The following is a 121,896-nucleotide window of genomic DNA, read 5'->3' as shown; positions in this document are numbered from 1 at the left end:
CCTTGTTAATGGACTATAAATGACTCTCAGGCAGTCACCACAGCGAAATGGCAGAAGGGAATACAATCATTCTCATGAGCATGTTGAAGATAATTTCCTTTATGAAGATGCTCAGTGAACCTCTCTATTTCATTGTTTTACCAGCATGATTGCTAAATCTGACAGGATGTGATGTAACTTTATTAGCTGTAGAAGAAAAATATTAAAAGAGCTATTTATAAGCAGCAGTACCTCTAAAAGGTCTACATACAGGGTTTTTTGCACAGTTTTTTTCAGGTTATTAGAGGCAAATCCACCAGTATAAGAAAAGTATATGCCAAAGATGATTGTGCTTAGGAGAGCACATGGATACAAACAAGGATGTGTTGGATCCTTAGGCCTCCTACCATGGCAGGATTCTGACAGGCTACAAACCATCATGTCTGAAACAGACTTGAGTACAACTGAACATGTGCTGCTCTGCAGAATTTTTGAGAAACAGAAATGTGCAAAAGAGACTGATACACAAAGTAGGTGGTTATATTTGAAGATTTTCTTCTTAGGGTTAATCTTATTAATAAATTTGCTACAATAAGATTGCTCCTACAGTTTTTGGTTCTCTTCACTTAAAAAATTATAAGCAATTTAAAATCCAGTATTTATCTTTTATTTTTTCTCCCTTTTTCTAAAATGGCAGTATACTTGGATGCATTTTAGTATGAATTGTAATACTTCCATTGTAGCTCCATAAGGAAGAATTTCCATAGCTAACTGCAGGCTGTATGTAGACCACATAATTGTATCTGAAAGTAAGAGTTCAGTATTTCTTATTTTTCACCATCTAAATAAAATTTCATGCATTTTTGTTAACTGTAGTATGTGTGCTCTTAACCATACAGCTCCATGACTAAGATTCAGTCCTTCATCTTGCTTTTATGTGCTCTTTGTAAAATTGCAGCCGTTTCCTACTGTGAGACCTGTGCTATTCTCTTTAGTTCTAAAATTACAGATTTGTATGAGAAGAAGTAAATTGTTACACTTTCTAGCTTACATTTAGACAAGAAGCACTCTGAAATTTTGAGCACTTACAAACCAACAAGTTATTGACTTGACATAAGCTTTTACTTAGTATATACAATGTACACGATTTTTTCCCTGTAATAGGCCAGTTTGCTCTAACAGTGAGGTTACACATTTAGCAGGTGGATTACTTGCCTTTTTCATCCCATTTTCACAGACATTTTTACCTTTGCTAGTTATCTTAAGCCAACCTGGGCATTGTAGCCAGTTCTATATTTCCTATAAGAATGTGTTTTATCTATCTATCTATCTATCTATCTGCATTTCAAGATTGATGCTTACTAGGGAAATTAGAGTGAGTTTTGAAAACTACATGAAGTTACTTGGAGAATAAGGGAATAATTTATGATAAAAGATTGAGTTAAATATGTGCAACTTAAAGAAACATCTCAGTTTTTCATAAAGGTCTACATATCTCTAACAGCAAAGAAGTTGTGAGTAGAATTATTAACAGACTTGACTAGACTAAGGAAAAGAAGCAGGCTTGGGGTTGTGCAACTATCTGCAAATCAGAAAGAAAATAATGGTACAAATATTAAAGTCTTTGGCCAGCGCGTGACCTTTAGCATGCTCCAAGATCAGAGTTACAAAATTCAAAGTCTCTGAAGAACCATGTGATTTTGAGACTGTTTATCATTTCATTGTCTGTCATGGTTGTTAAGACAGAGTCTGGATTTTAAAATGGTTGGAATTATGAGTATAATGAGTTTAGGTGCTTGGAACATTTGAACTGGATGTGAATCAAGTACCAGATAACAGGGAAAAGCATGCTCTGAGAAAGCATTAGCAAAACTGAGATCGGTGTTTTGGCTTGGGTTTCTTTTTAGGTTTTATTTGGTTTAATTTTTGTTAGGAACAAAACTGTAACAGATTGAAAAAAGCCCCCAGTGGTTTAGGAAAACTAAATTCAGAGGAATGGAACTGTGAAAAGAAATCTGTAGTGCCTGAATCTCCAGATCTCTTACAGAGAACTTTTGTTCCACTGGGATGGAGCAAAATACTACACTCTTGAGATTATTTCTGATGTTTTGTTCTCTTTGTCTTTTATTAGGAGAGAGACCTAAGAAGAGGGGTATATAAAGATCCTTCTTTATAAAATGTTTCAGAAACTACATTAATTCATCTTGTTTCTGTGAACTGATGTTGGAAAAAACCCCACAATTACAATTGTGTTCACTATTGGAATCACAGTTTTCTATGCCTTAGGTGGTTGTTTCAAAAGCTGTTTCCCAATAGTACATTGTAATCAATTTAATGCATGTTAAAATCTCATTCTTTATTTGGGTACACTTATCAGTTAATGAAATTGCTGCTCATTGAAATTCAGTTGTGAATTTAGCCATCTTCATCTGTAATCAAGCTGTAAAATTCTTGTTAAAATATTTCCTTTATACTAAAATATCTGAGAAAAAAATTAACATAAACAAAGATAATTGGACATGAGTGTTACAAAGTAGAAATATTACAAATCATGTGCCACACTTTTAAAAGTAATATTTGTGATCTCCTTTTATGCTTATTTTTCCAAGCATATATGCTCCCAGTTTAACCACTGAATATTCATTTGTTCCTGTGACTTCTATCACATTTTATTTTTTCTTTCAGTACACTGTTGCTCACTAAGTAATAGTCAAGCTTCCCTTTTTATAATCAATGCTGTATGCCAGTGAAGGAACATGGAGAAAAAAGCTTTAAAAATAAAAAAGGCTTGTTTAATGAAAGAGCTTCATGCTAATCACTGCTTGATTAGGAATATAAATATATTTTTATATATTTATAAAATATATTATACATTCCTAAGAGATATCGATATGGATATATATAAACCTACAGAATTATTGAAAGACGAAGGGATTGTTTGCACACAAAGTTCTGCTGTATATTCTAGAATTTTCTTGGGATTTTATCCTACATCTTATGAGTTGTTAGAGCCAGCAGTAATACGGGCACTGGACTAAAAGATGCGCCCAAGACTCTCAGGGTGGATGGCTCTTTTCATGTGGATGGTGGATTTCATGTGGATGGCTCTTTTCATGTGGATGGCAGATATCATGTGAATGGCTCATTTCATGTGGATGGCTCATTTCATGTGGATGGCGGATTTCATGTCGATGGTTGATTTCATGTGGATGGCTCATTTCATGTGGATGGCAGATTTCATGTGGATGGCTCATTTCATGTGGATGGCTCTTTTCATGTGGATGGTTGATTTCATGTGGATGGCTCATTTCATGTGGATGGCGGATTTCATGTGGATGGCAGATTTCATGTGGATGGCTCATTTCATGTGGATGGCTCATTTCATGTGGATGGCGGATTTCACGTGCTGTGTGCGTTGCCTGGCACAGAGCTGGTGACAACGGCCATGGCCGGGCGGTGCCGTTGGGCTCCATGGCCCTGGCGTGACAGAGCCAAGCCATGGAAAGTTGTCACCGGGTGCTCCAGGAACAGCGGGCCAGTAGCGTTGGCTCTCACTGCGTCTCGAGGCAGTGGTGGGTGCAGCAGGCGGGGTAAGGCTCTGCTAGAAAAGGCCTGGGGCAGCAGGAATGGCGGCCATGGGGGGTTTTGGGGCTGGGGTGAGGGTGCAGGAGCTGCAGGCCCTCCATGGGCAGAGCAGGTACCACCCTGGGGCTGCAGGGATGTGGCCCCATTCCCTCAGTGCTCACTGAGCTTCCCCTCCAGCTCCCTCTCCACCCATTTCCAGGGCCCTGCATGTCCTGCCCCACTACCCCAGGAGCCATTCTCCCTCCCAGCCACACTGAGCCCTTTCTCCTCCTGCAGACCATGGGCGGAGCCTTCACCCAAGGCCTGGTGGTGCTGGGCATCCTCCAGTTCATGCTGCAAGTGGATGACCAGACTGTGAAGGTCACTGAGGAGCTCCTGCGGCAGCACGAGGAGCAGCGCAGCCAGGAGATGGCCTGGCTGCTGGAGATGGAGCACAGGAGCCAGAAGTCACCCAGGGGAGCCTGTTGCTCTTGTCCTGCCAGTGCTGGTGGTTCTGGGCCTCTGCAGAGATGCTCCTCATGCTCTGGCTTCTACTGGCTGCCCAGGCAGGACAGCTCTGGTACAACAGCTCAGTCTGTGGAGAAGCTCCAGCCATGCCCAGAAGGAAGAGGAGGAGGATGTGTGGCATAGCCGACTACGGTGACAAGCTGGATCAAATCAGGTCTCCAGATCTGTGTCTTGAGTGGAAGGACATGCAGAATTCAGAGGAGGACTGGATGAAGGGGATGATCAATGCATCTGCCAAGCCCTTCCCACAAGAAACTTTTGGACAGAGCTGCATCCAGGGACTACACCAGTATTCATTCTCAAGCTGTATATTTTTACCTTCCCAAAACCAGAGTGTATTTTAGATGCTTAAGGATTTTTCATTTAAAGTATAGAGTATAAGAATATTAATGAAATTGATCATAAATAGGAAGTAGTGCTATTAAAGCAGCAAATGTAATGCTAACTAAATATGCACAGGGTTGAATATAGGGAATAGAGTAGTATTCATTCTTAGACTGTGTATTTTTACCTTTCCAAAACCAGATTGTATTTGAAATGTTTAGGAAATTTTCATTTTAAGTATAGAGTACACGAATATTAGTAAAATTGTTCATAAATAGGATGTAGATCTATTAAAGTAGCAAATGTAATGCTAACTAAATGTGCACAGGGCTGCAGACAGGGAATAGAGTAGTATTCATTGTTAGGCTGCATATTTTACCTTTCTAAATCCAGATTGTATTTTAGATGTTTCCGAAGTTTACATTTTAAATATACAATATGTTAATAAAATTGTTCATAAATAGGATGTAGAACTTAGAGCTAATAAAGTAGCAAAAGTAATGCTAACTAAATGTGCTATGATATCCACTAAAAGTCTTGTTCTTTGTAATGTCCATACTACTTTACTCAATTAAACCTTTGTTTTGGTTCATTATTTGCAAGCTGTACTTTTAAAAGATGTTAGAATCTATAAATAAATAAATTTCCCTTGTTTCAAAAGTGAAATTCTTGATGGAATTTTTTCCAATACCCAAATGGTGCAAGGGAGTTTTTTAGGAAACAAATTAAGAAATAAAATTTGTTTATTTGCACTGCCAACCAGTTTATTTGAAGATGTCTTCAGAAGTAACACAGAGAGCACATTTTCACAGAGCCACACCTTGTGATATGGATTTAGATGCTCTTTAAGGCCCTGAGCTGCGCTCTCCCACCTTGCCCTTGTGCCGGCAGAGCTGTGGCAGCACAAGGTGCTCAGGTCTCTTGCTTCTCTCTGTCAGGGCCTGGCTTTGGACTTGGTTTGAGCGGCAACAGCAGCAACCCGAGAAGCTGCATTTCCCAAGCCAGGGCGTTTCAGGGTGAATTTCACACGGCCTGTGGGCACTACGGGGCCATAGCCAGCTGGGGCCATTTCTGGGGCTTGGGCAGGCTGCCAGCACCACACCCCCAGCACCACAACGGCTCAGGAACGGCCGCAGCACCAGCGATGGAGTCAGCACGTGGCAGGAGAGGGCAGAAAGGGCGGCACCGACCCCACACACGGACACCCTGTGGGCACCAGAGGGACGTGGGGAGACTCACACCGAGGGGCCGCAGCTCCCAGGCAGTGCCAGAGATTCCCATCTGCCACCAGAGCTGCTCCCCAAGCTCCTGCCTCCCCGGTTTTGTGTTCTGGAGAAAGGCTGAGCCCAGTGGCGTTTGTCCGCCATTTTCCCTCTGTCTCCCCACACGCGGGCGCCATCTTGGTGAGGGGTTTGCTGCTGTTTTTGCTTCTCCTTCATCCTGGGGAGTCCGGCAAATTTCAGCAACTTTGTAACTACTGATATCAGCGATTTTTCGCCTGCTGCTGTTTTGTATATTTTTTTGGTTAACTGTTATTTTTCACTTTTATCTACTTGCATTCATCTGTCCTCATTGGTGAGAGTGGATAAAACTAAAAGGGGAGCTAAGCTAAGAGTGTCTTAAATTAAACCAAGACAGTAGTTGAAATGATTTTTTTTTTTTTTTTCCCAAGTCCTGGAGTGAAGTCACAGAGTGCTAATATTGAATGTCTGCTTCTAGCACTAGAAACCGCTTTGGACTTGATTATATAAAGTTCTGAGCATCTGACCCTGTGGTGCAATGAACATGAATTTAAAGGTTATAAATAAATATTACAGTATTCCTAAGTATTCATGCCAATCATGAGCAGGACTTTTGGATCAGATTCAGGCTGCACAAAATCATTTGCAGCTTCTGCTGCATTTTGGTTAGGACCATATGCTGATTTGGCTGGCGAGACATGCAGATTGATGAATCTGGAGAAGAATATTTCATAGCCTTTTTCATTATGAGTAGAGACTAGATCTTGTATAATGTTTGAGGAGGATTGAAGCAAACCTTTTTTACTTTTATGTTTGTTTCTCTGTTTTTCTGTACAATATAATGCACAGCTTCTATTTATCCTTTATATGTTAAATACATTTTGTGTTCCCAATTCTTTTTTCTTTTTGGAGAATAAGTTAAACAATGGGGACAGCACAAAACTCTTGCAGCTATCAGCTATGAATGTATCCTTTCATCATTAAGGGTGAAAGCCAATAATATGTGGCAGATGAGATTAATCCATTGAATTAACAGCCAGCTCAAGGGAAAACAGAAGATATTATTAAGTATTCACTAAGTTCCTTTTATGGTTGTCAGACTGGCCTTAAACATGTTAACTGTAGAAATGAATGTGTTCTGAAGCATATAAAGATATTTTGACACTTCCAGACAGGGATTAACATGAATTTTTTAGGAGCATGAAAAACAACTTGAACACACCACTGATGGTAAATTAAGGTCACATTCAGGGGCTATGAACAAAGCCCTTCCTTCCAGTGCCTGCTGTTTCTGAGCCAGTAGAAAGCCCCCTTTCTGATGAAAACTAGCATTTGCTACCTGTGTCCTCCTCATCCTGCTGTAGGGTATGCATGGAGCATTAGGACATCTACCCCTGTTACCATTCAACAAGGCAGAAATGTCGTATTCTGTGAGTTTGACTCAGCTCAGGTTGTTGCAAAACATTATCTTGGCCACACGCTGACCCACTTAACAAAAAAGCAAACTAAAGTATTTCGTTATCTTGTAGCTAATGACGTTTCATCTGTTTGTTTCTGCATTTAATTTTTCAGTTACAGATGCAACTTATTTTGCTATGGTGGGAGTAGGAGTCATCATTTTTAAATTAGGCTCATATTTCTGAAGAACAGAGCTCTTACTTGTCCATCTGTCTTACATGGTGCTGAATTAGTCAGTCTGTTAATATTCCCTTTCCAGAGTTTCTTGTCCTTGTTCAGATTGTTCTTTGGAGCAAAAACTGAAAAAACTTTACAAGTAGCTTTAAAAACTTCTAAGTACCTATTTAAACGTGGTGACAAGCTCCGTGAGATTTTTCCAATCATGACAAAATGTTATTTTTGGAGATAAATACAGAAAATGTTCCAACAGCATATCTGCATGAGTGTGTATATACCTTGCATCATAGCATGTATTTAGGGGATTAGAGCTCATGATAAAGGGAGTATTTATAGAGCCAATAAATAAGGCAAATTTCAAAGCAACAATTCATTACATTGGTATATAGTAACAATACAATGCACATGGCCAGTGGTTAGTTCTTAATTGCTGTCAGTTGCTATTTACATGTATCCAGTGTATAACTCCTTAACTTTCCCATAAAATACCAGTAGAAGAAAGCCCATGGCCTGATCTCATATAGTCAGCGCTGATAGTCCTTGATGGTCTCACTTCCAGAAATCAGGGTTCTCAGAGGTGAAAGCTCTTCAGCAAGAAAAGATGGAACTGAAGGAGGCTTTTTTTGCCCCCTACAATTGTTTTTCTATCCATAAGTGTCCATATGTTTTCCACAGCATCTTGTCATAGTTGATTTTACTTATTTTTCTTGGAATTCTGGCTTTTTCCAGGCGTATCTCTTCCTTACTCTGCAAGATCACTTTGGCTTGATGAGACACTTTCTGCTTTTTCTACAGGATAAATTTGGTTTCCCTGGACATTTTTCCTGCCTGCTGTGTCTTTTGTGCAGATTTTACTGCTTGCAGACATTTTCCTCTACACTATTTGTGCAGTGGAACCATAAATCTCTATATGCCCATTTTGCAGTACAAGTGTACATACATACATAGATATAGATATATTTTAGCTATGTTACATAAGTGGTTGCTTGCTTGGTATTGTTATTCCTATTGTTACTGTGTTACAAGATCTTTATTCACCCTCTGTGGTTAGGTTGTTTTAGTCTTCCGAGGTCTAGGTTGAAGACAAACTAGTATTATTTATATTTTAGTCTGGCTTTGTTCTAGGGATTCATCAGGCCTCTGCCTGAAGTCTGAAACTTCTGAAAAGTCTGCTTTTTGTTTCTTCCAGTTAATATTTTATTACTTGATACTTACTGGACAAAAAAAGTTACATCCTTTTTTTCTTTGTCTTGCTGCTCAGTTAGGATGTCCTTATTTCCTGTCTCTCTTACCTTTCTGTGTTTTGCTCTCCCCTCACTATGCCTTAAAACATCCCTTCAGTGTCTGGATTGTGTAGATTCTAACTGGAATCAGATTTTTTTCCCAGTAATGCTTTGGAATTAAGCCCCCAGTCTTTTTATTTCCCTTACATTACCTCATTTGTTTAGGCAGAATTCTCTGCTCAAGAGTCTTTAAACTGTCATTAGGGTCAGCTTGTGCCACAGCCGTATTTTAACAGTTAAATTGTGCATGCATACAGTATGTCGATGTGTGTACATGCATACAGGCAGGGAGTTCATGATCTAGACATACACACACCTATATTTAGAAACACTGCAGAAATCCCACTGGCTCCTAGTGCTTCCTTGTCACCATAATTCAGTTGCATCAAGTGCCATATCCTTTTCCTCCACAGAGTTTTAGATCACCTGCATATTTGATCAAGGCACAATACAGCTCTTTCCAGTCTTCATAAATATTAATTATATTAATGAAATATTAAATCAAATAGTAAATCATAATTAAAATTAAAAAATTAAATATTTATTGAAGATCTAGTGCTGGTGACTCTGAGAGCATATATCCAGACATTTCCTCCTAGTTAATGTTGTGCCATATATGATTGTTATGGTAATGGCCCAGCAGCCAATTATGTGTTTCAGACTGCTATATTCACGTTCAAGTCACATCATTCTTTCTCCTTGAAAGAGATTTGTTGAGCTATATTGAAACCACTGATAATAACATTTCTGCAGCAAATTTCTGGTTTGGAGAATGATAATTATAGCACCAGACCTGAGAATTATTCTGTTCAAAGCTGAGTTTACTCCCCAGTTCAAAGGCTGCTGGCCTTACTTGATCTTTGAGCAGTTTAGAACATAGTGAAGAAATGTTATACTTTAAACCTTATCATCACTGGGAAGGGGAAAAAACCCTACCTGATTATACTTACTACTCTTGGAATTTTATTACAAAATTGACATTTATTTACACTAGAACATGTAAATTATGGTAGGATAGGGAAAAGTCAGGTTATTAATGCCTGTACTGTTTACTTTTTCTCTATTTATTTTGAAGTGTTAGAATTTTCACATATTTAACTGATTTTCAAATATTCAACAAATCTGTCAGATTATTTTGACTAAATCACTGTTCTGAAGAAAAGTATAAAGAACTCATATAGTTCTAGCATTAGAACCATAGTGTTTGACAAGAAATTCTGCTTCTTGTCTTTTTCTTCCAAGTTTTAAGTGATAAAGTGCTCCTGAAGCCTAGAAATCCAGCATGTCTGAAAGCATTTCTTTTTCATGGAATAGATCAGACACATTTGAACAAAGCCCTTGGTGCAGCAGGTAGAATACTGAGTAAGCAGTAAATAAATGTGAGGGCTTCTTTGGTGAAGCAGGTCTGATACTTTCTGATACCAAAAGATATTTTAATATTCTATCCTGAGCCTTCAATTCCCCAAATAAAATATTTCCTAGAAGAAATAGGAAAAGTCTGCTATCTTTCTTTCTTTCATTTTTGTTTTTCCTCCTAGTGTTCATAACACTGGATTTTATTAGTTTTTATTTCTGACCTCATTTTTGTTCCCATGTGAAGATGCTATTCCATTTGAAATTGTGGAGGCTGAGATTATAATCATCAGCCTAGTACAGCTACCTATTTGAAACAGCTGATCAAACCAAAAATGAGGCAAGAATCAAAACATGTAAGTTCTGGTCATTTTTAAATTACACATTGGTAATGTATCTGCTTTCAACATATTTTTCCAGATAATTTTGTATAGCCTAATATTTCCTGAAAAGCTTGCTTGCTGTTTCTTCTGTTCTTCCTAAATGTAGCAATTTAGAATTAAAAATAATTATCCCCTTAAATTATGTCAAGTATTTGCTTTTCACTGATTATGCTGTAAGTGTTTTTAAACCCATTGTGGGGTTAAATGAGAAAGAAAGATGGTGAAATACTCACACTGCACATAATACATGTGCCACCTACTGTTGGACATTTTGATTCATATTACAACTATATTTATTAATCTAGTATAGGTATTATTTATAAATATTTATGCTGAAACAGATGAGGCTAAAGAGAATACTCCCTGCATTTGCAGTAAAACAGTCAAGCTTTCGATCAGTTTCTATGTGGAAACTACTTTTAAAAAATCAAATATAAATTCTAAACATTTTGTAAAAAAAAAAAACCCAACCAACAAACAAGAGGTTGGTAGCAAAAAGAGATAGTAATCTGTGTCTTAATTTAAAAAAGCTAACCAGAAGTCCCTTATTAGACATTTTTATTTAGTGACAGAGTCTTGGTTATCAGTGGCAGCTGCAGAGCAGGCAGTGCCGGGTGAGAGTTCTCAGTGCTCTGCTCCTCGCAGCAGTGGCACAGATTCCTCTGGAATGTGCATGGCACAGCAATTTCATCTGCCCTGGACTGAAAGAACGGGTAAGAACAAAGCCATTCATATTTGCATACCAGAATCGAACCTACTGGGCTTTCTCCAGTGCAATTGACAGAAAATGTCTATTTTTCCCCTCCCTTCCTAACCAGCTTATAAAGAAACACGAGAAGGCCAGCATTTCTATTTATCCTCTTCTGCATTTCCATAATTCAGGGGAAAATTCCTTATGTGGAAAGGAACCTGCTTGACTTGTTTTCACTCTATCAATATTAATGTTTTCAGAGGTGACTAGATAAATCAATAGAGATTGTTTGTCTCTCTAGCAAAAGAGACCATAAAAGGAAAGGACTGGGAGGAGAACAAAGTGGAGTAAAATGTCAAGATTTATGCAGAGGTGTGAGGAAAACAAGGTTGGTTTTTTTATCTCTTAATTTGTAGTCCATTTTGACATGCATTCAGGATTGTGTTTTCTTCTTCTTATCCTGGAGAAATAATCCCAAAATGAGTGATTGGATTAGAGACAGAAGTAATTTTGGTAACATGTCTTGCTGTCTCGGATAGTACTAGACAAACTGCTAATTAAATGGAAGACTCATTACTGAGTCCAGTTCTGAAGTGTGCTGGACCCTTCATGTTCATCATAAAGCTACAATATCTGTCCAGGTTAAGAAAATTATGCACATCATAGTGATTTAGTAAATCTCATATTTGTAAATTACAAAACATTCCCAGTTATTTATTATATATTTTATAATGTCTAAGAATCCTATCTTTCTTTTCCCTGTATTTTTATTTACAGCAGTTTTTGGCAAGACTCCCAGGATTTTTTTGAACTGGTGAGGCTTTTTAGTTTTTATAATATGTACTGAAAATAAGTTTGTACACATGAAAGTTTTATGAAGAACATGAGAGAGGCAATAGGTAAAAACAAACCTATATCTGCCATGGTTTGTATTTTCTCTATCATAATCTAAAAGAGGGCCAACAGGGGAAAAATGTGGATGCTGTTGTGCTTAGCTAATACAGTAATTTCTATGAAAAATAAGGTGGGTTTAACTTAATTTACACACATTAGAGGAATCAGCATGAGATAGCAGTGTTGTTGCCAGGTACACAATATGTTTGTGCTGTGAAGATTTCAGAATTTCAGACAATGAGGTCAGTGGCTACCTGACCTGAATTTCCACAACTGTATTAGAGAGGAAATTGGTTCTAGTATATAATTTCCTAGAACATCCTCAGGGAGTACACAGTTATGATTACTCAGTGGTTTTAAATCAATGTGGTGGCTGGAACAATATTTATAATATTTGGCAGCTTAAAAATATTTTCGAAGATGAAATGATGGGTTGCATTTTGGCTAATGACTCAATTCAGTTTGTATCATAGTCAAAGCTGGCACTGAAGCGTTGGGTGTCTGTGTAGCACAGCTCCTGCCAAATGTCAGAGTGCAAGTACAACAGCAATGAATGAGAAGGATTATTTTGCTAATTCAGAGATAGGTAATTGCTTCTAATAACTTTCATTTTTAAGTGTTTCACCTCTGAACAACTGAATAACGTTGATAAAATTTGGTTGAATAACTGAAAGCAGAGTAGGTCATGGTTCATGTAGAGAATCATTTGAAAGGGATCAGGTAGGAAAACATTCTTGAATTGATTGACCTGCAGTGTGCAGTTAATATCCTCTCAAACTGTTGGAAACACAGAAGAGTAACTAAATTCAGACCAGGCAGTCTATCCAGTTGCTAAGGAGAAAAAGCAAAACTGTTAATTCCCAAACTTTACTGTGCTTATGTCTACGGAATAATTCTAGGCCCTGTCCCACACTCTGTGTGGACTTTGTGAGGTTGAACCCTAAAATTACTTCAGAACATTTGCATGCATTTTTTATGTGGCAGTCAGCAAATTTCATTTGAACAATGGGTAAGAAAATGTTCCCTTGGGTAAGTGGGACAAAAAAAAAATGTGATTCTGCAGCTCCTTCAAACTGTTGCTTCACTAAAATATTGACTACAAATATGATTGAGATTGGCTTGGAAGAGTATTTCAGTAACGCAAAAACCTCCACTATTTTCCACATTTCTCTTCTTTGGTGGCAAAATTTTTTCCTCCTTTAAAAAAAAGGAGGGTTAGGCTTACAAAAGCTTACCAAATATATCTGATCCTCAAATGTAGCCTTTTCAGCTCTTTCATTCAGTTGCATTATACTAAGGAAACATACTTTTATCTCTTACTTGCAGCTCTCTAAAAAGGCTGATTTGGCAGTATGCAGATTAAAGAAAAAAAAAATATATATTTTCCAGGTAGTGTGGTATTGTGTGCAGCAAAACTAAGTGTGAGTGAAATTCTCTTTCAATTTCTTCAGCTGTATCCTCATCAGCACAGCTCTACTGATGGCATTTCTTTAATTTCCCATGGATATTTTTTGTCCTTTAAAAGTTCCTCTGAATCCTTATTTTTTTTGTGGTATGGGTATATCTGGTGTGAAAATCATGTCTGGTTAGGCAAGGCAGGCAAGAACTCTCTCTGCCCTGTGCTATTCTAGCTCAAATTTCGAATTTTAGCAGTAATTTTGAATTCCTTTTCCTGTGTACCTCCCCCTGTCCCTTTCTTGGGGTTCACTCATACTTTTGAATAAAAGATTAAGCCTTTAAGTTCAGCTGCTTTGGTGAGGTCTGTTAGCACTTACTCCTAAAACACATTTTACAGTTGCCATAAAGAATCCTACACAGAGCTTCAGAAATGTCTGAAAGGTCTCTCACTCTGTTAGTCAGTAGTGTGCTGCCAGCAACTCCTGGTGTGTGTTCCATGTGCAGTTCTTACATAACCAACTGGGAGCTTTTTAATCAATCGGGATCTGAAAAAACCAAATTCTTTTGTGTGAAGGAAGAGTGATTGAGGATACCAATGATAGCAAAGGCTACAATAAGAAAACAGATTTTTAACTTTACACTGCAGCCTTACACTGAGTAGAAAAATTGGACATTAAAACAAATGCACTTTAAAAAGCAGTTCAGTTACATTATTACATCCTTTTGAAAGCCTTACATAAATCTCCTTCCTAATTATAGTATTATAAATATTTTTTAAGTATTTGTGATGCAGGCCAAGATGGTGGGAGGCATCTGGGTTGAGGAAAATAATCTAATGAACAGACAAGTTATTAAGTCCGTGTGTGCACAGACCACACATCCATATAATCTGTCACCTCAAAAGACACAAAATATATGTTTTATCATAACATGCATTGCAAAATCCTGACAGTTAATTCTTCATATTGTACCAGGTTTGTGTATTCCTTATTGGATGTCTCATATTACCTGATGTATAGAAACAGACCTTGAGTCAATTCAAAGCATCTTTTCACAGCATCTTTAAGAAAAAATGTTCTGTTGGATTTGGAGCCAGATTATGTAATTGTTAAGAGAGCTCTTCAGTTTTCAAATAGTAGAGAGGGAATTTGAAAAGAAAATGGGAAAATTTTTTTCTCTGTGATTTATAGACATAGCAGTTGAGACTGGAGAGAAGTAGTTCCTTAAGAACATCACTGCATCAAACAATCTTTAAGTATGAAACAAAGCAGTATGAGAAAGAGAAGGTCTGATAGCAGACTGAGAATCTTGTTTTATAAAATAGCTGCAGAGGGCTTGAGAGCTCTAAAGAGTGCCAGTGAGGGGGCAGAAGAAAAGTGTGTGCACATCTTAGAAGAAAATTACTAAGCTTTAATCTCAAACATAGTAACGTAAAGCCTTCATTGTGAGGTAGCTTGGTCTTGGTTTTTGGAAATACTGGAGTTCTCTCACATTTGTGTAAACAGAAGAAATAATGCAGAGGTGGGGGGAGAGGAAAACATATGAGTTTTACAGGCATAAAATACAGATACTTGTGAATTGCAATCCTTTTTAAAGAAACAGGTCTTGAGAAGATCATTATTGCAAAATCCTTAGTATGATCTCCCAAGGAGCTCAGGAAGAGCATGGCTATCCTGCCAGTCTCTGAAGCACATGAAATAAATAGCACTACTACTTACATGCTTAACTGGGACCTAAAACAGTGGCCAGCTGTTCTATCAATGAAAATTCCGTGGGGCTCAGTTGTTGTGTCAGTCCAGCTGCAGAGAGAGGAAGCAGGGACACAGATTTATGAACTGGGGAGCACAGGTGCACTACACCATCTGGTAGAGTGGTCCCTGTCCTTACCCCATTGCACTGCACCCATCTCCTTCAGTCAGGCTTGTGCTGCACCCAGACCAAAGCAGGACCACCTGAGCTGTGTGAAGTGGGGCTGTAGCAAACAAATGTCACACTCAATTTCACAGGAGGGGAATATTGAATGAAAACACAAAGAGGGTATTGCCCCCTTTATATGATATTTGCAAGATAAGTTATAGGTACCCACATTTTAAGGAGGATGAGACTTTATTTGAAACAATGAGAAACAGAAGCTCAAAGTTAAGCCATGACTCAATCATGGAGCACTGGTCATGGTCACTGAGAAATGTTTTTTATTATAGTAGGCAACTCTTCAGTCTGTTGGATATAACAGAAGCCAGTCCCTGGAAGCTAAGATTTGCAAGGTGCAAATTTTTAACAGGTAATTAACTACTGAACAGCACACCCATAGAGATGGTAGATGATGTCTTGCAGTCACTTATAACCAAGGTTGAATGCCTTTGAGATACACTGTAAGTCAAAAACTATAGACTTGATGCAGAAGTTGCTGGTGAGAGTTAGAGGAGGTTAGACCATGTGGCAATTGCCCCTTTTAATCTTAAATTCCCCAGGCTGGAGGCATATCTTAATAATTAACTGCTTCTCCAGGTGTCAAGAAATGTTCAGCTAGTCTAGAAAAGCATTCTGAAAGGCTGTTGCTCACATGTGATGTTTGTATTTAAGCAAAATACAATTTGGGGGATCCAGTACTACCTAGATATCGTAATCAGGATGTGACCCTGTAGTATTCCTTAGTATACACAGTAAAACACAGCCCTGGGTATTAAGAGTTTTTCAGGAGAAATAGAAAGGAATTTTAAAGGAATTATAATCATTGAGATTTTTTGATACAGCTCTAGAATTAAGAAACTATTGTTAATGACCACAGATACCAATCATCTCTGAAGGAAATAAAAAATGGTAGTTTGCAGAATAAACATGGTGCTATGTCTAGATTCTTTTTAATCCAAATACTCAAACTGAGAAAATTACTCAATAAATGTGATGAGCAAATATTTAACCGTTAGGTTTAGTTTTGTGTTCACATTCCAAATAAATACAGTTAGAGATGCTTAAACATTTGTAAGTATTGAACATATGTTTACAGAGTAATTGTATTTAACATTGGGAAATTCACAAAACACTTTCCACATGTGTTATTGCGCCCTTTTACATTAATGTTTTCTAAATGTCAGGTTGAATAGTATATTAAATTCCAGCTTCTTTCTAAGGTACCTGAAGTGGTAGCTTTAGAAGATATTTTTCTCAGCTGTATTAACTTCTTGCACTTAAATATCCTGTTGGTATTTCCATATATCCTATTACCTTATATTTTCCAGTAAGTCAACAGATGAAGGTTTTAATAAACCCAATCATTAAGCAAGACTTTTACTGCAGCTATCCTTTTGCATTTCAAACTGTCAGTTTGCTGCTACTGTGATTTCCCCTCTGTACAGGATTACCTTTGTCCAACAGGATCATGCAAGTCAGTGATTAACAAGAGATTGGCTAATGTAGTTCACTGCATTATGCAATTTTGATATTGCACCTCATTTCACCAATGGGGAAAAAATTAAAAAGGACTTTTTCGTCTGAACTTTCCACTTTTTCATCTGAACTCTCTATAGGGCCTCAGTGCTTGGAGCCCTTTCACCTGGGCAGGTTGTTTTGGCTCGCTGTCCCAGTGAGCTGTGCCCTGGCTGGTGCCTCCAGGGCTGCTGAACATCGCTGTAGAAGTGGAATTCCCAGGCAGCCAGACTGGGAATGGGCTGGGAACGGGGAGCAGCAGATGGGCTTTGCTCCTCGCTGTCCTTGGGGCCCCGCAGGCAGATGTCGGCTCCTGCAGCTCCTCCCTCCGCTTTGCGGCTCCCAGGAGCACAAGGAAGGACACTGCCCTCACCTGCGCTCCCTCAACAGGAGGAACAACTGCTTCCCATGGAGGGGGGCAGAGCCCTGGAATGCCTCCAGGGAGGGCGTGGGGTCTCTCTCTCTGGAGACCTTTCAAACCCACCTGGGCGCGTTCCTGTGTCACCTGCGCCAGGTGAATCAGGGGTGGGACTGGGAGATCTCCAGAGCTTCTTCCAACCCGAACGGTTCTGTGACTCTGAAACAGGAATGCACGAAAGCACGAAAGCAGAATTTGTGTAAAATCCAACAGAAAAAGGGATTTCACCTCGCAACCGTCCCATGTAACAGACGATTTGTTACACCCTCCCTCTAGAACGTCGGAGCCCTTGGCGCTGGTTACAGCGCACAGCCCTTGCCCATTGCCAGTGCCAGCCTGACACCTGCCGGCGACCAGCGGCCCCGGGGGGGACTGGCGGGGAACCGGCCCGGCTCGGTGTTTGCAAGGACACCGGACCCGAGAGGCGCCGGGAGCGGCAGTAGGAGCGGCGGGAGCGCCTCGGCAGCGACGGAGGCTATTGGGGGCCGACTGGGGCCAGGCCCCGGCCGGGGGCAGCGCGGCTACCGCCGCCAGGGGGCGCAGCGGGCGGGGCGCGCGGCGCGTCCCTACCGGCGCCCGTAGGGGGCGGGGCCGCGGCGCGCGAGGGGCCGGGCTGCCATGGCGGCGGGGCCGGCCTGAGGGGCACGGGGCAGGGCGAGGGACTCGGCAGCCATGGCGGCGGGCAGCGCTATCCAGATCCCCACCCGGCTGCCGCTGCTGCTCACTCACGAGAGCGTGCTGCTGCCCGGCTCCACCATGCGCACCAGCGTGGACTCGCCGCGCAACATGCAGCTCGTGCGCAGCCGGCTGCTGAAGGGCACCTCGCTGCGGAGCACCATCATCGGTGTCATCCCCAACACCAGCGACCCCACCTCCGACTGCGATGACCTGCCCAACCTGCACAGGTGCGGCTCGGCCCGGCTCTCCTGCCGCCCTCGCGGCCCGCGGGCCCCGAGCGCGGCCCGGCCTCCCCTCACCCCGCGGCCCGCCCGGCCCCGCCGCCCGGGAGGCGCCGCTGCCCTCCGAGAAGCCGGCGCGCACCGCGGCCCAGGGCCAGGTGCCGGGGACGGGCTGGCTGCAGCGGGAGGTTGAAAACAGGCTAAGGACGAGCAAAATAAAGCGAAAGAACGCAGGTCTAGGGCTGTCGCAGCTGTTAACATAGCATTTTTCACCTAATAGTAACACGGATATAGACTTAATTCACATAGAATGAAAACAAATTGTGTTTCTGTCTGGTGAAACTAACATGATGTAACCATTGCTCCCCGAACTTTATCATATCAGTGGACTTGGCAAGATGTTGCAAAAAAATAACTTCTGTTGTACATGCTTAAATAGATACGGTGACCTAAAACATTGATTTAGTACGAGGCCGGGAACGTTAGTGGAGAACTGTCATTTATGAACACTCCTGTTTCCCAGTGCATGTTGCTTAAGCAGAAACGTCAGTGTGCCTGTCCACAGCCAGATCCATTATTATGAAGAAATTACATACGTTTCTAAATTGTATGACTGTATTACAGTACCTAGTTTTTCAGTTAACTCATTTGTGTTCAGGATTTAGGGTTTGGGCTTGTAATTTGTGTTACAAAGGGGATTGGATAATTTGATTTAATTTCATGATAGGAGCTATGACCCAGCAGGGTCTTGCAACCTGTAGCTTGGTTGCTTCTGATAGGGAGCACACAAAATGTTCTGTGGAAGGTGACAGATAATACAAGGATTTGATCTGTTTTTAGGATTGGTACTGCTGCCTTGGCAGTCCAGGTGGTTGGTAGCAACTGGCCCAAGCCCCATTACACGCTGCTGGTGACAGGCCTCTGCCGATTCCAGATCCTGCAGCTGCTGAAGGAGAAGCCCTATCCCGTTGCTGAAGTACAGCAGTTAGATCGACTTGAGCAGTTCACCAATGGCCATAAATCTGAGGAGGAGCTCGGAGAGCTGTCAGAACAATTCTACAAGTATGCAGTACAGGTAATTTGTTCTATTCTTGTGTGTCACATAACCTGTGGGTACATTTAGGCTCTTTATTTGTATTCTGTTTGCCCTTCTGTTTCTTCAGTTCTTACATTTTTCTGCTACTAGTAGAGTTTCAGTATTTCTGCTACAAAATAAATGCTACTGTTACAGGTTGAGGTTTCTGTGCCAAGTTTCAGGGTATCTACACAGCTCATTGCAGCTGAGTCTCATGCAAACTGCTTCTGTTGGTACTGTCATAAGTTGCTGTTTCATATTCAGCAATACTATAAATACATTCTAGTAAAAGGTTTAATTAATTTTTCTAGAATTTTACAGGTATATAAGAAAATATATACAATAGAATTATAATGAATTGGAATTTAAAGGATGTATTGAAAAAGAGTCGTGGGGAAGGTTTTAATCTGGGTATGTGGGGGAAATAGGAAATGTACGTATTGAAAAAAATGCTGCAAACAATAATGGTACTTTTGAACTTCTCTAACAATCAGAAAGCTCCAAGTCTTGGTGCTCTATGCTGAGTTAGTGCCTCACTGTGAACTTTTGGTCAACTTATTTCAGTAGCTTTTTGACAAACTACCTAGACATGCATCACACTGAAAGATACAATCCTGTTTGGATCAGAGAGCCAGTGAGATAATTTCTAAAGAAACCCAGTGGCCATTGGTGTTGTTCCTTGTGTGTTGTAGCTGGTTGAGATGCTGGATATGTCAGTGCCGGCAGTGGCAAAGCTCCGGCGTCTCCTGGACAATCTGCCCAGAGAAGCCCTGCCAGATATCCTGACCTCTATCATCCGAACAACCAACCAGGAGAAGCTGCAGGTATCGTGTTCTCAGCAGTTTTAGTGGTATTTGGTGTTGCTGTCTTTTTAAAGTCAGTGACTTTTAGATAATTTTGGAATTGCTTACACTTGTGACTGTACAGTGATAACATTGTGCCAACAGGGATTTGTGTTACAGCTGAGCATGAAAGCTTGCAAACTGGTTTGATGGTGTTGTTTAAAGTGTTTATATATGCATATGGCAGAACTAACCTAAGGTAAAAAGGTCTAGTTGGGAAATCTTGGAAATTATTAATTTTATTAAACAATAGGTAAAGCGTGGACTTTCCATAGTAAAGATGATAAATCTTTCTTCAGATTGTGTTGAAACTCTGCTTACTTAACCCAGCTGCCTGATCATTATACATATCTTAATGCTAATAACTTGCTAATTAAAATATTTTTAATATTAGAATTAAATACATTTTAAAACATCTTGAAGTCTGGGTTTCTTTGAACACTGAGACAGTGGTTAAATTTATATCATATGTCAAAGTAAATCTATGCAAAAATGGTCTTTATGGCTTGGTGCTTATTTGTCTGATTTCTGTATTTGCTTGCTGTGTTTTGGAAGTTGTTCCTTTCCTTCTCTAACTGCTTATGCTGCACCTGGAATTGAAAGTGTGTGTTAGGTTGTTTCAAAGCACCACAAGTAGAAATTAGTGCAGTAATTTGAAGGTAAGGTGTGTACTATAGCTGAATATCCTGCTGAAGGAAGGTACATTAGTTATTAGTGTGTTATTTTATTATTTGAAGTTCTAAAATAAGAGCAGCTGGTGGAAGCTGTGGAAATACAGAGGAGCAGAATTCTACCCATTTCCACATATTAACTTAATTTAATATGAAAATGGAATTGTGTGCAAAATATTAAAAAGACAAAATAAACAAAAAAGTTTCTAAACAAAAATTCTAAGGCACAAGGTGATTTTTTTCCCCCCTAGGTTGCCCAAGGAGATGATGCTGTAACTTTCTTAACAGGGGCATCTCTTTCCTGAGGCCAAGTAATTGAAAAATAGAGCATGGATAGATGTTTGCCACAGAAAATGCAACTAAAATATTAAAATGTTTTAAAGCTAGACAGGATAAGAGAATTTTTTCTAGTTTGAAGTGCTTTGTAGCTAAGGTATCCAGACCCTTGAGGCTAGATTTTGTGTACTGTATTCTCCTTGCTTTTCTTGCTCCCTGTTTTCCTAAATCCATCTAATCTATACCTCTGGTCAAAAGACAGTAGCAGTATCTCCATGTTCCCTTCCCCCAGAGTGAGGGTTCATCAGTGTGACCTTGTTGCTCACAACTTGCTTACAACTCCTTGCTCTTAGATTTTAGATGCTGTTAGGCTGGAAGAACGGTTCAAGATGACCATACCATTGCTTGTTAGACAGATTGAAGGCCTGAAGCTGCTTCAGAAAACAAGAAAGTCCAAACAGGATGATGATAAAAGGGTATGGACCTATAAATTTGGAATACTTAAACATTCTAAATAAGTACTAAGATGCACTTTTAAAATAGGTTAATGAATGCATTCTATTAATCTGTGCATTTTTAAAGTATAGTCATAGTGTGTGATCATAGTCTGGAGCTGCAGAGAACACCCAGCTGGCAACTTTGGCTGTGTTGATGCACAAAAGACAAAATATTTGTCTAAAACTGCCTAGGCTTTATTTCAATTTTTTTTAAATTTAATTTTTATTTTAATCTGAGCACTTTGTGACATTAAGTGAATACTCAGATTTCTCTGAAGAGTCAGTTCATGTGCATGGTATACACTCACTGAGTTCTGGCCTGTGCAGTGAAAGGTCTGTCTTTTACAGATGAGTGGCAGCTTTTGAACTCTGGATAAAGAATGGGTGTTGCAAAATAGAGCTTGTTCACTTTGCTGCATCTAACTGCACTTAGTTTTAGTAACTGGGAAGTCGTTGAGAAATGAAAAAAGAGAGATTTACCCATTTTTTAAAGATTGAGTTTATTCTGCTTAATACAATGGGCTGCAGTGCTTGAAATATCAGAAATAGCTCCTTTCAGTTTTGTTCTTGTTTTGTGGTGTTTGCTACTTTAGGATATGTGATGAACTCATGAGATACATAAAGAACTGTAACTTTTAAAATCAGCACCAATAACAGTTTTTGAAGTTAATTTCTGCAGTTCTGAATTCTTCTGTGCACCTTAGCTGTTTTTTGCTATGATTTTCATTCAAAGCAAAAGTACATAGCCTATTTAAAAACCAACACCTGGTGCAATTCTGTGCCTCTGTTTCCACTGAACAGGTTGTAGCTATTCGTCCTAATAGAAGAATCACTCATGGAAGCATTACAGAAGATGAGGAGGAAGAAGAAGATCATGATGATGTTGTCATGCTAGAAAAAAAGATTAGAACATCCAGTATGTCAGAACAAGCTCTTAAAGTTTGTCTAAAAGAAATAAAAAGGTAAGAGCCTTTTAAATGGTGGCTTCTTTTAAAATTTAAAACAAATCTTGCAGACCTGTTCCTGTTTGATATATGTTTGTGTCGGTTGTGTTTTTGAAATTATTTTAAACCTCAGGCAGCAGTCACTGCCTTGTGATGCAGTAGATGCTTTCTTTTGCATTTAATTTCTGGTTGGCCTTTTGAATTCTGTACTTATATTTTCAGATTAAAGAAGATGCCTCAGTCAATGCCAGAATATGCTTTGACAAGAAATTACTTAGAACTGATGGTAGAATTGCCGTGGAACAAAAGTACAAAAGGTAAACCCTTCTCTTAGTTATGATTCTCTTGCACAAACATTTTAGGACAAGTACCTGTCATGTAGACACTGTGAATTAGGTCTGTCTTGTAAAAACGTTGATAAGTTACTGTAAGCCAGGTAAACCACTAGACTTCAGTGAGAGCTGTACACTGAATAGCCTGTGTAGCTCAGTTGTATATCTAAGAATATACAACTAAGTGGATTTGACAAGTATTAAGAATGGTTTCATTAAAAATGAAGGTGTTGTTAATTACAATTTGTGCCAATATGTATCAAAATTAATAAAGAAATTAGCATCTAAATATTTTTATGTCAGACAAAAAACCCTTTTGCAGATTTCTGTAACATTGGTCTTTCTGGAGAAAATCCTGGTTTGTCTATAGCAAGTATGGTAAGAAACAAAAGGATAAAAAAGCACAATTGTAATTAATTTTAATAATTACAACTTGGAGTGCAGTAGAAAAACTGAGTCTCTGTCTCCTTTGTACCATAGTTTTTGGAGTTGTGAGTAGAGGGTGATGCTGTTAATCTTGCACACAGGTACAGTGTGCAAAAATGGAGAGTGAAGGAAGACTAGGAAACCAAACACTACCAACAGACATATCTTACTGACCAGCACAAGTAGGTTAAGTGGGCAAAATGACTTTGCACAAGGTGGACTTGGCACACCTGCATGTCCATCTCTACCCTTCTGCTGGTATTTGTAGTGATGAATTGTTGCTGGTTTGAAATAGAGCCCTGGCTGTTTACAAATCTTCTCGTCAATATTTTCTTTAATCATTAAATTGTAAAAAGATCTGCCTACATGTGCTTTGCAGTATTATTCAAAGAATCCTTAAATAAGTAAAATGTTTGTTGACAGTCATGTCCTAGCAGAATGATTTTTTGGTGGAAGTTGCTCTTTGATCTTCTAAAATTACGCTGTGCCACGTGAAGTTTGGTGTTTACTTGAAGCAAAGTTTGTGAGTGTGACCCGTGTGATTGCTGTTTTGAACTCTGTAGCTACAGTGAATAAAAACACACAGGAATATAGAAATAGAAAATAATGATAATTATTTTAGCCTTGGATGTCATTATCAGTACTGTGTCATTTTCAGTACTATAATCTGCCTATCTTAGGTCTGATTTCCTCATTAAAGAAGGAAATTAAAGAAGGACTTTAATACCTTTGTTTTAGAAAAGCATTGTCTGAAGTGCTTGTGTGAGTTGGCGGATTGCCCTGATGAAGGTATCTGTTTCTACTGTAGGGTGAATTGTTTCCATTCTTAAGGTAAATGTGCTGATGTCTGTGCTGTTGTCGATGCCAGATCGCCTGGAAATCCGCGCAGCTCGGATTGTTCTGGATAATGACCATTATGCCATGGAGAAGTTGAAGAAGAGAGTTTTGGAGTACTTGGCTGTGCGACAGCTTAAAAACAACCTCAAGGGACCCATTCTTTGTTTTGTGGGGCCCCCAGGAGTTGGAAAAACCAGTGTGGGAAGATCAATTGCAAAGACTTTGGGTCGAGAATTCCACAGAATTGCTTTAGGAGGAGTCTGTGATCAGTCTGATATTCGAGGCCACAGGTAATTGCTTCTTCTTTTCCTAATTGCAGTTTCTTCTCTGTAGAATGTATGGATTATTTTCACTTTTCAGCAGTGAAAATTTTCACAGAGATTTTGCTTTTATGAAACAATGGTAGGTATTTATTGATTTTCCTTGGTATTCAGTGGTGTTACTTGGGAGAGAATTTTAATGGGAAAGGATGTTTAGTGTTGTGGTGCAACCTTTATTCTTTCTTTCTGCTGCTTCCCTTTATTGTCATAGGGAATGGATTTCATCTTCAGTTGTGTTAGCACGTGAAGTAAAATTCTTGAGAAGGTTTTATGCAAACTCTTGATTTTTCTGCTTTTTAAGAGGGATATAAAGATTTAATTATCCAGTATAACCCATGGTAGCAATACCTTCCTTCATAACCATTTTTGCTGCTAAAAGATGAGGAGAAACTTGGATTGATACATGAAAGTTGCTAGAAGATAGCAGTGGACTTGTTTGTGCACTGTTTTGCTGATTCAAAAGAAGATTTATGCAAGAACACCTAAGCTGGCAGATTTCAAAGGAAATCTTTGGGATGTTCTTGATATTGAGCTCTTTATGTATCTACTGATTAGTCTTTTAAATTTCTAGTTCATTCCTCAGTCCTTGAAACTAGAAGCATAATCAATGGACAATAGAGATAGGTATCTGCCAAGCATCAGTGCAACATTTTTGTTTCCATGACACATATTTTATGCTTATTGCATGCAGTGTAGGAAATCTGGAATAATGACTTCTGGTCAGGTTTTCTTTTAAGTCATATTGTTGAATAAAATTTCTCCTTACAACAGCAGGTGAATACTGTAAATTAAAGCTGTCAGTTACTCTTTTTTATGCCATCTAGCAGTTAATTTTGCCCAATCACTATGCAGCTTCTCTCAGTAGAATACACCTAAAATAGAATGTCCCAAAAGCAATTTAAAATGTCACTCAACAATTTGTGCTATTCAAAGTGCAGCCACTAGAGGCTGTGGAATACTCAGCATTATGGAAAGCAACTTCTCCAGAGCAGGAGGAAGTCCTTTGTAGCAGGGAAACCACATCTTGAACTTGACATTATAAACAAAAGTCAAAGTTTCTATCTTAAGCTTAGATCTTATAAAGAATAAAGACAAGGAGAGTCATACGTGAGAGCCTCTAAAAAGGTTTTTAGGTCAGGTGTTTGTGGCTGTCACACATTTTTGAGAGCATTATTAAGTTATTAATTCATGTTAGAGGCTAAGAATTATAAATTTCATATTAAAAAGTTTATTAAATTAGCCAATGGAAAATATTTGCTAAGTGATTTTATTTTTCACCAGCAAAGGCAAATGTAATCTAGAATTAGCAAGAATATTGTGTGGTTGCTGTTCAACACGGAAGTATATAGTTTAGAAATGAATCTTAGAGCAGTTGGTACCAGGAGTCCTTTGTAACCAACTGCTTTTTCTAGTTTTTTGTAGCTAGAATCAAACCCACCTGTTGCATATTGGATTTTAAATTCTGCTTTGGTTTGTTTTCCTCCTTCTCAGAATAAAATTTAATCAGATTGAAACTACAGTTTTTCTGGAGAGCTCTGTAATGTCCTTTTGTGTGAATAAATGCTTCAGGTTATTCCCAGTCAAGTGAATCCATGTTGTGCTCTTGAGCATTTTCTAATATTGCACCTTAGATGACTATTTTTCTCCTAAAAGCTCCTTATTAGACTTTGGGGCTTAAGTTAAGGATTCCATTAACATTGCAGGAGAACAGTACTGTTTGTGCCTACTGATGTGTTGAACATATTAAAAAATGTACCAAGTGTACTAGAACATTCAAAAGGAACTGTTACAGCTTGGCTTGCAGGCAAGCAGTGCCTGAAATAGCATTCACTTGGGCCACTTCGGTGAAAAGTGCAGACTGGCAGATTCAGCAGAGCTCTTGGAGAGCAGCAGGGTGGAGCATGGTGTTTCAGTGACTGTGCTGTCCCACCGGATGTGTGAATGTGGCAATTGGAGCTGTCGGGTTTGCCCATTTCGCTGGGGATCATGTGCCTGCCCCTGGAGCTTGGGAGTCCCTCACTGGCTGAGTGAAGAGTAGTGAGTATTGTTCTGCATTCTCAAAACAAAATCATCCTCTGGTACAAAGCCAGAACTCCTTTATCAGACATCCTTCAGCTGTTGTCTGCATTTACCACTCATCTATACCATATGTTAAAGTATGCTGGTTTACATTTGTTGTTTACTTGTATTAAAAAAAAAAAGAAAACCCACAAACCACTCTGAAGGATGACTTCGAACTTTTTTCCAAGAAGCTCATTGCTTCTAAAATCTCCTCAGTATTGGTATTTTATATCACACAGGAAAGGTATGATCTTCTCAGTTGTGTTTTTTTCTGTTTCTGAAAAGGAAAGATGTAATTGTGCCATTTATTTATAGTGGTGCTGGTGAGTTAAGTGTGAAGCTCTTCTTTCTCACCTTCATGTGAAGCACTCCTTCCTATATTACCACTGCTCTGCAGTTTGAAAAGCTTGGACATTTCACTTCTGCCTTAGGCCTTTGCTGAGAGCTTGTTTAGGTACACCATTTGAGGAGAGGTGGGATTCCTCACCAGGACAGCTGTGCTGGCAGAGCTTCCCTGCACAGGCCTTATTGCACCAGAAAAAACAAGCTGCAGATAGCTTCACCCATGAGAGGAATGAGCTTTGTTAGACAAGTACAAAGGAGAGATAGATTTGTAAAGCCCTTGAGTGGATGCAACCTCTGGCCTTGCACAAAAAAAAAAAAAAGACTGTGATCTTGTGCAAGGATATTCAGAAACAGTGATGTTAACTTTGTTATCCTTTTCTACCCCTGCAATTAAAAATTATTTAAAACTATTTGTCTCAACATCACTGTGAAGAAAGTGAGTCCTGTGTCTTTCAATAATACTACCATGGCTTTAAGGGTTCTATTTCCTGGGCTTTCCCAGTTTACTTTGGGAGAACCAAGAAGGTTGGATTTTCCAGCTGTTTTTCTTGCATTTTCTAGGGTACATAGTGCCTGATGACATACTTTAGGATTAGTGTTTTGTTTAAAGGTACTTTTTCACTGATCTAAAACTATATGAAGAGATTACTAAGTTGCAGACCTTCTCTGCCTGGAGCTCTCAAGGGGTTGGGTTTTTAAGTGTTGCTACACAAGTGAGGTAAGTAGGAAACTTGCTCTGTGCTTCCTGTTTTGAATGGGGAAAGCTGGCTGTCCTCTGGGTTTTATGCAGGGAAAGAAACTGCATCAAAATATGAGCAAGACAATGTAGGATATTGTTTTACCTCCTTTCAACCCTAGCAAAAATAATGAAATCAGCATCACATCCAGTGATAATACTCCTAAACAGTAGCATTTAGTTTCACATCTTACAAGGCAAAGGTTAACAGCCAGACAGATAAATGGCCATATCTGCTTGTAATTTGAATGTATTCTGGCTGGTTTTATATGTAAACACCTGCAGGGCCTGTCTTACCAAGGATTCTTTTGTTCAGATGTGTTTCCTAATAACTTTGGAGATCTTGAGTATTTGATTATTAGTATAATACAATAGGTTTTGGTCCATCTCTAATAAATGAAGAGCTACTACAGATTTAGGTTCTTGCATCTATTTGCCTTCATTTAGTTTATAAAACATCTTTTTTCTTAAAGCTCAGTGGAATATGGATAGCTCAAATCTTTATAGGATTCAAAAAGACTAGTAAAACTTTGTATGTCTAAAAACATAAACATGCATTTAAAAAGTGTAATGTTTTCAAGCATGCACTTGAGAATAATGTAGGAAGAACAAAGAATGTTTGATGTTTACCTAATTATGTTACCCTATTACTAACATAAGCAGAATACTGAAACAGTTGGACTGCATTGTCTCTGAAGCATATAAGATTATTTAGTGCACTGAGCACCTTGTAGTAAAAACAACCCAGAGAAGAATAAAATTAGCACCACCAAACAAAAACCAAAACCACAAAAAGAAAAAAACCCAAACTCATAACTGAAAAAAACCCAAATCCCTCCAAAAACAAAGAAATGCCAAATTGTTACACTGATAAATTTGTTTACACTGGTGATTCACTTCTGTGAACTCCAGCTCTGATTCAGTCTCCTCATTTTCTGATTGCATTTTATAGAATGCTTTCCCTGTCTTGGCAAGGCTGTGGGTGTGCAGATGGAGGAGGAGGAGGCAGGCTGGCTGTGTAATAGCTCCCCATGCAGAGTCCTGATCTGTAATGAATGTTCCACAGTGCAGCCCTCCGTGAGAGCCAGCCCTCCCTTGCTGCAGATTAAGACTACACAAAAGCACTCAAGTGAGGAACTGTTGCCTGCTGGCTGCTTCAGTCTTTAGCAGCTGCCTCAGGAAGGTGGTAACAGGCAAACTGAATTTCTCTTGCAGTAATGGCTGTTTAAAAGATCTTAAAACCTTTTATTTTTCTCAGATCTACAATTAAACACATTTACTGTAATTTGTTTCCTCAGTGGTTAGATGTTACATGGAACTGACACCATTGCTTTGTGGTTTGGGTTCTACTTTTGTTGTTTCTTGGGTTTTTTAATGTATTTAAAGTCATCTCTAGTGCTTTTTGAAATAAGTACTGTGGTATTTTTGGTTTCATCTTTGTAAATGCCATCCTGTTTATTTTGGATGGTACTAAGATCATATGGCAAAGCAGGCCTGTTCTGCTTGTCTGCTTTGTGAGCTAGATACTGTAATTCAGCACTTAATGTATCTCTCTCTTCTTAGAATTTCATGCTCTTAGTTGTAGTATTTTGAGTAGTTATGGGACAAGCAGAAAAGAGCATGATAAATGCAGCGAACAAGGATTATTTACATCTGTAAAATGTAGTTGTGCTCTGTGTGTGTTGCGGAAAAGAGATTTTACTGATTCGCTGAATAAATTCAAACTCATCTTTTTCGTTTCATTGCAGTGTTCAGCTTTTCATTTCATATTGAAATGACAGTAAATACAGTTATTTTTGGTGGATGTTTGTTAAAGCATGCTGTTATGGGGACATTGACAGTTGAGCATAATTGGAATTTTGCTCTCTTTTGTAACATGCTGTGTGAACTCTGTTGTGATGACAAAATCCCAGCATTGTAATTATGAAAATGTTTTTATTAATGAGGTTCCCAAATCTGCTTCTGTTTGTTCTTACAGTACAAGGATGCTGGTACTGGAACATGTTAAGACGTCCACAGGCTGTAAAGTTTGGATACACTTTAATGCAAATGATTATCTCTGCAGACCAACTGGATCACTGTGGAACTCAAATTTTCATCTGCTGCTATAATTGCATGTATTAACTCAGTTGTATATTCCATACTTTTATCAAGCATTCTACAAATTTTTGCAAAAAAAGCAAGACTTGTTGCAGTGGTCGTTTGTTCTTCTATTTTGCCTGGAGTTTCATTTGTGATATTTTTGATGTTGCTCATCCTGCAGGCTGTGTCACCACCCTGTTTCCCCATCCTATTCCTTTCCAGGCGAACCTATGTGGGCAGCATGCCTGGCAGGATCATCAACGGGCTGAAGACTGTGGGGGTGAACAATCCTGTTTTCCTCTTGGATGAGGTGGATAAACTGGCAAAGAGCTTGCAGGGAGATCCTGCAGCAGCCTTGCTTGAGGTAAGAGGTGTTAAACTGCAAGCATTGTTTCATTTGGATTTTAAAATAATTAAGCTGGACTTGGAAGATTCACTGGACAAAAGAAGGCCTGACAGTGCTGGCTCTATTATTCAAATATCAGCTGCTGAGTTCTGACATCGGTGGTTTCTGTCAATTCCTTAGGCACAATGCAGATGCTCTTACATAGGGGCTAAGTGACATAAATCTCAGTGAGCTGTACTTGAACACAAGGATAGATTTGGAGTGTTTTCTGTATTTAAATAGTGTTCAAGCCATAAACATCACTTACTTGGGGCACTTCAAGACATTGATTTTTTAATGATCAGATGTTGTTAGCCAAGAAAGAACTGTAGAGGATCTAGGCAGTAACTACTTCTTCAAGTTTTCCCTTTCTTTCTTGGAACAACTTTAATATATTTTTGCAGCTCTTTATGGCACCAGCTTGTGTTGGAGCTAAGCAGTTTACCCAGTGCACAATATGGACTAGCTGCATGTTCTTTTAGGAGCATTTCTTTAATTAGTGCTGTAATTAACTCTCTGAACTTAGATTTTTCATGTAAGTCACAGATTCCCACTCCTTGACTGATTATAGTGTGATGAGTGTTTGGCTGATTATGGTGTGGTGAGTGATAGCTTTCCATGAGAGTCAGGTTTTCCATGAGTGCATTTTTTCTGAACTTCTGGCGCTCAGACTAAGATGTGAATGAATCTTATTTTGAAGCACATATTACAGTTAGTTTATCAGAAAGGTTTTAGAGTTGTCAAAGTTGATTTGCTTAAAGACACAACATTCTGGAGATCCAGTTGAGGACTTTGGTGAATGAGATACTATTGGAATATTTTGTAAATCTCATCAAGTGTTGAGATGTTATTAAGTAGGTTAGTTGGGCTTTCAGGAGGCCAGAACCGGAGTGATCATGAAGAAGATGCAAGCTTCATGTATCATGTAGCAGACAGCACTAAGGATTTATCAGAACCTTCTTCCTAATTTTCATTTTCTGGTATCCCAGTACAATTCCTTCTTCCACTGATTTGTGCATATTCAGTGCTTTATTCTAGTTTGCTGGAGAGAGGATGGAGCACGTCGTCCTCAAGTGTGAGGAAGAGACAAAGCATTGCCCTTCCCTGGGCAGAAGGCTGTGTCCATCTTCCTGTGCCAGCACTGGTGGCAAAGGGGAGAGTGAGGGAGGGGAGGGGAGGGGATGGCAAGGGGGAGAATGAGGAAGGGGATGGCAAAGGAAAGAATGAGGGAGGTGCTGGCGCAGCAGGGCTGGGCCAGGCTGAAGTGTTGAGGCTGCCAGGGCAGATGCAGGACTAATGCAAGTGATGGTTTTAGTATTGTGTGTGCTTAGAGATTCCTTGTACTGCTGTAGTTTTACACTCTGCCTTCTCTTTTGTATTTTCTCTGGCCCTAGGGACTGCCATGCTCCCGCTGTTGTAGCTGCACTGCTTCTGGCATGGTTCTCTATCTGTTTTCAGTCAAAAGTAGAGGCATTAGTAACATTTTTTGAACTAACCTGGCTCGCTTTCATTGAAGTGACTTAGGGCATAATCCTAGAAGCATCTCAGTTGTCAGACCTGGAGTGTGGTAGCTTTGGTAGGTGGGGATGAGAGTGGTTCTGATAGTATTTGCCTACAGAGTCATTCTAATGACTCTCTTGACTGACAGTGCTTAATGCAGTGATTTAAATATGAAAAATGCTACTTAGATTAAGGTGTCATGAGCTCATCTAGATGCTGTATGACATTCTGCAGGTGAAGTGTCAGTTGACTTTCTACAAACGTCATTATTTTCTTCCTGCTAGATAGTGGAAAATTACTGTTTTGACAAGGCCAACGAGTTCTTTGAAAATCAATGTATGAACAGGCTGTGGTTTGAGAGCTCTGTTTTGATCTTTGCATGTTAACATGAACTAGTAGTAATTTAAATGTGCTAGAAAATAGCATAGCTTCACTTCTTTAGCTTTTAAAAATGACAGTTAGGGTCCTTTACCTGTGCTTATCTCAAGTGTGTAGTACACTTTTCTAGGGTGCATGAACAGCCTCAAGGTGCAAAGAAAACAAGCAGGGAAGCGTAATAAATACATTGTTCCTTGTACTATTCCTCTGGGGGATTTTATTCACACTTTGCTGAAAATTTAATGCTCTTTGTTTCTGAGTTTGCTGATACCTCTCCTGTCATTTGTCTTTTAGTTACTTGAACTGTCATAGTTCTAGTCAATGCATGGATAAAAATACCTGAAAATCTTTTTTTTTTCTATTTAGCTGGCTGTTGTTTGCTCTGCAGACACAATGATTTGAGATTTCTTGGAAAGAGTGTTCCAATTACAAATCTAGATCTGTATATTAATATTGGTAGTTTTATTCAACCTTTCCTGGGTTTTATATTTTTTTTTCATTCCATGTCCTGCAGTAGAGAACAACTGTATTTTTCTAGTGTGTCATTTGTAAGGGGAAACAATATTTGTTTGAATTCTGGACACTTCATTGCTGCTTTGAGATGTTTTTGTTTTCCTTCTTTTAAAACCACATTCTCAGCTCTGCTCCTGCCATGGATTTTTCCAGCTAAGGCTCATAAGGTTCACTTCCCACTGCCTGCCTGGGCTGCAGGGTTTATGTAAGCCCTGCTAATTGCCCATTAGTTGCATCTGGAGAAGTAATTGCTGTATTAACCATGGCTGGGCTGCTCCCCTGCGAGATCTCTGTATCCCTCCACTGCTGGCTAAACATCCTGAAGCAGGTGCTTTACCTCTTCTAATGGACAGCTCATGGCTGGACATAATAGCTTCATTTTCATCTGCTTCTTGTGGTTTATGTGGTTGGAAAGTCCATCTGGCATGAGCAAAGGTGCCTTTTATGCTGGAAAGCAAACAATAGTCACTGGTCACCTAACTGCTGCTTTTGCTCTTCACACTGCTGCTTGTCTGATAAGTGCCATCATTTAGTATGAAAGGCACATCCTTTATTCCTTAATGTGCAGGTGTGTTAAATTCTTGCTGTCCACAACAGGGCATATTCAGGAAGAAAATTGCCATCCCTGTAATCTTGGGAGCAAAGCCTGGTGCTTTCTAATTGCCTGATATGTGTTTAGATCTACTGCTTGTGCAGAACTGTTGCTTCAGCAAGACAGAATGTCTTCCTATTTCCAGTTACTGTTCATTAACAAAGGAATATTTTAGTCTAAATTTAGATGACCTCTGTTAAAAACAGAAGAAAACAGAAATGGATCCAAGTGCCTGATAGTGATTATTTGTATCCAGGGAAATTAGACCAGGAGCATAGCCAGGCAATTAAGTGTTCATGGAATTTATTCTGGATTTTGTGGTAATAAAAATCTATTACAGAGAAGCCTTTGTATGCATGTGAGCTATCTGTCATAAATTAGCCAAGATATTTTGTGCACTGAATGTTCTTTTTGTACTTCATATTTCTGTATTAGTTGAATATCTTGGAAGACTTTTGAACTTGAACTTCAATACAGATATCTAACTGAAGAACAGTTCTATTTGCTTTGGAAAATCTGTTTGAAATACATAGGCAGGACATTGGTTTGTATCTTTTTCTAAAAAACAGTTATCATGACAAAGAATTATGAGTCCAGAGGATCTCCAGCCCTTTTAAAAAATCTCATATGATTCACATTTTTAGATAAAATCCAAGTTGGTTTGGATTACAGTTTTCTTTATCTTTATTGGATAGTATTTTTTACATGTGAGTACAGCATCAATATTTTGTGTATCTTTGTAAGTAACATTCTAATCACCAGCTTGGCACTTAGCATGGTTCATAAGTATTTCTAGTTGCAGGCTAGAAGGAGAAAGAAACATACATGTAAATAAATGCGTCAAAATGCTAATTTGTTCTGTTAGAATAAATTGTTTTTCAGCAGTTTTGAAATTACGTGCAAATACTTCAGCCAATAGACTGGAATTCTGTGGAAATATTGTTATCACTATTTAAAAAAGGGATAAATTGAATTAGGATTAGCTGTTTAAAACAGTTGGAGTAAACTTTGAGTGGGAGGCTATTTGGTATAGACCTGGTTGTTTTAAAGAGAAGTTTGTAGCTGCTGTGCTTGCATTCCCTACCTGTTGTTGTGTTCAGGGCTGGGCTGGGGGGCTGGCTGAGGTAAGGCACGTCTCTGAATTATGCATGAGTGGACTTGGCTTGTCAGGAAACTTCAAGGCCTTTGCCTTCATTGGTAAAGAAGGGAGTAAATGCTAGCAGCTGCTTGCTGAAGAGGGTAAGAAAAGCTTTTGAATAGCTTAGAGCCAGTGCACAATGCCATTCAGTGAGTTCAAGCTCTAGGTTCAGAACTGAAGCATCTGCTTCAGTATGTTTTAAGATTTCACTAATAAGGGGAATGTGTAACTGCTCTTAAGTCTGTGCAGCACTTCAAAATAAAATCCAAATTTTTTCTGTTATTAAGAAAAGTCAGCTGTGTTTCTGGCATTCTGTATTAGAAGGATTTTTTCTAGTTTGTTCTGATCATAATTTTTTTTCAAAAGATTGTTTCACTTTTCAAAGCCTGGGGAGAATTTAAGAGTAATGAATATTCAGAATTGTTTCTTTTAGAATTATTGAAGAAGTCCTCAAATCCAGTTGTTGTTTTTTAATTATCAGTGCTGTTCTTGGCTATAATTCAGGTTGTGTACATTCATTTGGGTGTAGGCAGATAAATTATTTTGACAGTGGTGTGCTGTTTCTCAGGAGATGCGTGAATCCCATTATTTGTGACATGAGAATTATTTGTGTTGATGTAGCATTGATCACTCATCATTTGGGAAGGAGGGGTGTGGCTGTACTTCAAGGGGATATGAAGCAAAGGTGGTTCACAGGTGATACAGAAGCCAGGAGTACATTGCTGTGTACAATGGACTTCCCATTTATGGCACTGTTAAAAAATCTACAAGACGGCATCTCATTACTCTCATGTTCCACGTGTGTTGAATATTTATCACCTAGTCTTAAGTCTAGGCAAGTGATGCATTAGCACAGGAGTAGTACTAAAAGTGATAGTTATTGAACACAGTTATTGAAGCCCTAGTTCTACTTGTTCAGTAAATCTTTGAGGTTGGTCAGACTGCGTTTTTGTTCTGCACTGCTTGTTCAATTTTGTCTGCATTGTTTTGCAACAGAAAAAAAATTGCTGTGTTGGGAAGGCTAGGGCTTGCCAAGGGTCAAAGCCTGGTATGTCATGGGCAATAACAACTTTTATTTCCTCCTTTAGTAATAAAGGCTGGAAAAAGCAGAATGAGTAGGGCTGGGATAAGGCTGGGATGGTGTTCTTCCCCTTGGTCTCACAAGAGAGATCTGATGGACTGGTGTGAGAGTAAGAAGTAAGCTTAGAGTAAGAAGAGCTGCCTGCAGCAGGTGAGGATTGGAGTCAGGGATTACTTGGGAGAATTCCCCTTGTTCAGTGGGACCTCATGGGCTGCTTTTCCAAAGTTGCTGTCAGTCCTTGAAGGGCCATTCTACCATGTGTGAAAGGTTATGGAGATACAGCTTAGGGGAGGTGCTTGATGGCTGAAGAAATGCTGCAGCACCTCTAGAAAAGGTCAGGAACAACTCATGGGGAAGGGAATTTTTGAACTGTACATATGGTGTGACATGTAGTCACAGTGTAATCCAGGCAAGGCCAGGATTCAGTGATATCCATAATGTATTTTACTATTGTAAAGTCAGATTTGACAGATCCAAATGGAATATAATAAAAATGTGCATATTTTATTTACTTCTGATTGAATAATTGTATCACTTTTGTGTTCACTCTTGTTAAGGTCTTGGATCCAGAACAAAATCACAGTTTCACTGATCACTACCTAAACGTAGCCTTTGACCTGTCCCAAGTGCTTTTCATAGCTACAGCCAACACTACAGCTACAATCCCACCTGCCCTGCTGGACAGAATGGAGGTTATCCAGGTGCCAGGTAACACTGCAGTGCCTCCACTACGTGGCTGTTGCAGGTCCTTAGACAAGTTTGGGTGTTTTTGCTGAAATGAAAGGCAGCTCATGAAGGAAAGCCTGCCAGGAATCTGGAGTGTGTGGCCAGAGTCCTTAAAAGGGACAAGGCAGGATGCATCTGCTGTGGCCTCTGTCAGGAGAATAGTATTTAGCATTGCGCTCAGGAAAATTCAGTTCCAGGTCTGTGGAGATACATGGATACATTCTGTAATGATATTTTTCTTCACTGATTTGTTTGTACTCTTCTTTTTAAGATTCTGACGGAGAAAGGGGTCTTTGTAACACTAAAATTCTGGTTTTCTTCACATGAAGTTAGGAATAGCCATAAAGGATCATAACCAAACAGCCTTGTAAATTATAGCTGGGGAGGCTTTTTGTTAAATTCAATCAGGTAGAATTGTAAAAGATAAGAAATTTGATTATATTGTAGTGTCTAAGCAAAAAGATCATTAATAAATACATGCTGCTTTGTTTTGTTTTTGTTTTTGTTTTTTTTTTTGGAAGGATACACACAAGAAGAAAAAATTGAAATTGCACATAGACACTTGATTCCTAAACAGCTTGAACTACATGGTCTGACTCCACAGCAAATACAGATTCCCCAAGTAACCACTTTGGGCATAATTACCAGGTAAATTTGTTCATTGCTCTCAGTTTAAATACCTTCTTTTATAAATCAGTTCATACATAAATCAGTTTATACAGTTTAGAACATGCTTTCTGTAGAGAGTTCCTTGCTCTTGGTCTCCAGGTGTGGCTCACAATCAATTGTGCTGACACAATTGCCAAGGCCCTGTGAATAAACAGGAGCACCTGAGGTTAGTGTGGCTGCAGTGTGTGAAGCCATAGCCTTGGCAGCAGATGACATGTAGTGTAAAGAACTAAGTTATATTTCTATCATTTTCATACAAAAAATGAAAATTACCCTTCTTTTTTTTTTTCCATGTGGCTTGATGGGTACATTTGTCTAGATTTAGAATACGATTTAAAAAATGAAAATACAGGGTTTTTAAATAGCTTCTATTCATTAGAACTGGGGTTTTTGTTAGACATGACAGCAAATGTATTGATCAGAACATCTTTTGAACTTGAAACTAGTTTATTTCCAATGGAAAAAGTGTATTTGGATTCAATGAATTGAGATATTTTATGACCAGTGTTTTGGCTGTTTTGTGTAGTGTTACTGCCTGGTGCTTCTTTTTAGTTCATAGACTAAAACAAAATATTCTTTTACAGCCAGTTCCTAAACTTTCAGTGAGCTATATATTTTAAGTTTTAAAATACTTCTCCTTTTAATTTTTATGCATCCAAGAAGAGCTCAGTACTATTGGACATTGCTTAGCATTTAATGAAGATTTGGTACCAGGTGTTAGTCATGTCTTCCCACTCAGTAATTTGTCTACAGTTTTATCAGCAACCATAATTATTTTGATCAAAATAAATTATTTTTTTCCTATGTATTAGAGTAGTTCAAGGTTTTGGTGCCTTTCCCATCCCATTTGATGTGTCTGTGTTTAGTCAGGAGTGTGTTTCCATTGAGCAGCACTCTGTGTTGCAAAGCCCAGCCCAGCCGTTGTCTCTCACAGGTACACAAGGGAGGCAGGAGTGCGGGCCCTGGATCGGAAGCTGGGAGCCATTTGCAGAGCAGTGGCTGTGAAAGTGGCAGAAGGGCAGCACAAAGAAGCAAAGCCAGACCGTGCTGAGGTGGGGGAAGGAGAAGGTGTGTATCTTTGGCATGCTTTGTTAAAAAGGGAACTTCTGATGTGATCACTAGGAAGCTAATTTAGCAACTTTTTCTGATATTTTATTATTCTTTAAGGACTCTGTTTTCAAAAGCATGGCAGATAGTGTGACATTATTATTATGTGCAGTTTTAGTGTTGAATTATGTCTTAAATTGAGTAGTTTCAGCCTGCTGAGTTGGTAATTACAGAATCACTAGGTTGGAAGAGACCTTCAAGATCATTGAGTCCAGTCCATGCCCCAACACCTCAACTAAACCACGGCAGCGAGTGCCATATCCATCTTTTTAAAATACATCCAGGGGTGGTGACTCCACCACCTCCCTGGGCAGACAATTCCAATACTTTATCACCCTTTCTGTAAAAAAACTTTTTCCTAATATGTGTCCTCTGGTTCTGTCAGTGCTGCCTGGAGAAATAGACCAACCCCACCTGAGCACAGCCACCTTTCAGGAAATTGTAAAGAGTGATAAGGTCACCCTTGAGTCTCCTTTTCTTCAGGCTGAACACCTCCAGCTCCCTCAGCCATTCCTCGCAGGGCTTGTGTTCCAAGCCCCTCACCAGCCAGGAACTGAGAATTTCAGTGCATCTGTTTTATGTCTTAGGGATGCAGTTATGATTTGTGTATGTCTTCCTAGGTTTTTTAATGCAAATCTTTCTCTTCTTCTCTTTAATAAAACATTAAGCATGGCTGTAGTTCCTACTAGCTCAGAACTCAATGTGGTTATTTTATTGTACACCACAAGAATTGTCTGCTTGAAGGGCTGTGAAATTAGAATTGTTTTTATGTGCCTTTTAGGACCATGCTTGTTCAAAGTCTCTTGGAGCTTTGGTAACTTCTCAGCCTTGGTTAGTCTGGTCTTGTTTCCCATGTGTACAGTGTTTTGTCATTCCCAATCATCAAACAAACTGAAAGAAAGCTAAACAGAAGAACTCTCAAACAGCAAAAATACCCAGGTGATTGCTTCACTGGTAAAGGTAGGTCTCTTTCTAAGTCTGGAAATAGGAGAAGGAAGGACGGAGTCAGGCCCATGATCCAGTTCAGGTGCAGAACACAACAGGTGACTGCTCCTATTTCACCCCTCATGAGTGTTCTCTTTAACAAAAAATGAGCATCCACACTGTGTTTGGTGAAAGATATGATGGAGGGTGTGGATGGCTGTGCTTTTGTTCTAGCCATGCTGATGGAGGGTGTTGCTGTACACAGCAGTTTCCTGTTGGAGTTCTGCAGTGCACATTGCAGCACTAGATGTCTGCAGGAGCCCTCAGTGTCAGGTAGGTTAGGAATGTGAAAGGACAAACTCCAAACCTCAGGTTGAACTTCTAAAATGTGGATAGCCCGTAGTCTAATAAAATGTATCCAGCAGGGTGTTGTGTTCCCTTAGTTCGTTTTTTGAAGACTGAAATGAGTTCAGTTACAAGAAATTCTGCCAGTCTGGCAGAGAACAGCTGGGTGTCAGAGGATCCTGGAAACTGAAAACTGCAGAATGGCTGTTTGCTTTTGCTCCAGGATACTCACAGACTTAAAATACCAAACAGGGCCTTGTTGGTTTGATGTTCTGAAATATTCCACAACATAGTTGATGTGGAAAAAACCTTTAGGTTCTAACATCAGTACAGCTGGAATAGGTCTGGTCTGGGTTGGAGGAGGACAGATGAGGAGAGACTTGTTATCTGTTACTTTAAAACCAAGCAGCAAACAAGTCTCAGCAGTGCCCGCCTCTTTCAGAGAGTAAATCCCAGGGGAGGAAATATAAGGGATATTTTTACAAGCAGTGGTAATAGTTAGAAGGATGTTTGAAGAAGAGTTTTACCCACAGTAAAAACTTACATAATTTGTCTCTGACAATCTATTTCTTGGCAGTCTTGCAGCTTTACCTTGCTTTTTTTTCCTAGCTCAGTATTTCCCTTCTGAAAATTAAATCTTCTTTTACCTTGTTGAGTTTTCTGAGATCACCCTAATGTCTGTGAAAACTATATCAGAAGGTTGAATTTGGCAGTGTTTGCCTAAGCAGGGTCAACATGGTTTCTCTGAATGTTTGGCTTAAAGGCAGTGAGCTCTCACAGTAGCAGTGACTGAATCCGTGAAAGATCCTGCAATTTAAATGAACCCATCTTCATTAAAAGGCAGAGGTTTTAAGACATATTTACCAGTGCTTTCCTTTTATATTATGTGTGTGTTTTCTGCCTTCTATGCTCTGATGTACATTATGAAGTCAAACACTGACTTGTTGATGCTTCTGTGCTCTCTTTGTGAATGCGACTGCTGAGCCTTTGGGCTGTGCTGGCCCAGCTCACCCACACCAGGAGTGTCAGGTGTCCTAGCTACTGCACCTTTTGGATGGCACTTCTGACAAGTCATATTTTCAAAGTGGGTATCTGTGTCTAAAATGTGTTTCAGAGGTCAAATGCAATTGCTCAGTAAAAAGAGATGTCATTCTGCTCTTCAGGCATTCTGGTAAAATAGATGAGAGCACAACTCATGGTACTGTGAGAAGAAACACTTTATTATTAAGGCAAGTAACAAAAAAGGAGCTGTGTTAGACATCTCAATCCAGTGAGAGAGTTATTTACCATGTTAAAATTAGAGATGTGCTTGTAACTGAGGTATTTACACTGTTAAAATTATACACTGTTAAAATTAGTTCTGGACTTGCAACTTACCAAAGCTAAGTGAAAATAGCAGCCCAAGTGCTTCAAAAGGGGGCAAAATGGTTTTTGGTTGACTCAGTTTGGAGTTAAGAAAGAAATGAGCTGTGAAGAGTTGCCTTTGTACTTCTGAAATGAAAACTGTCCATAAGAAAAAGCTGTATTAATAAAAGGGAGTGACAAGTATCTCTGCACTGAAACTTTGCTGTTATAAAGACTTGTACAGAACGGTGCAGTCTGCAGAGTGGATTTTATTTTGTACTAACACTGTGCTTACACTCTGGTGTGTTTTTACAGTGTGTCATTTGCTGGGAGTACATGAGAGTAGGAGCCTTTTAAAAATATTTTTATTTTCGTTCTGTCTGTTGGAAATAACTAAGTGTTCAAAACAAAACTTACAAATATCTCCAAATACTTGCAGTTTGATGCAAATAATGGGATTTGTAGCCTAAACTGATTTCTTTGGCATTTTTTCTCCTGTTGATTTAGTGGACATTTGTGCAGTTGTGCATCATGGTGATGAATTCTTATTTCATATAATGAATGACTCTGGAAAATTAATTAATCAAGTTGTCATCCCTTAATAGTTTCATTTAGAATTATTTATTGATTTTTTTTTTTCTTTATCTCTATAAAAATATCTAGAAGTCATTTTTGCTTCCCACATTTGTGTGTTGCTGATGTGAGACTGAGACTCTGCAGTTAGTGCATTGGTATGCCTTTAGTTGTGACTAGGAGAGGGCAGACTGCAGGCTTGCCTTGCTTGCTAAAACATAATTTATACCTGATCCAGAGCACAGCCTAATCCTACCATGGTGCCTGTTGTATTCAGCTGAGTGCCTCTGGCTGGTGGGTTGTAGTAAGAGTTAAGGACACTAGGTGGTAGAATGAGAGACTTTCCACCATTACATTGATTAAATCAGATTTTTAACTTCAAGGAGAGCACCTGTTTTCAAGGCTTTGTAAAGATGAGGCTTTTGCCACTGTTTGGCAGTGGGCTCTAGGAAGGGAGGGTGCTGCCCAAGCAGAGCTGGAGACTGTGTCTCAGGCTGGGTTCAGCACTTCCCAGAAATGCACCTCTGAAATGCATGGGCAGCTTTTAGTGCCTTCTTGCTCCTCTGACTCCTGAGCTTTCTGGAGAAGTTGGTGACTGCAGAAATGTTGGTTTGTCTCAGTTGTTGTGTTTGCACAAGGAACTTCAGAATTTTTCAGAGCTCTCTGGGGAGTCATCCCTGTGTACAGCAAAGCTATCTGATATTTCACTGAAACACTATCTAAGATTTATGAGACACACCTCGAGTCTTTTGACACTACAAGAAATTCTAGGAGTCACAAAAATATGTGAAACTGTCCTTCCTATTTTAGTGCAACTGCCTTGAGAATACAATGCAGCAACTGTGCACTAAAGCATCATATCATGATACAGCAATTGAAACCCAGAGTGAAAAACAATTTGTTTAATTCAGGCCCGAAGGGAGATTTAGGACAGGTAATATTTCATAACTAAAAGTGATGAAATGAGGATTGTATATATGTTGAAACCAAGGCTTTGAACATACTTAAATATTTCCATAACCCATCAATACAGAGCAGTTTGTTCTACTCCTTGTGGATGAAACATTTGTTTTAAATTAAATGCAAGTTTGACCAAAGTGGTCAATGTGAGCTGACACATGAAATCTGCTGAACATCAGTCCCAGGGAGGTGTGGCTGCAGGTACTCAGTCTGAGCTCAGCTCTGCTGACCTTAGAGAGCTTCCCAGCTCTGCAGGCTGCAGTGTGGGCCTTTTTCTGAAATTCCTGAAAATTGCTTGGAATGACTTCTCCATAGGAGAAGGCATAAATGTTCTGAGAAGTTTGGCTTGAATACAAACTAATTTTTAAGGTGTTATTTTTTCCATGTTAATTTATCTTAAGTATTCCTGCATGAGCACCTCACATTCAAGTGCTTCAAGTACACATTGTTATTGTAGGTCACAAATAATAGAATGTAATTATTTTGTGGAAAGAGAACTTTTCTGATGCTGTGGGGAGAGATGCACATAGCATTAAATTTAAGCATCTAAGTAAGTGTAAGAATTAGGGTCCCAGGAAATTGTTCCCTTCCTAAAGAAATGCTTCCTGAAAGTTTGGTGTGTAAGATTTAAGTTTGACAGTGGAATGTTGCTTTTAGGGGCCAGTTTCATGTTATGGCTGGCTTTGAATGTTATCAGCAAAAGCATTCCCATCCTTTTCTACCTAAATGCAATTTTGGGGTTTTTTTTTTTCAGTTTGGAGGAGCTAAAAGAATTCTGTCTGCTGTGTACTGAAGCATCTGCTGCTAAGTCAGATGAGAAGAAAGAAAGAATGTTACTTTCCCTTTAATTGCACACAGACTTAAAACTTTGTCTTTTATGCTGATGCTCTTTTTTATATCTCTTTGTAGCAATTCAGCAAATCAGAATGTATTATGTTAAAAACTGCTTTAAAATATTAGGCTTCTATTTTTCTATCTTGGTCAGTAAGTATGGTTGGAAATCTTTGGGTTTAAGACTTGTGTTGTTAGTGCTTTATTTAAATCTGTTTTATGAGGAGATGAGAAATTGCTACATGTTGAGAAAGCTTTAGACTTTTGTATTCTCTCATTTCCATTACATCTGTAGAACAGAGTCTTATTTTTTTAAATCTTTGTGCCATTAAATGTCTATTAAGATTAAATCTTTAGTTATATTTAATAGTTAATTGTCAGTATGTTTTCTTAGGAGTCCATTTTCTTACAAATCCATTTTTACATCTGAGACTGTTTTATTTTGGGAACTTGCAAAGATTACTGAAGAACATTGTGATCTTTGAGTAGCTGCAGATTCTGCTTGGAAAATTTTACAAACAGAATCTTTTTTTTTTAGTTGGTTGTTTTTTGAACTTATTTTTGGTTACTTGGGGAGGGCTATGTGTTGTTGCTTATTTTTAGTATTACAATTTTAAATATTAAAACAACTCAATACCATGCTGCTTTTGTGTAAGAAGACATGTAATAGCAGAGCAGCAGGTGGTTCCTCCAGTGCAGTTTGGAGCTCTGCTAAGGGCACTTTTTGACCTTTTAGTTTATTTTGCCAAGTTATCTCAAACTGTAAGATGATTAAACTGCTGTCCTAATGAGAAGTTCTCTTTCTGGAAACTTGAATTTAAGTGTCTTGTTTTTAGATAAATATGTCATTTAGCTTGTACTGTGGTTTATGGCTGTTAGGCTGGGGTAGGTAGAGAACACACATTTGTCATTGTTAGTGGAAACCTTAATTACTTGTGTCTTTATAGATTCCTCATAGTCAGCACTTGTTTAAAGATGATAAACGAAGATGCCTTTTTCTACGAAGAAAAAGAGTTTAATTACATTTTGGGACATCACTTTATGCTTTTATAGAAAATTAGATAATGCCAGAATTTAGGTTAACATTTTTAGAAAAAGTCTGGAGTTTGTTATTGTTACAAATGATAAAATGTGATCTACTCATTAGATCAGATAAACTCAAAGCAATTCCTGATTCTTTTAATAGGGCAGGCAGCCTCAAATTCCCTGCTTTGTTTATGAGGAGTTTTTCTCTTCAGCTGTATACAGAGCAAGGTGAAATAAATACATTTATGTTTGTTAGGCAGTAAAATCTTGGTATAGAACAAAAGCAGCTGGTTTTAAATTCAATTTTGTTTTGAAATATGAATTGCATCTCAGATTATCAAATAGTGTTGCAACTGCAGTCTGAATTGCAAGAATAGCATGCAGGGTCAAGTTTCCTAGACTTGCCAGTATTTATGTCTTTAAATTTATTATGTATAAAAATAGTAGTTTAACAAAAGCAGAGAGACATGCTGGAACAACAGGAGGCATCTGACTAAGGCAGTGTTTGCAGCAAAGGAATGGGATTTAGCCATGGAGCAGCAAGTTGTACAATGGGAAGATTAGTGGCTGTTGGATAAGAGCTGTTAGACTGGAGTCCTGAATGAAAGCTGAGTTGCTGCTGTCATGTTAATAGTGATGTAAAATGTTTTCCTTGATAAGGCATTAGTGAGACTTCACAAAATTGTCACTGTCACAAAATTATCTGTAAAAAGGCCTTTATGTATCAGGATTAATGACAGGATAGTTTGTATCTTGTGGAAGGTGACATCATCCTCATTTATCCATTCTGAGAATTGCTGTTGCACCACTGACCACCTCTTCGCATTAGAGTAAATAGATTAGATCAGTGGTTTGTGTTTTTCTGTACTTGTTTGAACTCTTGGATATTCAGTTACTGTGCATGCATTGATGTGCAGAGGAAGAACCAGAAAGCTCCTTTTCAAACTAAAATTAGAAAGAACTCAAAGAAAGTAAACAACCCATATTTGGGTCCGAAATAAGGTGCAGGAGTCTTGAAGCTCAGTGTGCTTTGCTGTGTGTTACAAACTTCAGATGTACGTTAGGCTGGGGTTTGGGGTGGGAAGAAAAGTCTTCACTCTGCCTGCAGGAGGGCAGCACCAGGGCAGGGAGGCACTGCCCTGACAGTGCCACAGAGCCTTAGGAACAGCTGGGTTGTCCAAGCATTCTTCATTTCTCTGATAGATGTTTCATTAAAACACTACTTAGGGCTCTTGAGAAATGCTGATAAGCCTCTTGCACCTGGATCAGACTCTCTGGGGAAATTATTCCCTGCTTGCATTGTTCTTCTGCTTCCAGTCCCTTGGTAACTGTGCAATGTCAGCCCTTGAGCTCAGTCATGCAAACAGCTCCTCTGCAGGCTGGGGGTGAGACTGACATTGACATGGTTCCTATTACAGTTCACTTTGTATAGAAAGAGAAAACAGAAATGTGAAGGCAGTTTTGCTAAGGAAGCCATTGTACAGGTAAGAAATCCACTCATGCTGTGAGTGAAGGGAGGCAAGAGCCCCCTTCTGAACCCATAACTATTGCTGTAATTTTGTGGTCCCTCCTAGGTGACACTTGAGTATATTGCATTCAAAAGTGTCAGGCTGCTGGGAGTTTATAGCCCTTCCTGAAGAGTATATCATGCCTGAAAGGTGTTTCTGAAAATGTCTGGTAATTGGACCTTGGAGGAATTTTTTTGCTGCTGGTTATTGAGCATGACACCTTAGCAGTATCTCCTTCAACAAAGAAAAGAACAGAGCCCTCTGTGTGTGTAGTATTTCAAGACAAAAGCCACAGGTTATTACACTGAAATTGTTTGAGGTTTTTCCACTGAACAAGACCTGTAGGTGTTGTATTCTGAGCTGGCTGTTGAACAGACAGGGAGATGTCAGTTTTGTGAGTTAAGCAGCCTGAGCAGGTGGAAGGTGTCCCTATGTGTGGTGGGGAGTTGGGCTGATGATCTTTAAGGGTCACTTCCAACCCAAACCCTTCTATGATTGAGCAAAGCCATAAAAGTCATAGGAGACAAAAATCAACATGAAAATTGTCACATCAGAGTCTGTGCTGCAAGGGCTGCACTGGAGCTGCTCTGTGATGGGGCACAGTTGTAAACAGACATGAGAAGAGCAGGAATTCCTGCACTGTCACAATTGCCCTGTTCAGCTGCACATTCTCTGTTGTACCACACTGCACATGATTCCTGTGCAGGAACAAACCCTTCCACCCAACCTGGCACAGGTTCCCAGAGAAGCTGTGGCTGCCCCATCTCTTGAAAGTGTCCAAGGCCAGGTTGGACAGGGCCTGAAGCAACCTGGGATGTTGGAAGTTGTCCCTGCAAGATCTTAAAGCAAGATCAGCTTTAAGGTCCTTTACAGCCATTCTGATTCTGTGAAATACTGGTTTTCTGCACAAATCTGGGGAAAAGTGCAGTCTTAAATGAGTTAATGTGCTTTGCTGTTTGAATTAGTTTAAAATGAACTTAAACTGATGAGTTGCATCTCTGTCAGTGCTCTAGATTTAATTTTATCTTTGATGAACAGTTAGAACATATTTAGGCTTAATAATTAAATTTCATGCCATGTTATCTTTAATTTGACAAGATTTTTGTGAGCAATGGTTTAGCACATTTTCCTGAACTTACTGAGCATTTTGTTGCATGTTTTATTTTTCTCTGTTACGATTTTTAAAAAATTCTTCTGTCTAGGAAAGACCATTACAAATCCTGAATTAGATTTTCTTCCCTTAGATTGCAAAGAACACGTTGCAGAAGATGCCAAGGCAGAATCCATCAGTGACACAGCTGACCTGGCTCTGCCACCTGAAATGCCAATTTTAATTGATTTCCATGCTCTGAAAGATATCCTGGGGCCCCCCATGTATGACATGGAGGTAACATCCTCATTTGTTTCTGTTTGACACTGTTTCTGGCTGATATGATTATTGCTATTGACTGAGTCTATACAAATGTTAACAACTTCAAAATATGTCAATAACAGCACTGTGTTCTTTTATGTTCCACAAAGTGTTTTTGCACATAAAGTTTTTCTTTTAATTCAGAGTATGTAAGTAACATAATGCCCTGACTTTTCTGTTAGCAAAGGTTCCTGCAGAATGTGGTGGTGTTTTTTCAGTTTGAAACAATTTTGCTTTTGTTTGGGGGATGTTTGGTGGTCTTGGGAAGGATGCCAAAAGTAGAACCCAGGAATCCTGTCTCTGCAGCAGCTGTGCTAAGGACTGTCCCTCATACCTCCTTAAAGCCAGGCAGCATTTTTGGTTATTAAAAACACTTCAGTTTGTACCAGAAGTTCTCAGACATTCTTTAGGTTAATGTGACTCTTAGTCATTAAAATGTTTTATGATCAGACAGGCACCTCCAGCTCTGCTCCTCAGTAGGCATATTTCAGATTTTTTGCTTTCTCCCATTGGTATTTTGCTCCATTTTATGGAAATGCCATCAGTTAAAGTAGTTTGTTAGTTTGGGATTCTCATTTCACCAGTGACAGTGCAGTTGTTCTCTGTTTCTGAGAAGTTTCCCCTTACAATTTTTTTCTCCTAAATCAGAGGACCAGACTTCCAGTGGAATTTGAAGAACAAAAAGGGGACAAGGTGATTGGGATAGCAGGAGAAAATGAATTATTGTTAAGGAATGAATCAGTTTTTAGACCTGAACAGAGGCTTTTGGATTTGAAGATCTTATCATGGAAGAGAGTCTTAAGGAAGAGACAGAAATGAGAAAACAAAAACTGAAAAGAGATAGTGCCATTGATTGTGACAGGGGATGGTGATGGGAACAGTGGCAGTGGGAGAATGGGAGGCAAGGAAAATGAATGACCAGCAGGCCTGGTGATTCTGGGCTGGGTGCATTCACATGGGTTCTTTGGTGATTTACTTTTTTACTTTCAGAAATTAGAAAAATTTGCTCTTTAGGCAAATGACTGAATTTTCAGCAACTTACATTTGTTCTTTCCAACTCACAGAAGCCTCTGTACTCCACAGGAAGATAACACAAATGTAAAAATTTAGAGCTAATATGGGACTTTTCTTAGGTGCTCTGCCTGGTGTCAGTTTTGTTTCTGGAATTGATTATTCATTTAAATTTGGTAGTGTGGCTGCGATGGAAAATAATTTCTGCTATTTTGTCTTTTTTCTGTAGGATTAAGTAATGCAAGTAAAATTTTTGAAGTGTGGTTCTTGATTTCAAGTGTTCAAATACAGGAGTGCTAGGTGGGGCTTTTCTTTTGTAGGTTTTTTGTTTATTTATTGTGAGGATGCCATAAATTTGCAGATAAGCATTCCATGGATCTGCTGGCCTGTGTAAACTGAAATAAGACTGATTGAAGCTTGTGACTTCTTTGTCAAAAATTTTCTTAACATTTCTGTATTTAGAAGGCAAATTTAGTGCATAAATAGAAGTAGAGGTGAATCCACACAGATCAATTCCCCAAACAGCCCAGGATTTCTTTTCAGGTACTATTTGCTGTATTTACTGAGTGAATATTTTTCAGTACACACTTTGTTTTTTTCCCGTGCAAATTGCTCAGGTAACAACATAACTTCTGTTTTAAGGAATTTTCCCAACTAATGTGTTATCCCTTAGAATTTTCTCAAGTGCCTCCAAGGTTCTTTTGAGGAGCAGAGTTTCTGCTCTGGCAGTGCCTGAGCCTGGCTGCTGAGGGTTCTACTCTGCAGTCACAGTCTGGGTCTCCTCTCTGGGTCTGAGTGAGAGCTTCACCCTGGGCCTGCATTTTGCCATTTCTCAGCAGCTGAAACAAAGACACCATGGAGGCAGTACCTGTGTGAGGCTGAGCAAATGGAACTGAAAACATGGCATGACTTTATTCCCCTTCAGGGAATTCCTGACACAGGGATTCATCTCTCACCTTTCCAGGGCATTGCTTGGCTATTGTCTGCATAGCTCTCCCAGCAGGAAGATGTAACAGAATATTCAGCTCCTACTTGCTGGATTAATTCATTTATCACAAATGAATAATCTTATGTGTGTCCCTACAGAACAAATGTTGGAATGAATCATATAGTGAGGCTTTGAAAGAATAATCTCGACAATTTAAAGTGCAGAAGATTTAATGAAATGTTTCAGCACAGCACACGTCTGGGAGAAAGGGTTTCTAACCTATCCAGTGTGTTTATAATGAACTGTTTGTATTTTTGGCTTGTGTTTTGGGGAGATTTTTTAGCTTTTTTTTTTTTTTTCAACCCTTAATTCTGCTTGAGTAGCAAAGTATTATTGGTTCCACAGGAAGGCCCAGGATTGGTTTATATCCTCATAACTTGAGGGAAGTTGAAGGGACAGAAGCTGTAGGTCAGGGAAATGGCTTGGTCTAGGAAATTAAAGTGTAGATGGCATAACATGAAACATGTAGATGTTTCATGGGGCATGCACAATTCTAATTAGGGAAAAAATTAGATTGTCTTTCAGAAGCAAAACTTGTCCAAAGCACAGGTTTAGATTGGCATTTTTATCTAGGAACTATCAGTCTTGTGGTGATATTTCTGGGAAATCCTTCTCCCTCAGGGGGAAGCCACTGTTAATGTGCTTTGCCAGCAATGATTTGCCAGGGAATGAATCAGAAGAGTAGAAAAAAAGTTGGTACAGTCAGGCTGGGAAAACCTGTGGAAGGAAAGCAACCATGTTAAAGGCCAGCAAGTGACCGAACTGGTTCTCATGTTCCCACTGTGAATCAGGGAACAAGCTTCTTGTCCATTACACTGACTTAATTTTGCTCCAAAACTGCAGATGATAACCTGAAATACTCTAAAATAAATGACTGTGCTGAATGTTAAGACTTTAATTTTGCAGTGTCTAGGCAGCTAAAATGCATCTGACAGTATGTTCATGTACTCAGTGTAGAGCTAAATCACAGTTGGGTTGGTCTCATCTGCAAAAATTTTCAAGGCATCCCATGTAGGTCAGTGACATCTTCATCATCTGACAGACATCACCAGCCATCAGCTGATTCACGTGGTTGTTTTTAATTGAAGTTGTTTTAAAAGTGTAAGAAAGTATTAATTCTAATTTAAATTAATCTGATTTTTGGTGAGAAGAAACTATTCAGAGGCGCCAGGAGCGATTCAGTCTTGTGCAACTCCCTGTTAACACTTTGTGGGTGTCTCATGTAGTCCAGTGTGCTTTCCTCTTTGTGTTGGGGGTTCTGTGGCTCTGGCTGTGTTCAGGGATTTCCAGGAGGCTTTTCTGCAGCCAGATCTCCAGGCTGCCAGGGCATTTGCCACGTGTGCCTGTCAGCAGGCTCAGTAAAGGCTCGGCTGAGGAGGGTGCAGCAGGGGTGGGCCAGTCTCTCTCCAGGACAGCAGGAGAGGCTGCTTGGATTCGGAGGTACCAGGTGATGCAGGGAGCAATGGTCCAAAGGTGATCAACACCTACTACACAGCCAGTTTCTCTATTCAGATACCAACTGACTTGTGAAAGTAGGAGGAGGTGCCTGCCTAGTCTGAGGATAGAGGAAGGAGCTTGTACTAAGTGATGAGTCTTAGGAACCGTTTGGGTTGTGATTTGTTGTCCCATTAGCTGTGTTCTGCCCTTGAGCTCTCTGTCTCTAAACTGTTTTCAGTTGATCCATAGTCCAGTCTAAAAAAATTGAAACAAAACTCCCAAATCAACAACCCTTGTTGATGGCTGCTTTGGGCTGGGAGAGGGTGTGGACAGTTAATTTTGTTCATTACACCTGTAATGTTTGAAACCATGATGGTGTGCCAAAATATCATTGTCTTCAGTGCAAAGGGGAATGCTGCAGCGTTGTTGGATTTCAGCGTGGCCAGGATGAACTGACTTTGTTAACCTGAGTTACTAAAATAATCAGAGTGAATCACCATAACTAATAACACACAGGTAATGGATATAGAAACTGATGTTAGCAAAATTAAAAATGATTGGTGAGGTATTTTGATACCATAGAAGTGAAACACACTGTTCTGTACAATTTTCTTAAATGTTAGAAAAAGAAAGGGCCTTCTTAGCTAAATCCAGCTAATGACAGCAAATGGCAGGATGATGATGCCAGTGCACAGGTAAGGGAGAGCTCCAGGAGAAGCAGGAGAAGGGGCTCTGTGCCTTCCTTGGCTTTGGCTGTCAGTGTAGCTGCTGATTGCTTGGCTGCTTGTAACTCCTAAAGGGACTCTGTCAGGTGTCTCTCTGCCTGGCCTGGGAACACATTCACCTTTCTGCTGTTCCAGAGTGTTTGTAAATGTCTGCAGGGAACAACATCGGGGACTTGGCTGGCCACAGCTCAGGCACTGCCACCACCTTTAGAAAGGCTTTTAGGGAACACCGGGGAGAAAAACTGGCTTTGTCACAGGAGTAACAGTCAGGGCAAACACACTCCAGCAGATGGGTTGTCACGTAAACATTCAGTCAGGATTGACTGAATACTTGAAGTCCTTTGAGGAGAAAGATTCGTATGGTGTTTTTGGAGGCAGGGAAGGTTTCAAGAATGACACGCCCAGGTGTTTGCCATGGCCTTAAGCTAAGCTGCCATACACAGCCCTCGTTGTGTAATTAGTGTTTACACGTATCCAGAACTACTGCTGCATTGAATAATAAATTAAAACAAGAGATCAGACACTTGGCTTAACTTCTGTGTTTTGATGGATACAGTTGTTTTAAAGCCAACTATTGAATTGTTTTTGCAATTTTTTAATGGCTGTTTCCTAAACCGCTTCCTGTGTTTCCCTCCAGGTGTCTGAGCGCCTCAACCAGCCTGGGGTGGCCATAGGGCTGGCCTGGACTCCGCTGGGAGGGGAGATCATGTTCGTGGAGGCGAGCCGCATGGACGGGGAGGGCCAGCTCACGCTGACGGGACAGCTGGGGGACGTCATGAAGGAGTCGGCTCACCTGGCCATCAGCTGGCTGCGCAGCAACGCCAAGAGATACCAGCTCACCAACGGTGCGGGCGGGGACTGGGCGGGGACACGGCAGGGCAGCTGCAGGAACACGGCAGGGACACGGCAGGGCAGCTGCAGGAACACGGCGGGGACACGGCGGGGACACGGCGGGGCAGCTGCAGGGACACGGCAGGGACACGGCAGGGCAGCTGCAGCCCCACAGCCGCTGGTGCCACTCTGCTGAGTAACCCTGGTAGTTACTGGCTGTGGGCGTGTAGCACACAAAGGGTTGCAGCCATCAGTGCTGCCTTGCAGATGAGATCAGCTGCAGAGTGCTTCTCTGTAGTTCTTTCCCAGTTGCTGCCAAGCCGAGGTGGCTGTGGCCTGGCAGAACATGAGTTGTGTCTCCCTGCCCTAGCCTGGAAGGTTGTGGGCAGCCTCAGTGCCAAGGTGCTTCTCCTTGGTTGTGGCAGACACTGCCTCTGACTCATTCTTGCACTCAGGCTTTCCAGCAGTATCTTCATGCTGGAGACAGAAATGGAAGTCTTTAGTTTTTCTCTGGCAGGTTCTGTTAAAAGGTTTTTGTAGTTTAAGTTTTAGTATTTTGAAGACGTTGGGTTTGTTTGGCAGCTGTGGAACTGCAGTGCAATAGAGCTTTGGACAAGAGCATTTTAACTATTTTTTTTTCTGTGAACCTTGCAGGACTTGTGGAAATGTGTTTTCTAAATTGATCATCTGCCGATCAGGCAAATAATTGACCAGTATCTGTCACTATCTGTGGAAGTTTAGATAGGTTAAAAACAAAAATGGAATTAATGTATGAAATGCTGCAGGCCATACCTGTGGGCATGTTTACCTCTCTGGTTTGCACTCTATTACAGGTGAAAGGACATAAATAAGAATTTCACTTTATCATAATAGTGAGTTAATGTGGAGTGTTCTCTGAATATTGACGTTGATGATTTGGGACATAAAAATTCTATGTAGAATTTCCTTGGTTTCCACATTAATCCCTACTTTCAGTTTCCCAATGCGTGCAACTGCCAAGCTTATTGGTTATCATGTTACAGTTTTTTCTAGGAATTTGGATAGGAAAACTCATTGGGATTTCTCCTTGTTGTTTTTTCCTAGGGCTTCTGCAATATTGTGTTGTTTTTTTCAGCCTACTGTTAATAAATAGTGCCAAGGCTTTTAGTTCTTGGTGGGCTTTTAGAATAAAGACCAGGAACAAAATGGGTTTAGATTTTTAACATTCAAACCATTCTTTTTTTCCTTAAGCTTCTGGAAGTTTTGATCTCCTTGACAACACTGACATCCATCTGCACTTCCCAGCTGGAGCTGTCACAAAAGATGGACCATCTGCTGGTGTTACCATAGTAACCTGCCTTGCTTCACTCTTCAGTGGGCGGCTGGTGTGCTCAGATGTAGCCATGACAGGAGAAATTACACTAAGAGGCCTTGTTCTTCCAGTAAGCATCATTGGAGAAAAGAGCTAAGTTGTATTAATTCTCCCTGTTTTGGATATAAAATCTGTTTATAGCCACTTAGAAGAGTGGATCCAGAGCCTTGCTGGATCATTCCTTAGCAGCAATGCACTCTACATTGGAAGAGGCCAGTAGAGGCCAGGCTGCTGCAGGAATGCCCCACTCCTCTGCTTTGCCTTTCAAGCTAAAGCCAGCCTTGATGTGGCTTTTGGGGAAAATATATTAAAATGTCAACTTGGAAAGGAAACCTCAGTCTTAAAATGCAAGATGGCTCTAAAGTCTGCACTGTGGTTTCTAAATGTGCTTCCTCAGACTGCTGATACAGAACTACTTCTGGTGTCTATGCAGAGTTGTGTCTTAAAGCTCTCACAGTAACTACACACAGGTTACTCCTGAATCCATGGATCTACTTTTAGATTTCTCTTCAGTGTTGGTCCTTGTATGTAGCTCAGCCAAGTGGGGTTTCCATAAAGCTTTGTCCAAGCTTGAAGGCAAAGAACGTATTCAAACAAACAGTGTTTAGAGTGAAGTGTCAGTGGAGCCTGGCACAGGTGCTGAAGTTGCTATGGGAGTTACCATCTCATACCAAATGATGGACTGGAGGATGGAGCTGGACATAGGGACAGGATTTTGTTTCCTGCAGAGGAGACAGAACCAGAGGTGCATGGTAGGCTCTGACAGGCCAGGCCATTGTCCTGGGTTCTGGAGCAGCCTGCAGTGACTCTGGTGGGAGCCAGCTTAGCCCTGCAGCCAGCCTGTCCTGACTGCCAGGCAGTGACCACACTGTGCCTGCTGCTAAAGCTGTGTGCAGAGATAAGGTCTCTGTAAACATTAAACCACATTTTCCTCCTTCCCCAAGGTACCCAGAATCTTGCTGTTATCAAGAGACTGAATTCCCAGGGCTGCCCTTGCTACTGAGTGTGCAGCACTGCCAAACCCCTGGGCACTGTGGGGACCGTGGGTCACTCCTGCCCTGTCACAGCAGCCCGGGTTTGCCCTTTGTACTGGAATACAGGCCCTTCCTCTCCTCTAGAGCACTGTAAAATTACACCTTTCTGCTCTAAGAAGGTCTCTAGGAATAGAAGGGAGTTTGGGGGAAGAAGCTACAGCTATAGCTGTAAAGAAGAACTAATTTAACCCCCCCCATTAACATCTCATTAGCAACTCAACCAGGAGGTTGCTTCTCCACTCCTGGAGCACAGCTTTGCTTTGCTTTGTATATTTTGTTGTATAGCCCAAGTTATTTTTCATGGGACATTGCTTCCTTAGGACTCCTTCCCCCCTAAATCTAACACTGCCTTTATCTGAGAAATCTTCTGTTCTAATGCAGGTGCAGAATTTCAGTACATGATGTTAAAAAATGCAGTGACCACTTTTGTTACAGAAATTCCTGAAAAGCAGTGATGTTTCCTCTATGGATTCTCTTGTATCTGCACTACTCAATCTATTTTTCTCTCTGTAGCTGTTACAGAAAGAATACTGTAGCTACAGTATATTAACATATTTCCCTCATTAAGCACATGATGAGCTACAACTCTGACTGCATTTTTAATTGCTTTCCTAAACGACTGAGGGAGGCAGGACCTTTCATCAGAATTTAACTCCTGATGTGATGTTACAATCATTATTTTATTAGATTGTTTTTATACATGTATTTCTCGTCTCAGGTCGGGGGGATTAAAGACAAAGTGCTGGCAGCACACCGAGCTGGCCTGAAGAGAATCATCATTCCTCAAAGAAACGAGAAGGACCTGGAGGAGATTGCAGCGCACGTGCGGCAGGAGCTGACCTTCGTGCTGGCCGGGTGCCTGGACGAGGTGCTGAACGCAGCCTTCGACGGCGGCTTTGCAGTCAAGGCCAGGCTTGAGCACTTGAATAGCAAACTTTAGGCAGGCAGGCTGAGCTTACTCCTCTCTCCAATTCCATAGTTCTTGATCTCTTTCAGCTACATTTAGGTATCAGGTACAACTATGAGCTAAACGGGATTGTTTGAATGGGTGTGTCAGTGCCATCAAAAGGAAGATGCTGCTGCTGCAGTTACCAACCTGGAACTGCACTTTACAGGCATTTGCTGCTTTTTATCAGCAAAGAATCTTGAATCTCATTTCATGAGCTTGAGAAGTAATTCCTTAGCCTGTCTGGCACCTATGTATGTTCACAGCAGCAGCTGGTTACATCTTTATAGAGAGAATAGTGTGCAGCAGGAGAGGCTCATAGGTGGGGTTGTTAAAAAAGCAAACTGATTTAGTGCAAGTTTACTTACAAAATATCTGTAATAATAATGAATAATAATGTGCTAAGGAGCAGCAGTATTGGGGGGAAAATAAGGTTTTTGAAATTTAAAAAAATACGCTTAAGGCATCTGAAGAGAAGCACTATGGCCTAATAAACGCAGTTGGGAAGTTCTTTCAGCACTTGGTTCTAGTTTGTAGCAAGGCCACTGCAGAGACCATTTTTCAAACACAGGAAGCAATGCCAGAACTGAAACATAGGAATTGTAGTGTAGGAAGGGAGAGAACACATCCGTTCCCATCTGCCCAGCTGTCCCTGCAGCAGCAGGGGAGTGGAGTGTGCTTGAGGCCTTAATGAAAAAACCCAGTAGTGTTTGGAGGGACAGAGTTCATGTCCTTCATTCCCACCCACTGCACGCCCACCTGGCTCTGGGAATGCCTATGCTTGGAGGTTCACCTGTGAAAATTAAATTCGTTTGAACAATGCCAAGAAAATTCTGAATCATTATTCACTGTGAATAATATAAGGTTTAAAGAAGTCTGGCAGCTTCCCAGTCCTTTGTCTCTCATCTCCCCTTGAACCTCGGTGAGAACTGCACTTCAGTGTGATCCTGGCTTTTGGCATTGTTTATTTCAGGGTCAGCCCCACGAGCAAATCCTGGATGTTGTTACATCCTTCTCTTTTTCGCTAGTTCTGAAACCCCAAAGTGCTTATAAAACACAAAGTGTACTCGTGACAATTGCCTGTTCTAGAACTGCCTAAAAAGTAAGAGTTTGCTTTGCTTTCGTTTTCATAGATAACAAAACTGATTTACCTGAAACATAACAGCACTGATAGTAATCAATTCAGTGGGAATTTCAACACCTATTTTACAAAAGATTTTACAACTTTGACAAAAGACTTAATCTAATAAAATGATAAAAATTAAACCTGCTTCTGTGTCAATGTTTCGAAAGCTCTGCTCTTAGTCACTCACAAGCCAAGTTCTGACTCATGAGAAATGTGCAGGGAAGAAGTGCAAAGAAACTTCCCCCTGGGTAAAACCCCAGCCTGGTAACTGTGCTGCTGCTTTGCTTTTGATCAAACCAAGAGGGACAAATCCTTTACCAAACAATCCTGCACTGCTCTGCACTGTGAGAGCACTGACATGCTCAGAATTCCAGCACAGTCTGTTTACACATGGACAAAACAAACAGCATTTTTTTAGAAGAGAATAAGGACTACTAAAAGTGTCCAGAAAAGTTAAAGGATGACTTTGTCTGACACATCATTCCAATTCCTAAATCTTGTCCCCACAGACTCCACCTAAAGGTGAGGGGTTTAATGCCTCTGAAGATAATGCCAGGCATTTACTGCCAGCTTTTCCTGTCCCTGCTGCCAGATCTGAGGCGGTTGTTATTCTGCTGAGATTTTTTTTAAACAAACATAAGCATTACCCAGTGTAGTAGACACTACAGCCACACTTGGGTGCCTTTTGTTTTGCTTTCACTGAGCACAATAATCCCGTGCAGCAGTGAGCAAAGCAGTGCAAAACTTGTGAAGGGATGCCAGTACCCTTGGGAGTGTCTAATCAGGAACAGTTAGATGGACCAGAGATTAAACTTGTGTCCCTCACAAAAGTACCCCAAAATAGGTGAGGCTTATCAAAAGTAACAGCAGTGGTAGCTCCTTTCCTCTATCCACAGTATAAACTGCTATAGATAGTAACTATCCCACTCAAACAATTCCTGCTTTAATCACAGCAGCTTGGAAATGATTCTGGATAAAACAACAGAACAGGCAGCAATACAAAACCATTCACCTGCTTTAATTTTAACACACTACTGCAAACAAGAACTAGCAGGAACTGTCACAACAGAATAAAAATATTTACATCCACATTTGTCAAACATTTTAAGGCCTTTTTTTTTAAAGGGCAATGAAAAACCATGGAGGTAGTGCTAGCAGACAAATGCAAGATCTACTGTATTTCATCTTTTAGAGACAAATTTGAATAATCCTTCCCAATACAGCAAAGTAAAACAGCACTTTCTAAAATAAATAGCTAGTGTTAAGACAATGCCAGGCTTTAATACACCATTTATTTTAGATAAGGTAGTAAACTGTACAGATTCCTAATATGATTCCTTTTTTCATACATAACAGTGTAGTTGACTTACCAGATCCTCCCACTCGTTAGGCTTTTAATGCTTTTGAGGATCTGGGCCTAAGGGTAATTTCATAATTCCATCTGATGATGGACAGGAAAGTTTTTATACAATTATTTAACACCAAATGGAGCAATACTAATTTACATTACAGTAAGTCAGCATACAGTAGTTATGCTATAGCTCTTGTCCTCAGTGAAACATGAACCAACCTGTCTGAGCACAGCAGGCAGCTTCTAGAGCTCACTGCAAAGGCCATTCCTGAGGGCCCCTTCCAGAGCACAGCCCTGCCCTCCAGCCCACTGCACCTAAATCCAATCACTGCAGCTCAGCACAAGGGTTCAGGGGTGACAGTGCTCCTGGGGACACAGCAGTGACCAGCCCTGCACAGCCTCTCAGGGCAGGGGCAGCGGGGCCACACACGTTCCCCAGCACCTTCCCTTAGCACAACCAGAGCTGGAATGGCTCAGCCCAGCCAGGAGGCACCAGGGGGCAAGGGACACATGGGCTCCTCTAAAAAGAGTACTTAGCCAACTTTCTGTTAAAGACAAACTGCAGGTAAATGTAGACAAGCTTAATTAGGTGAGAATAATTACTGAATTTGAAAAACTGCAAACAGTTGGCTGTATATTCAAAAGGAAAAAAAATGATAGATTGCAGGAGTTTTGGAAGCATTTATCTACTGTCACAAGGTACATCTTTTAAATTACATCTGTGCACAGTTCAAACAGTCTTAAGTATCAAATTTTCAGAGTGAAACTTTTACTACATGAAGCCAACTATTTCTGTAGTATTTTATTAATCCAACCCAATGGATTTTATGTTCCTTACCTGCAGAACTACTTACCTCATCATGCATCAAAAACAGTAAAAACAAGAGTTGTCTTAACAGATCAACTTCTTGTAAGAAAGTTAAGCCAGTGCACAGTAAATAAACGGTATTTTAATGTGTTACAAAAGTAGTCAATAGCCAGAGCAGCTCCCCGACACGGCCGCTACCACTCGCACTGACAAAGATTTTTCTTCCTGCTCCAGGTGGAAGCGCTGTTCCCTGCTCGTGTCTGTGTCTGTTTTGTAACACAAATCCCGTTTACATTCGTGGTTCAGGTTAGCACATACAGGCAGTCTGCATAAAGCCCAGTATCCTTCCAAAGCCTTTAGGGCTGGTCAGTCACACCTGGAAGAGATTTATCTGCACTGTCATGTGGATCATGTCACCAAAATGAGATACAAAATTCAGACAGTTGCTTTAGTAACAACCAAAAGACATGAAGACAAGAAACTGAGCAAGAGCATCAATGTGTCAAACTTTGAGCTAAAGCAAAAAGCAGAAGTTGGCTGTGTTTTTTCCATTTGCCATGTAATCTTTTAATGACAAATATAAAAAGACTGAAAACATCTCACTCCGACTGCCTTTTTTTTTTAGACAAATGGTATGCTTTTATAATTACAAATATTGTGTAATACAATACTTTCTTTGTACTGCAAACCAGTAAATACAAGGATGCAATCAATTTTCTAAGCATCTCTAAATTTGAAATGTGAATTACTGGTTTTTTTTTAGAATTTGGAACATTCTTAATAATTGTTCATTTTTGTTAGAAGGTAACTCAAAGTACAACAACATTTAGATCTGTTTTTAAAGGAGCTGTCTTTCCTGACACATCTTTGAACATAAGCACTCCTTTCGAGTTCAGTACATTCACAAATAGCTCAATTAAGAACAGTATCACCAATGAATTGACTACTGGAAAGAGACAAAATTTACCAAACATACAGAAATATAAGTTTTACCATAGCAATTATGCATATCAAAAGATGACACCTGTAATTAATTTTAAAAAGATACAAAAAAGAGAAAAACCTGAATTACAGAAAAGAAAGTCATATTTATTTAATGAAAAACTAGAAGTTAATAAAAATTAGCAAATACACAAAAAATATACACAAACAGCAGCAATACTATGTAGTGACTTACAAAGGGGGGATGGGGAGGAGGGGAAGCAGCGGCCAGAGACCAGACCGCTCAACATGGCTTGTCAGTCAAAGGGGGAGGAAAAAAACACAAACAAAAACACGAAACAGTATCCTTTTCAACAGTACAATCAATCTACAAACAAGTTTTTAGAATTATTTTACAACATTTCCTGTAGAATCAATTCTTAATACAAAAGATGCCCATTTTGGGTGTATATATATTTTCAGTGGTTTACTGTTGACTTATTTTAAATATATTAGTTACTACATGCAACTGCTTCCTGTAATTTAACAGCCTTTCCTTTTATTTACCTTCATTTATGTCTACCCTCCATCTACCAAATAATTTGTCTGACAGTCAAAGATGGTTACCCTATTTCTGCTAAATTAAATGCAATGGTTTTAAACACTGGCCTGAAGAGGTTTGATTGCCGTTTCAACACATGGATATAGTTACGTTGATGCCTAAATTGCCATTTTCTGCGAAGAGCTGTGCAATGCTGGTGTCAAAGACTAGACAGTCACTATTCATAATGGCTGTTGCAATTCCCTCATGAATGGATCGAGGAGTAGCTTCCCAAGTCAATCGCCGCCTATGCCCGTTTAGCTCGAGTCGATAAGCAAAGTTTTCTGCTTGCTTGCGTGTTCCTATCAGCTGTACAATTGCAAAGAACTGCTGGTGACCATCATATTTTTCCTGTTTCTCCAACACTAGCATGAAATGAAAGCCAAAACAAGACTGCATCATAACCCAGTCAACAGCACCAGGAAGATTAATGTCCGTGGCCAGGAACACTATATCTTCTCCCTGCAGCGTCGTAATTGACTTATGCTGATGCATCAGGTGCGGCATTACAGCATCCAGCGAGCCTTGCCATTTACATGAAGCACCGGGACAGGGACAGGAGTAAGGCCTAAACTCACACAGCTCCTCGTGGTCTGCTTTTTCTGTGTGTGGCAAAGTTATCTCGCAGCCGGAAGAGGCATATTTACATGGGAATAGTACGGAATTGGCAACTTTCTCCATAGCCAGGTTACGGATGGAGCCCAGCGGGCCTCGGCAAGTGGGGCAGCACGTGAGTTTGGGGCGACAGTTGCTACAGACCAGATGGCCACTCTGACACTGCAGGATGGGTGGCAGCACATAGTCAAAGCACACGGGACACTCGAAGAGACTGGCCAAGTCATTGTTGGAAGCTGTGGTGCCCGTCAGCGCGGGCACCCTCTGCGATGGCGTGCACTTGGAGGTACCTGTGGGTAGTGCTGTGGCGGTCTGACGGCTCATTTCTGCAACACAACAGAGAACACACAGTTCACATCTAACCACACCTCACTGCTCTGCATAGAACATTTCCTGACTCACTGAGAAGTTTCAAGAGACAGTAACATACAAATGAAAGCATCCCCCCCATGTAATACAAACAGCATATATGCTACGTGTAGATCAGTTGTACACATACGGTACAGACACTTGCATGACATGGAAAATGAAAAAGTGAAGAAGTTCTGCTCATAGTTCTAAAGTGGCATTTACCTACTGGAAACTGCAAGGCAGAGGAATAAAGACATGCTAAAAACAAGAATTTTGTTATTGTTGGTTTGTTTTTTTGTGTGTATCAACTCTGTGTTTAATTGACTGTGAGGCACTGTGTGTATCAATTCTAAGCTGCTGTCTATGAGAAAAGAGGCGTTTTTAATAAAAAAAAAAAACTATCTTCTGGATGTGACTTTCTCAGTAATCCTATTTACAGTGCAATTTAAAAAAAAAAAAATGAAAACACAGCTCAGACAATTACTACCCTGTTTTTTTCCCAGGATAGGACAGTGACTCTTCACTTTCATTACTCTGATACTGAGGCCCATGCCTTGTAAAGCACTGCTTCAGCTTCCTTAACTAAACCATTTGTGAGGATACCAGAAAAAAGACCCCAAAGCAATTACTTTGTTTAGTTTCCTGAGTAAGACTAAAAATTCAAACTTCACTTGTTAAATTTGAGAATTCATTTTACCATATAAATACTCAGACACTTGCAGTCCCTTGGAAAGACCTTCTTGATGAAGTCCTGTTCAGTGCAGCTCCCCCTGAAGTTGTGTCCTCTCCAATGTCCCCAGAGAAAGGTGACAGCTGTCTGACCAAACAACTTACTCGAGCATTCCACAGATGTGGAACAAGTACCAACCATATTTCTTAACATGTTATGTTTTCCTGTACTCCTTACTCTCCTCCTCCTTGTGGAAAAGGAATTATTAGTACTATCTGAAAAAATAAACACAGTTTTGAAGAAATAAACCATACCTTTGTAGGTAAAGGGCAGTTAAATAAAATGCTATCCAAAATTGGCTTCTGTTACACAGTACAATTCTCAGCCACCCTAAGTGCCTCTCTGCGAGTACAACCAGCTCTGGATCTGTCACGTACATATAAAGCTCTCAAAATAAACCTCATCTTTAATCTCCTTGCTATTTGACATGGGAATATTAGGCAATAGGCAAGCTTCCCATATTTAGCATCATTTCACCCACAAACTTACTCATACTTGGACCAGACAGCTCAGAGCAGCATACTGTGCATGCTTTTGCAAGACATGCACTGTTCAGAGCACAACACAGAGGAACTAAGAGATTCCAACTTCAAAATGACTTAGTCCTTGACATTCAAAAAGTAATGTGAGACAAGTCCAAATTCCTCTATAAAAGTACTTCTCCCCAGAGCTAGAAAAGTGTGAGTGTCTAGGATTTGATACTCAGTCAGTAATTTTATAAGTCTCACAAACTCACTGACAGCATCTTCTCAACCCACCAAACTCTCTTACTCCATCTCAGGCTTGGTGGTCTAGAAATACCCAATTCCCATGTTTGAGAAAAACACCCATGCAGCAGTTTTCAGTGGTGGGCCATAAGTGATACTGTAGAAATATGACAAGAATGTTTGTGTATTTTGGCTGTATCTTCCTACCGTGAGGCATTCCAGCTTAGATGAGAAGTTTAGGATGTCTGTGACAAATCAAGCATGTTTCCTGGGGAAGTGATGCTGCACCAGTGAAGGAACTGGAGCAGCAAGGCCTCTGCCAGCTGCACTGCTTGGTGTCCCCAGCAGCTGCAGGTGGGGGGCACCCTGCAGTTCTGTGCTCCAGAACAAACCAGGACAGGGGAGAACCAACACTGATCACACCGTTCACTTGGGAAGAGCATGGAAATAACAAGCATATTCATATGTAAAATTCTGGAAGTGTTTCCCTTCAAACATTGCAAACACACACATTTCAGAAAAGTCTGTGTGCTTCCTCTTGCCTGACCCTGCATGTCCTGATGCAGGGATCCCCTGTAACCTGCAGATAATGCTGGTGAAAACCACTGCGTCAGACCAGTTCCCTGGGCAGCCTGACTAGCTGGGTGAGCTCTGCTGTCTTTAATTACACCTCACTGAGCCCATGCAACAGTTAAATGAAGCAACCTACAAACTTTGTGAAAGACCTTGTGCACAGATGCACTTCTCACTTGAGCTTTCCAAGGTACGGAAGCACTGGAGAACAGAACTGCGTTACCAGTGCTCCTTGTGAGCAGCCTTCAAACACACCTTCCACAGCTCACAGGAGCAGGGAATGGAAACCAGCAAGAATCTCTGAACCAGACCACTGAGATTAGCATGAAGGAAAGACACTGGCTAAGGATATAAACCGCAATTTACCAAGCCTAAACCTGCCCAAAGCCTACATTTTCTTCACTCTTGTTAACACAAAGGTGAATAATACATCTTTTATGGCCATCTCAAAGTTACAAGTTAATCACAAGTAAAAGTTTTCACAGTGGAATACATTTAGCCCACCTAACTATGAAAAATATACAATTACAAACCAAGGAAAAACAACTACAGAACTAAAGTTTAATGTTTCAAACCCCTTACTACAGGTAAAAACCCCTATATGCAATATTTTCTATTTCATTATCTTTATTTGCACACACTAGGAACAAGTTTTTAAGCAACAGCGACAAACTGAGGAACATTAACTTGTCATTTTCAAGAGTATTAGATCTTTTAACTCCAATTATCGAAAAGACTGAATATATTCAAAAACATTTACCCAACGGTAGGAGTGAAGAAGGGGAAACGCATATTGAGATTTTCTAGTCCTAAATCAAGAAAAACTGTTCTTGGTAACACAGAACGCACCGACCTGTTGCTAAAAGCATTCTCGACACTGTTCTGGGAAAGGTGACATGCACAGGCTACCGACACCTCCCGCGGGACACACCGGCTCCCACAAGCCCAGCTTTAAATACTGCGCAGAAGGCAATTTAAACGGCGCTACCTTTCCCCTTGCAGGTTTTACTCCCCGGCAAGCACGCAGACCAGACGCCCTTCCAGGAGTAGGGCCCGCTGGAGGCAGCTCTGCCCGTCATGGGGCGCGGAGGAGCTCATGGCGTGTCCGCGCAGCACAGACGGGCTCGGGGCGCGGGCCGGGCCGTGACCGCGCCGCAAGCCCCCGGCGGGCCCCGCGCCGCGCCCGGATGGCACCGCCCCGGGCGGGGCCCACCGCCCCCATGCGGGCCGCGCTCCGGCCCCGCGCCCCAAAATGGTTCCCCGAGCTTCCCCGGCACCGCCGGCCCGGGACGGCCCCGCCCCGCCCCGCCCGCCGCTGCCGCCGGGAGAGGACGCGGCTCGCCCCGCCCTTCCCGCGGAACCGGGGTCCGGCCCCGCCCCAGCACGGGCCGCGACCCGGCCCCGCCGCCCCACGCGGCCCGGGGCCGCCCCGCACACGCAGCTCCTCCCCATGCCCGCGGTCCGCACCAGCAGCCGGCTGTGCCTCGCACGTGCGCACGGAGAAAGCCCTCCGCTTCTCCCGAAATAACTGCTTGGAAAGAGCTACAGCTTCCATTCAAAACTCTTACAAGACATGAAAATCACTTCCTCCTACCTATTTCAAGGATATTCCTCAGATGAGCATTTTTCACTGTGGATCTGTAAAGTCCTATTCAACAGGAATTTACTCCATTTAATAATATTCGATTAAGCATAATCTTAAGGAAATGATCACAGAACTACAACAATGTGGCGTATTTATCTACTTGGACCATTAAAAAATTAGAACACTTAAAAGGATGAAGCAGTTGGAAACCAAGTCAACACGCTTGCATGATGCATACACTTTGCTCAGAAAAGCCTTAGACATTATGGAACACTGCTGTAATGATGGTAAGATCATGGAGGTACAAGTTTCAGTGGAGACAATAGAACAAACACACTGAAATAAACCGTTGTGGTCACATAAAAAGTAAGGCTACAATATCTGAGTAAAGGAAATTATCTTTAAAAATGCTTTCCTACTATCTGAAATCCACATCCTCTTCAAGAAGACTTGTATCAGCACTGTAATACCTGCAAATGCTGCCCAATTGCTATAAAAAACCCCTGCCCAATCCACACATTGCTTCAGTCTCACCCACAAACGTGCAATATCCCACCAGGTAAGAGTCAAGAAAGTTTACAGGCAGAACAGAAAAGCTGAAGAAAAACTGCACAGAAACAACTTTTGAGAAACTAAGAGCGCGTTGTGAGGTGCGTGGAACATGCCGTAAGCTCTCTCTCGTGTGACACCTCTGGGTGTCCCCAGGGCACACCCACAGCCCCCGGACAGCTTACAGCTGCTGCTGCCGTGTGCTTTGTTTCGCTCAGCACAGTGCCTCGGGGACAAAGCCTTTGGCACCCGCACACAGAACCCAAATACTGTGGGAATGGGAAGACACAACCAATCCACTGGTTTTTTTAAAAAGCTCTGCTGAGGCACAGGCACACAAGTAGTCTGAAGAAGTTGAAAAAGATGGTGTGCCTCGTGCCACAGAATTAACAACGGTAAATAGGACTGGACTGATACTCCTCCAGCTTCTCACCTTACCAAGGTGTTAGCTCCAGACACATTCTAGAAATCACATTTGTGCTTCACTGGAACACAGGGCACCTTTGACAAATTCAGCTTAGCATCATCCACTACTCTCATATCAAATCTGCTCTAATATCCTCACCCATATCAAATAGATTAGACTTGAATTTAGCATTTTAGTTTCCTTTTGAAAGGGTAACTGAACACTAGTTTGGGGGGACAAACACACAAAAGTTCTGTATAATCATCTTAATAGCTGGAAGGGAAAAAGTTTCATATAAGAGTGATAATTTATCACAATTGTCTGTATGGATGCAATAAAGTATTTTTTTCTATAACATTTCAAAACTGAGTTCAGGGACTTGGATTCAAAATGCACTTCAATACATTACAGCCACCAACAAAGTAATAGAAAATCTTTTAACTTTTCCAACTGTACAATCATATTTGAGACTAAGACTCTTTTACACAGAGTACTGTTAGAGAGCACTGGAAATGAGAACAGGATGAAGTTGTGAAAAACACTGACAAGTTACTTTTTTCAATGTGACACAAGAGAAAGAATGTCAAAACCCAAAAGTTAAATGAAAGGTTGAAAATACTAGTTAAACAAAATATATCAGAGAAAAGTTTGCCAGTATTTTTGAAGACACTAGTATTTTTAATTTTATTTTATTTAAAAGACCTTTTAGGGCCCAAGGTTTTTCCGTGTACAGTCTATCAGTTTCTCTTTCCCAGCTCTTGGGAGATGTTGGATCCCAAGGGCCTGGCATGGTTAGGATCAAATGCAGACCTGGACAGATGTGCACTCCTGCTCAGACACAGCCTCTGGACCTGCTGGCCTACTTCAAACTTTTAGAAGACAGTTCATGACATAAATTATCAATCAACTACATAATACAATTTAGTCTCTATACACTCTGGTTTTGACTAATGAAACCTTCCAGACACTGTTTTCTTTGGTGCCCTTAACTATGCTATTTGTTATTTCAGACACCTCAGGGCTTCTCTTTTCCTGCCTAACAAGCAAAAGCCAGAACAATCCAATGTAACAGAATACTATAAAATGAAACCAATATAAATACACAAAATTGAGTCGAGACTTTTGATGATTTCCTTTGCCAAAATGTCATCTGTCCAGTTCATCTCTATTTCGTACACAATTAGAGCATTTCCTGCTACCTTGCAGTGACCCAGTCTGCCTGAAACTACAGGTAGCTTTTTTCTTGCACCACAAGACATTCCCTACCAACCCCATTTTCCAGCCACCAGGAAGGGAAATCCCAATATAGTTATATAACCATGGAATTATCTTTGTGGCCATGGCTGCAATGAGCCCCCATGCCCCATGTTTCTGACGTATCCCACACAATCCCCAATGGCCATGGCAGTGCCCATTGAGGCCTTCCCCGAGTTCAGCACACCCTGTGTGGCAGACACAAACACAGCCACAGAAACACCGACAGCATTGTTACATCCACCAAATTAGAGTCATCTAATTCTAACTAAATGCAAAAACTTGACTTTGCTCAGTGCTGTTTGACTTCTGCCTCATCGTTGTCACTCGCTGTTTCTCCTGTGGAGATATGCTGGAATACTCAACATTAGCCCAGGAGAGATTTTTCCCTAGCTGTTGAAGATTTTCTTTCCAACAACTTTATAAGGTAAGATTAGGAAGAAACAGTATCTTGTAGAAGTCATACAATGACCACATCAAAATCACATTAGTAACCAACTACTATGACTGAAGTGTTTAATTTTAAATGCAACAGAGAACTTCATCAATCCCATAACCTGTTATCCAGTCAAACAGAGCTTCAACATCCACCTTTGCACAAAATACAGGAGCCTACGCTGCTATGGAACTCCAGCCTTTTCCAGGAAGACAAGCTGAAGAACAAAGCTCTGCAAAAAAAATCGGATAAACCCCCAAATTTCATCCTGAAGGAAAACTAAAAATGTCTGATCAATAGCCAAAACCTGAATATGAACCACTCACTCTGTACTCTACAGGCAGAGAAGATGCCATCTTTCACACCTTTTATGTAGAATTAAATAAAAAAGCAGATTTCCTTGTAAATTCACAAATCATAAAGCAAAACAGGATGTTTATCTCTTCTGTTTTTTGAGCTTGGAAGGAAAGGGAGGAGGACAGAAAGCAAAAGCTGCAGGAACTATCGAAGAAATTCCTGAAAATTTAAGCTATATTAAAACTAACTAATTAAATACCACTGTGAAAAAGGAAAATTAAATACATTAAATGAATTGGTACAAGTAACAAAATAAAAATTATTGATATTTGTTAATCTAATGTAATAAAAGGGAGTTAAGCCACAAACTAGCTAGTGAAACTATATGCAGCTAAACAAAAATACAGGGAAAAACTACTCTTTAAATACAAATAAAAACCAAACAGTTGCATTAAAAAGATCGTGGACACTCCCACATGGGACTTGACCATATTTTCCCCTTGTCTTGCTGTGACACTGCCAAATCCCACCTAGAAGAGAGGTATGAAGACTGTGATAGAGAAGCACTGCTCCAGGCTGTATCCTACACACTCCTGCACTGCACCTGGTAGTGCTGTCTGACAAGAGCTTCTCTTCCCTCCTTCCCCAGCTCTGTCATCCCCACTGCCAGGATCAGCAGGCAGCAAATGGCCAGAGCCCTCCTTGCCACAGGACACCCAGAGCTGCCCCCACACAGACCCTACAGCACCATAAACCATGGGATGGACCCAACCTGCCACTATGCCCCAAGAACCTTGAGAAACCCAAGGGAGCGTGCCTGTCTGCAGCCTGCTGTGCTCTGTGCACCAGTCTTGAAATTAAGATGGCAGAAACCACAGAATCTAAGAAAATAATGAAAACTTCATATGAAAATACAAATAACTCTATGGAAACTAAAGTAACATGGGAAAGATTTTTATTTTATTTTTAGTAGAATCTAGTTACTGTTCACCATGCACAGAGCACACCGAATTGAGATGTATCAGAATCATCTTTCTACAATTCAGCCTAGCAATATCTATAAATACAGGGAGACAGCTACAATTTTAAAAGTTCTGGATATACAATGCTGCAATAAAAAGTCAGGCACACAGAAGGATCAGTTATAGAATGAACTAGTAAGAGCAGCAGAGAAGAGAAAAGCAAGGTATTTTTCATGCCCTAATACATACTGCCATTCAGAAGTCTCTAAACAGGAAGCACTCAATTGTTCTATAAGGCATCATAGATAGGCTCTGTATACAATTACACTCTATTAGAATTTTTTTAAAAAGGAAAAAAGAGAAAAAAATAACCAACCCCCTCTGTAAACATTAACAGCAAATCCTACCACGTGTGACAATTTGGGGACTATGTTTCTTTCCTCAGTCTGATTTTGAAAACCCTGTACTCTTCAGTGCATGCTGTAATTGCCACTCAATATTGCATCACCATTCCTGTGTCTGTGGCAGACACAGGGAGGAGGGTGTGGCATGGAAGCACCTACCTTAATTCAGTAAGGCTCAGCTAAAAGAAGTACCTGTACTTTGATGTGTCTTCACTTACTAAGTCTTTCTGTGATATCTATTCCAATACAAATTCAAGACCCATTTTATGCTCAGTATTTTTCCTGCATAACTTAACAGTAGAAGGGAGTAGACCATCAAAATAATCAGACCTGATCAAGGAGACCTACAAATACAGACTGCCCTATGGGAGCCTGACCCATGACACAGGAAGCCCCTCTGCAGGAAGTCAGGACAGGATGATGTACATTGACTGCTTTTATAAAGATGCCTCCATCTTCTTCATTGCTTATGTTTGTACATACTTCCATTTTAAATAATCATTTCTTCTTGAGATTTTTCACTTGTTCTGTATTCCTGTATGCAGTCCTGATGACAGTGGAGCCTGTGTAAAGTATGGCAATCTAAACAGGAGGGCAGATATGTAGGAGAGGGCTGAGAGAATCAAGATACTTATTCCAGAGTGCAGACCTTGGTGTTACAAGATATGTCAGGTATGGATCCTACATAAATATATCCAGCATCACAGAACACACTCGAGTGGCACTGGAAGCCTAACACCTCAGAAATTACTTATTTTTCAGAACCTCTAGTACTAAACTACACAAAATCTCTAGTCAATATGAGTGAGAATTTTTACAAATCTGTTTTTTTTAAAATTAATTTAATCTTCAAAAGCAAGAACTTATAACTTTGTCCAATAATGTATTTATTTTATCCAAGACACACACCATAAAGAGAATAAAACAGACAACATTTAAAAGTAAAGGATCGAGTCTGTATTCTTAGAATGTACATTTCTGAATTTTGGAAATAAAATTTTCCTACTCTGCATACTAATTCAAATGGAAAGCCATGGCAAGCTAAGGTGAGCCACAGGGTTTTGTATTCTGTTGATATACTGCAGGTAGAAAGCAGAAATCACTGAATTTAGACTCTAAGCAATATAAGATCTTAGTAAAAGAAGTACAAAATTGCAATGAGATTTCTGCATTTCTGATGGTTCCACACTTTTCAGTACTTCATTTCTTTGAACTCCCATTTTCTGCATGCCTTGTGTTTCTGGAACCTATTCTTTGAAGCCTATGTACCTCCATTAGAACCAATTCTGTTTTATTTCAGTGACTTAGCTTTTCCCCACTTGTCAATTCTGAATCAATTGTTTCTTGTAATATTGTTGCATGAAAATTCAATTGCTACAATAATTAATATTTTTAAAATCATTAAAATGTTAATCAAATTCTCAAACTCGGTTACTGACAACTCTGCAGCCAAGCCTGGTTGCGCTGCTGCAGAGAGCAACAGTTCTACAGCTTCTCATCCAACCCTCAGGTTTAAAATGTAGCTTTAACTCACAAATAAGAGCAGTCTCCAGAAAGTGTCCAACCTGAGCACAGACCAGAGACGGGTGGAGCTGCTGACGTCACAGCCCACCATGTTGCATGAAAAGACTGAGCATTCCTCGAAACCTTCAAAAAAAAAGCCAACCAAACCCAGGATCAGTGGTGCAGAGCACAAGTCTGTGGCAAGGGAGATCTAGTTCCTGTTTTGTCACGAGCTTCTGAGTCACCACAGGCAAATACTTCTGCCTTTCACAGGTTTCTAACTACCACAAGTAGCTGTGAGTCTCACCATTAATGCAAAAAGGAATGAAATGACTTGATAAGGATACCAAGTTAACCCTGTTCGACCCTATTCAAATTTACTTCAGGTTAGTAATAACTGAATATCATTACACACTAAAAGACACTGTTAAATTATTTAACATCTCTGTTTTTACAGTCTGCAATCATCAGACTTCAATCGCTGTTTACTTTCGAACTCCTGCTCACATATGGATAACTGCCCTCTACTCATTCCAGTATTTTGTACATCAAAGAGACAAATTATGGAGACACTGGCAACACTCTTCTCACTAATTCTATTGCATCTAATCTGAAGGCCCTCCTGAGTTTAGGAGAAGTAACCTTTCTTTAGAGGGATCCTTGTATTATCGGAAAAAAATCCCTCAGCCTTTTTTGTGAAGCTCCAGTGCCCAGATTTTCAAGCAAGTTATTTAAATTCAGCAGAAAAAAAAGCTCTTGGGCAAGAGAATTACATGTTCTTTTACTGCCATTAAATTCTGATCAGGTACATCTCAAACGCCAAGTAAAATGTACACACTATTTCACTTATTTGTATTGCTTGGGAATTGCTTCATGGCATACAAAATTAAAATTCTCTCATAATCACTCTGAAGTCAGGTCTGAGTCTGCATCAGAAATTAAAACACAAGATACTAAAAATGGTTTGGAAATGACAGGAGTAGACATTTTTCTGCTACTTCATGTTCTCTTTATCTGCACTTTCTAAATTCAAGACCTATCACTGTCTTTCTCATCAAAATATTGTCCTCTCTTCTGTTACATATTCAAAATCAAAACTTGAGTCTGTTGCAGTGCTGAATCTTGAACACCAACTCTTAGCTGTGAATCACTGTCTAAAGCACAGTTGTAAAATTCAGTACTTTTTAGCCCTTTTCTTTTACACAAGTATTAAAAAACAGATTAGGCTGGAGGATCAAGCATTCAAAAAATGGGAAATAAAAAATTTAAAGTTTTATAGGCAACCTTAAGTCTACTTCCTCATATGCACGTTAAAGAACAGTTTTCAATGAAATCCTCTTTTTCCTACACTCAACTCTATTAGTAGATGAGCCCCTGTACATCCATGGAAGACTTATGACTGTACAAGGAACAACTTTTGCTTAAACAGAACACCTGATTTTAAAACAAAACTGTTCAGGTCAGCAGCTGGTTTTAATATGCACAAAAGTGCTCTTAAAATTACTACTTTACAGGTTCTGCTTTGGAAGAATGTCCATCTCAGCTTCTATTACAGAAGGCATATTTTTTATCTGTTAAATTAGACTTGACCCAGCAAAAACCCACACTAAAATTTCATAGTACACCATCAACATCTGCCAGCCAAATGATTCCCCAGTCACACCTGTGCAACCAGTCTCCAAATTACATCCTTAGTGCACTTGTGCAATCACACAGATATCGGCCACGGAGAGATGAACCCTACACAAATTAACTCCCAACTGTGATGCCTTCATGCACAAAAAGGGGAAACATTCCTGTGAATGAAAGTAGTTTTGTGATTCTAAAGACTCTTCTATAAATACATGTGCATATATATTTCAAAATAAACAGTAATTCATAAACCAAAATATTAGCTGAGCAGAGAATTTTCACAACTTTTGCAAGATGACAATTGTACATGCACCTTGTGAGACAGATAGGAGCAAGACTTAAGGGTCAAATATAGGCTCAAGTGATCAGCTTTAAACAGGAGAAGTTTCTCTTTTACGCCTTTAAGTGGGGCTGTAGAGGTATCGACACAAAAATGCATATCAAAGCATGTTTACCACATGATTACCAAAAGAACATTAGGTAATTTAAGAAAATTGATAAATAAAACTGTAGCAGACCCATGTTGGTAAAAAAAACAAAAAACAAACAAACAAAAAAAACCAAACAAACAAACAAAAAAACCCAACAAAGTAATGAGGTTTCAAAAAAAAAAAAAAAAGAAAAAAAGAGTCCATTTTTACAGAAAGGAATTACAGCCAGTACCTTTCAAAGTAGCAACATGCCATGTCTTAAAGGTTTTTAAATATTTTAATAGCACTTCTAAGAAAACTGCTCAGTTACAATATTTCTTAAGAGCTTTCACACAGAACTACAAGAAAATGGTTTATCTATAGCACAAAGAATGACCCACCAGATACAGGCTCCATGAAATCAGGCACACACACAGAGGATGCTGGAGTGTAATTCCACCATTTCCACAATAGAAAAAAATAGGCTACCACCAACTAAACTGAGTGATTGTACTGCCTCCTTTTTACCCACTGGTCTTCTTTCTCTTTAAGATAATGTATTCAACAAGAGCAGTCTTGCACAAGTACCTGACCACTTCCCCTGGCACCCCAAGAAGCACCAAACCCAAGTGGCAATGGAGGGCCCAGCCATCCTTTCTCAGCCCTGAGCCTGGCCTGGCAGGGACCCGCGGTGTCAGAGGGTGACACCTCCCGCAGCAGGGCTGAACTCCAGGTCCCACGGTGCCGGCTGCCCTGGGAAGGGCACCAGGGAACACCTACCCCTCCTCACAGGCGGGCAGTTTGCAGCTGAACTTGGGACTGAAACTGCTCCCTTTCACATTCCCATCGGTGGCAGCTACACTGCAAGTTAACTCTGCCAGCAGAAACTGTACCTTGGATGTGCCACAGCTTGTGTGCTGCTACATTTTCTATTATTTCTCCTTAACACTGACGTGTTAACAACAACTAACCACATATTCTAGGAAAAACACTGACCTTTGAAAAAAATCATAGGAAAAAAAAACTTTTAAACCCCACTTCAAACTAATACCTACATTACACTTCAGCATGAAGCAACTTGTACCAAGATTTACAAAATAGAAACCTTGTATTGCAGTTGTCATCCCCTTGTAAAATATATAAGACGTATAACTTTCCCTCATGAAAGATCTGTAACGTGGAGCAAACAGAAACAACAAAGATAAGCCTTTTAATACATGTACATTTCTAAGCTAGATGCCAATTCTAAAAATTTTTATGCAATTTATTTTCAAGCTTTCCCTCCTGCAGTTTAACACCAAATTGCTTTAAAATACTCCTAACTCCAGTTAAAGCCTTTGCACAACACATACATTAGCAAAATTTAAAGAAAAAGATACCTTCAACATACTTCATCTGAACACGTATTTGAAAGGAATTCTTAAAGTGTGACATTTTAAATGCTCCTCCTTGACAGCACTAAAAAAAAACCCTTGAAAAGTGACTGTGGTCTTTCTTCAACGACTAAATTACTTTTTGCTCTGTTCAGTACTATGTGAAAGAATTCTACAAAAGAACCTTAAAATATTTAAAGACTTCATGCCACTGTGCTGATTTTGGTTTGGGTAGAGTTCATTTTTTTTGCAGTGGCTGAGCCAGGGCTGTGTTTTGGGTTTTTGCTGGAAGCAGTGCTGATAAATACAGATGGTTTTGCTATTGCTGAGCAGTGCTTGCACACAGTCAAGGCCTTTCCTGCTTCTCACACCACCTAGCAGTGGGGAGGCTGGGGCTGCACACCTTGGGAGGGGACACAGCCAGGACAGGTGACCCCAGCTCACCAGAGGGACATTCCAGACCATCTGGAATCACACTCAGCACATAAAGCTGAGGAAAGAAGAGGAAGGGGCGATGTCTGGAGTGATGGCATTTGTCTCCCCAAGTAAGCACCAAGCACGAATGGAGCCCTGCTTTGCTGGGGATGGCTGAACACCTGCCTTGCTCATGGGAAGTGGTGAAAGAATTCCCTGATTTGCTTTGCTTGTGTGTGCAGCTCTTCCTTTACCTGTCTTTACCTCAATCCAAGAGGGTTTTTTTTTGCTTTTACTCTCTCCTTGATCCCGCAGGTGGGGAAGTGAGAGAGAGAGTCTGTGTGGTACTGAGCTGCCAGCTGGGGTTAAACCACCCCAGCCACACAAACCACACTTCAAAGAACTTCTCTTTCACTTTTAAGGAGTGGATGAGTAATTTTTTTAAACAGCCAAAGTTATCACTACACTCTCCTTGTTTTTCTTCATGTCGAGCAAGGTCATCAATTGCTACAAGAAGAGATAAAAACGTGTTTCTGGATAAGGCAGACCAAAAGGGAAAAGGTCAGCAACTGCCTATAGAGCAATTTACTGCTCCTCTTATATCAACTGCCCTGGAATATATCCATGGTGATTTTATAATTAATTTTCCAGGTGTAAGAGGGAAAATACAGATTTTATCATTTAAGTAACATTTTACTTCCTCCCTGAAAACATAGCCAACCTCACTTTTCATATTCAGCTTCTATAAAGGAAAACAAGTTAAAATCAGAAGTGGACCATTTGGTTAGCTGTAATTATCTAGCACTTTATCTGATTAAAGTACTGTGGAATTAGTAACCAAATCTCTCATTATTCCTATGATAACGCAAAGAATCATCATTTTATACAGTCACTCAAGCAGGCATATATTTATAATAGCTGTCCTGGCCGTTACAGAAGCATGGTATGCAGTTTGGATCAGAATTAGAATCTCTTTCTCTAGGGGCACAAAACTTAAAGATTATTAAATAGGGCATTAATGCTGACTTTTGTCTTCCTTTATTCCACTGTAAAGTTAACAGCTGAACATACCCTGGCATATCAAACAAACGCAGGTCACTGACTTAGGAAGGTTTTTGCTTACAATGCATTTATGTGCTAACAGGAAAATCTCAGGTAAACCTGAAGTCACAACTCATGGTAACAACACAGTATTTACACATATCTCTCAATTTCTAGCCCACAATGTGATACTGTACACAGAAAACACACATCAAAATTACATTTTTATCATGACACTGAACATTTAGGAAAGGAACAGTGCATACACTTTGGAAAAGAGTAACCTCCTTACAACAAGTTTTTCTTACTAATGAAACATTCTTATTAATGAAAACATTTTATTAAGGCAACAACTTGTGTATTCTGTCAAAGCAAAAAAAAAAAAAACAACAACCAAAAATCTCCCACTGTTTTTTTAATTACAACTAGCTTTCACTTTTTAAAATGCTGATTTCCCTTCAAACACCAAAGCAACAGAAAAGCAAAAAATGCAGTAAAAATCACCTGCATCAACAATGTTCATGACATTTAAGACTGAAAACTCTGGAGCTGTGATCCTGAGCTTCAGACATCACGTGATGGCTGAGATGAACTAGAGCCTGCCAGCATCCTCATTTCAGTGGTGCTGCTTTCTGCAGCAGGTAGCACCAATAGCACTGAGCAGGAATTCAGGTAAGCACAGTCAGCAGCTGCAAGCACAGTGCACACTCTGGCTTTCTGCAGACTGGTTACATGCACTACAACTGCAGAACTGAGCTCTTTATATGTGTCAAGAATTTCAAATATCATTCATCTACCTTGACTATTCTGCTTCTATTTAGCTCCTGAAAATAAGATAATCATTAAAGTAAAAAAGACACTAATAATCCATCTGGCAAAACTCAGTCCAGCTTTTAAAGCTGACAGTTACAAGACTAAAAGCACTACTACAGAAGAAAAATAAAAGCAAAGTGATTCTAACTTAAAATTAAGAACATCCTATTTCTAATAGCAGTTGTATGCATTGTCTTCCAGAATGTTTAATCTGAAGACCATAGTTAATAAAACTGTGCTACTTGATTTCTTTGAATTTTCAGACCAGAGTTGCTTCTCTCATGAACATGCTCATGGCTCCTCTTTTCCACATTAGATGGGTGTTTGACATTTGAGCAGGATTTCTTTCTCAAGTCACACTAACCAAAGAGCAGCAACTCTACTCAAACCTAACTATGAAAAATACTCATGCTATTTAAAGTATTTACTTTCCTTAGTTCACACCTACTTAACTGGAGCCACTGAATTTCTGAGCTAACTCCTCTACTATAGTCTAATTGGACTATGGCATTAAAACCTTATTAACAGAAATGGCACATTAACAGTTAAGCTACTTCATCTGGACATGCACTTTTAGGTTAAAAATGCCCATCATTTTATCAGGTTCAGAATTCTTGGGTCACAAGAGATTTATAAAATTGTATCACTGATTGATAAGTCTTACTCTTGTGCTTTCATCTATGATTTTTCACTGCTGTGAAAAGTGCAAAGGCCATTTAAGAACATTAGTTTCCATTGAAATGAATATAATTTCTACCACTCGATTTTTACTTTAGGTATACTCCTCAAGGTTATTCTCTGCAACGAATTAATAGTCCAGAGATCCAAGCTTTACCCTAAAAACCTCTGCATTAGTGTATCGGTACTCCAATAACTCAAATCTTCTTGCAGACCAGCTTGATTAAATCAGGGTTGAGAAGAATCCCTTCCATTTTCCCTCCCCCTCTGGAATGCACCGTGCTAGTCTGACTTGAGAAGGGAGTTAAACACACAACTGAAACTATGTCCTGAGTGTGGAATATCCCATGTCCTTTATGACCTAGTCCAATTAGCTATGAGCTTCCTAACAGACACTCAAGTGCCACGTTAAACAAATTAAATCACTTTATCTATCTATTTAGACTATAAGTAGCCTGCTCATTACAGAGACAAGGCAATATTCACCCAGACTGGTTGAAAAGGAGGGCACAAGGAGAATACTGGAGAAATATTGCATTAATATAAGCACAAAATAAAAGTGGCACCAGCTCACCACTGGAAAAGAAACTTGGTTCTTCTCCTGAAGAAATACTTAAGATGCCTTGCCTTTCACTACAAACGCTGTTGTCCTTTTAAAACCGTGGAGAAGGGGAAAGCATGAAGGTCCCCAGCCCTTTAATCTTTAAGGGGAAGCCACAGTATGGGCAAAAATCTCCTTCCCTCTTTGCTCTCACCGGATTAGGTAAGAGCCAGCAGCCCACCCGGTAATGTCAGCGAGGGGCACCCACGGCCCATTTAGCTCGGCAGCCCGTTCCCGCGGGGCCGGGCCCGCCGGGAGCTCGCCGGGGCCAGGCCGCCTCCCGGGCCGCGCCGAGCCCGCGGCGCTCCCCGAGCACAAAGCGCGGCGGGGCCGAGGCCGAGCCCACAAAGGGGCAGCCCTGGGCCGGGCGGCGCAGGCCCCGGGCCGGGCCGGGCCGCGCCGCCGCCGCGCCTGCACACAATGGCCCGGCGGAAGGGCTCGGGCCGCCGCTCCCCGCAGGCCCCGCCGCGCCCCGCTCCCCCGAGCCGCGGCCGCCGCACAGCACCGCCCGCCCGGGCCGCGCTTAGGCCGCGCCGGGGCCTTGTCCCGAGGCCGCCCCGCCACCGCGCCGGGGCCTCCAGCGGGCGGCGGCGGGGCCCCGGCGGGGGCTGAGGGCCGGACCGGGCGAGCCGCTCCCGCCTCCCCTCGCGCTCCCCACGGCGCTCACCTGTGGGCGCCGGGCAGGGCGGGACCCGCTGAGGCGGCCTTGGCTCCCCCGATGGCGGCTCCGTGCGGGCCGACTGCGCTGCGCCGCTCCGGCCGAGACGCTCCGTGCGCGGCCTGAGCCCACCGCGCGCTCCCCGCCTCCCTCGCTCGCTCGCTCGCTCCCTCGCTCCCTGCGCCGCGGGCACGCGCCGGCTGCGCCCGAGCTATCCTACCGCCGCCTCCGCGCGCGCGCGCGCTCCACGGGCGCGCTCCCGCCAGCGCCCCCCCTCCCGCGCACGCGCACCGCGCCGCCCCGCGCGCGGCCGGGAACAAAGGCCGCGCTGCGCTCCGCGCTGCCCCGAGCGCTGCCGTGCCCGCCCGGCGCTGAGCCCGGCCCGGCGCTATGCCCGGCTCTCACCTGGGCCGCCCCACGGCCGCGCCGGCCCCTCTCAGCCCCGAGCCCCGCGCGCTGCCGCGGCCCTGGCAGCCCCGCCGTGCCCGGGCGGCGGGAGCGCCCCTGCGCCGGCAGCGAGGGTCGGGCACCGCGGCATCCGCAGGCTCCGCGCCTGGCGCCACGCGGGAACTGTCACGAGTGCTCGGGATTGTGTTCTAAAAAATGAAAGGGGCCTCTCGCAGAGAGACCGGGAACGTCCAGCACGGGGGCATTCTGATGGTTTTAATGGACTGCGAAAAACCCCTCCTCCAGTCTCTGTTCAAAGACTTCGCCTAATTCAGGTTAGGTCCCCATGCAGCAATGCCCTAAATACAAATGTAACTTTCAGCACATAAACTGGATGAAATAAATGTAATTACCATTGTGCTTACATCTGCTTTGTTGGATTAGGACCATGCTCATCTACTGAAGCTATTCAGAGGTTTGCCAGAGGAGAGACACTGTTTATTTTGTTTTCAGTAAAATATTTAAAAATATGTATTTGCTATCTTATTTCCATTTTTTGAATGACTGAAGCATTTTCTTGGCCAGTTTAATTGATTATCCAGATGGTTCTCAGTATCCTCCTCATTCCTTTTGATGACCAGTAAAGCACTTCTTTTTGTATTACATTCCTATGTTGAATCTGCCAAGTCTCCTATTCAGAGAATTTTGTGATTAATTTTAAGGCAGATTCTCAGAAATACATCACTATAGTGATGCAGTGCACTATGTACCAAATGCACTCTTTAAGAATCCTCCCAAGTATAGATAATATCAATTATTTATTGTCAAAACGATGGCCAACTACAGGAGTTTAACTTCTTTGCACATGATTTTTCCCTGCACACCTTGTAGGGATGCAGTTGTTATTAAGCCTTTTGCTTCAAGTATTCATGAGGGGTGATACACATGGCAATGACTGCCAACTCATAGTTGGGCTGACTTATTGAACACTTAAAGAGATATGATTAAGTAAAATATTTTTGTCCTGGATAGAAAGGACACAATCCTGAAGCAACATATTTTCATTATTAAAGTTTTTTTTCCCCACCTTAAATTTTAGTACAGAGTAGGGCTAATCATTTGATGTATTTTTAAACATATGGAGGTCTATTCACCAGTGGAACTTCGCAAAAAGGTACCAGAGAGAACAAGGAAAAAAACAGCTATAATAGTAGCAGTTCGTATTTTTAGTGATGAGAACCAGGATACTTATCAGTTCCGGTAATCTGTGTGGTTTTGTACAAAGTATCTCTGTGGTTAACACTTTGATCCTGGAAACACACTTTTGCTAAAAAAAGACAAGTTGGCAGTCTCACAGTCCTGTATCAGATCGATGCATTGCTGGTTGGCCACTATTCAACAACAGCATACAAACAAACACTTGCTTTTCCCTGAGTAAAACTAGTTTCTTGAGCAGTGAAAGTAATTAAACCCTGTTTCTAAAGGGATTTTCTTCTCTGACCTTGCCACAGGAACCTCCCAATTCATTCCCCCTGCAATGCCTGCAGCTCGCCCACCTGCCTCAACCCCAGTGACACCACAGCTCACTTCTGCCTGTGACTGCAGAGGGAACACCCAACGCAGCTGCTGTGCTTATACCACTGCTCCTTCACCCAGCTCACAGCTTCCAGCTCTTCCAGCACACCAGAGTCATCAGCAGCACCAACACTTATCTTAGTTTTCCTCCTCTATGCATCATTATGTTTTGCAAGGAAATTCCAGGAACTTCAGAGTCTTTGAGACTCATTCCTCCCTCAAACTGGGGCGTCTTGAGCCCACAGGATCATGAGTTAGTAGTGAGGGATGCCTGGAACAGACCCCATGGCAAGGTGGCACAGCTTCATCACTGTAGGAAATGAGGGCTAAAAGGGCTCAAAGATGCATCATCTACTCCATGTTCCTGCTGCAAGGTAGGATCAGCTATGCCTTTGTTGTTTCTACCAGGTGTTTGTTTAAGCAGCTCATAAAAGTCCTCGCACAGCAGAAATGTTTAAACCTCTTCTGATGTTTGCCTGTCCTTACCATTACATTGGTTCTCCCATTATATATAGATTTATAATCTAAATCTCTCATTATAATTTCAGCTCATTCTTGAAACACTTCTGTGAATACTGACACACTTTTTTTAAACTTTCCTGTTTTTGAATACTTTCCTCTTCAGTCCATTACATCAATTCCTTTCCATCTATAGATCACCACTGTAAGGCCTCTGATCGTTCTTGGTTTTGTTCTCTGCATACTCTGTAACTACTTCTTTCATTATTTTTGACCATAGGTCTGGCAACTGGGCAGAGCACTCCATCTGAGGCCCTTCTAAATGCTGAGTAATAAAGGCTGCCTATGGGGAAGCCATTAAATTAGCAGTATCTGCTAACAGAATAATTTCAAACTGAAGTCAGTAGTTTTAACATGAAGTTTTACTAATTTATTGACATTACTTTTGTGTGCATTGTTTACTAGAAATGTACCTACTGTCAGTGTGGAAATATATAATACTACTGTCCTTGAAGTTATAAGGGTATGTTGTCCCATAGTTGAATGGCCTTACTGTGTTTCCTTATTTGACAATAATGTCTGTAAATCTTAATTTCATTTTACCTAATAAAATACTATTTCTCTCCTCTAAATTTCAGATTTCCTCATTCTTAAAAGCCCTATTATTTCACATCCATTTAGTAAAAGGGATAAACTGGTTCACACTTACTTATGTAAGTTACTGTAGCATTTTACTAAGTTCATACATTATTATAGGACACATGACTTTTTATGTGAAAAGTCATTGGTGATTATTTTATGTTTCTATAAAATCCATTTTTGTTTCACGAATGAGGAAAGCATGAGCAACACATAGCAGCTTTCTCTTGAGATGAAACATGATTATCAGAGGATAAAATGGCTACTCAAATTTGGTTTCTGATTTGATTTCTTAGGCAGAAACACTACTTCTCATCAGTCAGAGTAACACACAGTCCTGGGAGCTAAGTGCCAACGCCCTAAGCAAAGCACCCAAACATAAACTCATTTCTAAGCTTGTCTGTAACAACACTGAAGCGAGGAAAAATACACATGCTTAAGTGATTTTTCTACTTACAGCTTTTCAAAGTCTCTAAAAGTAATGAATTCATTTTTATAATGAATTCATTTTTACCCAGTGTCCTATTCTACTTTTTTATTATATGTCAAAATAAGAACATTGGAGCCATTAAGAAAACTGAGTACAGAGTGTCCAACAAAACACACTTATTTTTGAGACTTGCCTAATTGAAGTACCCAAAGGTAACAGTACACTAATTAAAAATTAGTGATTACACATATTACAAAAAGACATCTACGATCTCTACTGATCTCTTCATTCTGCAGTGGGATGAGTTTGGGAGTGTTAATTTATATTCTTCACTGCCCTGGCTGTTAAACATCAGTATTCCCAAACAGTTTATTTAGGGACCTTCTGGCAGCAAGAAAGTGAAAGAACAAACTTGCACAAGAAAGCATGGCTACTTAAAACAGTTAATTAAAAAAGAAACTTATTTTTACAGAGAAACATCGATACCTGTTTCATACGTGTGCTTGATCTACACATTTTCCATAGCAATAAAATGCTGAGCTAACAAAAACTCCACAAAAAAAGCAATTTTGGTATAAACTGTTGAACTAAACCTAGTTTGTAGGAAGGCAATGATCATCTCTGAAACGTGTGATATCCCACTCTTGACCTGCACAGCCTTGGGCATGCACAGGATTGTTGTCTCCATTAATTTTATTGATAAATACTTCACATGACAAAAGTCTTGGGGATTTTTTCCTGCAAGGCTACCTTTAACATCTGCAGTATTCAAGCGATTCCCTTGAATTTGGTTTCCCCTAAAATAGGGAACAAACAAAACTTTGAGAAGTAAGACCTAAAGTTTCAGAAGGCAAATAGAATCACAGTCTTAGTATTTTAAATAATAAATGTTTCATTTGGAAGCTCATGTTATGTTAGACTTGTTGGATTTGATGGTCCTGATGTATCAGCTGAGGTCATTGAGCTCCACAGAAATATTTCTGCTCAACTTATTTCTAGGCAATTATTACCTTAGTTTTAGAAGGGATGCAAGTGACTGTGTGCCAGTATGGAACATAATTAATCTAAATATTGTTTTAAAACAAGCTCTCATTTTGAAGGCAGCAGGAGTACACTCTAAGCCACAGAAAGAGCCAGCCATCCTGAAGATCAGTAAGAATCCAAGGAGAGGCTGAGGACCATCAAGTTATTTTGCAAAAATCCATAACCAGTCATTAGACAAAATAAAATTCCAATCAGCCTTGACCTATTTTAGATTCCAGATAACTAAATTAAAAAGCCTTTAAAACCAATTAAAATCTGAATAATCCAGATCTTACTATGTAAATACGCAGTTTTCATTTAAATTCTTCTGAGTAAAAAATCAGATGTGTAATTATATGGAACAAAATAGCATTGGAGAAATTCTGTGGTCACATGATACTGTGTGGAAATCAGTTTATAACTACATGTCAATTCATTAGGCCAAATACATGATAAAAAACTGATTTTAAAATAGTGAAAAACATATGTAATAACTTCTCCATTTTTGAAATTTCCATGTCTGTAAGACTGAACAGGGTTTTTTTTGAGGATTTTCTTTTGGTAAGCTTCTTAGGAGGTTATGGCTGGATGGAAGAAATTAGTCTTGCATCATGCCATGAAGAACAACAATACTAGCCAGTCATATGTAATTAGAAACAATAGAAAGTCATCCATTAAACAGGTTGTTTTGTTTGGTGGATATTTTTTGTTGTTGTTTTGTTTTATATCTGGGACTATTACCAGGTGTGAATTACTTTGACAGGTGATCTCTATATGCAAATAATCAGGTGCTAGCTAAAGCCTAAACATTATATAAAAAGTCCTGTACCAGACCCAGCACAGCTTTAGTTTAATACAGAAACAAACAGCAAACAGTGTATGGAAACTCCTGTAGCTGGCATAAATAAGTTAATTTGCTGAGGTGTAGTTCCATACCAAGCACATAAAAGGTAGTTTTTCTCTAAATGGTTAAAGGTTGTTTCATTATACTGTTGTTCATTGTTCAGGCTAAGAGCCAACATTTTGAGCCTTCCTAAAATGAGAGACCTGTATAGGATTTAGGTATGTCTTTGTCATAAGCCTGTTTATGAAATATACCATGAACATACTGGAGAGAAAAAGAAAGTGGCATCATTTTCCTTGCTTACAAATCCCATTTTTGCTTTTGTGAAATACCTCTGACAAAGGCTGATGGCTTCTCTTCAAGTTTTCTGATGAGAAAACACACACTAATTCCCATTTCTGTACTTGCAACCAGTCTCCCAAGGCACATGATTAACACCTTGCTCAGATCCTGCCACGTCTACCAGCTCCTACTGGTTCCAGCTCTCTCAGTACACATAAATGTTTCATTGTTCTCCTGTTCAGCCTTTACTTATTGACTGTACTCAGGCCCGTGACTGAGCACAGGCACAAACATTTGCCAGAAAAGCAGCATTTTGAGAACACCTCCAAAGAAAATGGTCATGCTTCCACTCTTTTTTCCCCTCTTTTCTTCCTCTATTCATACAAACAGGGACAAAAAGTCTCCTGGTTTTCATTTTCTGCATGAATCAGTAGGAATGGGAGCACCACCATGGGGAAGCCTGGACAAAGAAGAAAGGTTTGCATTCAGCTTTCACTGATGGGTGACTGGAGAGTTTTGAATTTTCCTGTTGTTAGTAATTTTTTAGCAGAATTCTTATGGTCACCAAAGTACAAAGCAAAAAGATCATACAGTACAGTAAGGGTCAACTTTATTCCCATTCCTGTTTCTGTTTAAAATAGGTTTTAAAAACATTTTCAATGTCAGTGAAGACTTAGCACCAGAAATACATCAATAAATAATATATTGTATAAATATAACACCTTACATTAGGTGTTTTGGGAATAGTGCAAAGTAGGGATATTTATTGTCTGGTATCCTTTGTTATTCAAAATTCCTATTAATTCTACTGGGGGATACTCCAAGCAGACCCTACAGAGTGTAGTGAGGATTGTAAAATTGGAGTGGTTGAAGCACTGACAAAGCTGTTGGCCTCAAAGAAATCTGATTACATGCATTATCCCTGACACTTCTGATTTACCAGAGAAGGGGGAAAATTACAAGAGATAACATTCTGTTTTTCACACCTGAGTACAAAGAAAGCTCGAGGCATTATAATGTTCTTTGATATAAATGCCTAATTCATATTGCACACATCTTTTTTCCTTCCATCATATCATTTACCATTGTGGCACTCTGTTTCTAGCTTCCCTGTAGATTGCTGATCCTGTACATGAAAGATTTTGAGGTACAGGCTTCTTTTTATTAAACAAGGCTGTTTTAACAGTGTTGTAAGGAAAAAGGAAAAAATAATTAAAACAGTCTGGTTTGCAACAACATGATTAAAAAAATGTAATATGACAAGAAAAGGTTCACCATCCTAATTAGAATGGTGACACTAACCATCAATAATGTCACCATAGTGTTCCCTACTGAAAATGTTGGGGTTTTAATTCCTGCTATTGCTTGTTGGTTTGGGTTTTAGGGATTTTTTTTTCTCTCAGTTGTATGGAGAGGACAGCTCCCTGGCTAAGGTGAAAAATTGTAAAATTATTAGACTTGATTCATTAAAGATTAGGTATTTATACCAAAGTAAGCCCAAAATTGAATTAAAATCTCTTAGGTAGTTATAAATAAATCCATACTTCTTTTGATTATTTTGCACATTTGCTTAAAATGAAAAGCTCTTGGGAAGATCACACATTTGCAGAGCTGCCTGAGAGAAAATTTATAGCTTGTCAGCTGCATAAAGATATCATCTTCCAAAGTATTTTTGGGTGACATGGTAACAACATTCAATAAGATATTAAACAGAAATCCTTTGCAATCCATGCCTGTGTTCACTATGATACTGCTAAAAAGTTTATTTCTCTCTAAATGGAAGAAAGCAAGTACATAATTTGAACATCTGCACAGTGAAACACACATCCTTTTTCATAATTGTGGTGCAAATTCTGTCGTGGCTGGCCCAGTGGGGATAAGGAGAAGCACTGCACAGTGCATTTGTTACCACAGGGATCCTGCAGACAGGATTGGATTCCAGCAGGCACACCCCAGGGAGGCACTTAAAGACATGATAAAATACTACAGCCCGGTCTGCCTGCTTAGCCTTATATCCAGTACCTGGGAAACCTGCACTAAGACCATCTTCTTCATTTGAATAATATGCCACTGAAACTGTATCATATCAAGCAGAGATCTGCAGTCTCAATCTTCCTATTTCTTAATTTATTGTTGTAACATATGCTTCCTTAAAAATTCTGAAAAGAGTGCTAGTGCAAAAATCCCTGGTTTGTTTAGAAGAGCTTAAGCTCCAGGACATAGGAATTTCTTGCTGCAGAGCTATTCTTGCTGTTCACCATCCTACACATTCAGAAAGTTTGGATGGATGGTAGGGAAATGTACTGCCATGAAATAAATGGCAATAAAATAAATTCTCTCTGTGTGTATTCTAAATTACACTATTCAGGGACAAATCTCAAACAAAGTGACTCCAATAGTTTCAACAAAATGTCCCTTCAGTCATTGCTTTACAGACAAGAATTTTCACAATAAATAAATTTCATCCATGAGCTTCCAATAAATGGTCCTTGGAAGAGAATTACAATGGGAAGGTCTGGAATGTGACCTATCCTGGTAACTAACCACAGCAGAATCTTCTCCAGCTGCACATCAAAGCAGCTGTAAAACTGCTTTTAGCAAGGAATTAGAGTTCATTCAGAAAATCCAACTATTTTACCCGATCAAATTTCTTGTCACTGTTGACTGTAGAGTTCTACATGGCTACACCCAAAGTTTTGGGGTTTTGTTGTGGAGGTTTTTTTGAGGCAGAGAGAAATTTCAGCATATTCCTGGAAAAGAGGAATGAACTACTTGATTCCAGCTACTAAATCTACAACCTCTCCTCCTTTCTGATTTGATTTTGACAGTTTAGTATCCTTTTATAATGGCTGCTTTCTCTGCAGTTGTTTTATTCCACTATGCACGTTCAAATTTTTGAATTGGGCATTGTGTTTTTCACAGTTGCAAATCTTCCTTTTTCTTTTTAGTTGTGAATTCTATTAAGAAACTACTTTAAATCATGTCCACTTCAACTTTTTCCTCCTTTTTTAACTGGTGTTTACCATAAACTCTCAGTTTTATTGTCACCTTCCTGATTGCTATCTACCAATCAGACATTGAAAACAAAAGGGTATCTGGAGTTTCCATCAAGGAGAAAGTACCCCTTGGGAATGAAAAACAATCCCTGGCTGCTGCATCTGCTGAATTCTAATGGAAATGAATTTAATCTAGTTAGAGGATAGACACTGGGGCTTATTAGTGCCAGAGGCCTTCTGAACTGTGTACATGCTTATCATAAATCCTCACAAACTATTTTAAATTTCATTTATCTTTGTAGCTTTCTAGTTCTGTAACTTTGTTATAACACTCTGTTTAGTGAAACCGTAACAAAACTCTTCTTACTATGCAAAACCTTTTCCAACATGGTTTTATACAGTATAAACCAAAACCAACACAAATAGGAACAGGGTGGTGGGGAGGTACCTGTTTATGTCAGTACCATTAAATACATGGCCCCAGCAGCCTGAACTTGTGTGTGTCATAACCATATTTAAAATGCTGTCCCCAAAATCCACTTACCACAGAGGATGGTGTGACAGGACTGTATCCTAGGGAGGAGGTAAGTCTCTGGACATTATCAATACAAATTAGGCACAGAGGTTAGCAATTGCATCTCTTGTACTGATGGAGGAAAAAACAACCAGTTATCGGTCTGAGACCCTTCTCTAAGCCATTCCCAGTTTTTCAGGTTTTTACCTTGAATTTTGAGCTGCTGTTGCAGTGACATCAAGATGTAAAGATGTGATCTGACTTAAAGCAGTTAAAACAAATAACTAACTTCAGCCAATAGGCAAAGAAATGCTGGTTTCTCTGCCTTTTAAATTAGTTCCTGTATGATGGGGTTTTTTTGGTTCACCAGCAGAGACTAGCTTAGACCAAGTGATGTAATATACATTATTAGTCATACAGACAAGTTACCAGGCTAAAATAAATATCATTTGCTGTTTTGGAGATCTGACAGATGTTATCTCCTACATCAAAAGGATTATGTTATCTACACCATAAACTATGAGTAATGTATGCATTACACTATTTAAGCAGTCTAAAAAACCAAGTTTCATCTAGACAAACATAATGTGGGAATCTCTGATACATCCTTCTTTTGCACATATTTAATAAAACATTACCAATCTTCCATATTCTAGGATACCCCAAATTCAGATAATTAACAAAAAAAGCAAAATATAACATGAAATCCTATGTCTCTATTTCCATCAGAAGATTCTCTGTTGGCCTGGGGGAAGTTGGAATAGCCACTGCACTTCCCAATTGCAATTTTTGTCTTCACATGCGCAAAAAAAAAAAAGACTGAAATGTGTGATTTGCACTCCTTGCAGTACCTACAAAAGGACTATGAAAAATCCAGCTCCTCATGACCATAATTCATGGAGTAACCCTTTTGAACAACCAGGACATTAGAATGCTGATGGACACTTGCCCTTCTGATATCACAGAAGTTAATTACAAGCAAACCCCGTGACTAAGATGTACATACTAAGGCCACACAGCCCTCAATTTTTGTGATGGGAGACTGAATTTAATTCTTTCTACTATACCAACTACAACTGGATGCTTCTTTAAATTACAAGACATGAAAATGTATTAGGTAAAAACATGCAATCAGATTTTCAGATGTCTTTAATCATAGATCTCTTTACATAGCCTTAAGAGTATCAATTCCAGTTTTGCACCAGCCTAAATTATATAGGGGTTTTTTATGTGTTGATTTGTTTTGTTTGGGGTTTTTACTTTGTTTTTTAAATGCACCATGCCTATGAACCCTAATCACAAGCCAGGGCTTCAGTGTGCCAGTTGTTCAATGAATATAAAGGTAGGAGGACACTCTATCCCACACATACTTTTGTATAAGATGGGAGAGTGAAAACACAGACAAAACAAAGTGGCAGGTCCACAAAAGCAAGCAATATAGGAAGTAGCACATCCTATGTGACATCCTGATATTTATCTTTTGTTTTGTAGGTATGACCAAAAAAAAAAAAAAAAAAAAAAAAAAAAAAGGAGGGACAAAATGTTTGCTGGTATTTGAATGAAAACAGTAGTTCTGCAGGTTTGCAAAGGCTCTCATTCGAAGCATGAGGAGAGGCATAAGGAAAACATGAGCATTTCAATTAAGGAACTAAAAAGGCATCAATCCTACTGTTTTGAGATTATCGGGAAAAGGATTTAACTATTCAGCACCACTGAGAGTTGACAGATATTAACAGAGGGGCTGTGAATGGATCTGAGAAGGAGCATGGTTTGTTTGCTTGGTGCAATATGCAGAACAGAAGCAGATAATCTTAGAAAGGGATCATGCTCTCCAAGTCACTGTCTAGGAAGAAAATCCCAATTTTAGCAAAATAGCCATCAGCAGAGGGAAGTATCAGAATGTTCATACATGTTCATTTACTATGAAGCACAGATACAGAATCTTAGAAACAGAGTTTTTGGGGTTTTTTTTCTTCCTGACCTACTATATTTCTTGAGAAGTCCTGAATTATAGTACTAAGAATCAATCCTCAGTGTGATTTTGAAAAACATTTCACATTTGACAGCTACAAGTTCAAATAGAAGAATCCCCTGGCATCACCACTGGCTTACACACAGATTCACTTACACACTCTTCATTTTTCATGAGGTGCCCACATCAGCCATATAACATCTCTTACAGAGAAAACTAACTGGTGTTTTTTACTAAGATAAGGCTTCTGTTTCCTCTGGGTTCTACCATTTCCTAGTCATTACTTCCTATCCAGAGGCACAGAAGACTATCTGCTGCCTTCGTTGTATTACTCTGCTGAAAAGGAGGAATTTTCATGCTTAGTGTCTGAGAGACCTTCCTTAAGAAAGACCCAGTTTAGCAGGAAGATCTCTGTGTGGTTTGGGAAAAGATTAGGATATTTCTTCTGGTGTATCTCTGACCTCAGGAAGAAACTGTAAGGCCTTGCCATTCCCTGAGTGTCTTAGCCTGAGTTTCATCTTCCAAAGAAGCAGACCCTCATATGCCTCATGCTTCTGTTACATGCATGAAGAATGAATGTAACTTGTAAAAGCTTATAAAACTTATGACAGGCCCCAAATTCCCATGCTATTAGAATTATGTGAATGGCAGGAAAGATTTGTACCCTGTTTGTGCTGTGGGAACACAGCCCTTCACTGTCTACACACTGGATGAGCAGAAAGATTTGGGGACTGAGCAGGAAGAGCTGAGCTATAGCCAGCTGGATCTCCCAGGCTAATTCATACAGTGCATTTAAAATTAATAGTTCTGTCCCTCTCATGGTAGTGCATTGGTAGAGAAAAAGCTACATGGATATTCTGCATTCTATTTACAATTTCATGGAGGGAGTGGAAACTGCTGCCCTAATTCTTTTGTACATATCTGCCAGCATTCTGAGCTAAAATTCCTGAAAAGTCTCCCATAGGTTTCAATAATTGGTAGAGGAGAGCTGAAAGTTGTAAGCTATTTTACAATTCTCCTCAGTAGTTTTGGGCACTGACCCTGTTTGTCCTCCATCAATGCAGGTACAATATGCTAGGCATCAGATCTTCAAGGAACTCCCCTGGTAGTTGTTGACAGTCCTCAGGAAAAATTGTATTGTATTATATTCCTTCAGAAACATGGGTGAGGTGACTGCTTCAAACCTCTTCCATTTTCAGGAGAATTTCTACCAAAGCCTGTGTTAGTGTCTCCATAGCTTCAGTGATTTGAGCCTAACAGGCAGACTAATTGCTCAAGCCTTTGAATTTCTCAGCTAGAAAGAGATTGCTACCTGTAATTTAATTGATTAACTGTGCACATACATTTAATTCTCTACAGGAATGAAATAAAGGATAAGAAAGGGAATAATATAATTTAAAGCTATGCATTTAAGTGGCTATGAATTAACTTGCTCAGTTACTGCATAATCCATCATATTTTTCTTCTCTTTCCCTCAGCATTTTACTGACTAAATAAGGAAACAAAGAGAACTTGTAAAGAAATAGAAAGGACTATTAACACATATATCTGGATATCACAGCAGGAATTTAAATTCATCATAAACATCCAGGTATTCACTTTACCTGACTAACCTTAATATGGCAAGTTCCAGTTTGGAGAATTGGGTATGAGAATCTACATGGTCAGAAGGGACTTTCTAAACTGAAGCAAGACATGGTACAGGACAGAATAGAGAGAGTGCCTGATCTAAGACCTGTGTTCAAGGTGATGCAAATGTGTATTAGGTAAATCTCTTGAGGAACAGAGAGTAGTGAAAGTATCTGCACCTCTTGCCCAGGGCATAACATAGATAGGAAAGGAGCACCCTTAAAAACACAACTGAAGAACTTACAACCTATTAAATAATAAGTTTTTGGACTTCATATAACCTGAATGTGGTCTCCTTTCCAGTGACCACAATCGAATTTCATCCACAGTAAGATCTGAAATAATTTCATTATTAGAGACATAAAATATACTGCATATCTGCAAATTAATCACATGGGGAATGGAGGGAATGTTTTTATATAGCTCACACAGGAAGATAAGATTTTGGTAAGTGTAATAATTTCCCACTCTAGTGAATAGATTCTCCATTTTAATAGATCCAAGGCTTTCTGATTCCATTGTGGAATAACAGAACAGATCACAGTACAAATGAGTAACTTCTTGGGTAGCAGCTCAGTGATGTTTCAAAGAACATGTCTGTCATACCAACAAATTCATCCCACACACCATGACCATAACATAAATCTTTAAATATAAGCCAAAGTTTTCCCAAACAGGAACAAAAGATATCCTCTCTAAACCCTTCAAGGGAGCTTGAGGGCAACATCTATCTTGACAAAGGTTTTGTATTCCTTGATATCTTCTTTATTTAATTGTCTTTATTGATTTTTTATAATCAACATCCTTCTCTCTCTCTCAGTAGTCAAGTAATATGTGAACATCTCATATCCTGTAATTAACATATTGCTCTATACTAGAAATTTATATGATTGCCAATGCTTGTATTACAATCCAGAGTACAAAAAATGCCTACAAGTGAACTTGCTCTGCCCATCTCTCATCAAAATCTCTGAATCACTTCTCATAGTTCTGATTTTCCTGTCTCCTGTATTTTTCCATCATTTTTCTCTCAAGGGGCAGGGGGTGTCAAGGGTTCAAACTGTAAGCCAGGAGAGATTCAAGTCTGCCATGCAGGAACATCTAATCTCGCAGCATCGTACAAAGCAGAAATATTCAGCTGTGTTATGATACAGATAACCTTTCCCATTGTTTCCCACAGAAAGTACAAGGCTTTGTTTAACCCAAATTCAACAATATCAAAAGCATATTTCTACATCTTACATGTCAAACTGAAGAATATAAAAATAATAACCATAAAAATGTTTAAGATAAAAGGTAATTTAATTTTAAAATGTATTTTGTGTACTTTGACATGATCTGGGAAACTAACCACAATAAAATAACTAAATAGGTTTATTTACACAGTGATCTGCTGCCAACAAGTGTTGGATATGAAGGCCAGAAGTCAAGTTCCAATCTTCTGAGTCAAATCCACAATGGAAAACAATGTCACCACTTTACATTTTCTGGAAACATTGCCTGTCAATTTTGCAACCCATTTGTCAGCACTCCATCTAGCTCCTGCCACACCAAAATGAACTGCTAGCTACCTCAGATTATTTCCTATTATTTATGTAAGGTCTTGCACTATTTGGCTAGGTGTTTTTGAAGCTTCATTAGCAAAGATTACATCATTAGTGACGATTTAGCCCTGGCAAGGCTAGGTCATTAAGAAAGAAAGGCTGAGCTGTTACACTATATAGTAATTTGCAAGTTATATTAGCTATACTTCTATGCTTAGTACAACTAAGATTGGATATTTCAGTGGTATGACAATGATTACCAACAAACATGCACTCCATGCACACTGAAACCAAACAAGTCCAGCCTCTGGACTGGATTGGAATTTAAGCAGTTGTGCCATCTGATCACTTACTGTCACAAATACAATACAAAAACATCCGACCCTCAGTGCTTTGCAAGAAACTGGACAGTGGTGAGAAAGCTGACAATTTAAGCAGCAGGTGAAAGAGGGTAGGATCTCCTCAAACTTATTTAACTGTAAAGAGAAACAGAGTAAATATCAGGTCCTAATCTAGGTTATTACGCCATCAAGATATTGTATTGTGAATCAGGATTTAAGAAGAGCAATATTTGTCAATCTGGATATTAAATGCTTTCTAGCAAATATGAAGGCAATATAAGCCAAAAGTTAGTGATGAGATCAAACACATTAACATAAAATGCTTCATAAATAAACGTATTCAATATATTCTACTCATATCACCAACTGTAGACAGCTGTATAATGTGATACACACAGGATAAAAATGAGAATGATGAGAATGCTTGCTATCTTTAACACACTGTACTTCTACAAGCCGCTACAGAGGAAGCTTAAAGCCTAGAGTTTACTTAGATTTATTTTTCAGACATTTTAGGACTTCCAGATGTTGCCAGAGCACCTTGAATTTCTCTTGAAATATATATGCCAACTGTGCTTCAATTGCTGCGTTGTTTTCCACCATTTTTCCCTTGCTGGCCTTGCACTCCCCTCAGAGAACCTGATCTTAGCATGCTGCAGCCATTAAACTGATCTTGACCCATGCCAGGGCCAGAAAGGCTGAATACACAGCCTACTTTAATTTCTTTATAGTCAGCTTGTGTAAAAGGTCAGTATGCAAAGTATGGGTGGGTCAAAACCCACTGACACACAGAAATGTTATGCAGGTGCACAGGGATGGAAATTTGCACAGGAAGTTGCAATTCCACTTTATGTATCAGGGAAAGGTCACACACAGCAGAAGTCTCACCCATTGGTTTGATTGACCCTAAGGAACAGACTGGTTAAAAGATGGTGGAACTACACTTGCTTTCTTCCTCCACTTTGCTTTCAACAGCAACATAGGGTAGGAACAGAGAGAGCCTGGGCATTGGGATCACTTGTGTGTCAGCATGGCCACACACCCAAGCTGCATCCTGCTTTAAGCTAAATTGTCCCAAATCACAGCAAAAGCTCTGTCCATCCAACTTACCATCTTGTCTGAGTAGACCATACTCTGTACATTTTACCTTCAGAACTTTAAAATTTTTTATTTCAGCCACATTCCTTCTCCTCAGTCTTTGTTCCAGAATATCAGTACAGTTTGCTTCAAAGGAGGGGTAGTTATATGATGCCTAATAAATGGCATATAACATTAGGGTTCTTCCCAATACATCCTTTCTCAGGAGCTGATACATCTCCCTTTATTTCTCATTTTGCAGAACTGCAGAATATATCCTCCCCTCCCTAGTATACGCATTTATTAATATTTCCTTTTGAACTCACATACTCAGGAAGGAGTTTCCCAAAGGAAGGCCCTCCAAATAGTGTTCCACGTCAACTTATGACCCTGAAGCAAACTAGTTGACATGCCAGTATCTTCCAAGGGTGACATATCTATTCCCCTGATATATGAGCACCTTAAACTCAATGTCATGTAGTCCAAATTGCAGAGGTAACTAGATCATGATGCAATTCTGCTGATTTACTGGGATTGCATAGAGGGGTATTTGGTTTATGGAACTCAGTGATATGTTCATCTCTATTTTGAAACTGTGCTGAAGAAAGACAAATCCCCCACGACTGCCTGATTAGTTCCCAGTCTTTTTCCCTAGCTGCTAGTACTCTGAGAGATGTTAGTTTTAAAACCAAAAACCTGCAAAGGGATATATTTCTTGTACTCTCGTTTTTAATACTACTGCCATCTTCTGAGTACCTACTTTACTCAGAAATGATGACCCTTTCCTCCTCCTTCTGTTTATACTCCATACTGACTTCCTAAGTTTCACAGATAAGGACAGAGAATAAGTACAGTACAGGTGTCAGAATCTAGCCTTTTATATATACAGCACTTATGCATAACATCAATATTCAGTATATCTTCTCCTAAGGAACTAAGTAGCACACTGGCAGTCCCACCAAGGTCAATGAACATGTAGGAAAACAGTATTTGTCCCATAGCAGAAATGTCCCCACTATGCATAATCAATCATTCATACAGGAGCCACTCAGTTTTCTTCAAATAAACTTTAGTAGGATTTTCTGATTCTCTAGAAGTCTTACAGATACTATGTAAAACTTTGCCTACTGCCAAGTGGTAGAAAAGGTGAAGAAAATTCTTATCCAGAGAAGAATTAAAAGGAGTGCTTTATAGGAAGAAGTAGGAGCCATTAATCTTTCATTTCAGAAAGCAAAAGCTATAATGGTATAGACTCTTGCAAAATCTTTTCCCCTCTAGCATGAGTTGAAAACATAATGCAGTCAGTGAGGAAGGACCATCAGTATCCCAGCTTTGCTTCTCACAGAGTAGAGAAAATAACTGATTTTGACTGGTGAGTGGATAAAACTAGGAGCACAGGGATCAGAATGTAGAATTTAATTTCCTTTGTATTCACTTTCTTTTTTGAATTAAGTCTCTGCTGCAGACACAGTTTAAAACAGTGTTGAGATTAAATTTAGCAAAAGAAGTGTGTATGTGCATATTTATATTTCTGAGCAATTTTTACAGGGTAATATAAAACAGCTGAAAGTAGGAATTTCTGTGTGAGGCACACATTCCTATCATTGGTGGTTAAAAACTCAAATCTCATTGGGGCTTTCCTCTGCTGAATTCAAAACACTGTCACTGATGACCCCACTATTCCTCACCATGGACCAAAAGTCACACACAAATAGGGTTTTAACACGCTCTGCTGGCCAGGTCAAACCCTTTGCAAAGGCATTATGGTATTAGCCTGTCAATTGTTCCTGTATTATTTGTCCAATTTCTGTTAATTCTGCATTAGTACAGAGAAAGGAGAGGACAAGAAAGTGTGGCCAGAGCTGGTCCATTTTCACAGCAACTCTAAAAATATTTAAGCTTTTATATGAAAGATATGCTGCCTTATAAGACAAAACCTGCACCAAATGCTTTGCTCAGTCATAGAAAGTAAACAACTTGGGTCTAATTCCCTTTTCAAAGCAGGTGCAATTAGATCTGGTGAAACTGGGCTTTATCCTGTCCAGTTCTCCAAGGAGAAATATCCCATGACTTCTCTGGTCATTTGTTCCAATGTTTGAGCACTCACACAATGAAAACATTTCCTGTGTAACTGAAACGTACTGTGATCCAGTTTACATGCTTTGTCTCTCATCCTATAGTTCTGCACCCCTGGGAAGATTCACCCTCTGCACTTTTCCTATAAAACAGATGAAGAGAACAATAAGGTCTCCCCTTCACTTTCTCTCCTCCAGGCTCAAATAACCAAATTTTCTCAGCCTCTCCTTGTGTACCATGTACTTCAATCCCCTGGTTATCTTAGTGGTCTTTTCCTGAGTTAACTCCAGTGTGAAAATGTCTTTCTGGTGCTAGAGAGCCATTAAGAAGTGCTCTCATACCAGAGTTGCATCTCAGTTAAATGACTGTAAAGATTTGAAACTCTTTCAAAAGTAGCCATTAAATATTTTAAAAGTGGATCATAAACTGTCATACTTTTGCATTTCATCTGCTCTGTATTGCACAAAACCTTTACGCACGACAATATACATATACATATATCAATACCAGAAGCTGTCAAACTTCTGTTTTCTAAAGTTTTTGTGCTGGAATTAGGAACTGGAAACTAGGACACTTCCTGCGTAATCTTTACCTTCACTCACAGCACAAAGAAATATTAACAAGGACATTGGGACTTTGAAAAGTGTCACAGCTTCGCTGTCCTAGATTTGAAAAGGAAATAGCAATGCAGTGTCTGCTACATCGAGACTGGCTCCTGGGAGCCAGAGGGAAAGCAGATGAAAAGCAACTTTTTTTTTTTTTTTTTTTTAATGACAGCACAGGTTTCTAAATTTAAACCTCCAAACGGAGATATCTTGCAATGATCTTAAAGTGATACCTTAACCCACTTTTAGAAACCATGATTCTTTCAAAGTGCTACTCATTTATAGAAAAATAACAGCATAGGGATTACGTCACCTCAAAAATACATAAGAGGATAGAGGATAATCGAGGATTCTGTGCTTCAAAAAGAAAGTTGGTGCAAAGATCAGGTTTCTCTGGGTTAATATTGACAAAAGACAAATGAACCAAACTTTCCCCTGCTCCCAGCAAACCTGGCAAAGCACAGTTCTAAAGAGGCACGTGCCAACAGAAGGGAGAGGCTGCACCAGCCTCACGTGAGCAAGTGGCTGGAGCAAACATTGCTCCATCCCAAGAAAACACTGCACAGATCCCTGTGTAATCCTGCACCTGCATCTGTCTGAGATGAGCAGAATGCCTGACATTTTCTCCAGTTGATTTCCTACAGCACTCGGAGCATCTCCATAGCTCCAGCAGCCAGCCAGGTCAAACACAATAAATAAATCAGGAGCCTGCTAAAACGTGCACTCAGCCAGAAATAGAGCTTTCAAACAGTTTTGTGGGTTTCTTTGTTTTGGGTTGTTTTTTTAACCAGTGGACACCTGAAGGTAAAATGGGGACTGAAGACCTCTCCTAAATCCCTTATCAAATTGATGACTAGATTACTCAGATATATTAGCCTGCATTGTACAAAAGCCACAAAGTCTTTGACCTCATTTAAGCTGCTGAAAAAACAGAGACACAAAAATGGCAGTGAAAAACATTTGAAATCAGACACTGAGCTATTCAGACATCATGTGCTAAATACTGTTTTATTCACTGTCAGGGAGGGAGTGCTGCAATCAGGAAGTTCCATAAGACCTGAAAATGACAATGGCTTGTGTAGTGAGAAGGAAGTGAGAACTAATCCAGTGAGCTCCTCAGTCTATCTGTGGGCAACAAAATTCTTTATGTTTGATTTTTGCAAGGTTCTGCACAGAGTATAAGATCACATATAAGATTCCCAGCCCCTGGCAGAGCACCAAGACTACAACTTTACAGTGACAAAACTCACAGAACTCCTGCAAACTCCTTGTATGAAAAGGTACAGCTTGGTAGAAGCAACTGACCTTTGTTGAAAGTCAAAGCAGTGTAAACAGAAGTGTTGTCTTTCCATAACAAGTACTTGCATGACTCGGGCAATCCCCTGAACTGAGGAATTCAAGTACCTTTACAAAATACAGGGAAGCAAGACTATAGCTGGAAATGACTTGGCTTGCAAAGAATCTCTGACCATTTGCTCTTTTTCCATTTGACCTTAAGGAAACATCAGAAAGTCTGTAATTTCCACCATTTTGTACAGTGGTTCAAGAACAACCAGCTCCCTAATTTTGTCACCAATAATGTTGTAGAGTTTTCTGCCATGGTATTGCCAGGCAGCTGTCACATTCAAATCTCACTATTATAGCAGTTGGTGTTGTTTCCTTTAGCTTATATTTAGTGCTTGTTTGCATTCTTATTTTCTACCCTTAACTTTTGGGGAATAAAATGTTAGTGGCATATGTAATACTCCAGACTTCTGCTATGGATGCTGATCAGTATGATTGGTAGATCTTCTATGCCATATAATGGGAAAATCAGTGAAAAAATGGTTACACTACTTTGGAAACAGCCCATTATACCTCTGAATAATCTGAAAAGGCTTAGAAATAAAAATACTGAAATGAATTCATAGGAGGAAATGGGCAGGGAAGAATCTGTTCCTTTTCAATACAACATTTAGGAAGAGACAAAATAAATACAGCACAATCTCAGTCATTTAGATGCCAAGAAAAAGGACCAACTATGTTTAAAATAAGTGATTTATTATGGTTTATGTAGTCCATGTATGCACCCACATCTCCCCCAAGGATCTGGATAGCAAAGTTTCATGGACCTTCACCTACTACAAACTGGGAAGGAGGCCAAGAACAACCTTTCCACTTGCTTTGATGGCTGTGTTTTCTATCAAGCCATGGAAAATTGCAGAGGGATGGTCAAAAAGTGAATGCATTTCTCTGCTTCAAAATATGGACTGATAATTTTTGTAATCAAAATCTCAAGGAAAAACCCCTCATAAGATTCACATCAAGGGATATTCAGACAGTTGATGCACAAGGAGTGGGTATTGTACACATGTTCTGCACATCTATATTGCTATACAATAAAATTTTTAAAGACGTAAAAACCCCAATATGGTACCCTTTGCATTAATATTTACTGTTTGATTTTATTTTTTTTTATATTTTCTCTTTCTTGCCAGTTAGCAAATATTCTACAATTCCCCTAATGTTGGAATTTTGAAGTGAAAGTCAGACAGCACATCTGAGCAAATATGTCAGTGGTTGGCCTGATCCATCAGCTGATCTTTAGGATTCCTCTGGCCCTTTGAGATAGGGCCTTAGGACCACACCTATAGCATTTAGTATTTAGAAAGATTGTGAAACATATACTGCTTCAAGTTATTTAAAAAATTAATTTTGATCTAACAGAGAACATATAGAGTATCTGTGCTTTCTGAATGGGAAGCCAGAGTAGAAGTGAAATATCTTGAATCATCACAATGACAATGGACATTTATGTTTTGACAAGTGATTAATGTCAAAAATGCAGTTCAAAAACCCAGAGCAATTAGGTGAGAGCCTGCAGGATTTGTGCCCCAAGCTGAAGCAGCTGCACAGTAGGAACTGCACACCTTACAAGGATGCAACAGTGCTTAATCAAACCTGAGGTAACACCTTCCACAAGTGGAAAATTTACTGAGTTAATCTTTATAACCTGTAAGATATTGGCATGTAGTAATTCTACAAATTGAAATGCAATTATTTGATTTCCTTAACACCAAGTACTGCAAAATTGCAAGGAGTCAGGATAGAAAATTTATGCTGAAAGCCAAAGTAGGTGAATGCAGGCTGGAGTGCATGTACTCAGTTCAAGCTCTCCCCACCCACCTCCTTGCTGCCCCAAAGGCTTTTATTACACATGGGAACAGCCTCCCATGTTGTTTATAAATTGTCAAAGAAATATTGCTTGACCATGAAACTTAAATTCAATCAAGAAGGGCCATCACTTTGAAATTTCAGCTATATCTCAGGAATCAAATTTGTTCACTAACTAATCAACAATATTGATATCCTTCATGGTTACTGATGATTATCAAGGGATGTTTTCCTTCATGGGTTCATGACAGTGTTGATGTTTGATGTGGTATTTGGTACCTCAAAAGGAGATTGTTGGTACTTTCTTGGCTTGGTCATAAACGTCCAAATTCATTTACTCTTAAAGAAAATAAATCAGACATTTATGAAAGGGTAGCAAAGCAGCTTAACATATTTCTGTTTTGATATCAAATGGCAAAACCCAGAAGTCAATTCATAGTGAAAGCTTCCACTACTCTGAATTAGAAATTATTTTACTGCCATATCTTTGCAAAGTGATTCCTGTAAAGTTTTTGTATATCTCTCTTGCAAATCCTGTGATAATGACACTGAAGCAGCATTCTGCACGTGAACTTGAATTTAATTTTCAATTTTTTCTTATAATTCTTAGTATTAAAGGGCACTTACTGGATCTCAATTAGTTGGATTGATGGTAATTTTTATCTCATAAGAGTAATGCAAACGAAGTATTCAAACCTCCAGACACCTATTGCAGTGCATTGGAGAGAGGCCAGCTTTCACTCACAATGTTCTTTGACTAAATTGAATCCATATGTTTACATGGAATAAAATATTACAAATGTCTCCCAGGAGCAGCCAATCATTATTGAGTGCTTTAATAACCTAAACCTAAAATTCTTTAAGGTGACAACTAACCTTTAGCCAGAAGGATACTTTTGTTTATTTTACTTTTTTTTTAATAATGCAGGGTGTATTATCCTAATTTAACTCCAACTTGTCATCAACAAAATACTTATCTAGGACAATTCTGAAAAAGCTGTACAACAAACTATTTGTGAAAGAATAACTTAGTTCTAAACATATGGTTCCAATTTTGTTTTTCCTTTCCCCCCAATAAATGTAACTTAATTGTTGTAGTTTTATTTTTGCAACACATAAATCTGATATCTTTGAGAGAGAGAGATTTCTCAAAGAAAAGCTACATTTACATTTTAAAGCTACTTCAGTTGCCCACAGTTTTGTCCCCATAACAATATAGCCCTATTCAACAGGGTACCAGCTCTGAAAGTTTAAATTCATAGAGAGGCTACTATTTAACAGGAAATTCCTGGAAAGACATTTCATCTTTACATTTCTTGGGAAAATCACTTGATGCTGTCTAAACAAACAGAGTTTATTTATGTCTGCAGCTTGTACACATACAAATCTAACTTCTAGTTTTCACAGAAATCAGTATGAAGTTGACCTGTGAGAACTCAACAGCAGGTCAGGAAACTATGTTAATTTTCAATATATTCAAGCATACAGCAAAGTAGTGTGAGATTCCCACCTGGATTTTAGCTTCCTTCTAGATTTATGTTCTTAGGAACTTGAAACATGCAGAAATTAAACTTATTGTCCATTTTAGTACTAGAAAGTATTTTGGTGATTAAAAATGTATATTAAATATTTATAATTTTTTATTTCCATTTCTTAAATGCCCTTACCAACTTGTATCTGCCTGGTTCTTGTCCTTGAAGGATGAGAATACCCATTACTCTCCTATATATAAGTCTCATCCTGAAGTGCCACTGGGTATTTAGTGAGGAAAACTTCATTACTAAGATTCCATGCACAAATTTCTTGCTTCCTCAAAACATCTCTCTGACAAAACTAATCTCCCTTCTCTGTCTCAGTCGTTGCAATGAATCTCCTGCCTCCTGATTTACCAGGCATATTTACCACATAAATGTGGTAAAAGGTGGCTTTATCAGAGTAGAAGCATGTCCCAGAGACTTCAAGAGAAAGTAGTTTTGCAACCAGGAAAACTGTTTATGTTACATGTCTGTTAAAATGCAATATATAGATAGAAATCTGAAATTCTATGTAAGGCACAGATGCTTCAAGAGCATATTTATCTGTCCACAAATGCTGTGAGTAGTTACTACTAAGTTCAAAGAATACTCAGCAACGTCAGATGGACTGGAGAGTTTTGCCATCCTGTTTGATCCTTCCCTAAAACAAGAGATGGAAATATCTGGGACTTGTTAAAGGCTTTCAGTGTATTTGCCATGTGAAGAGACAACGGAACATGCAAAAATGCATCAGCTAAGGATCTTAAGTACTATCCACAGAGAAATACTTGTGGGACTAACTCACCAGACATGCAAAAACCAAGCCAACACAAACACAGATGGTGAAGCCCTTTTCAGACCCTATCTGGTGTCAAAGGCAGGAGAAGGTATCAAATTAATTTTGCAACCTGAAAGTACGTGAGGAATCCAAATTCCTCGATCTCCTTTGCAGCAGCACTTAAGCTAAAACAGGCAATGATGAAAGAGGGAGAGTTTCTAGTCTTGGTTTTGGGTTTGCTACCAAGGACTTCCCTCAGAACTCTCCCAGGTTAAGAGGCTGACAAGCCTGCTGGCCCACAGACACATACAGGGCTGCTCCCTTCTCTTCTACTTGAATTTCATATCGGTTACTGAAACCAGATACTGAGCATGTCAGTACAAAAATGTCCAGTGTTGTACTAATATATGGAAGAGATGTCACAGAGAGGATTCTTCCCTCCTCTACACTCATGGGTGGTGTTGCTCAAAATATTCCACTTTTATTCTATTGGGAGAATAAGATTTAGGCCCATATTTTATTTTGAAGCCAGACTTATGCCACTCTCTGGCTGACAGAAAAGCAGCAGCTTCCAGGAAGGAATTCTGACACTACAGAGAGAACTGCAGTACACAAATCTATAAAAACTGGATTACAGTTCACTCCTTCCAGGCCCCCCTCCTCCCTTGAGGACCCTAGCCCATTAGTTTAAGGGGTTTATGCACTCAGGTTCCCAATGTATTTCCATGGAAGCTTCTAGTTATTTTAGATCTGTTGCAAAACTGTAGTCAGAAACAGATAATGCCGCCCCTTTTAAATTTCAGCTATTGCTTGCTTCCAAATTATCAAATCTGGTTTCAAATGCTGTATCTTTTAAACAAAGTAACAGGATCTGTCCTATAATTTTTTTCCTCAATAGCTTCACATTGACATGCAATCAAAGGAAGGGTGCTTAGAGCAAAAGGTACCCATGCCAAACCTTGGTGTTTAAATAATTTTCATTCATATTTAGTTCCAGAGAATAATTTATAGCACCTTTGAAATGTTTCACTTTGGAACCTAGACAATGGACTGAGTTGCAAAGGAACAGGGTACTGACTATACTTAAGGTCTGCCAGTGCTACAGAATAAAAGTAACAGGATTGTAGCATATACATACCCACACTTTCACACATGAATAATTTTTACAGCTATTCACAACTGAATTGAAAATATAAAAAAAATACTTTTTTACTGAAACAGTAAAAGAGGGAAAAGCACACAATTTCTGACTTTGCTAATAATGACACTTGTCTATATGACAGACAAAAAGTAGCTGGAATTAAAGTATTCATCTATGATCTGACATCCGTACTTCTGCTGAGTCACATCATATAACATTTATATCATCTGTTGATTCTGGATTTGTCTGTATTTATGCAGGTGCTCTAGTAGGAAAAAGAGCTTAATCTTTTAGACCAAAATATCTTATCCTGGCCATTAATTCTTGGTACCTTTAATCCTGAGGGAGACAAGAGAAGAGAGCTTATTTCTGCTTTTCGGTTTAGATAAGCACTTGGAGCCTGTAAACAAAACAAGACCATTAAATGACCCAGTAATTTTAAATTAATCTTTAAGGAACAGAAATTAAACAAAATTCCTGACTACTTCAGAGGTTCTTATCTGTCCAAATAGGAAAAAATGGAATTCCCAGCCATCCCTTCACTCTGGGCTCAGGCCACAACAATTAACCAGCAAGGATTATCAAGGGCCATCCCCTTAATCTGTGGCCTGGTCTGCCTTAGTTTGCTTGGACAGACCTAAAACCAGTCTATTTTCCTTCCTCCTGTAGCCTATATTTTTTTTTAGATATTTTCAGACATTTTCAATCTGCTCAGACATCCTCCTCCTGCCATGGAAATTTACTTCACAAAAAAAGCAACAGTTGGTAGCCTCCTACTTAGATTGTACTTGAAAACATGCTTGGAGCTGTAAACTTCTACATTCCTTTTAGCTGGAGCTCTTTTGGGGTTATTGTTATGCCTAGTACTTCTTGGAGAACATATTTTCCAGCTGTCACTAAGGAAAAATAACTGGAGGTTAGACCATCTAGCAGTGTTTTCATTACCACACAGAAACTAGGGGGAGAAAGCAAAGAATTTATGTTAAAAAAAAAAGATGGCAGATTTGGGCACACATTTGCAACATAATTAAATATGAAAATGCTGATACCACCAGAAAATCAGCTCTACCACTAGGACCCTTAGGCTTAGATAAAAACTAAGAATATCAGATTGATCTGGCTGTAAAACCCAAAGTTCTGATTTCCAGAATGGCTTGCAATCTTTGCTGGATCAGGTCCTGAAACAAACAAACAGCTGTGATTTTCTTAGGACCTCTGAGCATATTTTCTCTGCTTTCATCTACCATGACAGTGTCAGAATATTTTCTATGTTAGGATTAGTAAAGTCCAAAGCATATTCCATAAAAATCTTTGCCATATGCCTGTCTTGAGAAACCAAATGTTTGAGACACCTTTAAAAATATAATTTTTCCCTCCTCAAAATAATTATTTGGTACTGTCTGGGTTTTCTTGGACTGAAGCTGGTATCCAGATGTAATTCCAACAGTAAGAAGAGTTTTCCCATTAAGATAGTTTGCAAGAGTTCCCAAAGATGTTCAGTGTCTGGGTTAAATCAGCCCTGGAAGCATGTTTCTAGCCAAAACCACTTAAATGAAAAAAACTTTATCCAGGACTATGTGATCTATATTGTCCCATGGGAGCACAGCTGTTGTCTTAGCATTTGAGAGATTGAAATTCCATCCTCAGTGTAGCTGTGGTTTGATCTATTAACTACTGTGCCTTGTCACCAAATGAATGAAAAACCTTGGAAGACAAGATGTTATGTAAATTTAATCCATGTAACAGTAACACTATTTAGCCAAGCATTACCACTGGAGAAAGCCATATTTCACCAAGCATGGCTTCCACAATATATGGAGTTCTAAACTTGGCTCAGAAACAATCTGAAAAGTCCCATCAGTTACATAAGACACGATAAAGAACAATTCAAGCACAGGACTGATGACAGAAGACACATCTAGAGAATATGTTTAGTGTGTACAGTCCTCTTGAGAAGGAAATCATGCTGGTGAGTAACAACCACACAAGAGGCATACTTCCTGTTGGTACAGAGCAGAGCTGCCACCAGAGAGGAATCAATGTCACAACCAGTTTGAACTTAAAATAACAAAGTGTGTTTAAAAGAAGAGGAAACAAGTTCAAATGCAAACACCCCTACACAATGAGTACTTCACTGCCTGAACAAAGAACGTTGCTGTAGGGTCCCTGCAAGTCTCTAATCAAATCACTGGAATGTTTCTGCAGAGTTCTTTCTCCCAGATGGTCCTGCTTGGCCTGGCAGGCAGTAGCTGCTCAGTGACAGCAGCGATAAGGCTCAGTCACTGTGTTAAGATAACTGAGCAGCTAAGGGAGCATGTCACCCATCGGGAATCCCCTGGAGGATTCCATGTCAGATACTATCAGTGCACAAAAAGGACCAGCACACCCTCTTGCAGATGTGCTGGGACGGGCATAGGGCCTTCCTGGGAGACACAGGAGATGGAACTCCTCCTGGGGCCCCAAAAAAGGAGAAATAGGTAGGTACAGAAACAGCATTATTTTCAGAATGTGCATCTTTATTCATGATCTTTTATATAAAGCCTTATGAACAGAAACAGACTCAATCAGTGAGAGAATAGCTCAAGAAAAACATATACTACATACTCTCCATTCAGAGAGGAAGCAAAAAATCCCCCTAAACCCTATTTCCCTAAACACTTGAAATGGCTATAAAAATTTTCTGTGCATTATTTTTTAGTGAGGAAACTTGAACTTTCCTCAGAACCTCCTCTTTTGCCTGTTACCACTTCTCACAGCATTAATTTTGTGTTAGCTCTCAGGCTCCTTTAAGGCATGGTCTGTCCCTATCACACACTACTTAGCTCCCTACTGGGCTACTGTGGATAAATGCTGGCACACTCCTGAAATACTCTAAAATCTCATCTCATAGTGATCACATGAAGGTTTCCTACTCATGGACAGAACTGTTTATAAATATAAACTTTATCCAACCATCTGGGAAGAATTTGAGAGTCAAATTCAAATGAATACTGGCTTTTACAGAATTTCATAGCAACAGAATAAGGCAATTTTAAAGTTTCATTCAAATGAGGTAGTGACTACTCAAATGAGGAAATGGTGAAAATGCATATTGAGGAAAAACTAATACCTAACACCAAGTTTGTGTGGTAGAAGGAAAAACTCCACAACTTTCATCTATCAAAATGTTTAGCAATAGCATAATTATCATATTGTATTTTCTACTACCACATCATTTAATATATTGTATTTTGAATTTCAAAACTTGGAGCTAAACTGAAGCCACTTCATCATAAAAACCAAAACTGAATTTACCCAAGTGAAAGTAAGTTTTAGAATTTAACCCATGAAGAATAACTTGTTTGATAGCATAAGGGGAAAAAATTCCCAGTAAATTTAATACATCTTGCAAAAAGATTCTTTCAAAGGATTTGTAATTGAACTTGCTCCAGCTTACAAGTTTTTTTCTTTTTTCTTTTAATACCATGCAAACATTTGAAAGCCAATAGGAACAAGATGTCTCTGTACATTTTACTTTAGAATTAACAACAATTCCTATTGAAAAGACAGGTTTTCTTCTGATTTAGAAGTGAGGCCTTTTTAAATAGTACTCTTACAAAAGCTAAACCAAAACACAAAACTTAATTTCTTGTTCAACCACTTTCAGAAAGCCTGCAGAGCCAACATAGAAAAGGTTCTAAGTCTTAAGAGAAGGTGTTTTTAATCCTTTTAATGATGCAGCAGTAATTGCCTTCGGGGTTCTCTTCAAATCAGCAATATGCTACCACGCTTGCTGCTCTGCTGGGAAGCTGTGAAGTGTATCCCTCCTTCTCCCAGGGCCCTAATTATTGCTTCCTCCGGCGGCCACAGCCCGTTCTGATTTTCATTAGAGAGCTTTGCAGGGCGGGACCTCTTCCACACACAGAGCCATGTGCAGCTGAAGTGCCGCTGTGTTAGGAGAGGTCTTGGGAGCCTTCAATGGGCACTTGGCATTCTGCAAGATAGTGACTACTGCTGCCCACAAAACTTAAACCATCACATGCAAATTCAGCAACATTTTTACACATCCAAAGCTAAACAATGAATAGCAAGTATATTCAGATCTTGTAAATCCGTGCTAAAAGTGTAAATTCCCTGATGTCTCCTTGCCTGGCTCCACAAGCACAGAATTAGAAAGACAGGAGGTCAGTTTTTGAGTGAGTCAACACTTGCTGCAGCTTTTTCTCACTCAAAACTAGGCCATCTACTTGCTGTGGATGAGAATTTTTTTAAATAAACCCATTCCTGTGCAACTTATTCTAGACACTTCTATTGAGTCCTAAACAGTAAGAACTGCATCCTAAATCCTCTTTCAAAATAAAGCAGATCAGTTTGAACCCCCGTGCTGACAATGCTATGCACAGTGTCAACTAGATCTGAACTTTCCTAGAACAGAGAGATCTTTGAAATCACTTTTGGCATTTGTCTCAGAAATGAGAATATTTGCGTGAACAGTCGTTTTGGAGCTGCCACTGCAGTATATTAACTGAAGAAACTACTCTTACCATATCCAACTCTGCAACCCTACACACTGACTTTCCAGCAAAGAAATAATACAGAAAGTATAAAACCAGACTGAGCTGGCCAAGAATTGCACAGAAGTGTATTCAGAAACTCACAACTTTTGTCATCTCTGACAACCAAATACTTTGCAAGTTAGCTGAGCAGATTCAAAATCTGATGTACTTATGCAGTCCAGCCCTCTCAGGGAGTTTCCTCCTTCCTCTGGCTAGGAATGTGACTTTAAACAAAATTACACAGCTGAGTTATGCTCCTACATCATCATTTAAAAACAAGCTTATAACTGACTTTTGGTAAACTCATTTTCAAAACTTTTCTGTTGATTGGTATGTATTAATCCCTTAGATAAATACTATTCTGAGATTATAACCATTTACATAATTATTCATAATTAGCAGGGCTATCTGTGTACTGGTTGTTATCTAGGACTTTCTGTTGATTACATGTATGCTACAAAGTGGATCTCAAAAATAGAAGCTTCCATTTAATCTCTTCTGCATTACACAGAAATATTTGGCACTTGTTCATAATACATTAGCTTCTAAGTAACATAATAGAGCTAGCTGTCTGACTCAGGGCTATTTCAGAAGCTGCTAATTTGATTTTTTTCCAATAAACAGAAAACTTTCCCCATTATGTTGCTTTTCTGCTTGCAATGAATTATCCCAGATTGCTACGTAACTAGATAACCCGATAAGACAAATTTTGTTTATTTCATATAACCTCCATTCAAAGCATCCACTACATACCATGACGAATTTAAAGTGATTTTTTAATTAACATAGTTTATAATTTGACTGATTTATACAGCAGTAATACATCTTAGGTAGCAAAGGAGGAGGTGTGTATGCTCTGGGGGCTGCACTAACACAAATCTACAGACAGGGCATGCTGACAGCTGGGCAGCTGAACACTCAGGGACATGATGTGAGCTTATTGTATGTAGATTAATATTACTCTTACAGATATATTTACTGAGTCTATAGAAAGAGTTTTACCCCAGAGCTAAGGAAAAAATAAATTCAGTTTTGCAGTCATTAATATTGGTGTCCATAAAAAATGCATATAAATATATGTATTTAGTATAGCATATAAATATTCTAATAACACTAACATATTTCTAGTTTCTAATTTAATTCACAACTGTAAGACTAATTCACAACTGTAATTCTAGAGCTGCACACATTCTGTTCCCCTCTGGCCTTACTCCTGAGCTCACTGGAACAGTTTCAAGGTGAGATGAGCAGAAATTTTTTCATTTTGTGCTGAAAGAGCCAGACAAACAGACCTGAAGGCTTTAAAAGGAGTAAAACTGAAAGTTCTCTTGTTCATTAAGTCTTGTCCATGGAAACTTATTTGACACTTCACAATTCCAGGTATAGGTTTTGGTTTCATGATTGGTTTCAAGCTTTTCCAGACTATTTCAGAATGTGAAAGGCTGAATTTTTAAAAATTCAATTTAAAAATTGAATTCATATAACTTTACTTGTTTTTACTGTAAGAACTGGACCAGCAATCTTACACAATTTAGTGAATGTGTTGCTGTACAATAGTCTTGACCCCACATTTCTCTCAGTTAAACTCTGAAATTAATGTGGATTTTGCCAGTAAGAATGCAACTTTACCTCCCATCCCCACCCCTAAACTGTCACAGATCAAATAACTTCAGAGTCAGTAGCTCATTAAATAACATAGATTGCATAAACAGAATGTTCAATTGGTTCCAGTTTCTCACAGATGAAACTCTAGGGCTGCTTAGTGGAGAGCAGCCAGATTGTGTGCAGGGACTCATATTTTGCTTTTTAGGTAGCCCCAAATTATAAATGTGCAGTTCCTCATAAAAGATTGAATTGTTATGAATAACCTCTAAACATCCTTCCTGATTTTTATGCAGCTGATATTACAAATGCATTTCAATAATAAAATCAAAAGTAATCTGAGAATTTACTTCAATTTGTCCATGCCACATCTCAGAGGTTTTTTTACTAGAATTAAACTGACTTTTCAAAATATGAATCTGAACAATTCCTGCTGGAGGTTTAGTGTTATTTTTGTCAGCCCCTTAGGGAGTTGAAAGAAGTGGACACTGAAAGATAGTTTTCTGGCCACTCACATCCAAACTGAACATACTTAGTGAATCCAAGAGACGTAAATTAAAATATTCTGGTACTGTAATTGATCCAATAATCATCTCCTTGGGTGTCAGAGAATCTACTAGACAAAAACAGAAGACTGTCTGATTACCACCTCACTGGGGGCAATCCAGATATTGGGAAAGGAAATTAATTTGTGTAATGAAAGAGCAGAATAATGGTGACAATGGTAGTGGCAGCAGAGAAACAACAGAGAGTTGAGAAACAATTTTCCTGCAGTGAACACTTTCCAGGAAAAACCTTTTCCTGCCAAAGCTGCCAGAGTCCAGTTCCTGAGGACAGTGGGTTAAAAATGCATAAATATATGACAACTCATATCTGTGCAATGGTTATAAAGCCTTCAGTTCTGCTGTCCATACTGCTCCTCTGGTGAATAAGGACTTCAGCAACCAGACTTAGAATTCTTATTAATTTAATTCAAAAATTTAAACTAGTAATATTTAAATAAACTTTCTTAGTTTCATCTTTCATATCTGCTTTCGTGGAAGGAAAGCAAGTAATGACTGCTACAGACATCTTAAAAACAGATTTCATGTGATGTCACATAAGTCATTCTGATTGCTGTTGTCTGAAATAGAAGTACCACATCTTCATCCCCAAAGTTATTTTCAGAAAGACCAGTCATCTGCAATTACAGCTGACAATGATGTGAGATGCATATGTAACTTCAGCTCTTTCCAAGCCACCAGCTCATAACTGATGAATACCCAGAGAACCTCCATGTTTGTAATGAGCTGAGAACATTTTTTTTTGCTGGGTATGAGGATTCAGTGGGACAGTTCACTGACAGGAGGAAAAGAATATTAGATTACCCATTTCCAATTCCCAAAGACTTCATTTACACATTTTTTCCTACACTTCTGCTTTTTTTTTTTCTTTCTAGAAACTGCAAGATAAAGTAGCAATATAAATATTTATGTCAGTTTATGCTGCATGGGTCCTCATACTGACTTACAAAGTTGCCCAGATAGGCCACGAAGCAGGGGAGGACCTGGGTTGCAACACACAAATACCCCCCATCATTTGCCCTGGAATTCTCACCAGGCTGACAGGGAGATCCACACATTTCTGTGAGGACAGAAACACACACACAGCAATCAAGCATCTGGAGATGGGCAGTGTATGTTATGAAGGGAGGAGAAGAATAATAGATGGAAGTTTCTTGTTAGAGCAAGAAGAATGCGTGCCCCTAGGCTGCAATAAAGAACAAGACATCCCAATTCCCATTGTCCTTAAGTAACCACTGCAGCCATCTCCTCAGACAGCGTCTTTGTGGAATTAATGTCATGCTATGCAGGCCCCCCTCTCCCAGCTACACAGAGAAAACCTTCTAGTTGCAGGTTTGGTCACCTATGGTTTCAAATATAGGTCATGTAAGAAAAATGAAGCTCTTAGAAACCAGCCTATTTGTGTTAAGGCCTCCAAGAAATGCTTAGTTGGCACAATTCAATTTCTTCAGTGTTGTATCAACAAGAATTCTGCTAATAAAATACAAAGTAGCCTTCATGGTATGAAAAAAAGAAGGAACTTATAAAAGATTCATTATTTTTTTGAAAGTGCCTATATACAAAGAGATCGAGCCAAAAGAATCCCTTGCAGAATGTTTTTTTTTTAAGAGTCAGGGTACCATTATTTCAGTAATTGTGTAGAAATTGGAAGCAGTTTTTTGTTGTAGAAAATGTCTTATGAAAAAGGTCCTTTCAGGCTGGGAAGGGAGTGCTGGATTATAAACCATGTTATGCAAGCCTGCTGCTCCAGAAGCCAAAACCCTGCCCCATCAATTGCATAACCAGCTCCAAGGGAGATCTTTACAGAGGAGCCTCGATGGAAATTCAGCAAGTTACCAGCCTTCCACAGGCAATAAACAAGGCATTTACTGTCTCTTGGCATTTAATGGAGCCAATTGTGCACAATTTGATTTTTTTCCCCCTTCTCATTTCACAGCGTAAACAAAGAAACAACTTACAAAAAACCTGACACTGGGCAGACTGTATTCTGTTGACACCATTCTGATCTGGGAATCATATTGCCCCTTTGAAATGCTGAACAAGCCTGTAGGCTGCTGGTACAATTCTGAAAGGAAGTGGGAGAGGCAGAAGCAAAACAAGATGCTCTGCAATGGAATCCACTAAAGAAAACCAAATATTTCAACCAATATTTAAATTCCTCAAATGTGGGACAAAACCTACTGATCTCACTCTTAGCGGCTGAAGCCACTAGAAAAAAATTAGGGCTGATCTATACAGACATGAAAAAGTGTTGTGCTCTCCTAGAGACCTTACATTTATTTACCATGTTTCTGCTGTAATATTGTACTCTCTCTAGATTGGAGTTCAGTCCTGTTACAGGGCATGCCAAACTTTTACCAGGTTTACACAGAGTAATAGAGCTGAAAAAACAACACAACTTCCATTTCCCATGTAAACCTGCTTTGTTCTAAATATTAATATTTTTCTTCTTCATTTGTCAGTGCTGCACTCCCAGAGCCTTCTTGTATTGTTCTCATCTTTACTGGCCTGTGCACTTCTTTAACATGCAGGATGCTGTACTGTTGCTTTTCCTTATAGTAGAAGGCGAAAGAAGAAAGAAAGATCCAAAGTCTAAGTCTTGAGAACCCATTGGGCAAGTCTGGTCAGAGGATTACATTTTCCATAGCCAAAAACATGCAAAGGACACATATGAATATTGTAGTTTGAAGTAGTTGAAGTAGCACTTCCTCCTCTTCCTGATTTTTTTTTTTTGTCCTTTCAGTATCATTTGGCTTGGAAAGGATGACTGGAGGTTTCACTCAGACCTCAAGCTGAGGTTATTCTTAAGAAACACAGTTTTGTCAATAATTTTCCTGTAAATCATTCAGCAGAGCTGAAACACCTCAAAAAATACCTGAACTACAATTCCTTTATATAAAGACTAAAGCAAAAATCATACCCATGTCTGAAGAAAGCAGCTGCAGTAATCCAAAAGAAAAATTTACTCACCATTCTCACACCATTATGTGTCACATTTGACATAATGAAATCAGCCACCACGTAAAAGACCCTACCCAAGTACTGCAAAGCAATGTTGCAATTTGCAATATAGAACCCAGTAATCAAAGACCTGTGTACTAACAGGAAAAACTAAAAACAAACAAACAAACAAACAAACAAACAAACACCCAAAACAAACAAACAAACAAACAAACAAACAAACAAACAAACAAACAAACAAAACCTTTATGGTTTTCATTTCTAGGATTCCTAAGATTTATAACACTAAAATTGATGAAGTTCACAATCAGCACAAATCCCCCTTTCTCCCTTCAGTCAGATTGCAAAACAAAAATGATTGAGCAACCTATCCTAGATATCTTTAAGATTCCTTCAATTATCCTGGTCATATCTCAATGTGGACTATATTATAAACAACTAGATAACCAAATGCAAAGATAAAAATGAGATTAATGATGAATTAAAATAAGTAATATTACATATGATACACAAGGCACAAGCCAACTGCAAGAACTTGTCATTTCTGAGTATCTACAATGCAAACCAGCTCTGGGAAAGTAACTTTTTCCCCTTCACAATTAATTTTCCTATTAAATTAATAATCATTAGTCATAGAATCATAATCTTGCCTTGGGCACACCCTTTACTTTGCAATTTTATTAAGTTGACTACTCTCATTTCTTCCCAGTTGCTTAAACCCAGTTGTTTTGAGATGTTAAAATTCCCCCTAAAAGACCATTTTGACAATACATGTTCCCATAGTGTTCTAAAGTCTCTTTAAACTGGTAAAATTAAGTAATTCATGATGGAGCTTAGCAAAGTAAGGCCTTTTCAGCCATCACCTTGACCCTCACATTGTTTTCTAATTAATGCCTGTTTGAACCTGTGCCAAACAACACACCCTTGGCTAAGCATCCGTTAAAATAGTAAATTACTCAGGTTGTGCAATCCCTTTTAACTCTGTCAAACCAAATAAATATTGCCTGGACATTATGGAGACACTTCGGGAAACCAAACTGAAATGTGCTCATAATATATAACCTGAGCTGTTTTCAATTAATAATAAGAACTTCTGGCAGAAGGGTAGTGCTCTGAAAGCACTTGTTTTCCTTTGACATCAATGGGAAGGAGCCAGTTAAGCACTTCTGAAAATTCCATTAGGTATATATCTGAATATTCATTTACCAGAAATATATTTATAGCCAGAATTTTCAATGAGCTAGAGTGGTCTGTATAAATTACATATTTACAATCCATTGTGGTAGCTAATGTTGTGGATTATACTTTTAAGAAGAGACATGCATCTTCTGAAGCAAAGGATACCCAGATGTATTCTCTGCATGACTTTAAAGAAGTCAATAGAGATTGTCCTAGTATAACATATAAATTACTCATGGTTTTGATAAAAAGGATTGTATTCCCAGGAAACAAAGAGACATTAGGGCAATGTATACAGATACAGCACGGTCAGGCTACCTCAGACATAAGGAACCTGTGGATCTTATTTTTAATCTGTAATATGACTTTCAACCTAACTATCTTCACAAGCTCAACTACATAGGCTGACTTTATTTTCCATCCAGGCATTTCCAGTGAAACAAAAGAAGTTACAGCTGCATCTACTTACCGACAGGATTTGCTTAATGGTTACAGTCCAGGTCAACTCCCCAAGGTTTAGTTATTTATTATTAAAGAGATACTAATAAATTATTGCAAATACAGGTTTTTTTAAGCTTAAGTATGTTTTAAATGAACTCTGGCAATGATTAAAGAGCAATTTAAATTAGGTAGATTAATCATAGTTATAAACTCCTAAGAGCAGATAGCAGGTAGAATTTGGGAGAGAACATTGTGTGCTTGTCACCAGCTACTAATTATTTTGTTGCAAGTGCTGCTAGTCTTCACATCCTGACAGTGTCTATTTTCCATAAAGATTAGACCATGACAAATAAGTTTGTGTAAGTCATAGGGGTTAGTATCAGTGGTTAAGGCAACTGTATTTTACTGTGCACGTACAAGAGCATTTAATTTATTATATGCACAAATATAAATGACATATATATATATATATATGTATATAACATATTCCTTTTGGAATAGGGACAATACTATTAAATACTAATAAAAGGACTAAAAGCAGGCTGACAATAGATTTTAAACATAAGTCCCAACACCTGGTTACCCTCCTTGGATCATGCCATTTATACTCATGTAGGCAATCTACAGAGTTGTGCAAAATGTTTACTGTCATTAACTTCACAGGATGGCAAGTTCCAATAATGATGTTAGACATGTGATTTGATGGTCATATTGAATAGTCATAACACTGACTGCATTATAAGATATGTAGGAAGGAGGAAGGAGACACAAAAATGAATGGTGAAGACAGAAGCCATGCTGAAAAGCAGCAAGTCACAGGAAAACCTGAGGGTGATTGCAACGAACACAGCTCAGCTCTTTGTTCAGCCTTGTAATACAAAGGGTCTGCAATACCCACATGAATAATTGTATTACTTCAGCAGTTCTTTACAATGGATTTTTGCATATTTGTAAACAAGAATATCAAGTAGAAACAATGCTCAACATCTGCAAATATTTGGAAAGACAGCTTCTCTTCAACTATAAAAATATTTTGTAAAGCTTATAGCAAAACACTGAAACAGCAAGGGAAGGTTAACAAACCTCAGTTTTGTCAAACAAAATTTTGATAGGTGACAATTTCAAAGAATAGGTATTTACATATTAGGAAAAATGCTTCTCAGTTCTGCTGAAAAACAGAAATGGATGCGAGAAAAAGTCAATATTTCCTACCAGTGGGGTTCCACTGTGTTTGATAAACATTTTTATCAGCATGGGTGGCAGAAGGATCCCTCACTTAGCCACTTACTCATCATTAGATGGGTCATCATGGCATCCTCTCTCCTAATTCTCTGTCTGCAGCATTTAATCTCTCAGGATGCAAAAAAGCAGAACCCTAGGACAACTATCCAGATTATTAGGTGAACTACAACTGCCTGTCATCTACATATCAGGCTGTGTAATCTACTGGCTGCTTGGCTATAAACTCTATGAAAGTGCAATATAATTCTATTTATTAACTATACCACAGCAGGAGACTAATTATGAACATGCCAGGACGCTCATGGTTTCTGCAGGAGCAGGCACAGAGATTCCTTGTATAGCAAACATTAAGTATTTAAAAATGTATTACTGATTTACAATTAAGTACATGTAATGAAGAAGCCAGAGGAAAAAAAAGTCAGAAATTTGCTTGGGATTCAATAATAACAATTAAGTTGTTATATCAAGACATTATTTTGCCTCAGGATATATGTGAAATGATAGTACTTCTACACACAATAATAATATATACCCTAAAGCAACATAAGCATATGGACCCAATGAATATAAGTACTGCATCCTTTCCTTCCCCATATTCATTAAGAATGTAACAGTACATCCATGACTTTGCCAAAAAAATCTGCATTTAGTGACAAGGAATACATATTGAATAGGGTCTAATAAATGAACACAAATATCTCTACCAGGTTCAAACAGAATTCACCAAGGAGTTGTGAAATTAATTATTTGCAGTTTTTCTTTCACTTGCAGTTTCAAAGCTGCAAAATTTAAGCCCATTCATGCTTTCAGTGGGTTTATTTAAATTTCTTAACATGATCTACATAGAAAGACTAGTATGATCAAGATTATTCTGTTAAATTTCATGTTTTGCATAATGAAATGTGTGGCACACAATTTTCTATAAATCTCAAACATGGAGAACTATAGATAAAATAGGTTAAGATATGTTGATGTCACCTGCACAATAAGGACATTTCCAAGATATATTCGCCTTAAATCTTCTTTGTTTTGACCTACAGTAGCACATTCAAGCACAATTTTTTAATAAAGCAACTCATTATATTATTAAACTGCCAGACCAGACTTTCAGCAGATGGAGTTAATTAACAAATGTACTGCACTTCAACAGGCAAAGAACATCTAAAAAAGTCAGAGTTAAAAGCAAAATGGTAATACATGGAACATTGATCAATTCCATACCATTTGCTAATTGTGTTAGTGTTAAGAGATCTTGTCTTCCCCAGATTTACCTTGATGACTAAACAAGTGTGTAATCCGTGAAATTTATACTCACTGTGCTAAGCAGCCCCAATGGCTTTCTGCTGGAAACCTTTTCATGGGCTATTTCCTGTTGACTTGTTCTGCTTAGGTATCGAGCTAGTTTTACTTGGCAGGATTTTCTGCTGCCAAAAGACTGGAATGTTGAGGCTCTTACACTGACACACAGGTTTTCTACGTGTGTGATCTCCCTGTTTTACATGTCCTGGCTGTTGTGAAAATGCCAAACGAAACTGAAATGCTGCAGAGGAAGATTGTTTCCTTCCCACAAAATATATGAGAGATGTTTTGTGTCTGCAACTCCGTGTACCAACTAATGTACACACAGAAAAACAACATGCAAAGATGATCCTACATAAACCCACTGTGGTTTAATTGTTCCTGCACAGAAACATGTCACACTTCTCAACCCAAGTTTTGCTCTACTAACTTTAACTTCCTTAAAGAGTTTCAGAAAGCATTTCTGCAATCATATCCAAACATGTACTTCCATAGACTAAAATCATAATAAGAAAGCTCTTCAGCATTTTCAGATTTATTATAAGCTTAGCTTTAAAAATTTCATCTTGACTCCCCCAGCAAATTTGCAGCTTGGTTGGCATGTCTAAACTGGGTGAAACCAGTAAGAGACTTGAATGCATCCAGAGGGACTTAAGACAGGCTGGTGGCTTGAGTCAGCAAGTCACCAAGGACAAGAGCAGGGTCCTACATTTGGGATGGAACAACCCTCTGGAAGAATACAAAGTGAGGAGTGTCTGGCTGTGAGCAGCTGTGCTGGGATGGAGCTGGATCCTGGTTCCCAGCAAGGCAAACACAAACCCACAGTGTGCTCCAGCAGCTGGGATGGCCCCAGCACTTCGAGCTGTGCTGGCAGGAACAGACCCAAGGAAGGGATTGTCCTCACTGGACCTGCACTTGTTAAAGCCAGAGCAAAGACCTCTGACATAGCTGGGAGCAGCAAGGCCTTTGGGGAGACTGGGCAGCAGTTCCCCAGCACCTACAGGGAGCTGATCAAGGAGACAGGAGCAGGCTCCTCACAGCAAGGTGTGGTCAAAGGATGAGAGATAAAAGACAAATTGAATCAAGAGAGAGGCAGATTGATTTGAGGACAGAAGTCTTTGGGTCATGAGCACACCTAGGCAGTGGAACAAGGGGCCTTGTCTCAGTTCTTGGAAGCTTTAAAGACCCAGCAGAGTAAGGCTCTGAGCAAGCTGATCTTGTAGCTGACCCTGTTTCAGTAAGAGCCTGGACTAGGTGATGTCCTGAGGTCCTTTCTGACTCAAATTGATCTGGGATTATATTGCTTTAGTAAGCAAAATTTGGCCCTATATTGCACTAGTTTTTAACCAAATGCAACAGCAGGGACAATAAAAGAATCTTTTATTAAACACGCTTAGAATTCACAAAAGCATTCATTGCAGACCATGTAAGGAATACAAGTACTGATAATGCCCAAGAAAATGAAAAAAAGCCCCACACTAATTTTCCTTTCCCCCTCCCAAAGGAAGGAATAAAGAAATAAGCATACTAAGTGCTGACTCTGCTACTTGGAAAAGAGAAGCATTTAGACATGATACTGGGGTATTCATGGAAACAAAAATTTTCATATCAAAATTCTCAAATCTAGACACGAGGAATTTCTTTTCTTCTATACCTCTCATCAAAAGAGTGTTCTAGAAAATTATCTTTGGGTCTGCCACATGAGCTTGGAGCCTTACATTTCCTTCAGTAACAGTAGATTTTCACAGTTACTGTGTTTATGGGGAATCTTGAATCCTATTTTGCATATATTCAGCTATAAAATCTACCAATACAGAAGGATCTCTAAGGCCCCACTGCATTTTGTTTACATAGATACATCACTAATCAAGCACACTGCATAAGCATTTGACATTAAGAGACGTGAGTTGCTGTAGATGGGCTAAAAAATATCCAAGTCTTTTGTTTTTATGCTTAGAACTTTACAAGCACTGAAAAACCATGGATCTTTAGATGGCTGCCTTGATTCTACCAATGAAATTCTATTCTATTTTCTAATTCAAAACCTTATGTTTGCCATTGAGTAGGCAAACAATGGGCCAAACAGAACTAATGTACAGAATCACAGCAAACATCATCAGCCTCTTCAATAACACATTTAGTGGAAAAAGTTCAGCCACGGAGACAATTTTCTCCAAACTCTAAAAAACCAAACAAACATGTAATTCTGTTAAGGTCAGCTGAATAACATCTGTGGAACTGGAAAGATGGTGTATGATATTCAAGAATAAATTTAGAGTATTTAATAGACATTGTTAATGAAATTCATAAGGCTATAAGCTTCCTAAATAGCAGTTTCACTGTCATATGGACTATTTCCAAGGATGGTCTTTGTGCCAAGATTTTTCCTTAATTCCTGAGCTATATTTTGGGGGAAAAGCAGTTCTAGTAAATAGATTACAATGGGAACAGAGCATGCTGGCTCAAATAATGAAATCTGATACTGCCTCCCCAGGTAATGTGCAGTTTTCCCCAGTGAACACTTCATTTTACCCCATGGACAGACCAGCTGGGGAGGTTCTGGGGCACTACAATGAATTATTTCTTCCGGACCATATGCTCCTTGCAAGACCATATGCCCTTTATGACACTGCCAGATTAACCCAGTTTGTGTGAACTCAAACCCCACACATGGCACTTTTGTAGGCAATACGAATAACTGAGAGTCCCCTTCTCTCTCAAAGAATCCACCCTCATGATAACAAATACACCCCCCAAAAAACCCCAAACCTACCCCTTCCAAAATGCACCTGCCAACGAAAAATAGGACATGCCCACCCAAAAAGTAAGGTCACACAATTTTTTTTTTAAAGTATAATGTACTTTCGTTGCAAAGAGAAAGGAAGTGATTTAAATTTTTTTGGTCCAGGTGAAGCAAATTCAATAATGAATTTCCTAGAAGGATTTGTATTATTAAACTAGTAAAAGCATAACCCCCCCATAATAGGACACTTACAAATTAAATCCAAATTGTAGGACAGTTATGATGCCTCTAGAATTCAGAGAAACATGCCTGTCTGCAAGTCTTTTCATCTTTCAACCCAAAAGCAATTTTGTTCCATGAATGAAATAAGTGGTATGTTCAATATTCCATTTGTGAGTGCATTGGCTCTTGCAAATTAATTAAATGGCTCACTAACTTCACACATCCAAGCATTTCTGCATGGCTGCCTCATATTAAACAATTCACAAGAAACAGAAAATATCACAAAACACTTCTGTAATCAGATATGGCATTGTACTATAAATTATTCTTGTGTTATGGAATCTGTGCTAATAAATACAGAAGCAGCTGGTAGAGAAGCCCTTATGGCTAAATGGACCATCATCTCTCTATCACTGGTTAAGCAGAGGGGAATTCCTAAGGAGACAAACACTTGTAAGAAGCTTACCTCCCAACTGCCAGGCCAGGCAGATTAACAGCATTGTCAGCCACACCAAATCACCATGGCTGTTCTCTCACTTTTATGCAAGCTCTATTGCTTGCTGGTTTTGTATTTTAAACCCACAACAGCTTATTCTAATGGAAGGAGTTCCCATCCACGGCATGGGGCTGGAAGTTGATAATCTTTGTGGCCCTTCCAAAACTAACCATTCTATGATATATTAATAAACAAACAAGCCCCAAAACACAACAACAACAACAAAAACTCCAAACCAGAAACTCCAAAAAATAACAACAAAAAGCCCCACCAAAAACCTGCTTGTGTACCAATGCTTCAAGTAAGCGACATAAACGTTTATGCTAAAACTTTTGTATTGAACAGCACGTGCACAAGTTATGGTGGAGGATGCACTATGAGCCTGGAAACCACCAGGAAAAGAAAAACTCGTGAGGGAGAGTGAGACAGAGCTTCTTGACAAGCTCCCTTTCAGGCCAAGAGGATTCTGAGTTCTCATTAATGTGAGATCAAAGCATCAATACATTTTATGTGCCAAAGACATTCAGAATGGCTCTGGCATACTTCAGATGAAAATGCTCTTTCTGCTCTGGAAAAGTAACATCCTGTGCAGGTTTGGACAAAGCCAGACACTTTAATGCACACTGAAGTTCCTATGAAAGCATTTCAAGGTTGGTCTCTGCAACAAGATCCTGAACTAACTCCCTTTAATGCCAGCAAATGACAACTACTGGTCCTGATGCACAGTATCTCAGGACTCACAGCTTTCTCAGGTGCTCATTTTTTTAGGCACCAAACACAGAATGGACACTCCAAATACCATCTCTGCCTGCACCAACAATTGAAATTAAGCCAGTGCAGCCTTTCCCTCACACTCCAAAATTCCAGCTGCTTATTCCCATGCAGCTGCTTCATGGTTATACCTCTAGCTTTGAGCCTCTCTCCTGAGACCCTTTCCATCTTCATGGAAGCAATGATCAGAAGTTGAGCTGCACCCTGTTTAGCAAGTCCACAGATTAAGTCCAGTTTCACTGGAGTTTTCTCCCCTCCAGAGTTCCATAGATCTTGCAACAAACTGTAGCCACTATTGGGCATGGGAAAAAATACATTTACCTCCCACTGCAAATCTACATATGATTTCCTTTCTAAAGGTATCACATTTTAGTTATATTCTATGAAGACAAAATATGGGCTTTTAAAAATATAAGTGCTTAGGTGCTAAAGTCACACTTTACCTGAAGAACTGTGGTCCTTCAGAAGTATTTCTGTATCTATGTATTTCAGAAAATGCCAGAGTTCCCTTTTGTATCTTTAGGCCCCTAAGTGCCATGAGCACTCTCGAACTAAACCTGCCCTGTTAAAACATAAAAACCCCAAAACATGACTCTTTTACTGTGAATTTGTAGATCATGTGGCATAGAAGAACCTTAATTCAGAAAGGTCTGTCAGGTGTTTCCATAATATCAGCTACCCATTATTCCAGTATATATTTTGTTCACCTGGGAGCTAAATTACCTTTTCTGCAGAGCCTTGCTTTGGGAGTCCAGGGGTACTGAGGTATCACAGATGTCTTCAATGTGGTGTTTGCTGAGAGCTTCAGGGGACAACCTGGTTGAAAGGGAACAGAGAAGGCTGCAGCCACCACACACACACACACACACACACACACACACACACAGATGTACATATACACATATACCTTATTTCCTCCAAGATAGACATAATAGAAAATGTGCACTTATTTCCAAGACTGTTCAGTAGCCTAGAGTGTCAAATCACTTAGTAGAACACAGAACTCTCAGAAAGGCTCTTAATTCAGATCAAATGTTAGAAAGTGTAAAATTTTGTTGAACTTGTACTTTACAGTAGAATATGAGTCAATACCCAGCACTTTCCACAATTACAGTCTGCACAGAGTGAGACAGTAACACTGCCTGTGGTACTCAATAAGTTGTTACAACTCACAGAGTATTTTTTGAAATATAAACACAATTTTCAAATAGACTGTCAGATTTTTACTTGTGTTATAGAACTTGCTCCCTATACCCACCCAGTGTGTTTC

General features: G+C 39.6%; 3 protein-coding genes and 1 long non-coding RNA gene across 6 annotated transcripts; 2 read left to right on the top strand and 2 right to left on the bottom strand.

Annotated features, from left to right (window-relative positions):
• Window positions 1–4,144: 4,144 nt before the first annotated feature.
• On the bottom strand, window positions 4,145–17,658 carry LOC130258016 (uncharacterized). 2 transcript variants are annotated; one of them, XR_008841423.1, is made up of 3 exons: window positions 17,184–17,658; window positions 14,992–15,072; window positions 4,145–4,235 (listed from the first exon to the last, which is right to left on the bottom strand). It is a non-coding gene; the product is annotated as an uncharacterized LOC130258016 (long non-coding RNA). The 2 variants fall into 2 exon arrangements; XR_008841424.1 differs by lacking the exon at window positions 4,145–4,235 and adding an exon at window positions 7,244–13,818.
• Window positions 17,659–17,711: 53 nt separating this feature from the next.
• LONP2 (lon peptidase 2, peroxisomal) lies at window positions 17,712–56,060 on the top strand. The gene is made up of 15 exons (XM_056501031.1): window positions 17,712–18,022; window positions 18,857–19,091; window positions 19,784–19,915; window positions 21,234–21,356; window positions 22,179–22,339; window positions 22,544–22,638; window positions 23,948–24,206; window positions 29,683–29,824; window positions 35,605–35,755; window positions 36,295–36,421; window positions 37,377–37,510; window positions 46,305–46,447; window positions 51,270–51,477; window positions 52,694–52,884; window positions 54,567–56,060. Exons 1-15 carry the CDS (start codon window positions 17,790–17,792, stop codon window positions 54,786–54,788), a joined length of 2,556 nt encoding a protein of 851 aa, XP_056357006.1. The 5' UTR covers window positions 17,712–17,789; the 3' UTR covers window positions 54,789–56,060.
• A 1,133-nt stretch (window positions 56,061–57,193) lies between these two features.
• SIAH1 (siah E3 ubiquitin protein ligase 1) lies at window positions 57,194–77,783 on the bottom strand. Of its 2 annotated transcripts, none has more exons than XM_056501033.1 (2): window positions 77,603–77,783; window positions 57,194–60,542 (listed from the first exon to the last, which is right to left on the bottom strand). In XM_056501033.1, the coding sequence occupies exon 2, from the start codon at window positions 60,538–60,540 to the stop codon at window positions 59,692–59,694; it is 849 nt and encodes a 282-aa protein (XP_056357008.1). In that variant the 5' UTR covers window positions 60,541–60,542; window positions 77,603–77,783; the 3' UTR covers window positions 57,194–59,691. The 2 variants fall into 2 exon arrangements, with proteins under 2 accessions (XP_056357008.1, XP_056357007.1); XM_056501032.1 differs by lacking the exon at window positions 77,603–77,783 and adding an exon at window positions 63,566–63,848.
• LOC130258037 (translation initiation factor IF-2-like) lies at window positions 77,123–80,631 on the top strand. The gene is made up of 3 exons (XM_056501052.1): window positions 77,123–77,549; window positions 77,636–78,315; window positions 79,492–80,631. The coding sequence occupies exons 1-3, from the start codon at window positions 77,123–77,125 to the stop codon at window positions 79,552–79,554; spliced, it is 1,170 nt and encodes a 389-aa protein (XP_056357027.1). The 3' UTR covers window positions 79,555–80,631.
• Window positions 80,632–121,896: the final 41,265 nt, after the last annotated feature.

The sequence above is a fragment of the Oenanthe melanoleuca genome, chromosome 11, assembly GCF_029582105.1.
Source record: "Oenanthe melanoleuca isolate GR-GAL-2019-014 chromosome 11, OMel1.0, whole genome shotgun sequence".
Taxonomy (NCBI): Eukaryota; Metazoa; Chordata; class Aves; order Passeriformes; family Muscicapidae; genus Oenanthe; species Oenanthe melanoleuca.
Note: the sequence above shows the minus strand (reverse complement) of the source record. Positions and strands in the feature narration are given on the sequence as shown.

Bases quoted from the DNA above. Each gene is read 5' to 3' on its own strand.
- LONP2 (XM_056501031.1), top strand. From the start codon at position 17,790: ATGGCGGCGGGCAGCGCTATCCAGATCCCCACCCGGCTGCCGCTGCTG. The intron at 22,340-22,543 runs GTAAGAGCCTTT...TTATATTTTCAG, and splicing joins TGTCTAAAAGAAATAAAAAG to ATTAAAGAAGATGCCTCAGT. The intron at 51,478-52,693 runs GTGCGGGCGGGG...TTTTTCCTTAAG, and splicing joins GAGATACCAGCTCACCAACG to CTTCTGGAAGTTTTGATCTC.
- SIAH1 (XM_056501032.1), bottom strand. From the start codon at position 63,656: ATGACGGGCAGAGCTGCCTCCAGCGGGCCCTACTCCTGGAAGGGCGTC. The intron at 60,543-63,565 runs GTAGCGCCGTTT...GTTGTGTTGCAG, and splicing joins TAAAACCTGCAAGGGGAAAG to AAATGAGCCGTCAGACCGCC.
- LOC130258037 (XM_056501052.1), top strand. From the start codon at position 77,123: ATGTCAGCGAGGGGCACCCACGGCCCATTTAGCTCGGCAGCCCGTTCC. The intron at 77,550-77,635 runs GCCGGACCGGGC...GGACCCGCTGAG, and splicing joins GGCCCCGGCGGGGGCTGAGG to GCGGCCTTGGCTCCCCCGAT. The intron at 78,316-79,491 runs GTTAGGTCCCCA...ACCTTGCCACAG, and splicing joins AAAGACTTCGCCTAATTCAG to GAACCTCCCAATTCATTCCC.